The sequence below is a fragment of the Manis pentadactyla genome, chromosome 7, assembly GCF_030020395.1.
Source record: "Manis pentadactyla isolate mManPen7 chromosome 7, mManPen7.hap1, whole genome shotgun sequence".
Classification (NCBI taxonomy): Eukaryota; Metazoa; Chordata; class Mammalia; order Pholidota; family Manidae; genus Manis; species Manis pentadactyla.
The window spans coordinates 30,297,631-30,441,809 of record NC_080025.1 but is presented as its reverse complement, the minus strand read 5'-3'; the positions used below and the strand labels follow the sequence as shown (position 1 = coordinate 30,441,809).

The 144,179-nt window shown below is 36.9% G+C and overlaps 2 protein-coding genes across 4 annotated transcripts; one reads left to right on the top strand and one right to left on the bottom strand.

Annotated features, from left to right (window-relative positions):
- Positions 1 to 1,082: 1,082 nt before the first annotated feature.
- Positions 1,083 to 16,347, top strand: LOC130684441 (disintegrin and metalloproteinase domain-containing protein 18-like). Of its 3 annotated transcripts, XM_057505201.1 has the most exons (5): positions 1,083 to 1,352; positions 8,852 to 8,966; positions 11,222 to 11,381; positions 15,005 to 15,084; positions 15,829 to 16,347. In XM_057505201.1, exons 1-5 carry the CDS (start codon positions 1,308 to 1,310, stop codon positions 16,002 to 16,004), a joined length of 576 nt encoding a protein of 191 aa, XP_057361184.1. In that variant the 5' UTR covers positions 1,083 to 1,307; the 3' UTR covers positions 16,005 to 16,347. The 3 variants fall into 3 exon arrangements, with proteins under 3 accessions (XP_057361184.1, XP_057361185.1, XP_057361186.1); XM_057505202.1 differs by lacking the exons at positions 1,083 to 1,352; positions 8,852 to 8,966; positions 11,222 to 11,381; positions 15,005 to 15,084 and adding an exon at positions 15,091 to 15,522 and having other exon boundaries at positions 15,829 to 15,976; XM_057505203.1 differs by lacking the exons at positions 1,083 to 1,352; positions 8,852 to 8,966; positions 11,222 to 11,381; positions 15,005 to 15,084 and adding an exon at positions 15,091 to 15,706 and having other exon boundaries at positions 15,829 to 15,976.
- An 11,037-nt stretch (positions 16,348 to 27,384) lies between these two features.
- Positions 27,385 to 100,203, bottom strand: LOC118908281 (disintegrin and metalloproteinase domain-containing protein 2). The gene is given in 17 exon segments (XM_057504956.1): positions 27,385 to 27,418; positions 28,480 to 28,585; positions 33,349 to 33,475; positions 40,511 to 40,588; positions 49,703 to 49,805; positions 49,807 to 49,884; positions 56,263 to 56,368; positions 62,874 to 63,069; positions 63,148 to 63,383; positions 66,880 to 67,016; positions 67,535 to 67,671; positions 74,692 to 74,773; positions 75,822 to 75,988; positions 76,407 to 76,490; positions 85,001 to 85,057; positions 88,449 to 88,614; positions 100,091 to 100,203. Coding segments are annotated over 17 exon segments (1,992 nt in total). The 5' UTR covers positions 100,189 to 100,203.
- Between the last annotated feature and the right edge of the window lie 43,976 nt (positions 100,204 to 144,179).

The following is a 144,179-nucleotide window of genomic DNA, read 5'->3' as shown; positions in this document are numbered from 1 at the left end:
GATTCCACATATAAGTGAAATCAAGTGGCATCTGTCTTTGTCTGAATTGTCACCTATCATAATATCTTCAAGGTCCATCCATGTTGTCACAAATGTCAAGATTCATTCTTTTTTATGAAACTGGAAGTTTGTATCTCCTTATCCCCTTCACCTATTTTGCCCATCTCCCAACTCCTCCCTGTACAACCACCAGCTTGTTCTCTGTGTTCATGAGTCTATTTCTGTTTTGTCTGTTTGTTTTTCATGTGCTTTTTGACCATACCTATATCTTCCTTGGAGAAATATCTATTTTTGTCTCCTTTGGCCATTATTTTTGAGTGTTGGTTTTTGTTATTGAGATTTAGGAATTCTATATATATTCTGGATATTAATCCCTTATCAGATGTATGATTTGTTAATCATTTCTCCTATTCTGTGTGTTGCCTTTTCAGTCTCTTGATAGTGTCCTTTTTAATTTTGATTAAGTCCAGAGTATGTGTTCTTTTTTTGTTACCTGTGATTTTGGTATCATATAAAAAAAGCATTTCCAAATTAATGTTAGGAAGCTTTTTCCTGTGTCTGCTAAGAGTTTCATAGTTTTAACTCCTATGCTTGGGTCTTTGATCACTTTGAGTTAATTTTTGTATATGGTGTAAGATAAAGGTCTAAGTTCATTCTTTTGATATCTAGTTTTCCCAGTACTATTTGTTGAAGAGACTGTTCCATGCCATTGAAGAGTCTTGGAAGCCTTATTGAAAATCATTTGACCATATTTACAAGGCTTTATACCTGGGCTCCCTAATCTAATCCATTGGTCAATGTGACCAGTTAACTTTTCTCTTGCCAGATTATTTTGATCAATATCATAATAAAGATTCATGACAATGTACAATCCAAAATATTACTTATATTTGAAACCCAAACAAAATTACTGAATTATGTTCTAATTTTTGAAGGGACAAATCATTAACATTAATCTAACCAATTATTCACAGCAGAACATTAACATAATATAGAAAACTCCCAATGGACATTCTCAATTCAATTCCCAATTGTAGGTGTCAAAACAAATTATATGATATCATTACATAAACTATGTCAAGGTGAACATCCTCAGATTTTTTTCTTAAATTTATTGTTTAGAATTTTGTATTGGACTTGCAGAGTCAGAGTAATATGGAATCAAAAGTCTCTACTTGACTAATCTCATATATCTACATATATAAAACATAATTCTTATATTACATCAAATTTGTGAATGACTATGAAATATTATGTTTGTTTTATTATAGTATTGTGTAAGTAAAACCTGCAAGGAAGTTCATTTAATGGGATATAACTGTAATGCCACTACAAAATGCAAAGGGAATGGGGTAATTTTTTTTTTTGTAGCTCTAAATTGCAAGTTATTTTGTGGGCAATTCAAAGTAAAAATGTATTCTGTTTGGAAGAATTGCAAATCTAGGTTACCTTTAAACTGACCTTGCCTAAAAATAGCTAATATAAAGAAAGTCAGCTGAGCTAATTCAAACACTATTAAATGACTTGTACTATATGTGTTGAATTTATAAATTAGTAAAAATGAATTAGAACAACTTACGATTAGGAACATGTTTAAATGAAAAACATTTATTCTTTTCTTATGCCAATAAACACACATTTTACCTAGATACCTGAACATATTTTATCATTCCTCATATTCTTCATAATTAAAATGTATGGCTACATAATAATTTACAGAGAGTATACTTAAAAAATGTTGACATGGTAGAGAATTTTCTGATTGTTCTTATGAAGAGGTTTCTAATAGGCAGTGTATCCTCATGCAAAAGAACTTTTTGTTTCCTCTCAACTGCTTCTCTGTTTTTGTCTGGTAATACAAATTTTTTGTTACTTTTACATGTCATTTTCATATCTTCACATTTATAATTTTGCTTTTTTTTCCTTATTTTCCTAAAAGAAAATCAGTGTATACTGCAGTCAACATAAGACTGATCCCAAATTCACCAAATTTACTAGTATTCAACTTTATAATTTTTAAACTGATTGGAGCGAGACTATGTAAAATATCTCAGCATTGCCTTCAGTGTTCTGTGGGCTTTATCTTAATACTAACACACTGATGTTATCCTTTATGTTAATGTGTTCCTTAATGTCAATGTTATCATCTTTAAATTCAGCAAACAAAATAGCTACACTTTTTATTTTTACTTTCTGTAACAGTTATTGGCCTGGTCTTTTTCTTTCTTGTTCAATCATCTGTTTTAAGTCTTCAGCCTTAATGTATTTTATAACATCTCAGAGTTAGAGATTGTAGATTATTGATACTTTGTTTTATTGAATACAAATTTGTTTTCTTAATTTATTACTATTTGTATTCCTGTTTTATTTTTACTTAAGACTTTTTGGATGTTTCTCCTTTTGATAAAACTTTTTACCATGAAATATGACACACATAAAAGAAATAAATAAAACTTCTATATTCATTCTTAAATTTTCTCTACGATGTTACATTTCATGATTAAAATGTTTAAGAAGGAAAACTATTTAAAAGAAATATATAAGGACAAAGAAAAAACTGAAGGAACAAAGCAGCAGCAGACTCACAGAACCCAAGAATGGACTAACAGTTACCCAAGGGAAAGGGACTGGGGAGGGGGGGTGGGAAGGGAGGGACAAGGGGGGAAAAGGGGCATTACGATTAGCAGACATAATGTAGGGGATGGAGGGCCCGAGGAGGGCTTTACAACACAGAGAAGAGAAGTAGTGATTCTATAACACCTCACTACGCTGATGGACAGGGACTGTAATGGGGTGTTGGGGGGACTTGATGATGGGGGGAGTGTAGTAACCATAATGTCACTCACTGTAGATTAATTATACCAAAATAAAAAATAAAAAATAAAAAAAGTACTTAATCAAGTAAAATCTAAATAAATCCAAGAGAATCTCTGTTTTCTTCCCAGTGATATCTCAACAGATAGTCAACTCTATCACTGACAGTGCATGGAATTTATTTATAACTCCTTCATTTACAATTCCAGTTCAGTTTTATGAGCATGTAATTGTTCAGAAATCTCCATTATGAAATTTTGGCAGTTGTTCAAGTATTCTTTCTTTATTTGTGATATACTTTTATTTATTAATAAGATTTCCTATTTTTTAGAACAGTTTTGGGTTCACAGCAAAATTGGGAAGTCCAGTCTTCCCATATATCTCTTGCTCCCACACATGCATAACCTACAGCATTACCAACATCCTGCACCAAAATGGTGCATTTGTTATAAACGATGAGCCTGCACTGATGCACCATTATGGCCCAAGGTCCATAGATTACCTTAGAGTCACTCTTGGTGTTGCACATTCTGTGGGTTTGGACAAATGTATAGTGACATGTATCCATCATGATGATATCATACAGAGTATTTTTCCCAGCCTAAAAATCCTTTGTGCTTCTCCACTCATCTCCCCTCCTCACTCAACCTATGACAACCACTGATCTTTTTACCATGTCCATAGTTTTGCCTTTTCCAGAATGTCATAGACTTGAAAATAAGCAGTATGTCACCTATTCAGAGTGGTTTCTTTCCCTTAATAACATGCATGTAACGTTCCTTCATGCCTTTTAATGGTTTGGTAGCTCATTTCTTTTTAGTGCTAAATAATATTCCATTATCTGGATATACCACAGTTTATTCATTCAGCTACTAAAAGACATTCTGGTTACTATCAAGTATTTGCTGTTATCAGTAAAGCTTCTTAAATACCCATGTGCAGGTTTTTGTTGTTGTTGTTGTTATCATTAATCTACAATTACACAAAGAACATTATGTTTACTAGGGTCCCCCCTTCACCAAGTCCCCCCGACAAACCCCATTACAGTACTGTCCATCAGCATAGTAAGATGTTGTAGAATCACTACTTGTCTTCTCTGTGTTGCACAGCCCTCCCCATGCCTCCCCCCACATTATACATGCTAATCGTAATGCCCCCTTTATTTTTCCCCACCCTTATCCCTCTCTTCCCACCCATCCTCCCCAGTCCCTTTCCCTTTGGTAACTGTTAGTCCATTCTTGGGTTCTGTGATTCTGCTGCTGTTTTGTTCCTTCAGTTTTTCTTTGTTGTTATACTCCACATATGAGTGAAATCATTTGATACTTGTCTTTCTCTGCCTGGCTTATTTCACTGAGCATAATACCCTCTAGCTCCATCCATGTTGTTGCAAATGGTAGGATTTGTTTTCTTCTTATGGCTGAATAATATTCCATTGTGTATATGTACCACGTCTTCTTTATCCATTCATCTACTGATGGACACTTAGGTTGCTTCCATTTTTTGGCTATTGTAAATAGTGCTGCGATAAACATAGGGGTGCATCTGTCTTTTTCAAACTGGGCTCCATGTGCAGGTTTTGGCGTGGACATATTTTCAACTCTTTTGGGTGTGTGTATTTTTCTCTTCATCAGTCTCCCTAGCAATTGATCATCTTTTTAGTAATCCAAAAATTAATAATCTAAGTATCAATACCAAAAAGTTAGGCACAACAGAGTATATTGAAAATTTATTTCATGATTGACTATAAGTGGTGGAGATTCCTGTGTGATCTCTATTGTTAAAGACAAAGGTTTCAACATTTCACATTTTAGTATAATATTTGCAGGATTTTTTTTTGGCAAGATAGTACTTATTCAGTTAAAATAATTGACATGACTAATTTGCTGTTATTTTATCATGAATAGATGTTAAATTTTATCAGACTTTTCTGTATTGATTTATCTAACCATATGATTTCCCCCTTCAACCTGTTAATGTACAAATAAATTTGTTGATTTCTTAATTGCAAACCAACCACTAATTTCCAGAATAAAATCAACCATGGCCTTTTTAAAATTTAATTTTTAATATATTGTTTGATATATTAATTCCTATTTTATGAATGAGACTAATTTTTAAGTTTTATATCTTATACTTAATGTAAAATGAGTTGAAAGGATGTTTCTTTATTAGTTATTTTTAAAAACAATTAATATACATTTTTAAAGCCATTCAGATTACAGAAAAATAAGTGAAAAGCACAAAGAGCTACCATTGTTCCCTCACTCCCTCTCCCCATGCCTGCTTAGTGTGGCACATTTGTTACAATTTGTGAGCCAATGTCTAAAAATATTATTAACTAAAGTCCATGGTTTACATTGCAGTTAACTCTTTTATACATTATATATATTATGAAATATAACATGGTTCCATCATTACAGTATCATACAAGATAGTTACAGTGCCCTAAAAATCCCGTGCTTCAGTCAACCCTTCCTCCTTCCCCACAAGCTTCTAGCAACCAAAGATCTTTTCACTGTTTCCATAGTTTTGCCTTTTCCAAAATGTCACAGAGTTGGAATCATACAGTGTGTGTATGTGTGTGTACGTATATATTTTTGTGGCTTCATAGCTTCCTTTTATCATGGAATAATATTCCATTGCATGACGTACCATAGCCTATTTATCAATTTTGGTTTCTTATAACCTTTACAATCATGAATACAGGCACTATAAACATTCATGTGCAAGTTTTTGTGTGTACATAAGTTATCAACTCACTTGGTTAAATACCAGGAAGCCCAATCACTGGATTATATGGTTATGGCATGTTTATTTTTTTAAGAAATTACTTATAAAGTAGTTGTATCCTTTTGCATTCCCAACGAACAAGGAATTAAATTCTTGTTCCACATCCTCACCAGTGTTTGGTGTTTTTGGTGTTTTGGATTTAACCCATTCTGATTATTGGGTAGTGGTAACTCATTGGTGTTTAAATTTGTAAATCCATAATGACATATGATGTTGAGCATCTTTTCTTATGCTTATTTGCCATTTTTTCTTATGCTTCCTTGCCCTTCATCTTCTTTGGTATGGTGTCTGTTCTGATCTTCTGCCCATTAAAAAATATTGGGTTGTTTGTTTTCTTATTGTTGGGTTTTAAGAGTTCTTTGCATATTTTGGACCAGACCTTTATGTGTTGGACATATCTGCCTAAAATATTTTTTCCCAGTCTGTGGCTGTTGTTTCATTCTCTGAACAGTGTCTTTAACAGAGTAAAAGTATTTAATTTTGGTTAATTCCATGTCTTTCTTTCATAGAATATGCTTTTTGTGCTATATCTAAAAAGTCATCTGCAAACCCAAGGCGACTAGATTTTCTCTTAGGTTACCTTCTAGGAGTTGTATAGCTTTGTATTTGACATTTAGCTCTATGATCCATTTTGAGCTAATTTTCATGAAAGTCATCATTTTTTTTTGCACATGAATATCCAACACTAAAAGGAAGATCATCGTCTCTCCATTGAATTGCCTTTGCTCCATTATCAAAGATCAGTTGACGCTGTCTACGCGGGTCTAACTCTGGTCTCTCTATGCTGTTGCATTGATGTGTTTGTCTATTCCTGTGCTCATACTATACTTTCTTAATTATTACAGCTTTATAGTAAGTATTCCTGTCAAGTTGCCGAAGTGATCTTGTTTTTGTTTAGTATTCTGCTGGCCATTCTGGGCCTTTTGCCCATCCATGTAAACATGAGTTTGCCTTATCAGTTTGTCAATATCTGAAAAATAACTAACTGGGATTTTGAATGGAATTGTGTTGACTTTATAGATCACATTGGGAAGAACTGACATCCTGACAATATTGAGTCATCATATCCATGTAGCTAGAATATCTTGTATTTATAAAGATCTTTGAGTTTCCTTCATTGGACTTTTGCAGTTTTCCTCATATGGACTGTGGACATATTTTGTTCAATTTATAACCACGTATTTCTTTTTTTGGTGCTCATGTAAATGGTGTTGTATTTTTAATTTCCAGTTCCAATTTTGTATTGTGTATAGATGGGCAATTGACTTTTGTGTTTTGACCTTTCATCGTGCAGCCTCGTGTAATCACTTACTGGTTCTTGTAGCTTTTTGGTTGATTCTTTGGTATTGTTTTCATAGGCTGTCATGTCATCTGAGAACAAAGACAATTTTATTTCTTCCCAATTTTTGCATCTTTTATTTCCTGCTCTTACCTTATTGCATTAATTAGGACTTCTAGTATAATATTGAACAGGAATGGAAGGAGGAAACATCACTTCCTTGTTCTTGATCTTAGCAGGAATACTTTTAGCTCCTCACTCTTTTTAAATGTATTTCTCCAATGTAGTATGCCATGTTAATTTGTGCATTTCTAACTAAGACAGAAATTTCTGTGTATTTCAAAATAAAACTAAACCTTAGAGAGGGTCATGTTCAAATGAACAAAAGTAATAAAAACATTCCGTCCCTGGAAACCAAGAAAGGGGATACACGTCACAACCCAGGGAACACTTCCCACGTTCCTTTTGCCTCTTCTTCACAATTTTCTTTCATGTCATTTTATGCTGGAGCCTCTCATCTGCCACCTTCTACCCCCAAAACACAGGCAAAAACTCACAAAATAAATCCTGTTGTTCTCTAAACCCCCAATTTACTCTCTTCTTTCCCTTTGTTCTCTTCTTCCTTTTTCTCCCTCAACATTGTCTCTTTTCTACTCTCTTTTATTTGCTTTTCCTTTTCTCCTTTGGCTTCCCCCTCTTCTCTTTGTATTCTTAGCTTTACTCCTTCTCGGCCCTTTCCATTTTTATGGAGATGTTACTGACACATAGCATAATATTCGTTTCAGGTGTACAACACAGTGATGCAATATCTGTATATATTGCAAAGTGGTCACCACAGTAAGTCTAGTTAAATCCATCACCACACAGTTACACCTTTTTTTTTCTTGTGATGAGGACTTTTAAGATCTACTTTCTCAGCAAATTTCAAAAATGCAGTACAATATCATTACCTACAGTCTCACTATGCTGTACATTACATCTCATGACTTATTTATTTTATAATTGGAAGTTTGTACCTTTTGACCCCCCTTCAGCCATTTTGCCCATCCCCATCTCCTGCCTCTGCAACCACCAATCTGTTCTTTGTATCTATGAGCATGTTTTTTTTTTTGTAGATAATTATTTTTTATTGAAGGGTAGTTGACACACAGTATTACATTAGTTTCAGGTGTACAACACAGTGATTCAACATTTATATACATGATAATTCTAGGTACCAGCTATCACCATACCAAGTTGTTACAATATTTTTATTATATTCCTTATGCTATACATCACATCCTGGTTACTTATTTATTTTACAATTGGAAGTGTGTACTTTTTTTTTCTTTTTGTGAGGGCATCTCTCATATTTATTGATCAAATGGTTGTTAACAACAATAAAATTCTGTATAGGGGAGTCAATGCTCAATGCACAAACATTAATCCACCCCAAGCCTAATTTTCGTCAGTCTCCAATCTTCTGAAGCATAATGAACAAGTTCTTACATGGGGAACAAATTCTTACATAGTGAATAAGTTACATGGTGAACAGTACAAGGGCAGTCATCACAGAAACTTTTGGTTTTATGAGCATGTTTTTTTTTATAATTCCACATGTGAGATCATATAGAATGTGTGATATTTGTGAAAAATTCTAAATTCACCCAATGACGTGCCCTCCTCTGTGAATATGATGGTCGTAATTTAATGACTCCTATTTGTTAAAAGATGATTGGGGAAGACAAAGTAATTATCAAAAACAGTCAATATAATGGGGTCGGAAATATGCTATCATGTATGTAGTGATTTTTGTCATTCATTATTATATTGTCAAAATTTTCACTAATTTTTCTAACCCCTTTTTCATATTTACAGTATTATTAAACCTAGAAAAATAGTGATTTTTATTCTTTATAATTTAGGTATTTATATGTAAGAGGTAAAGACTAACATGATTTATAGTAATTATGTGTTTTTCTGTTTCAGATATGTAATAACTTAGGTAATTGTCATTGCTTTCCGGGCTATAGGCCTCCAGACTGTGAATTCCAGATTGGTTCACCAGGGGGAAGTATTGATGATGGAAATGTTCAGAAATCTAGTAAGAAGAAATTAAATTTTTTAAACCACACAGAATGTCATTTTATGAAATAACTGAAGAAATATACTGCCAAGTCAAATTTTATGATCTGTGTAATTGTAAGAGTTATCTTGAATAGTGGCCTCAATCAAATTAGTGTGACACAATGTTTGTGATGAGATTTTCTGAGACATTCAGTTTCAGTCAACTTAGTTAAACAAGTTAGAGTACTCAAAAAACTTTAAATTTTTTATATAAAATTATAAATTTTTATATATAAATATGTAAGTATTATACAGGTAATAGCATGAATGCAAAACAAATCCAAATATGGAAGAATGACACTACACAAGTGATTTGCATCCCATATTATTAAAAACCTTGTAGGAAGCAACTATAGGATAAAGTGTTCATTTTGAATGAAATTTGGAAAAGACATGGCAAAGTATAAATAGAAAGAGTAGCAAATCATATTTTGACTGATGAAGTCCATGTTTATACTCTCTCTTGTTCCCATGAATGAAGGTAAGTGCCAGAGCATATCCACTAATTAAATCATTCAATCATCATTAATACATTACCTCCACAGCATGTTGTTAAGTGTCAGGGAAGGCAATAATATTGATATCCACAATTCAGAAAGTCTTTTCAAGCAAAAAAGTGAAGAGCAGTTTTCATAACATGAGGAATGAAGGTAAATTACTTAGCACTATGTTTGATTATAAAAGCTTGAAGTAAGCTGAAAGAGAAGATAAATAAGTCATCACATAATATCAAATATTTGTTAGCAATAAGAAATAAGGCATGATGATCAGTTGTGTCTGGCACAAGCACCAGAATGGATAATGATGGTTTAACCATGTTTTCATAAAAGGATCAGGATAGACAAAGCATGAAGTCATTGAATTTGACTTTGAATAGACAGCATCTAGGTCACATGTAGAAGAACCCACGTGAAGATGTCTACAGGAATCCACGGGTGTCTGATAATAGTTTCAACTAAGTAGGGATGTCAGGGATTGGTAATCCTTAGATTATAATTCACTTATAATTAATTAAAGAAATTTGTGAGATGGTAAAAATGTATACCTTCTTTATGTGGCATAAGAGATTTGGGTATAATTTCAGGGACATAATTTCTAGATTATTGCTGATTCTTGAGAGAAAGATAATAAAAAGGAGTAGTCCCAAGGCCTTCTGTTTCTGGCCATGACAGAATAACACTAGAGAATTAGATGAGGTATTTGTTACCAGATAATAAATAGTATAGGACTATGACCCTTGAGATAAGGGACATACATGCATAAGACTCAGCACTGTGTCTTTAAGTCAGTATTAACCATTCTTGCCTACCGTGTAATGGGTGATTCAGATGAAAAGGACAAAGAATGCGCAGGAAAGACACTTGAAGAAACAATGACCCCAAATTTCCTAAACAAGATGGAAAACACCAACGTTCAGTTACAAGAAGCTAAGTGGACCTCAAGCTAGATAGATATAAAGAACTTTACGCCTAAGAAAATCATAATCAGGCTTCTGAAAATCAATAGTGTAGAAAAAAGTTTTAGAGCAGCTTGAGCTGGACTTCTGTTATCCTGCAATGTAGAGGGAGGAGATCAGGAAAACCTCTCCTCCAAAAGCCGCCGAAAGGACGGGCCACCTGTCAAACGAACCACTTCAGTTCTATGGAAACCAACCAAAGCCACACTAAAAAGTTGTTTCCTCATGAAAACCACTTCAGTTAGCAGGAGTGAGTCCGTGGCTTCCTGCCCTGCGGCCGCCCCGTCTCCGCAGGCCCAGCTCTGTCACCGCGGCAGTTCAGCCAGGACGCGGCAAGAGGTGAAAACCGCGAGCTTTGCCGTCGCTCTCCGTTGGTTTCCTTTAAGGAGGGAAACTGTGAATTTGGCGGGAGAGGGATGGGGGTTTTCCCACAGTCCATTCCCTTCTCAGTTTTTAACTTAAGTCCTGTTAATGTATTACCCTTCAAAATACTGATGTTATAAATAAGCTGAATGTGGTAAGCAAAACTCAAGACATGTATACAATACCATAAAATTAATATGCGTAAAAGACAAACAGGAGATCTATGAAAAACGTACCATTGTCATTTTGGGTCATGGGCTTAGGTATGGTTCTATCTCCCCCATAAGAGTTTGCAGCATATTGAAGTTTCGATTATGTTTTTATGGGTATTTATGCAAATATATGATTAAAGTGAAAGAAACACACTTGAAATACTCAGTGAATATCCACTGAATTCTATGTTTCATTTCTAGATACAATTTTTATTAAAAAAGGCTACAATGCACAAAAGAACAACTGGCTTATTCTGAGTTTCCTCATTCTTCTGCCCTTTTGTGTAATTTTCACCGTTATGATTATGAAGCAAAATGAAATGAGAAAAGTATGCAACATAGAGAACACAGAATATAAAGGGTAAATATAAATATACAAATAATGTATTATCTTAAACTGCAACAGTCACTGACCAGGGTCATAAATTCATAGATGTACTGTACATTTGTTATATTTATTCCTAAGTCTGTGCTATTTATAATCTAGTGTAAATGCCATTTTTACTATTTTGTTTTCTAATAGTTTACTGTTAGCATGTTGGAACAAGTCAAAATTTGGACTATCCTAGAGCTGTTTTCCTGATAACTGTTCCACTCTGTGCTAGGGACTTAGTATTTCAGATAATTTATTTGGTGCATGATTTTAAGTTCCTTTCCAAGTGGGATCTAAATTACATATTGGTGTTGGTTTTCTTCAGGGAAACCCTTTTTTAATTTAGAAGCTGTGTGAAAACTTTCATTAATAAATTCTTTGAACCTCAAGATTTTTCTATTAAAGTCTCAGAACACTGTAACACTTCCTATTAGTATTCTCAAATGCTGTAAAAAAAATCTCTCTTCAGTATTCCCTTGAAATTAGATACTATTTCTTACAAATTTATACCTGCCATTCTTACATCTGTGTCTCTTCTGACCAAACATTTAACTCACTGAAGGCAAGAAACCCTCATTTAAGTACCTAAAAGTAACCTTACAAATGTCAGTTTTCTTGAAAGCTACCACCATTAAGTGGTCCACTTAATGAAAAAACTCATTTGTACACACATGACATGTATACTGTTGAGGGAAGTAATGGACCGTACGTAGTCTCTGAAAGCAGAAGTGACTTAATTTTGGCCTGTCATGATTCTTTGCAGAGAAAAAGAGAAAAGAAAATTCAAAGAATGGCCTCATGGGTAATATCACTGGGGGGATCTGAGTAATGCCAATGCTCAGTACATCTCCCCAATCCAGAACTTCCCCTGCTGAGCCTTCGTGAATGCCCCTTTATGACCTCTCCCAGCAGACCTGGGAGGTGCACCTTCAGGCCTTGCATCTTTATGTCTTCTACAAGTAATATATATATATATATATATATATACATATATATATATATATATATATATATATATTGGAGCCATTGAAAACGTTATTTTAACCAGCTGGAAATAAAAGTATTTCACCTTGCAGCAATATATTCATTTACATCATGTATTTCCTTCTTAAGTTTATAAAGGACTTCAAGGCTTAGCTGATTCTGGAATAGCTAACATAGAACCGTCTATCCTGTCTGGAGTCACGAGGGACTTAGTTAGCAGGGCAACTAGGCTGGAGCCTTACAAAGTCCTATTTCCCTCCCTTTACTTAATTTCGTGATACTTGATGCTACAGGTAAGACAGTCTTGCCTCTGAAGTACTGCCACCACTACTTTGTGTATGTGGAGTGTATGAGAGCTGAATTACCTGGTTTTCCCCCTTTGTTTATTTTCTTAGTTTTCCAAGGGAACTTTTTATCCATCTTTTTGTTATATTTTTGGATGGCCTCTGCAAACACGCCCTCTCAGTCCTGCTCTTCACAACACTCTCAATCTTTCATTTGAGTGAACTTAACATAAAATATTAATAGACAAAATACTGGGCCTTCTTATAAAATATGCGAATCTAATTCACTTGTCTTTCTGCTTGTCACAAAAACAGTCATTGAAATTAACAATATAACACACTAAGAAAATTTTATGTTAAGTGAAACCCTGAAGACACTAAGGAAGGAGCACAGTGGGTATCACAAAGTGGGGAAAGGTCCAGCCAGGCTGGGAGAGTTAAAGAAGGATACTAGGAGATCCTCATTAATCTTTTTGGCTTCACACACAACCTGGAAATAATGGATGACTGTGACCGACAAAGTGTTACATGGTAACAGATAGACCGGTGGGTACTTTAAAATAAGTAAATAAATAATTAGTGAAAGAAATTTCTGAGAAATGCAATTCCATTCATACATAACATGTTCTGTTGGTCTCCACTTGGGTTCAAGAAATTATGTCCCTCTTTTGTTTTATATATATGTGTGTATATATACACACACACACCAGTTACATATCTATAAAACCATATATATAACTACATAAAGAATTATTTAACTATACATAGATAGACATAAACACACACATATATGTACACTTCCTTATATATAAGCAATGTAATATTCCTAATTAATTTGCTTTTTATATGCTTTGCTAATTAGTTTTGAGAAAATCCAAATCTGGTTTATGGCCTGGTACATTTAGGATAATTTTGGTTGAAAAATAATAGAAAAGACTGAGTATCTCCTTTTCTCTAGTCTCAGTTCAAACCATCATCTTCAGATAGACTTCCCTTTTGGTGGGAAGATGGATGATTCTTAGATGTTTCTTAGAAGAGTAAGTAGTCCACCTAAACATCCAATGGGTGTGAGGTTGTAGCTCATTGTGATTTTTATTTATATTTCCCTATGATTGATGATTTGAGCATCCTTTAATGTGGTGATAGGCCGTTTCTAAATCTTCTTTTGGAGAAATGTCTATTCAAATCCTGGTCAATCAGGTTGGGTTTTTCTTTTGTTTGTTTAGTTTTGATTTTGTTGCTGAGTTTTGGGAGTTCTCTGTATATTCTGGGTATTAATCCCTTATAAGGGAAATTTTCTCCCATTCTTTAAATTTGCCTTTTACTCTATTGAGGTACAAAATAATTGAAAGTAGGGTCGTGAAGAGAGATTGTACCTCCGTGTTAATCACAACATTACTCACAGTAGCTAAAAGGTGGAAGCAACCCAAGTGTCCATGATAGATGAATGGATGAGCAAGATGTGGTGGTCTAGACAGACACTGAAATTTGGGGGGAAATAAAAAGGAGGAAATTCTGACAACTGCTACAACATGGATAAACTTTCAGGACATCATGCTAAGTGAAATAAGGCAGTCACAAAGGACAAACACTGTATGATTCCACTTACATGAGGTACCCAGAGTAGTAACATTCCTAGAAACAGTAAGTATAATGGTGGTTGCCAGGGCTTGTGGGGAGGAGGGAATGGGGGCTCCTGTTTAATGGGTATATAGTTTCAGCCTTATGAGTTCTGGAGCTGGTTGGTGGTGATTGGGTAACTGTGAATTTACTTAGTAGCAATGAACTATACACTTAAATGTGGTTAATATGGTAAATTTTAGGTTATGTGTATTTTAACCACACTAAACATTATTTTGGAAAAAAAAACCCCTGAAACTAGGTAAGCCACCAACCTGCACATTAAAACATGAAAGTTCTTTCCAAATTAACTCTATTTGCCGTTCAGTGTGGAACTCTATATTAACTGGGAAAAATTTCTATTTAGCCTTTCATGTAGACTCCCTAAGCCATAGGTTTTTCTAAGAAACAAAAGCATACCAAACTGAATAAGTGGATTTCAATTGTTTTCCAGTCATTTCATGGGTGAAATTATTTCGCCTCATACTTAAATTATAAATCAGTACTAAAGTAGTAAATCATGTAATGTTTAGCATTTTAGTTGGACTACTTACTGTTCTAAGAAACATCTAAAATACTATTGATTTTTGATATCCTCGTAGTGTGAGTGTGGTTTTGAGCTGTATCTTAAATTAGAACTCTGGCAATAGGCTGATTGACATAGGCAGTGGTCTGCTACTAAAAATACTGTGAATTTCTATTTTCTGTTCTCCTTCACTACAGTAATTCAGCCATTGTGCCAGAAAACCATGACCTGGACTATGCCAAGAATTTGACCAGCAAATGTCCTGTTTCCAGAGAATGTGAGCTCAATAACCCCTGCGTTACCCCCGAATGCGATTAAAATGTCGAATGTTTGGAAACCAAACACCACGTGGGCAGGAGCACAGCGGGTCCCGGGTTACCTCCTGCCGCGGACGGTGGAGGGGCCGGCGGCTGCACCTGCGCGTCCGGCTCCTCAGAGCCCCGCCCCGCTCCTGGAGCACAGCCCCTCCCCCGCCACAGGTCGCAGGCCCCTCCCCATGCCCCGCCTCCGAGGGCAGCCACGCCGCCTCATCTGTATCCCCGTATGAGCACCGTTCCCCGGGGTGTAGGCCCCGTCCCTCCGCCGCACTCCGCTGGGAAGCTCAACCCTGCCTCTTCCACAACCGCCTGCGCAGTGGCGGGGCTGGCCGGCCGTCCGGTGCTTCCTGTGCTGCTGACCCTCTCAGTCCTGGGCCGGCTGACCCCCGCGGGCCCTCGTGAGCGCAGGAGCCCGCTCCTGGGGGGGCCCCCGGGCGGGCGGGGTTGCCCGGCGTCCGCGCAGAGCCGCTCGCCGGGGTCCGCGGGGCCTGACGGCCGGAGGGCTCCGCTCGGGCCTGGGCGCGGTGTCCCGCCCTGGCCTGACCCTGCACCCGCGGGAGAGGGCGCGCACCCTCTGCGGAGGTGCGGAGGGGGACCCGGTCGGGGGCTTCTGAGACCAGCCCTTCACCTACGCCCCTTCTGGGGAAGCCTCGGAGGATGCTGTCCGGCCCTGGGGACGCTCACACACGTTTTCCTTACTGCAGACGCTGGAACATCACTTCTGCAAGTTACAGAACCACAGAAGATCGAGACACACACCAGTGATGATGTTTCTTACATGCATGCCGTTAAGAACACATTCTGTATATTTTCTGTGTATTTTAAACACATTGATACATATCCATTCTTTAAGATTATGTTTGTGTTCATATTTTGTTAATGAGTTACGTTGTATGAATGAGAACAATCGTTTTGGTATTTTAATTTTTTTCATTATTTCCCAAGTAATATATAAACGTAGTGGAAATATTTTTAAAATACAGACTCAGGAAAAAAAGTGACAAAAATTTCTCTCTCTAAAAGATGTATAATTTAAATACTCTTACATAAGTGAGATCATACTAACACGTTTGATTCTTGGGGTAGGTAGGTTCTGTATCAAGTCCCACCACACGGAGTCAGCTAATGCTGAATCATTGCTTCAAGGGGAAGTATGTAGATGTCTCATATAGATCATCTTAAATTCTAAAAGCAACTCATCCGGGGAGATTCTATTTTCTCTAGGTCACGATCAAAGGACGTTCAGAAGTGAGAGTGACTTAACGTTAAACAACGGGCAAAGGACCTGAACAGACGTTTCCCGTAGAAGATGGCCAACAGACACAGGAAGAGATGCTCCGCATCACTGGTCCTCCGGGGGATGCAAACCCAAGCCCCGATGAGACAGCGCCTCACGCCTGTTAGAATGGCTGGTACCAAAAAGACAGGAACTAGCAGGTGCTGGCGAGGATGTGAAGAATAAGGAAATAAATACTCTGTTGGTGGGAGTATAAATCAGTGCAGCCACTACGTAAAACAGTACGGTTTGTCATAAAACTAAAAATACAAAGACCATATGACCTCATAAATGCCACTTCTGGGAATTTACCTGAAGAAAAAACCCCCACTAATTTGAAAAGATACCCACCTCTATGTTTATTGCAGCACTGTGAAAGTTATGAACAAACATCTTTTAAAAAATAAATTTATTTCGGAAAAGGAGGAAAATCCAAGGAATTTAATAAGTACAGAAAAATAAACTTTTTGAAAAACAAAAATAGAAAAGTTCCCATTTACTCTTCACTGAGTCACCATGTCCAAATACTTCCCAGATATGTTCCAACAAATAACGTTTCTTATGCTTTAAAAATTCTTCCAGTGCCTGTGTCAAACTGTTTTAAATCCTGTAAAGTCTAGCATAATCTGAAAATAAAAATACACCAATATCCCAATTTTGAAATTTAACCTCAAATAGTTGATTTGATAATTCACTCTATGCATGCATATTACATAAAAGCTAGATTTATATCAGAAAGTACTGATTTTTAATTAACATTGCAGGAATATCACAATTCTAACTTAAAGATATAAAGTGTGAGCTGTTTATGTGTATTTCAATATTTTATATAATTTTTAACTGTTCTGTGATGTTTTATAAATTCTATAGTGGCTGCCCAGTTAAATTCTTAATGGCCAGAAGTAGAAGTCACGTCCTTTTCCTATAATAATAGGTATCTCATAATTGACCCAAGAAAAATTAGGTTCAGTTTTAAAATTGCTTTTGGAGTAATTAAGGCAATAAAAAGGAAACCCCAGCTCTGATACATCTTCAGTGGAGACGGAGGAGGCTGGGAAGCAGAGAGCCATGAAACAAGCTCTATCTACCATAGCATAACTGCTTCACATTAGCTTAAACACAATGTTTTTGCACGACTATTTCCAATTAATTTCTATGTTATATAAAACTTTCCTAATTTCTTTTAAGTAAATCTCTTCTAATCAAATTGTGCATATGATGTTTTTCATAAGTTACAGAATCCTTGTCTCTTAATTAGGATATTAAATTCATTGATGTAAGTTATTTTGGTTGTGGTTTTGGTTGCTTAATAATGTATTCTTATGAATATGGTTTGTTCATTTGGACAAAATTTCCATATATTTTATTTTTCTAATTATCTTAGTTTTATAAAACCTACACAAACACCTATTTTTCTAATTAAAATCATCAAAATTATAATATGATACGGGACATGTGAAGTTTTAACTTAGTAACTATCATTAAATGCTTGTTAAAATGAGGTTATCAGGCATGTCAATCATTTTACATTTTAATAAAATGTAACATTAAAAATTTCCCCCTCTTACTCTATTTTTTAAAGTCCAGAAACCATTTTTTAATAATAATATCAATAGCAGTGGATTTTACATAGCAATTTATAGAGTGGAATATGATAAAATATACCACACAAAGATGAAATAAAAAAATTAATGTAGACATAAAGATTAAAAATGAATTATGCCAGTTATATTTTTATGTGTATTGAGTTTAAAAAACATAATTCATCAACAAAGATCCAGGCGATGCTGCAGTTGTAGCTGCATTCATCCCACCAGTTCCTGGACTTGCCATTGGAATGAAGGAGATATCTAAGCTGGCCTGTGCATACAGTAAAACAACAAATTTGACTGGATCTATACTGTTGGAACTCAACCAAGAATTAGGAGAAGTGCAAGTTGTAGCGCTCCAAAATCTTACAACTACAGACTATCTACTGTTAAAAGAACATATGGGATGTGAACAGTTCCCAGGAATGGGTTGTTTTAATATGTCTGATTTCTCTCAGACTGTTCAAGTTCAGGTGGACAATATCCACCATATCATAGGTAAGTTTTCACAAATGCTTAGGGTGCCTAACTGGTTTTCTTGGCTTCACTGGAGATGGCTGGTAATTATAGATTTGCTTTGGTCATGTAACTGTATTCCTATTATATTAATGTGTTTGTGCAATTTAATTAATAGTTTAAAATCTATACATGCTGAAGTTACTCTACAAGAAGATATGTCAAAGAAATAATCAATCTTCCCATGTTTTCTTCCGTCTGCTACCTCTATAGCTTTTCTTCTTCCTTCCTAATTACAACCCTTAAATAGAATTCGTGCCTCATATCGAATTTACCGAGTATCATAATTCCTCCAAGTGGTAAAGATACCTCAAGACATATGCTGGGCATAGAAGCCATAGGTCATAAATCTGCAAAGAAGTAGAAAGCTAACCTTTTCAAACAATATGGCTTCTCTCTCACTTACCAACTTTACATTTCCCTGTATGGCCCCAGAAGATGACTGGTTAGCCAGAGACGGGTAAGATTCCTCAAGGGAGGAACAACCTAAGACAGGCACAGTCGCAGGGGGGTCATCAGGTGAGAAATTGGGGATCAACAGAGGTGAGGCTTAGGACCTCACCCCCCCTGTTTTGAGAGAAATCTTCTGCATCCGTGGATGTTTTATTGCCCTTGTCTAGCTTGGATTAACACATAGTCTACAGGCACACACCTGATCATCTACATTTGCTCTCTTACAACACTAAACTATGTTTTCTACCTTTATCTTGCATCTTCACTTCACTTACCTACCACTTCAGCATTTTATTAAAAAAATAATAATAATAATAAAGGGAGAAATGTGGGATCCACATATAAATCAAGTATAAAAATCAAACAAATATTCATATTTGACCTGATTGTTCATAGTTCATAATGTGTGATCAAAACCGAAAGTTTTTGTGATGACTGCCCTTGCACTGTTCACCATGTAAGAACTTATTCACTATGTAAGAATTTGTTCTCCATGTAAGAACTTGTTCGTTATGCTTCAGAAGATTGGAGACTGACGAGAATTAGGCTTGGGGTGGATTAATGATTGTGCATTGAGCATTGACTCCCCTACACAGAATTTTATTGTTGTTAACAACCATTTGATCAATAAATATGAGAGATGCCCTCTCAAAAAAAAAACATAATTCATGTTGACATAGTCATAAAATATTGGAAAAGACTTGTAAAGTCAACTTTACTCCATGACTTTGTCATTTGAGCTCAAATTTATATAATTACCACTATGTCTTGAATATAATTTTTGTATATATCATTTAGATTTTAAACTATTATACCAGTATAATCTCTTCATTGTTCATTAGTTGCTATCTTGAACTAAAGCAACCAATTTTTATTTTCTCTAGAGAAAATTTGAAAGCAGACCAAGAACAATATAGTTACTTTTTGTCCATAAGTATACAAGTACATATCTCTTTTGAAAGAAATTGCATTTTACAGTTTAATTTAGTTGAACACATAATTTTGTAACTTTATAATCTTGAAATGATACTAGTTTATCTAAACCAGTTAAGCCAATAGGATTTAAGAAATTCAAATTGATCAGGTTTACCATGAAAAAATATATCCAAGACCAGCAAAATTTAGAATATTGTATATGTAAAAATCTTTATTTTTAATAGCAATTTTAGGTTCACAACTGAACTGAATGGACAACAGAGTTCCCCTGTAACCTCTGCTCCTACAAATGCATGGCCTCCCCCACTATCACCCCACATCAGATCAGTACATTTATTAAAATCAATAACCCTGCATTGACATACCATTATCACCCAAAAGTCAAAGTTTACATTAGGGTTCACTCTTGGTGTTCCACATTCCGTGGGGTTTGACAGGTCTATGGCATGGGCCCACTCTTACAGCACCATGCGGAGTCACTTCACTGCCCTAGAGATCCCTTGTGCTCCACCTGTTCATCCTTCTTCCCCACCAGACTCTGGCAACCGCTGATCTTTAACTATCTTCATTCTTCTGTCTTTTCCAGAATGTCATATAGTTGTTAACAAACAGTAGATAATCTTTTCAGATTGGCTTAATTACCTAGCATTATGCATTTACGTTTCCTTCATGTCATTTCATGGTCTGACAGCTCATTTATTTGCATCATTGAATAATTTTCCATTTTATTGATCTACCAGAGGTTGCTTATTCATTCATCTTGAGGGAATCCTTTACTGCTTCCAATTTCGGCAAGTATGAAGAAAATCTGTGTGATTTTGTGTGGACTTAAGTTTACTGCTCACTGGTTAAATACCAAGGAGCATGAGGCTGGATCATAGGTAAGAGTACATTTGGTTTTGAAAGAAAGTGCCAGACTGTTTTCAAATGTGGCATGCTGTTTTGCATTCCCTTTGAAGATCACTTCTGAAAATGTAAAAGGTATTCTGATATTGTAGCTTAGAATATACCTTTGTTTATAAAACAATGTGGTGCTCTTCCAAAAAAAAATAGCATTTTTCTATTTGCCCTCACTTTAACTGCCATCATGGCTCTGAAATGAAATAAAGATATTCAGAAGATAAATTTTGGAAGAGAGGGAAGTGCCAAGAAGAGATTCAATAAAATTACTTTTATATTTAGCATTAAAAATGCATTATAAGTAGTATTCAAATTAATTCACAATAAGTCCGGACTATTGCTTGGATTGGAATAATGTTTAGAAATACTGAACGCAAGAAGAATGTCTCATATATACCGATTTTATTTTCAGATTCCAGGTGGTTAGACACCCATCATGTTCCTAGAAGCCCAGGAACAACCAAAGCTGCTCAGCAAACCCAACACCCGTCCAATAGGAAGCCATGTCAGCTGTAATTACAGCTTTTTTCTCCTTCCCTGTAACATGGTAAAACCAAACCACAATCTGTTTAGTGACCCTTAAGGGAAAAAAGAAGGCTGAACTTATGGAAGGAAAACTTGGAGCCATGGGAAAAGAAAATGGCTTTTCACTTTTGTAGAGGATATAATGGTATAAAATCTCCCTCAGCACCTTTTAATTTACAAAGCTAGTTAATTTTATATCCAAGTTAGCACAAACTAGAACAATTCGGACTAGTATTCTGTGTGATTTATATAGATATTTACACAAATTGGTAGAAATAAACAGAACTGAAGGATTTCCTACCTGGCACAGGTGTTTTGCAAGCTCTCTCTTAAGCCACTGTGAAAATATCTCCACGGTTTCTACAAAGTAACCCCAGCTTTTGGAAGAGATATTATAAGAAATTGTTTGGTCAAACATCACAAAATCTGGTCACGAACTCTGTAAGCAATTCCAGCGTAACAGTGGAGGCTGTGTAAGTACCATAAACTACAACTAAATGCAGCTGAAGGACTTACAGGACCAATGAAGGAGCAGCGGAGGTGGGATTGTAGTCCAAACAGCCATTTACATAGTTATTGGTGGAAATATAACTATGGAAAGAAATGTTAGGAACTGGAAGATTTACACGCACATCATCAAGGTTTAGAGAAGCATTGTTGTAGATACATATTTTATCCAAACTTTCATGCAGACAACATCCAGGAAAATAGTAAATGGATTTTTACTTTGATATCCAAAAAGCACTTAATAGTGCTTATCCTTTTTAAATTTCTGACCAATTGTAGAAAAAGATCTACAGTTGGATGTAACCAACTACAGTGGGAAGTAAAGTGGGTATTAACACATCTGAATTGAGTAGTTAGCACAAATCTTGCTTTTTATCTTGGTTATGCTCAAAATCACGGTATTTCCTATAACTGATGCTATTTTTGTACACAATTCTATAGCAGAAGGTAGCAATAGTAAGAGCAATCTGCCACAGAGTTAAAGGCAAATTAAGCAATTTAATTGTTGATCAATGGATATAGCTCATCAAATGAGTTTTTATATTTAAAAATACCCCAGGTAGGAGGCATGTTATCCTCATAATTCATCATCTTGACTCCTGTTTGTCAATTTCATGTGCCAAATCAAGAACTAAGATAAAGCACCTTTTGATGTTGTGTTTTTATATTGAGAACTATTTAATGTTAATATTATCCAGAGATTTTACCAAAATTGTTATAAAGCACTTTAAAAATCTTCAAATATTTATGAGCAATCATCTATCTTGACTCCAGCCTCAATTACTCCACCCCTTGTTATTAATTTCTTTCTCCTACTTCTATAATGTTACTAATATTGCAAACTTATTGACTACTTCCTGGGTACTTCTGTGTGTCAGATTCCAACTGGTACACTTACACAGATTGCCTCTCTACATACATTTCTTGCTAAGATCTTGTTATCCATATTTTAGAAATGAGGAAACAGAGACAAAGAATTTAAATAATTCCTTATATTTATAGAGTTAGTAAGTTAGGAAATTGGAGTTAAATTAAGGTAATCAGACTCCATAGCTGAAGTCCTCAAGAACTCCACAATTCTGAAATATATATCTTGAGACACAAACATGGGGATAGAAAATTGAATTTACATGTGTGAAGGTCTTATTGGATGCCAGGAAAAGGCTCAATGTGTCCTTTTCCAAGCCATGAAGACAAGCCTTTATGACAAGATGAGGTAGGGTAGGCATCCAAACATTTCTCAGAGAATTAATTCTTATGTATAAATAGTGACACTTGACATGTTAGGCCTCACTCAGAGCAAATGCAACAATTCAACAGAGACCAAGAGTTGGTCCAGTTGCCTATGTAGCTACCATTTCCACAGATCTGACAGTTAAATCGGTCTGTTACTTTACTGGCACTAATCTCTAGTCCAGTCGCTACCTGCTGTTCGATTCTGTTACATATAACAAGCAAGAGAAGGCTCTGCCTCAGGTCCAGGCTGCAAGGCAAGCTGCTCTGCCATTTGCACCACGTGGCCCAGCAGACACAATGGTGCCTGAAGTGGCCGTGCTAGACGGGCTGCCGTCTGGAGCCTTTGGCAGGCCCCATGGTGCGTCACAGTGTAGGTCTGTAGGATTTTGGAGAAAGGCCCTGCCACAGCGCAGATAATACTCTCCTTTGCAGAAACTGCTCTTGGGTCTGCTACTGGGCCTTAGTAGAGAGCGAATGCTTGCCTGTGTACCACCAGGTTACCCTACAACCTCAGCTGCCCCTCATGAACCAGGTGTTTTCTGAACCACCAAGCCATAAAATTGGGTGTGCACAGAAATACTCCACCATCAGATGGAAGTGGTAAATATATGACCAAGCAGGCCTTGAAGGTACAGGTAGGTTACCCGAGGAAGTGGTCTAAATGCCCACGGGTCCCACTCCTGCTCCGCTGCCTTCTTTCCCCGAGTTTGCATGTCTGGCCTCAGGGGTTCCCTGCCATCAGCTGACAGAGGAAGGGACGACTTGGGCCTAGCTTACAGATGACGCCTCACGGTGCAGAGGCACCGCTCAAAAGTGGGCAGTACAGCCCTTATCTTCAGCAACCTCGAAGGACAGTGGTGAAGGGCAATCCTCCCAAGAAAGCAGAACGTCCGGCATCAGACCTGGTTGTGCACTCTGACTGGAAGGAGAATTAGCCAGACATGTGATTATATATGAACCCACAGTTTGGCTGGATGCTCAGGGACTTAGAAGGGACCAAGTGGAAAGCTGGTGACAAATTTGGAGAAGAAGTTGTATGTGGATAGACCTCTCTGAATGGGCAAAAATGTGACGATATTTGTGGATGCTCACCAAAAGGTGACCTCAGCAGAGGAGGATGCTAATAATCAGGCGAGAGGGTGACCCACTCTGGGGACAGCAGTCGGCCTCTTTCCCTTGGCACGCCTGGTATCACCCGACGGGCTCGTGAATGAAGTGCCATGGTGGCAGGAATGGAGGTTATGGATGGGCTCAGCAGGAGGGACCTCCACTCACCAGCCCCGCTTGGCTGCAGTCATTGATGAGCGCTCATCTCCCAGCAGCCGACTTCAGTGCTGAGCCCCAGATATGGCAACATTCCCAATGATCAGTCTGCCACCCGGTGGCAGGTTGATTCCACTGGACCACTTCATCGTGGAAGAGGCACTGGTTTACCCTTATTGGCAAAGACAGCCTGGATTTGGATTTGCCTTCCCTATATGCAATGCTTCTGCCAGAACTACCATCCAGGGACTTACAGAACACCTTACCCACCGTCATGTTATTCTACTCAGCATTTTTTCTGACCAAGGAACTAACTTCACAGCAAAAGCAGCATGGCAATGAGCCTGGACGTATGGAATTCACTGGTTGCCCACCATCTGCAGCAGCTGGCTTGGTAGAATGGTAGAACGGCTTTTTGAACACTCAGTTGCAGCATCAGCTAAGTAGCAATACCTTTCAGGGCTGGAGCAAGGCTCTCTAGAGGACTGTATATGCTCTGAATCAGTGTTCAATATGTGGTGCTATTTCTCCCATATCCAGGATTCATGAGTCTAGGAATGGAAAGCTGGAAATAGGAGTGACACCACTATTACCCCAAGCCACCCACTAGCAAAAAATTTTTGCCTCCTGTTTCCACAACTCTAAGCTCTGCTGGCCTAGAGGCATTAGTCCCAGAAGGAGGAACGCTCTCACTGGGAATCACAACCGTGATTCCTTGAACTGGAAGTTAAGATGGCTGACTGGCCTCACTGGGCTCCTCATGCCTCTGAATCTACAGGCAAAGAAGGGAGCTAAGGTGTTGGCTGGGGTGACTGACCCTGATTACCAAGGGGAGATTGGACAGCCACTCCACAAAGGACGGAAGAAAGAGTATGTGTGCAATGCAGGAGATCCCCTATGATGTCTCTCAGCACTACTATGCCCTGTAATTAAGGTCAGCAGAAAGCTACAACTGCTGCTAATGGTCCAGGCCCTTCAGAAGTGATGGTCTGGGTCACCGAGCCAGTTCAGGTGCTTGCTGGAGTCAGAGGAAATACAGAATGGGTAGTCGAAGAAAGTGGTTATAAACACCAGCTACAACCATGTGAGCAGCTACAGAAACAAGGACGGTAATATGAGTGTTTCCTCCTTATTTTGTCATGAATACATTTGGGTATGTGTGTGTGTGTGTGTGTGTGTGTGTGTGTGTGTGTGTGTGTGTGTGTGTATAAAGCAAATACCTTAGCTTTTCTCCCCTATTTTATTCCCTTAGCATGTAACATAATATGTACTGATTTTATATCAGTATTCTAGTATTACTAATTTACATCATAGTATTTAAATTATGAGATATTTAAAGAATCACCATCACTTAAGGATTTTATCTCCTCTTCCTGGGAAGGGATTAGTCCATTTTCAGCTGTATGCAGGATAGTTGTATCATGGTAAACAGAGTTACAACCTTCATTGGAGAACGAGTATTGCTTAAGGAGATGCATATGCCAAGTTGACAAGGGGTAGGCTTGTGATGGTTTGTGATGGTTAATTTTACATGTTAACTTAAGGATGCCCAGATATCTGATAAAACTTTATTTCTGGGTGTATCTGTGAGTGTGCCCCTGGGTGGATTAATATTTGGATCATTAGACTGAGTGAAGAGCATTAACCTCACCAGTGGGAGTGGCATCATCCAACCTGTTGAGGGCCTGAATAAAGAGATCAAGGAAGGATGACTGGGCTCTCCGTTGAGCTGAGCTGTCTGTCTTCTCCTGTCCTTGGACATCCAATGGCACTCCTGATTCTTGGGTTTTTACCCAGGACTTACCACCATTGGCTGCCCAGCTCTAGGTCTTCAGTCTCAGACTCAATTTCACCACCAGCTTCCCCGGTTTGCCAGCTTGTAGACGGCAGATCATAGGAGCCAGTTCCTATAATAAATCTCATTTTTCTATCGCCCATCCATTTTTTTGTCATCTGTCTGTCTATAGCTATCTGTCTTCATCTACTGTCTCTATCTGTATCTGTCATCTATCTATCTCCTATTGGGTCTGTTTCTCAGGAGAACACTGACTAATGCATTTTTATTATTGTCGCATCCTCTTAGATTGACCCTTAACATTATGATATATTCTTCTTTAGTTCCATTAATGCTTTCAGTGTTTCAAGCCTTATTTTGTATAAAGTTTTTGTATAAAGTTCCATGGTATATATTTTTCTATCTTTTACTTTGAACATTTATATAACTAAAATTGCAGTGTATGATTTAGAATTTTTTCCAAATCTCAGGATTATTGTTTTCTGATTGACTGTGAACCATCTGACTGTAATATAATTACATAGCATTGCAATTTAAAATGTAACAGTGGCCTTTAATCATGGCATTGCATTTATTATATTACAGCCTTTCCTTGTCTCATGCTTACTGATTAAAAGACAGTGCCTACTAGCAGAATTAGTATGAGATAACTTTAAAAATAAGAAATGTAAAATAGAAAAACTCATAAACATGCATTTCTTACAAATAAGTTATTCTATGGAATTACATATGTAAAAGTTATATATAAAATGTCTACTTTTTATCAGATCAAAATGATAATATACAGGTTTTGATTCTCAGGCAATCAGCAATGCATGTAAATTTTCTTTTCCATTTTCCTGTCCATTGAAGATAATTACTCTGAAAGAATAAATGAGGAAAAAAAGTCTGTGTGAAACAAATGGCATGAGGTATTATTAGGAAATAGAGTTCTATCATGTAATTTATTTCTAACTAACATTTTGAATACACAAATGCTAAAGGATTAAACATTAGAAAACTTTAAACAATAACACTGTAAGAAAATTCTTAAATTACAAATTGAAAAGTCATGTATAGTTCCCATGTCTATATTATAGCTTACAATATTGAGAAATGTTCTCCAGTTTAATGTATATACAGCTATATGATCATTGCCTTAAATATGTATTTACGTTATGTATATTTATCTAAGACATTAAAATCGCTCTGTTCCTCTGTCTGTCCCTCTCCTCCTTAGAAATTTGACACTCACTGTGATAATGTGGATTCACTGTTTTCCAGGCTATGCTTTGGATTCACTCTCACTTTCAGGTTGCCTAAATGTTTAAAATAAATATAATCACTTAAAATGTTATTTTCCTCAAGATTTTTCTGCAAAATTGTATATGCTACCTATCAGTATTGAAACAGTTTTAAATTCCTGTCTGGGATCTGGGAGCAACTACAACTACAGAATATTTTACCACCTAGAACATCTTTCAACTGATAAGCAAGACTAACATGAGAAAAAATTCAGTAACACAGTTTACCAGAAAATAAACTTCTTTCATTTTCATACTCATAATATTGTTAGCTAAATAACTTTAAACTATTTTTACAATTAGTTTGCTGCCGGAGTTACTTCTACTAACATTGCTAGCTACATTTTCCCCCTAAAGATATTTGATACCAGTTTTTCCCACAATAAAGTTATCCAATAGAAGGAAATTGCTTTTTAACATTGAATTGTTAGCTATTGTATGTGCTGCATATTATTTTAGCAATTTACCTAAACTTTCAACATATTTCTATGAAATGTAAGCAATTTTAATGTTTTTTTATCTTTGAAACATATTTTTAGACATTTCTAAGGTTGTTGAATGAAAAACTTTAATTTTTTTCCAAAGATGAGTCTTAGGTATAATCTAGATTTTTAGTCTTAGTTATATGTTGATTTTTAATCTTTTTCACTTCTGGATGCCTGTCAGTTTAACTGCGTAAAAGGCTAACTCCTGAATTTTCCTGCTATCTTTTAATAAAATAGTGCATGCAAAATTCTTTGAAGCATATAAAAATGAAATATTAAAATAACAATGTTTAATACATATTTAATAAAGAACAAATAATAAGTAAATAAACATTAACTAGAAGTAATTTCCATTTAATTTTACTCTTAACAGATTCCACGTTGTTACAAGATTAAAATTGCTGACCTTCCAAAAAATTGTTCTCATTATGCATTATATCATTCATATATTAAACATTGCATGATTATATGAAGGTAAAAATTAAATCCAAATTATTGCTAGTTACATCATCATGACGTTATTTATTCGTAAGTCATACATATGCTGAAAAATTATAAAAGAAACAAATCTGAAATATGAAATCAATATACTCATCGCTTGTATCCTCCTCAGTTCTCCGATTTTTCCATTCGCAATAAACTTTGAGCAGGATAACAATCAATACACAGAGAAACGGAATGAGTAAGAAAGACAGATCTTTTATAGGAAAGAAAACACAAGTGATTTGAAAGCAATAGCCACGAACAAGGTAAAGTCATTTCTGTATATTTTAATATGGACTGTTAGCATAACAATTTTAAACTACTTTATAATTTTATCGTTAACATGTTTTTAACGTGCAGTAGATACGTTGACAACATAAGTGCCCAGACTCTTCTCTCACATAAAAGTTCCATCCCTTGCTTTTTTGTGGAGAACCTTCTGTTCAGAATTGCCTGATAAGGTAGATGGAAAGAATTTAAGTGAGATCCCAATAAGAACTGAGTTTTTCCTCAATACTCTGTTTTTAGTAAGAAATACTGTGCATAAAATAAGATTTTCATCAAGTCCAAACGATCTTGTCCTTTATTGCATTGATATGTATTTCATGTCTTACCTAAAAAGATACTGCTTGCCCCAAGGTCATGTAGAAGTTTCCCTGTGTTCCTTCAGGAAGATAACATAGTTTCAGCTTCTGCATTTAGATTTGTGATCTATCCCATATGAATTGTTGAAATTTTGATGTGCATTTGGTTTATACCCAGTTGTTACAGTACAAAGTTTGGAACAGACTTTCCTTCCCCACTGAACTTTTTATTTTTCTTGAAAAAATTGATTAACCACACATTAATGGGCATATTTTTAGACTCCCTATACCATTACATAGGTCTGTGTGTCTATCCTCTACCAGTGCCACCCTGTCTTCATTCTTGACGCTGTGTACTAAGCCTATACTGTACTACATTCAATGTAGGGCAAATAGACTAAATTGTTCTTTGTTGTTCTTTTGGGGGGTTGTTTAGCGATCCTAAGCAGTTTCATGTATGGTTTATATTCAAATTGTTAATATCGAATATTAAATTTTTAATATCTAATAAAGGGTTTTATGATTGGGTTTCTGTAATCTGTAGCCTAAATTTGGTGAGAATTGACATCTTAGCAATAACAGATCTTCCAATAAGTGAACAAGGCATATTTCTCCATTTATCCGTTTGTGTAACACCGATCTGCATTTTTGTTTTTGGTTAAGTGTAAAGGACTTGCACCTGTTTTGTTAAACTTATTCCTAATATTTTATATTTTGATAGTATTGTAAATAGAACTGACTTCAGGTTGAATTCTATTTACTGCTGCTGTTAGATAGCAATACTCCTGACATTTGAACACTGTTTCTTTTGACCTTTCAAAAGATATTTATTACTTCTAGGAGTATTTTGGTAGACTTGTTAGGATTTCTATGTACTTAATCACATCATCTGCAGTCTGATGTCACCCTTTCCAATCTGTACCCTCTTGATTTCTTGTCCTTTCGCTATTGCACTGGCGAGGATTTACGGTAAAATGTTGAACAGATACGGTGAGAGCAGAGTTTATTGCCTTGCTCCCATTTTTTTTTAAAGAAATGTTTCATCTTAAGATATATTAGCTACGTGTTTGGTTGGTGCTTTCCTATCAGTCTGATGAGATTTACTTCAATCTATTTCGGCTTTAAAAAAAATTCATAATAGGTGTTGAATTTTGTCAGATGATTTTTCTGCATCAAATGAGAAAAACAATATACTTTAAAAATCTTTTGTTGATTTGGTAAATTGTATTGACTGACTTTCAAATGATGAAAGAGCCTCACATGCCTAAGAAACCCCAGTTCGTCTGGTTTATTATCCTTTAAATATAGGTAGCGTTGTTACATGAGCTAATATTTTGTTGAGCATGTTTACATCTATGTTCATGAAAGACACTGCTCTGCAATTATTTTCTTTGTTAACCTCCTCGTGTGGAGTTGGCGTCAGAGCTATGCTTTCCTCATACAATAAGGCAATACAAGTCCCTTCCACCACTGTTTTTTAAAATGGTATTTCTTCCTTGAAAAAGTTTGGTGGAATATGAAACCATCTACATGTGTATTTCTTTTTATTTTTCTAATTTGAAAAAAACAAATCAGATTCATATTTTGTCTTCTGGCTACTTGGTTACACCCTTGGATTTATTATCCTTTTCTATAAGGAACAGCTATTTTTTTTGCATCTGAATAGCTTTATCAGCATGCTTCTTGCCCATGATTGATTGGGACTCATAGATACTATCTTGATCACTATCATCTGATCTAATTCCTTTAGAAATGTATGCATTTCTTGCATATCAAACAAAAAAATACACCCCATTAAACAAAGGGCACACCCACAAATGTCTGAGTTAAAGTCTTTTCCTACATAGGTAAAGCTGCTATGAAATTACTTTTTAAGATTCTTAGCATCCTTATTGTTTGAGAGTTTCTATGATGTCTTCCAATATTAGAAGGGAAACTTAGAAGATGTTTTGTATACACAAAAGTGTCTAAGAGGCATCACTTTTACGTTTTACTGAGGTTTTAATAGAAGGGTTTATAGTCATATGTTTGACTTAACTTTTATCTGAGGTCAACTTTAATTGATCAGTATCTCTAATATATCTTTTAGTCATTTCTTACTTTAAGAACACTTTGCTAAAAGAGTCCAGGAACAAGAATTAGTTTTATTTTCAAACCAGAAATAAAATCCTAGCTCTTTTATATTTGATCTACCTTTTACTTAAAAATTAAACTCTTCCTTCATTATTACTGTCTTGTATTTTACATAGGTAACTTCAGTCACCTACCTGGAAATCTTTACAATTTACCTGGAGATCTTGATGACTAGAACCATGAATTCTATTTTCCACATTAGCATAGGCAGCAGTGATGCCAAAAAGATCACAACTTCATAATGAATGTTCTTTTTTCTCTAGTTTCTAATAACATCTTTTAAAGCTGTATTTGAATTGCTCACCAACAGTCTTCTAAAGACAATTTCAATATATGCTAATAGTCTTCAACTGTTTCCTAGAGGTCTTTCTACCTTATGTGCACTATCTAACTCCAAAGCTAAGAATATATGTTTTAGATTCTTTTTATGTAAATACACCATCTAGTTAACAAATTGTTTTCTACTATATATGTACAGAGAGAGAGAGAGAAAGGTGCAAGAAATTACCCCCCAAGTCATTTAATTTTGTTCATTTTGTCATAATGAATTGGGGGGAGGTTGGTTTCATAGTTGTATTTTTTGGTCTCATATTCAGAATTCATACAGAGCACATGATTTTCAACAGTGTTCCAATAATGAGAGTTCCAATAACTGGAATGCTAAGAGTCAGTCAGAATCTGCAGGAAGGCCATAGAAGTCCTGGAATCTCACTTCTGTACTTTTAAAAAATGTTAATCCACATATAGGTGACATATTATTTTCAGGTGTACAACATATAAATTTGACAATCGTACACATTATGAAATGCTCACCATGGTAAATGCAGTTACCATCCATCACCATACTGAGCTATTACACATTATTGCCTATATTCCCCATGCTGTACATTTCATCCCTGTGACTTACTTATTTTATAACCTGAAGTTTGTACCTCTCAATCTTCTTCATCTATTTTTCCTGTCCCCCCATGTCCCTCCCTTCTGGCAAAAACCAGTTTGTTCTCTGTATTTATGAGTCCATTTCTAGGCTTTTAAAAATGGTTTGTTATTCTTTTGGTTTTTTTAGATAACACATGTAAGTGCAACCATACGGTATTTGTCTTTCTTTGTATTACTTCACTTAGCATAAAATTTTCTATGTCCATCCATGTTCTCATGAATGGCAAGATTTCATTCTTTTTTATGGTTGAGTAATATTTTTTGATCAGTCATATTACTAACAGCAACCTGAATTCTAGGAAAACAGCAGTCTCCTTTGCTCTTTGGGGAAGTGGTGTGTGTGTACATGGACAGAAGCAATTAATTGCTATCGATCTGAAAGTAAGTTATTGCCAGGTAATTGTTACCACAAGAGAGGAATAGCATTAAATATATTATAATATTTTTCACTTAATCATCTACTGCCATATGGCCTCAAAGATGATATTTCAAACACTGGAATGAACGTGGAAATGTTAAAACAACATCTGGCTCAAAATCCTGGAAAACCTGCTTTAATCTGTAAGTTTAGGTTTTTAAATAAAAGAAGTCTAGCCCTAAGCACCATTGGATATGCTGGCTTACTTTAAAATCCATCCCTGCTCTGAAAAAAATTGTAAGAAACTACATCCTTAGGCTCCTTGACCTTCTGTCTTCTAGTTAAAGTTGGCCAGTGGGAGCCACTGGATCACATTTGGAAGGTCACAGAAGGGAAGCAGACATGGTGTACTTACCTTCCTCTCCAGCATCTCCCATAGCGGTCTGTATGTTTCATACCATCAACTCATGCCAGACAGTACTTCTCACTGAGAGCTAGATACCGGTATGTAGCCCTGACCACAGCTACACGTCAAGCTAGCTGGCTCAGATTCTGGTTCTAGAAATGCCACCTCCTTTTTACTATCCCTCCAGCCTCAGTTGGTGCGGATTCCTGTTGTCACTAATCTCAGGGTTGCTTCCCCAGTCTGTGATTGGCTCCCATCTCTGTCATTATGTGTTACCTGATGCCCGCGATTGAATTCCATCTGTATGAAGGACTAAAGTGATTTTTATTTCCCTGATTTTTAGGCCCTTATCAACATATCTTACTTATACAATATATGTTACCTACGTTAAAGTACTCTCTGGAATTAAAACATAAACTAAATAGCCATATATGTTTTATTATTTAATGGCCAAACATTATCTAAATATAAATTAGTAGGCAAAGTATGATTTATTTTTTAAAAGTTGATAAATTGAAATGCTTTAATTATATTTTCAATTTGTTATTAAGACTTACTAGGTAAGCTGTCTTGACGCGGAAAATTGCCACTGTCAATACTTCCACCAGGCCATGCATCTTGAGCAAGTTGGCAATTTGGAGGTAAATATGTGGGGTTGCAGTGACAGTGTTTTTTATTGCATACCTGAAGCCAGGAAAAAGATCACCGCATAAGGTAAGTAGCTAGAATGTGGGTTCAAACTGGCCTTTTCTGTTAATTGATTTGTTTTCCTCGTTGTTAGTGAAGCATGTATTAGAGCAATACACTACCTTACTCAACTCCCACAGTTTAAGTATGCCTTATTTGTTCTGTGATCAGGAGCGTTGCGCCCCAGCCGTTAGGGGGCGGTTAAGCGTTGAGTTCGGGAAAAGGTTAATAATTGTATGATGTATAATACTGACTGCTTTCAAGTGTAACTTTGTGATCAATAAATATGAGAAGTGCCTTTTGGCACTACTCTTGCGCTGTTACGCCTTGAGTCCCCTGGCTGGTCCTTTCGGGTCTTCAACAACTCATTGCGTCTCTCTCCCTTCCGCTGGTCGGGGGTCGGGGAGTCCGACAAGTGGCGCCCAACGTGGGGCACGAGAAGATTGTCAATCCAGTAAGGCTCCCGGGAAATCGTAAGGATGGGATCGAGACGTCAGGGACACTATAATGGGCCAAACACACTCTAAGTCTGAAAAGCCGAAAGATTATTTAAAATTGCTTCATGCCCTCCTAAAAACATCAGGAGTGAAAACTTCTAAGAGAGATTTGCTCAACTGCATAAATATATTAAAAAACATTGCTATTGGCTTCCCCCGCAAGGGACTCTTAAACAGGCTGACTGGGATAATGTGTTGAGAGACTTTAAAAGGGCACACAGGCAAGGGGAAGTCATCCCTGTGCCTGTTTGGTCATTGTGAATTTGATTACCTCCAATGTCAGAAACAAAATCAGACACACAAGAACATGACAATGAGGACTTAGTGTGACGGAACCGTGCAGACGGTCCCCGTCTTCATATACCTCTACTTCCTCCCATTCTTCTTCTTCGTCCTCTTTGGAGACGGACTCATTTGTCTTATCGCAAAAAATCCTCACATTCTGCCCAGACTGCTTCCGCTTTTGCGGCAGGCATAAGAAAGGCTCAAAGGGAAGGTGACATCCATGCTTATCTGATGCCGCTAGTGGCCCCTGTTACTCTTGGCTCCTTTTGGACCTAATGAAGATCCTGACTTCCCACAAGGGGGAGTCAGAGCAGAATGAAACTGGACCATTGTCTAACCCCATATACAAAAGTAAACTCAAAATGGATCAAAGACCTGAATGTAAGTCATGAAACCATTAAACTCTTGGAAGAAAACATAGGCAAAAACCTCTTAGACATAAACATGAGTGACCTCTTCTTGAACATATCTCCCCGGGCAAGGAAAACAACAGCAAAAATGAACAAGTGGGACTATATTAAGCTGAAAAGCTTCTGTACAGCAAAAGACACCATCAATAGAACAAAAAGGAACCCTACAGTATGGGAGAATATATTTGAAAATGACACATCCGATAAAGGCTTGACGTCCAGAATATATAAAGAGCTCACATGCCTCAACAAACAAAAAACAAATAACCCAATTAAAAAAACGGGCAGAGGAACTGGACAGTTCTCCAAAACAGAAATACAGATGGCCAACAGACACATGAAAAGATGCTCCACATCGCTAATTATCAGAGAAATGCAAATTAAAACTACAATGAGGTATCACCTCACACCAGTAAGGATGGCTGCCATCCAAAAGACAGAGAACAACAAATGTTGGTGAGGCTGTGGAGAAAGGGGAACCCTCCTACACTGCTGGTGGGAATGTAAGTTAGTTCAACCATTGTGGAAAGCAGTATGGAGGTACATCAAAATGCTCAAAACAGACTTACCATTTGACCCAGGAATTGCACTCCTAGGAATTTACCCTAAGAATGCAGCAATCAAGTATGAGAAAGACCAATGCACCCCTATGTTTATCGCAGCACTATTTACAATAGCCAAGAATTGGAAGCAACCTAAATGTCCATCAATAGATGAATGGATAAAGAAGATGTGGTACATATACACAATGGAATACTACTCAGCCATAAGAAAAGGGCAAATCCAACCATTTGCAGCAACATGGATGGAGCTGGAGGGTATTATGCTCAGTGAAACAAGCCAAGTGGAGAAAGAGAAATACCAAATGATTTCACTTATCTGTGGAATATAAGAACAAAGGAAAAACTGAAGGAACAAAACAGCAGCAGAATCACAGAACTCAAGAATGGACTAACAGGTACCAAAGGGAAAGGGACTGAGGAGGATGGGTGGGTAGGGAGGGATAAGGGGGGGAAAAGAAGGGGGGTATTAAGATTAGCATGCATGGGGGTGGTGGGAGAAAGGGGAGGGCTGTACAACACAGAGAAGGCAAGTAGTAATTCTACAACATTTGCTATGCTGATGGACAGTGACTGTAAAGGGGTTTATAGGGGGGACCTGGTATAGGGGAGAGCCTAGTAAACATAATATTCGTCATGTAAGTGTAGATTAATGATAACAAAGAAAAAAAAAGGCAGTTCCCGTGTGGAGACCTCCAGTGAGTTCTACACAAGGGTATAAAGGGCATATAAAAGGGTAGGCAAAGGGTCTGTTTGTGTTTATACAGAGGATCAAAGCCTAATTGGGCTACCCTGAAAATGAACTAAGATACAATGTGGAAAAGAACTTCCAACATCAGTACTCTTGGGAAGACTCATGCCAGAAGATGATCATCAAAAAACCCCAACAAAGATCCACGCACTGCTACAGCTGTAGATGCACTAATCCCACCAGTTCCTGGACTTGCCATGGGAATGAGGAAGGAGATATCTAAGCTGGCCTGTGCATACAGTAAAACAACAAATTTGACTGGATCTATACTGTTGGAACTCAACCAAGAATTAGGAGAAGTGCAAACTGTAGCGCTCCAAAATCTTACAACTACAGACTATTTACTGTTAAAAGAACATATGGGATGTGAACAGTCCCCAGGAATGGGTTGTTTTAATTTGTCTGATTTCTCTCAGACTGTTCAAGTTCAGTTGGACAATATCCACCATATCATAGATAAGTTTTCACAAATGCCTAAGGTGCCTAACTGGTTTTCTTCATTTCACTGGAGATGGCTGGTAATTACAGGTATGCTTTGGTTATGTAACTATACTCCTATTATGTTAATGTGTGTGCACAATTTAATTAGTAGTTTAAAACCTATACATGCTGAAGTTACTCTACAAGAAGATATGTCAAAGAAATAATCAATCTTCCCATGTTTTCTTCCGCCTGCTACTTCTATAGCTTTTCTTCTTTCTTCCTAATTACAACCCTTAAATAGAATTCGTGCCTCATATCAAATTTACCGAGTATCATAATTCCTCTAAGTGCTAAAGATACCTCAAGACAAATGCTGGGCATAGAAGCCACAGGGCATAAATCTGCAAAGAAGTAAAAAGCTAACCTTTTCAAACAATATGGCTTCTCTCTCACTTACCAACTTTACATCTCCCTGTATGGCCCCGGAAGATGACTGGTTAGCCAGAGATGGGTAAGATTCCTCAAGGGAGGAACAACCTAAGACAGGCACAGTCGCAGGGGGGCCATCAGGTGAGAAATTGGGGATCAACAGAGGTGAGGTATAGAACCTCTCCCCCCGTTTTGAGAGAAATCTTTTGCATCCGTGGATGTTTTATTGCCCTTGTCTAGCTTGGATTAACCCATAGTCTACAGGCACACACCTGATCATCTACATTTGCTCTCTTACAACACTAAACTATGTTTTCTACCTTTACCTTGCATCTACCTACCACTTCAGCATTTTATTAAAAATAATAATAATAGAGAAATGTGGTATCCACTTATAAATCAAGTATAAAAATCAAATGAGTATTCATATTTGAACTGACTGTTTATAGTTCATAATGCATGAGCCAAACCAAAAGTTTCTGTGATGACTGCCCTTGTGCTGTTTACCATGTAACTTATTCACTATGTAAGAATTTGTTCTCCATGTAAGAACTTGTTCGTTATGCTTCAGAAGATTGGAGACTGACAAAAATTAGGCTTAGGGTGGATTAATGATTGTGCATTGAGCATTGAGTCCCCTATACAGAATTTTATTGTTGTTAACAACCATTTGATCAATAAATATGAGAGATGCCCTCACACACACACAAAAAAAGAAGTACACACTTCCAATTGTAAAATAAATAAGTAACCGGGATGTAATGTATAGCATAAGGAATATAGTCAAAATATTGTAACAACTTGGTATGGTGATAGCTGGTACCTAGAATTATCATGTATATAAATGTTGAATCACTGTATTATACACCTGAAACTAATGTAATGTAATTCTGTGTGTCAACTACCCTTCAATAAAAGAAAAAAAAAAGGGGGGAGTACTACCCAGCATGATCCGGTTAACAGCTAATCAACTGTTGATGCATGCTTTACATGTTCTCAATTTCGATCTTTTGAAAGATGACAGACGTTCTGCCATGGACATACATTTCTCTGAAAAAGTTTCTCTTTCTGCACAGTCCGCGGTCCCTGTTTGGTGGTCCCCGATTGGATCTTTGCAGTGGCTTAATGGGCATATAAAGGTGTGGGGCAAAGGGTTTGTTTGTGTCATTACAGAAATCAGTGGTTGATTTGGCTGCCTCGTAGAAGGATTAAGATATGATATGAAGATGAACTTCCCTCGATGTCAGCCCAGGAGGCAGAAGCATCGAGAAACTATAGCCAGCAAGTTTCATCACTGGAGTGAAGATCCTAATATGAGAATGAAATTTTTACTTTTTGTGTTTCTCCAAATACATACTGTACAATCTTGCACTATCATTGCTAGGGTGAGTGCATCCTCATATTTTGGCCGAGGAGTGGTCCTACACTGATTTTCTACTTGCTCCACTCCTGCGGGTCCCATAATATGGAGAAAAGATGGTGTAGAAATTTATAGGCAAAAGGATGGAGGAAATTTTGGATGGTATATGCAACCAACCAGTCTAAAAGAAACAATACTCGTTATGATAGTTATAAAACAGTTTTGACCCAAAACGATATTGGCAACTATTCTTATGATAAATTTCAAAAAGGAACCCCTGATACATTGTATAAAAGTAATTATATTTATTTAAACATATCTCTCTTTCCGGAAAACAAGTTTTCCTCACCCAACATGTGGCTACAACTAGCTAATCAGGGATTAAATAAATCATCCTTTTGTGTTGCAGGAGATTCTTCAATTAGTGGATTGTTAAAAAGGAATTTGATAGGAATAGGGCTTCCATTTTCGGTGTTCACTAATATTTCTGGAATAGTTATTTCTCAACCCCCTCGGATTCTTACTCGAGAGGTTCAATTAAATTTACCTGTTAGTACTACTATAGTTAGTGATTGTATATGTATTAACTGTACTCGTATACCTTCTTATTGTAACTCTACCGTTCGTGTAAAATGGCCATATGGTTATAAACTCCCAAATGGTTGGGTGTTTTTGTGTGATCACAAAACTTATCAAGCCTTCTCTTCACAGTATCAAGGTGGTTGTGGTGTAGGGAGTATTCTCCCTGCTCTTATAGATCATCCTGGATATCGTCATCGGCGGGTCTCCCGAGCCTTGCCTTCTACCTGTGACGACAACTTGAAGCTCTTAGACCCCGTTGCAGTCGCTGTTGCTGCTGCCCTTCTCCTTCCTGTCCCTGGACTTGTGCCTGGAATGCAATATGAAATTTCAAAGTTGGCCTGTGCATATAGCAAGACCACTAACTTAACTGCTTCTATCTTATCGGAACTCAACCAAGAACTGGGAGAAGTTCGAGTAGCAGTGCTTCAGAATCATGCTACCATAGACTATTTGCTATTAAAAGAACATATGGGATCTGAACAATTCCCAGAAATGTGTTGTTTTAATTTGTCTGATTTTTCTCAAACTATACAAAACCACTTAGATGATATTCACCATGTCATTGATAAATCCTCTCAGATGCCTGGACTGCCTAATCGGTCCTCTTGGATTCATTGGGTATGGCCTATATTGGTGGCCCTGCTCCTTTTGTGCATTTGCCTTCCTGTCTTGATAGCCTGGGTCCATCATATGGTCGCCAGTTTGTTGAAACCAATACATGCTTATGCTACTTTCCAAGAAGTGATGTCTAAGAAATGATTGCTCTTTGTTTGCATTGTTATTCATGAAAATCTGTGCACTAAATCTTTGTATTTTGTGATTTCCATGATTAAGGCTCGACATAAGAGCAAGAGTATGAAGACAAACATCAACCAACTCCAAGCGCCTTCTTTTTCCGCATGTCCTCCCCCTGTGTGGCCCCAGGAGATGGCTGGTTAGCCAGAGACGGGTAAGATTCCTAATGGGAGGAACAACCTAAGACGGGCACAGTCGAAAGGGGCCAACAGGTGAGGAAGAGGGGGCCAGCTGAGGCAAGGCTTAGAACCTCGTCTCCCCATTTATATGAGGCATTCCTTACTGCTTTTCTCCAGTCAAGTTAATACCTAAAAATAAAAAGCGGACCTTTCGTTTGAGTTACAACAATCATTATTCTAGGGCTCTTTAATTAAAAAATAAGGGGGAAATGTGGGTTCAAACTGGCCTTTTCTGTTAATTGATTTGTTTTCCTTGTTGTTAGTGAAGCATGTATTAGAGCGATACATCACTACCTTACTCAACTCCCACAGTTTAGGTACGCCTTATTTGTTCTGTGATCAGGAGCACTGTGCCCCAGCCATTTGGGGGCAGTTAAAATTGAGTTTGGGAAAAGGTTAATAATTGTATGATGTATAATACCGACTGCTTTCAAGTGTAATTCTGTGATCAATAAATATGAGAAGTGCCTTTTTGGCACCACTCTTGTGCTGTTACACCTTGAGTCCCCTGGCTGGTCCTTTCAGGTCTTCAACAACTCATCGCGTCTCTCTCCCTTCCGCTGGTTGGGGGTCGGGGACTCCGACACTAGAATTTTTTGCATTCAAGTAGAATTCTAAAATAATACTTAGATAAGGTTGATTTTCTTAAGTGGTTTATGAGTGTGTGAATGTCGTTGTGTATATGTGTGTTTAATGTGCGTTTGCTTTCTTAGGATGACTCTCAATGATTTCTACCCTGGCCTTGATGTACTGGTACTTACACCAGGAGAACTGCATTTTTCTGCAGTACAGTCATAGCCCAGGAATCCAACATCTACACATTCCTTATTCCTGCAAGCCTGAAAAGGGAATAGCCAAAGTAAGCTGACTGTATTTGGCAGTTAATTAAAGGAATTTCACATTATACTGACATAAGAGGTACTCATTAAACAATAATATTAATACGCCAACAATAAATGATTAATTCATAGCACTACTGCTTCCAGCACTAGATGAGACTGATTACTTGAGAGTAAACAAAACAACAAAAGTATATTCCTTGCTTATCCTGGGATAGAAGGTAAATATATGAAATAAATAAAAGCAAAAATAAATATGTGATAAATACTACAGTTTATGAAAGGATAAAATACAGGGAATTTACCTAACATACGAGAACAGTAAAAAATTCTTATTGAGTCTTTATTTTGAACAGGACTTAGTTAAGCATAGAAATAAAAGACAAGTACTTATAGGAAAAGGAATATTTAAAACAAAATTACATCATGAGGTAGTATGCAACTTTTAGAAATATTAAGGGCAGTATAGCTGTTAGATAGCAGCCATTCAATCATTAACTAAATATTTAAGAACTACAATGTGCATGGCCCTGAGAATGGTGCAGCAAACAAACAAAATCTCATATTGCTCATTTTGCAGTAAAAGATACAGAAACACTCAAAGAAAGCAAAAGCGAAATGTGATGTGGCTGAAGTTGTTACGGCAGGATTGTGTAGGGTCTTACAGACTTAGCCAAAGCTGGCTACAACTTAAAAAGAAATTGGTTGTATTTAGACATTCAATTGGAAGACGGAAAACCAATAAAAGTAGGTTTTGGAAAAGCGAATGGAAATGGAAAGAGAAAATACAGAGAGGCAGACTAGAATGCTATAATAGATGTCCAATAAATGACGACCATTGTGTGAAATGGGGTGATAGAGGTGCAGATGGAAACCAGTGGTTGTATTCTAGATATAGCTAAAAAGTTTACCCTGCCTCAGTGTAGTGACAGACTTGATATGGAGGATGAAAAGAAAGATGGGTCAATGGCACCAATGTTATTGATTTGTCTAGCTCTTAGGGAAAGCTAACCATAAAGCTAAAAAATTTAGCAGTATTATTTTTTGAGCTGTATATTGTCAAGGAATATTCTGCCTCAAATTTAAAAAAAATGTTCACTGAATTCATAGCAAGATTGATTGATGGTAAACAAAAGGACACATAATTGGAAATATTTTTATAAAAAATTCTCTAAACAATATTTTCAAAATTTCATAGAGATGCTGTACTTTTGAAAATATGACCTTTATATACTAATTTTTAAAGTCAGAGAGTGAATTTGCTTGCATAGGTTTTGCTAAATATTACTGAGTATGTAAAGACATTATTAATGGTGTCTGATAATTTGGGAACACATGCCCAGTTAAGACTTAAGAGAATTCTGCTGATGATAAACAGACAGTCAGGTTATTTTGAGTGGTTATGGTAATAGTTGTAGCTCTGGACACAATCTAGTGATGCTATAGTTAGAAACATGTCTGTTCTGTTAGAATGGTGCCTTAACACCTAGCTAGAATGGCAGAGAAATGAGATATATAATTTTCAGAGCTATTGTCTAAAATATAAACCTAATTCTCAGAAATGTTAAATAATCTTTGAACTAGAAAACAGTTGAGAAGGGGTTGATGGTATTATTGGTATTCTTTTTGTGCAACAAAATTATTTTTTCTGCTTTAACATGCTTACTTCAGTTGCACCATGCAGAATGGCCAAGGAGAAATACCATCCAAAGTAGAAATGTAGCTACAGAACCACAGAAGTTATTTATCACCATATAAAATTAATATAATATACAGAAAATAAAGGTTCTTCAACCAAACTCTCTGAAATAGGTTTCCTGTTTTGAGATAATAAAGATAATGAGGCTTCCTATTCCTGCCACTAGGGCAGAATAGGATTCTGGAAAACCTTCTTGTATAGAGAACCTAAAATAGTGAATAAACTAAAAGATGTGTACATATTGATTTTAAAAACACATGGTCATACTGGAGATTAAATAAATATTATTTTTTGGGGTCAGAAAATGTGAGACAGTGTTATTGCACAAAAGTAACCAAAAATGAAGCCAGCATTCCTCCAGGGGTCATCAGTGACCAAGCACATAGGATTTAAATGATCATGTGCAACCTGTATCACTGACAGAATTATAAGCAGGTTTACCAAATCCTGAAAAAATAATCTAGAGAGTGACATCAGCAAAACAGTATACTAGGAAACAATCCTCAAGTCCTCGTTCTTCCTTGGAGATATTTAAAAAGAAGAAGAAAAAATACTGGCTAAAATAACCTATAGGAGCTCTGGAAGCAGTCAGAGGTATATAGCAATTAAGCAGATGCCCAATCAAGAATAAGCCACATTCAAAATACTTGAAAATTTTGTGACATTTTTGCTCATCCTTGCCACCCTCCTTCCCTGCTGTATTACAGTCTTGGTCTGGAAGAGGCAACAGCTGAGTTCCTAGTTTCCTCCTCTGAAAACTGAAGAGAGCAGAGAAGACCTTATTTTCATCATTAGAACCTATCTGGGAGAACCTGAAGGACTGATTTCAGTTTCACCTAAGTCAGGTCTCAGTTGCAGAGAAACATTGGGAACTGCTCAGGAAAGCTACAGGGAGACTGAGCAAGAGAATATGCATAGAGACATACAATAAACCATCTAAAGCTCCAAGGAGATGCTGACATGAGACTATTTGGAAAAATAAGACATTTGAAAGCATCCACGTATGTGGGAAATCAAAAATGCTACACAGAGTTCCAGCAAAGAAACATACTCACAAAAGTCCTGACAAGATAGTAAGCCTTCTCCTCAGGGAGATGCCAAGGTTCAACGCTCATCCAACAAATTTAGTAAAGGGCTCTCCCATCACAGAGACAATCTGCAAACACTGGGAGAAGTGGCTGTTTCTTCAAATGTCAAATTTTGAACAAAAAAATCACAAGGTATAAGTAGACAGGAAAACACGATCCATTCAAAGGAAAACAATAAAGTGACAAACTGTTCTTTTTCAAGTAACTATACTAAATGTGCTGAAAAAAAAGCTAAGTGAAAACATGGATAAAGAATGAAAGGAAATGAGGAAAATGATATATGAACAAAATGAGTATATTAACAAAGAGGTTGCAAGTATACATAGAAACAAAAATAAATTATGGTGCTGAAAAAATTGCAGTAACTGAGTTGAAAAATTCACCCAGGTGGATTTAACACGAGATTTGCACAGGCAGAAGAAAGAATCGTTGAACTTGAAGAGATGACATTTAAATTTTCAAATCTGAAGTGCAGAAAGAAAAGAGAATGAAGCAAAAGAACCAAGTCTCAATGACTTATTGTATAGGATACCATCAGGCTGATCACTATACACAGTCTGGGAGTCCCTGAATGAGCTAAGAATGGAAAAGGGTAAGGAGATTATTTGAAGAAATGGTGGCTGAAAATGTCCCATATTTGAAGAAATACACGGATCTGCAAATCCTAAAAAACAATGAATTCTAAGTAGAACAAACATGAAAAGACTCACACCAAGACATGACATAATCAAATTGTCAAATGCCAAAGAAAAAAAGAATCTAGATAACAGCAAGTGAGAAATGAATGATCATGCATAAGAGATCCTCAACAAGATTACAGTAGATTCCCCAGCAGAAATTGTTGAAGACAGCAACTGGTTTATCTCTTTGAAGTACTGAAAGAATAAAAAGAAATCCCCTAAATGAAAACCTGCTTACTAGGAATTCTATATCCAGAAAATTTTTCTTTTGCAAATAAATGGAAAAAACATTGGGAAAAAATGGAGGAGTGTGAAGGCAAATGGAGAAGTATGAACACACACACTAAAGAAAATACAACTAACCTTGAAAATGACTTGAAGACTGAAGAACAGACCATCTATACCTGGTGAAGAAGAGAAGACCACACAGAGAGGGGTAAAGTTGCAGAGCTGCAATAGATCAGAACCCAAGCCCTTCCCCCATACCAGCCTACAAGTGGGAGGAAGAAGAATGGGAGGGAATCGGTGCTCACAAACTCTGCGCACCTGGCCCTGAAGATCTGCTCTGGGAACACAAGTCCACACTACATTGGGCTTTGGTGATTAACAGGGCAGGACACCAGGAGAGTCGAAGCACTCTGGGAGGCTGAGACACTGCTGCTTTTGGACGACAGGCATGCTCCCTTGGTCCTGCCAGGACCCAACACAGAGGTGGCAGTTTGAAAGATTTACCAGTAGGGTTTGGATCATCTGGGCACCACAGGACACCTTCATAAAGCCATTACTCTCCAGACCAGGAAGCACAGCTGATCTATCTAATACAAAGGAAGAAACCCAGAAACCCAGACAATATGAGGAGGCAGAGGAATATGTTCCAAACAAAAGAACAGGATAAGACACCACAGAGACAGCTAGATGAAACAAAGATCACCAATCTTCTTGATAAAGATTTCAAAGTAACAGTCATAAATATGTTCACTAACCTGCAGAAAATAATTGGTGATCTCAGTGAGAACTTCAACAAAGAGATAGAAAATTTCAAAAAGAGCTACTCAGAGCTGAAGAATACAGTAATTGAAATGAAAAATACAATGGTGGGCATAGATGAATAATAGACTGCTGCAAGTAGAGGAGGCAATCAATGAGATGGAAATTAGAGAATAGGAAAACAATGAAGTGAGGACCAGAGAGAAAAGAGAATCTCTAGAAACAATAGGATGCTAAGAGAGCTGAGTGAAATGAAACAATATTTGCATAATAGGGGTGCTAGAAGAAGAAGAGCGAGACAAAGAGTTAGAAAGGCTCTTTGAGGAAATAAATTTGTTGAAAACTTCTCCAATCTGGCAAAGGAAATAGATACTCAGGTCATGGAATCACAGAGAGCCCCTAACAAAAAGAACCCCTGGAATTCAATGCCCAGGAATACAACGTGTAATAACTAAATGACAAAAATTAAGGATAATGAAAGAGTATTGAAAGCAGCCAGAGAGGAAAAAAAAGATTACTTTTAAGGGAAATCCCATCAGGTTCTCAGCAGAAATTTGCAGGCCAGAAGGGAGTGGTATGAAATATTTAATGTATTGGAACAGAAGAGCCTTCAACTAAGAATCCTCTACTCAGCAAGATTATCATTCAAATGTGAAGGAGAGATTAAACATTTCACAGATAAACAAAGGCTGAAGGAATTTATAACCACTAAACTTGCATTATAGGATATGTTGAAGGGACTGCTGTATATGGAAATGTTCCTAAGGCTAAATAGTTTTCATCAGTGAAAAACACACAGTAAAGGTAGTAGACCAATTACTTACCAAACAAGCATGAAATTAAAACAAAACAAAACAACTCTACAGAAAATCAGTCAAGAGACACAAAAAATGCAGATTATGACATCTAAAACAGTGTGGAGGAAGAAAACAGAAGTACTTTTAGATTATGTTTGAAACACAGCAATCATCAACTTAATATAGACTTTTATATACTTAGAAAACTACATATGAACCTTATGGTAACCACAAATCTAATGCCTATAACAGATACACAAAAAAATTTTTTTTAAGGAATCCAAGGATAACACTAAAGAAAACCGTTAAATAACAAGAGAATAGTCTAAGAGGAAGAAAGGAACAGAGAGGAACTACAAAAATAACAAGAAAACAATTAACAAAACAGAAATAAACACATATGTATCAATAATTACCTTAAATGTAAATGGACTAAATATATCAATCAAAAGAAATTGGGTGGCAGAATGGATAAAGAAACAAGACCCATCTATATGCTGCCTACAGGAAACTCATTTCAGACCTAAAGACACACATAGACTGAAAATGGAGAGATGGAAAAAGATATTTCATGCTAATAAAAGGAAGAAAAAGACAGGAGTAGCAGTACTTATATCAGACAAAATAGACTTCAAAACAATAAAAGTAACAAGACCCAATGAAGGACATTGCATAATGATAAGGGATCAATCCAATAAGAGGATATAGTAATTATAAAGACCTATGCATCCAATATAGGAGCACCTAGATATGTAAAACAAAAACTAAGAGAATTAAAGGGGGAAGTAGACTGGATCTCATTCATATTAGGATACTTTAACACACCACATTAATTGAGGAACCAGATACAAAATAGATGAGGAAACAGAGGCACTGAACAACACATTAGATCAGAGGGACTTAACATACATCTACAGAACATTCCACCCAAAAGCAGAGGGATACACATTTTTCTCCAGTGTACAGGAAACATTCCCCACAATAAACCACATATCAGGACAGAAAAAGAACCTCAATAAATTAAAAAAGATTGAAATTGTATCATGTATCTTGTTAGATCACAATGGTATGAAACTAGAAATAAATCACATGAAGAAAACAAAAAAAACCCACAAACACATGGAGGCTAAATAACATGCTTCTAAATAATCAATAGATCAGAGAATAAATCAAAGAAGAAATCAAGCAATACATGGAGACAACTGAAAACAAGAATACAACAGTTCAAAAAAAAAAAAAAAAAGAATACAACAGTTCAAAATATGTGGGATGCCACAAAACTGGGTCTGAGATGGAAGTACACAGCAATACAGGCCCACCTCAAGAAACAAGAAAAATCTCAAACCAACAGTCTAAACTCACAGCTAAAGAAACTAGAAAAAGAAGAACAAAGGAAACCCAAAGTTAGTACAAGAAAGAATGTAATAAAGATCAGAGCAGAAATAAATAAAATAGAGAAGAATGAAACAATAGATAAAATCAATGAAACCAAGAGCTGGTTCTTTGAGAAGATAAACCCCTAACCAGACTTACCAAGAAAAAAAGAGCACACACATAAACAAAATCAGAAATGAAGAAGGAATAGTTACAACTGACACCACAGAAATACAAAGAATTATCAGAGAATTCTATGAAAAAAATGTATGCCAATAAATAGGGCAACCTAAAAGAAATGAACAAATTCCTAGAAAAGTACAATCTTCTAAGACTGACATAGGAAGAAGCAGGAAATCTGAACAGACCAATTAATTACCAGTAACAAAATTGAATTAGTAATAAAAAAAAACTTCCAACAAACAAAAGTTCAGGCCCAGATGGCTTCACAGCTGAATTCTACCAAACATTTAAAGAAGAGCTAAATAACCCATCCTTCTTAAGGCATTCCAGAAAGTGGAAAAGGAGGGAATAGTTCCAAACTAATTCTACAACTATTTTTTTTATACTTAGTCACTAATGTCTGAGATTTTGAAACAATACGTATGGAACCCACTATCTCTTTCTTTTCTTGGTTGACGAAAGGAATTTTGAAATTTCTTGTGACAATGTGTCCATTCTAATCCAAATGAACATTATACATGAAGCACTTAAAAAACAATTAACATTCTAATTTGAAGGTTATATAAAATGGTTAAGAGCACTAACATGCAGCTAGTTGGATCATCTTTTAATAACAGAAATATATGATACACATGAAGCCAAAGTTTTATGGCCACTACTTGGATAAAACCTTGTGTGATCTCCTTCCCCCACTCTATCTCCCTACCTTGAAACAGAAACTTCTCCATCATCATGTATGTTTTTTTAAATGATGAACAGTAGTCTGTTTTCAAGCTGCTGAAGTAGATGCCTATTTGGTTTCTCATCGGCTTGGTCATGAATACTGTAGCACATTAGTGACTGCCAGATACCTCACTGTGTTCACTGACTGGGTAAATAAGAATGGCATGCCGCCTTTTCCCCCCTTAGCTCTTTCCAGTAATGCTTGAAGTGTGAGATAGTTAGAATTCTATCAACCATCTTGAAAGTACAAGGAAGAGTGTCACTGTATGGGATCTAGAGCTGGAAACTAGACCGAGTCTGGATCTTTGATGACGTGGCGGGACACCATAACCTCCCGACTTAAACCATACACTATTGAAACCATTCTTAGTGGTTTCTGTTTCCTGTGCAATTTCTAACTCTTCATAAAACCCATGTTAGGCTGATTAGAAATAATGGAGAGTTCAAAATCAAAGACAGCTTAGCCAATAATTTGGGAAATATTCTGCAAAGTAAATTTCATGGAAGCAAACTTATTACAAGGTTTTAAAATTGAATTTTTGTGTATGAATCTACAGTGACCCTTTTTCTTCTGTATACTTTATTAGTCCCTAATTTTCTAAATGAGTATTAGTAACATTAGGTTGTAATAGGACTTCACTAAATACATTAGCTATTCCCAAAATTATCAGATGAAAACATTTAAAATATGTATACATTCATAATGGTATTAAGATGTGAAACACTGTGGTTTCATTTGTACGTGGTTACAACCAGAACATGGAATTTTAACTCCTCACTCACACAAAAATATTCTTCTGCTCCCAAGTCAATTATATTTTGGCTTTCCCTCTGTTTTTAAAGAAGTGACTTAATATATCATGTTTCTTATTAGATGAGAGAGGCTTTATAAATTAAAATTTAGACATGAGAATAATTTGAGGTTAAGTAGCACATATTTTATAGAGGACAGATCTAGGCAGATAGAAAATATTGATACACATCTATATGTACTATATGGAATGATAGAAGAGCAAAATCAGATGGAATGCTTTTGTAAAAATATATAGTTAGGATAGCTAGACAAGTATTTTATATTTGTGTTGAAAGTTTCAGGAAATGGAAGGTTCAGTGATGGAAGGCTCAGGAAAATGGGAAGAATAGTTGTGTCTCACATATGTGCCTTCGAATGATTTTTGCTTTAGGTGTGTGGTCTTTTATTATATTCATCACAAAAGTGGGCATATAGTACTTTAAGAGCTATTTTAAAGTAATTATATTAAAAGATAATTCATGACATTAAAAATACTCTCTGTGTATTATGGTATAACTTGATAAAATACAGTGAATGAACAGCATGAATCTCAATGCAGCAAACATCATTTCCATGAAAAAATACTAAATAAGCAGTGAAATATTCATAGCACTATCATCTGTGCTTGAAGGCAGATTATATTTTTTTGTTGAATAAAAAGATTTTATTTTCAGTTTCCTATTTCTTTATTTTTGAAATCCAGTGTGCACTTAAATTATGAGGAAAATAGTAAATAGGTACTTAAAGTATAAAATATTAGGTAGTTATTGGGGAATAAATGACAACATACCTTATTTGAATCACAAACAGTTCCATCTCTCACCCACATTTTTGTGCTGTCTTTATCATTATATGGAAACTCCAATGCGACACAGCGATGTCCACTCACGTTAATAAGTAGCAGAGGCATTTGGAATATTAATTATAGGCTCGCTTGTATATTCACATATTAATTTTCCACACTTCAGATCCCTATAATTTGCCAATAAATGAAAACCATTAGTTTTCAATAAAGATAAATATTAGAATATTATTTCTAAGGCAAAAATAAACATTTAAATAAAGGATTGAAGACTTGCAAAAAGATGTATGCAATAATTGTGAAACACCAAAAATTATGAGGGCCTTGCCTGCATTATTAATAACTGAACATTTTAATAATGATAATAATCTTGAACTACTTCTTAGGTAGCCTGATCATCACTTTTTTGGGTAGTTATTCTTTCATTCTTTTTTGTTTTTTAAACATAATCAATCCCAAACTTATCCAATCCTAAAAAAAATTGTCAAGCTTATCTTATAACCAATCTTATTGGGTTACCTTTTCAGTTTTTCAAACATAATACCTATTTGCAGCATTATGGGAAAAAAAATTAAAATAAAACCATGAAGATTATCATCATGAGAGTGCTGTAAATCACAGGAGAAAAATCACAAGGAAGTAACCAGAAAATTAAAAAGCATTAACAACAGAAGAATAATAATATGACTTTCAACCACAACTATGGAAACCTAAAGATTACTGAATGATGGATTCAAAGGAGAAAGAGTCTACTGTCTTCCCAGTCTATATGCAGAGAAAATATCTTTCCAAATGAAATACAACATGTGCAGGCAATAATTAAGAAAATGCATCACCAGCAGTTCTAGACTAAAGAAAATGTAAACTGGGTTGTTCCCATTGAAAGGATTTATCCCAGATGGATCTTGCAGAAGCACAAAGTACATACATCTTTTATCAGAGTGAGAAACTGCCTTTCTACTCCTAGTTGGATGAAGAGTCTGTATCACGAGTAGTGCTAGACAACATGGTAAATCAGGCATAAAATGAAGAAAATTGTATAGATAAACCTAAATGCGGGAGCTATGAGAGACAGAAATACAGATAAAACATCTCCCGCCCGCCCCAATTAAATATAAAACTGAAACAAATTTGTCAAAACAATAATTTCAGGGCTATGAAAACTGATCAAAAGCAAACAGAAGATTGAGAAGCATTTATGAAAAGCTGCTGTAAAATCAAGAATAGTGGGAGGCTGGGTCTTCTTGCTGAGTCTACTCCCATGCCCTCTTCCAGGTCAGCCACTGCTGTCACTTTACCATGGCAGTGCTGGCCATAAACACCAGTAAATGCAATGGCAGATGGGTGGTTCTTATTTTGGTGCAGAAGGCAAAAAAGGAGTCACACCCTTCAGCACTCTCAGTAAAAGTAGTAACTCTGTGGGGAATGAATATAAAACGAGAAGCACTGTAAGCCCGAGGTCAAGGTACCTATTGGGATCAGTGACAGACCAGCCAGAAATTAAAGGCACAATCCTGGGAATGCCAGTTCCATAAAGGGTGGTGATGAATTCTCCTTGTATCACATTCCTAGCTGACGTGCATGTGCTAGAGAGACTTGAGAAGAATTAACAACAAAGGAAACGTCAAATTTGCCTAAATCTAAATGTGCTCCCTACTTTGAAATCAGACCCATCGCAAAGAAAATCTCAAAGCCGGATGGTTTCGCTGGTGAATCCTATGAAATAATAAGGAAAAAATAATGTTAATCCTACTTAAATATTTACAGAAATTAAGAAAGAAAAACACTTTCCACATCATTCTATGAGGCAAGTATTATTGCCCCGGTACTTGCAAAGACACCACAAAGATCTCAAAGCCAAGCAAAGATGCCACAGTACAATGAACACTGACACAAAACTCTTTAAAAAATATTAGCAAGCCAAACCTAGAATTACATGAAAATGACTATACAGCATGACTAAGTGTGACTTACCCAAGAATGCAAGATTGGATTAATATCTAAAAACCAATTCAATAGAATAAAAGGAGGAAAAATCTGTAATCATCTCAAAGGACACAGAAAAAGCTTTTCATAAAAGCCGGCACTGATCTATGAAACCCTCATTTAACTAGGATAAAAAGGAACTTCCTATATGTGCAACCTGCTCATAACATCATGTTTCAGTTGAAAAATTGAATGCTATCATCTTTCAATCAGGAACAAGGTAAATATTTCCATGTTCACCACTTTTGTGCAATGGGGCACAGATTTCTTAGGTTATACCAAACCCATGATCAGTAAGAAAATAAATGAGTCAGACTTCATCAAAATTAAACTTTTTACTCTTCAAAAGGTGCCATTAAGGAAAGAGGACAAAGGACAAAGGACAAAGGCTGAGAGAGAATATTAATGATTCTTGCATCTGATAAAGATTATATTCTGAACATGTAAACTACTTTTATAATTGAATAACAAAGAAAACTGAATTTAAAAATGGAATACATATTTGTCAACATATTTCACCAAAGATAAGCAGGCAAATGCCTAATAATCACATGAAAGAATGGTCATCTCATAAATCAACAGCATATTCAAATTACTACTAGAATGAGATACCTCTTCAGAATGGCAAAACAAAAATTTGTGACAATATCAAATGTTGGTGGAGGTTGGAGAAAACCTGGAATTCTCATACATTTGTGATAGAAGTGTAAAATAGCATAGTTCCTCCAGAAAATATCTGGGCAGCTTCTTAAAATGTTACTCATAAACTTGCCGTATGACCCAGCAATTTCACTTCTATGTGAACGTGAAATGAAATGAAAAAAAAAAACGTATGTCTATGCTAAGACTTGCACCTTCATCCTCTTGTTATAACCCAAAAGAAATAAGTACCTGGGCTCAACAAAGCAGGTGAAAAAATAAAATACTGCACAAGAATTTTCACAGCACCATTGTTCTTGACAGCCCCATACTAGAATCATTCTAAGTGCCCATCAACTGGTAAATGATTAAACAAAATGTTATATCCACACCCTATACTATTCAGGAATAAGAAGTTATGAACTACTGATGTATGTGCAAAATGGATAAACCTCAAAAACATTATAAGTAAAAGAAACTAGACACAAAGACAGCATAGTGTATGATTTCTTTTATATAAAATTTCAGAAAAGGAAAATCTATGGAGACAGAGAGCTGGTTACTGGTCGACTGGGACTGGATGGGAGTGAGGATTGACTCCAAATGGGCATACAGGAAACTTAAAGTGACCTTGGAACAGGGTGATTTTTACACCTCTATAAATTTATTACAAAGCAAATAAAAACAGCCCTTTAAAATGGATTGACTACTCCCTAGCTAAGTGATTTATATCTTAATGAAAATATTTAAAATTTTGCTTAAGAGCCCCTACATAAGGAGTTTGAAAGTCATTTCACCTGTCATAACAAGAAAACAAGCTGAATAAACAAATCAGTGACTCTTTATTGGACCCATCGGAGAGCTACGGTTGCAGAGAAAATCATCTACATGACTGTGGAAAGCTAACTATATGCAGAAACAGAGCACAGCACCTGCAGCCAGCTTACATGGGGCAGAAGCCACTGAACTACATGAACCACGAGGAATACTGGACACTCTAACTTTGACACATTACTGGAAACTGAATACGGGCTAACATGAGAATGAGAAGCCCCTGGGAGCACAGTCATAAGGCACTGTCATACTTTTCCATGCCTTTGCCGCAGGTTCCTGGGGAGGATCTGAGAAAGTTCTCCACAGAGGCCCTGCAGGGGAAGGACAGTGACCACTGTGGAACCTTCTAGACCCTTCTCCCTAACAACTGCTTCATCTCCAGGGGAGAGGCCTTTAGCACAGGGGCATTCTGAAACATTCTCCCTAGCTGGGAAAGGGAATTCCATTCTTCTTGAGCTAGCTCCATCCTTTCTGTTTCACCTAAGAAAAAATAATAACAAAGTCACAGTCAATAATGGGGCAGGGTTTGAGAAGGTGGTGGGAATGCCATAGCTCTGGCAGCATCTGGGATGGTAGCACAGACAGGAAGCTCTATACCTGGAAAAGGGATAAAAACACTTCTGAAAGCACACGTGGAGACACAGGCACACTAAAAGACGGAGGCTTGCCCGAACACTAGCGAGGGTCCCCTCCCCACGCCCTCCCACCAAACTGATGAGTCTCCAGAATGTATAAAGAACTCATACAACTCAACACCAAACAAACCAATCTCATTTTTAAAAAGGGCAGAGGACCTGAATAGACATTTCTCCAAAGACATACAAATGGCCAACAGACATATTAAAAGATGCTTAACATCACTGATCCTCAGGGAAATGCAGATCAAAACACAATGAGATAGCCCTCACACAGTCAGAATGGCTAATATCAAAAAGGTAAGAAACAGCAAGCACTGGCAAGGATGTAGAGAAAAGGAAATACTCATGCACTGTTGGTGGGAATATAAATTGCTGCAGCCACTATAGAAAGCTGTTCCTCAAAAAATTAAAAACAGAAATAACATATGACCCAGTAATTTAACTTCTGGGTATTTACCCAAAGAAAATAAAATCACTGATTTGAAAATATATATGTGTACCCCTATGTTTATTGCAGCTTTATTTGCAATAGTTAGACATGGAAGTAACTGAAGTATCCATCAATAGATAAGTGTATTTTAAAACAGTAGTACATACATGTGATGGAATATTACATAGCCATACGAAAGAAAGAAATATTGCCATTTGCAACAACATGGATGGGCCTATGGTATATTATGCTGGATGAAATAAGTCACAGAGAAAGACAAAAACGTATGATTTCATTTATACATGGAATCTAAAAAATAAAAGCCAAATGAACAACAACAAAAATAGACTCATAAATACAGACAACAAAGTGGTGGTTGCCATGAGCAGGGGGTGGTGGAGGGACAGACAAAATAGGGGAAGGGGATCAAGACATACAAACTTCCAATTATAAAATAAAATAAGCCACAGGGATGGAGAGTACAGCATCGGGAATATGGTCAACAATATTGTAACATCTGTGTATCATGACAGGTGGCAACCAGACACAGTGCGGTGAGCATTTTGTAATGTACATAATTGTCAAATCACCATGTTGTCTGCCTAAAACCACTATGTTGCATATCAAACTTTACTCAGTCACAGTAAAAATAATGGAGTTAGAAAATCATAAATAGATTTAAAATTAGTGGGTTAAAGTTTGAAGAGGGACAAAACATGTCCATAGTCTCTATATAATTTTTACCTAAAATGTCCATTATTGAGAGAAAAGGGCAAGTGCCTTTTTTAAAGCTGCATGTGAGGGTATAGAATCACTTCAGTGGTGAGCATGCCAAATGCATAACATGAAGCTAACTATGGAAAAAATCCATCAGACCCAAATTGAAGGAAATTCTCCAAAATAATAGCCTGAGGCATAAAAAAACAAAAGCAAGGAAAAGAAAGAAGTGAAAACAAAAGAAATGTTCTAGATTAAAGTTTAGAAGTACATTATGACAAGATGCAAATAGGTGACCCTTGATTTGATCCTGAACAAGGCAAAATATCTATAAATGCTTTACTGAGTCAACTAATGATGTTTTAATATGAAGTATGCTTGGTAGCTATGATATAGCTATAAGAAAATATCTTTAATCTCAAGAAAGACAAAATGATTTATTTAGGGTTAAAGGAGCAGTTTCTGATTTTCATTCCAATGGTTTAGAAAATCTTTTGAAGAGATAAGTGGGGGAGGGTCAGAAAAACAAAGGATAAAGCCAATGGGCAAAATGTAAACAATTAGTAAATCCAGGTAAAGGGGTCCTTGTATTAGTCATGCAAACTAGACATATTTTACAGAATTTTTACTTTTACTACCAAACTTCTGCAATCACATATAAAATAATATCAAAGATATTGCAATAATAATATTCTAGTTCTAATATACACATACTAATGATAATATTTAATAATTAACATTTATATAGTGCATATTATGTGCAGTCCCATACTAAGTATTTTTCATAGAGTATCTCAAATTCACACTGGGAGCAGCCCAATGAGGCTGGTGGAATTTGTATTTGTCTTTTACACATCAGAAAATAAAAGCACATGCCCAAGAGCACACAAGAAGGTAGACAGTGGGGTTTGGGTTGGAAGCCAAGATTTCTAGCCATATTCTTAAACAGACTGCTTTACTTTCTGGATAGCAAAAATTATGCACTTTCATTTCATCACTGTAAGACTGGTCATTTTTTTATAAAATGAAGCGACAGCATGCAACAAATAAACAATCAGTCCTTCTAACTAATGGGTAATTAATGTACCTATATGTAAATTAAACACTGTGGTAAGGTACAAGGGATAATTTGGATATGTGAGAAAGAGAAGTATAGATATTCTGTATTTAAGATATTTGTAATTTGATTAAATATAATCTTACTTCATGGCCAGGTAATACTTTGATTACATACAAACAATTATCTGGTGGCATTTGTTAATTTGCAGCAATAAATAAACTTTCTCAGATTTCTCAAAACGTACTTAGGTTTACGCTTAGTGTGTCCTGAAGCGCTTGAGCCACAGTTCCTGGATCCATCAGTTCCAGTGTTCATGTGATTATAGCACTCGGCAGGACCAAAAGCTGAACCTAAAAAAAAAATATGTGGTTGGTCATATTGCACTTAATCCAGAAGAATTACTGAATACATTTAAAATTCTGAAATGCTTTAAAATATATACTAGGTTTAAGATCACAGAAAACCACTTCAATAAAATATTTAAAACTTGAAAGCATTCTTGTCCACTATCCAGAAAGGTATCTTAGAATTAACTATAACAGCCAGTTTATCTTCTAATTGTTAGTAAGTCCAGAAATACATATCTGTAAGTATATAAGAAATGTTAAAAAATATTAAAAACTTATTGGTAGGTAATCTTCTTTTGCATAGATTGTCTTTTTAGGTCAAACCATAAACTAATACCTTGTTTTTTTTATCATAATTTGCCCAAATCAATAAATCTTATATTCACTATCCAGTGAATACATATATTTAATTCTCATAAGATTCAACTTACTTAAGAGCGTTAATCATAAGCTCCATCAGTTCTACTCTAATCGAAGGATTAAGACTTTGATGGGGAGATTTAACCACTGCAAAGTGATGCTTAAGAAAAATGGTACAGCCCCAGTGAGCACATCAGGATCTCAGCTGAAACTCCTAGAAGCAGTAGTGAACTAAAATAAGCAGTGGATTTCTGTCCCAGAGGTCACTGCAAACCTGGTTGTGGGTAAGAAGTCAAAATTACAAGCTTAGCAAGGGAAGCAGGCTGCTGCTGGTGAACATAAAAATAAGCCAAAGTTGGAGGATTTTTTATAGCTCTAGTGGCAAAATAGAGGCTCAAGGAGCCTCAACATATACTTTATTACACCCATCAAGGTTTTTTACTTTTTAAACATGTGAAGAGCAGGCGATTAAAATATAAAGACATGCCTTCCATAAAGAACTGCAGATTTTTCTGCAGTTTGTTGTGGTTACATACTTGCCAGGGAAAGAGGTCTCAGTAAATATACCAACTCTTGGTTGGAAACCCTGAGAGTTACACCCTATAAACCACAATGAACCAGGTGTAGACTGGGCCTTATTTAAACTCTAACCAAACTCTAATAAATACCAGTTTCCGATTTAGCTGAAATGATTAGTCTCTCATTTCATATACCTAACAGAAGGGAAAGATGAATGATTTTAGTATGTATACAAGAGAAGCATTTTGACTGAAAGCTGGGCTTCTCACAAGGCAAAAATTAAAGATGGAGACAGTAAAAAAAAATTTAACTAGAAATGTGTCTTTATTTTAAATATCATTCGCAAAAACTCTAAGACAAAGACCTCCATATGTATTAAAATAACAGTAAGAGAACCATGGTGCATATATACAGAAATTAATTGCAAAGGATGTAATATACAAGAAGGAAAAAAGTACCAAAATAAATACTGAAATAATTGTGGAGAGATAATTATAAACATAAATGGAAAAAATTTTTTAATCTGTATAATAACAGTATTTACAGCAGAATTCCAAGAAACTCAGAGAACACTAAGCAGAATTAAGCACACACACCTATACAAACACATCTGAACATAAATTATGAAGACTGCCAGAAACCCGACAAAGAAAACTTGGATGTCTCAAGAAAAAGACACAATATGACCGATTTTTCTTTAGAAAATATGGAAACCATCTGACAATGGAGTAACATCTTGACAACATTCATTTGACAAAATTCAACACATTTTAATGATAAAACAACTAGAAATAGAAGGAAAGTACCTCAATATAATAAAGGCCATCTATAAAAAACAGTTGACATAATACTCAGTGGTGGAAGTTTACATCTACTCTATGCTAAGGAACAAGAAGGGGATGCTGGCTTTTGTCACTTATACTCAGCTTAGTACTGGAAGTTAGAGCAACAGTTAAGTGAAATAAATGATAGGCATCTAAATTGGAAAGAAAGAAGTACAATTATCTCAGTTCACTGTTGCCTTTTATGATCTTATTATATATGTAGAAAAGCCTAAAAATTATGCACACCACACACACACACACACACACACACACACACACACGCAATTAGTACTAATAATTCAGTAAAGTTTCAGGATACAAATTAAACACAAAATTCAGTTGCATTTCTAAACATTAGCAATTAAAAAATCTCAAAAGGAAATTAAGTAACCAATTCCGTTTACCATAGTATCAAAAAGAAAAAGAATACTTAGGAGTAAAATTGACCAAAGAGGTATAAAACTTATACAATGAAACCCACAATATATTGCTGAAAGAAATTAAAGAAGACACAAATAGGAAGATGTCCTGTATTTATGGGTTAGAAGACTAAATATTAAGAAGATAACATTACCCCAAAGGATGTACAGCTTCAATGTAAACCTTATCAAAATACCAAAAATGTGTTTTTTGCAGAAATAGAAAAATCCATCCTAAAATTCATGTGTATTCTCAAGGGGTCTTCAACAGCCTAAACAATCTTGAAAATGGAGAACAAACTTGAAAGTCTCACACATAATCATTTCAAAACTTACTGCACAAGCTACAGTATTTAAAACGGTGTGGTGCTGCATAAGACAAATATCAAATGAAATATATATCACTGAAATAAAATAGAAATGCCACAGAGAAATCCTTGCATATATGTCGAATAAATTTTTATAAAGAATCCAAAACCATTCGATGGGAAAGGACAACCTTTTCGACAACTGATGATGAGAAAACTGGATATTGACCTGCAAAAGAATGAAGTTGAACTCTTACCTTACATGACATACAAAAATTAACTCAAAATGGATTAGATATCTAAATGTAAGAGCTGAAGCTATAAAGCTCTTAGAAGAAAAATATACAGGAAAAGTTCTTTGACACTGAATTTGGTAATCATTTCTTGGATATGACACTGAAAGCACAGGTGACAAAAGAAAATATATATGAAAATTATTAAAAGTTTTTGCACATAAAAATCAATAGGGTGAAGTGAGCATGCAGAATGGGAAAAATATTTGCAAATTATATATCTCATAAAGGGGTTAATAGATGAAATATGTAAAGAACTTGAGCAACTCAACAACAAAACCAACCCAGTTAAAAATGGGCAAAGGACTTGAACAGCAATTTCTCCAAAATAGATATACAAATAGCCAGAAAGCACATGAAAAAATGCTCAACATTACTAATCATTAAGGAAATACAAATCACAACCACAATGTGACACCATCTCATATACATTAGGATGGCTATGATCACAAAAAAAGAAAATAACAAGTATTTACAAGGATGTAGAGATACTGGAACTCTGGTGCATTGCTGGTGGGCATGTAAGATGATGCAGCTGCTATGGGAAACAGTAAGGCAATTCCTCAAAAATTAAAAATAGAATTAGCATATGATCCAGCAATTCCACTTCTGGGTGTGTACACAAAAGAACTGAAAGTAGAGACTTGAATGATATCTGCATGCTCATGTTCATAGCAATATTATTCACAATAGCCAGAACATGGAAGTGACCCAAGAGTCCATTGACAGATGACTGGATAAGCAAAATGTGGTGTGTGCGTGTGCGTGTTTGCGCATGCACACGCACGCACACAGTAGGGTATTATTCAACCCCTAAAAAGGAGGGAAATTCTGACATACAGATGAACCTTGAAGACGTTATGCTAAGCGAAATAAGGCAGTCACATAAGGACTAATATTGTATGATTCTGCTTGTATCAGGTATCCAGTTAATCACTTTTCATAGAGACAGAAAGAATGGTGTTTACCAGACAGTAGAGACAGAAAGATGGTGGAGTGAGTTATTATTTAATGGGTGTGGAGTTTCAGTTTGGAAATTGAAAAAGTTCTAGAAATGGATGATGGTAATGTGTGCAAAAATGCAAATCCACCTAATGGCACTAAATTGTACACTTAAAATGGTAAAAATAGGAAATTTTGTTGTGCGTATTTGGTTACAAGAAAAATATCCTCAAGCATATACCAGCAAACCATATCCACCAACATAAAAAAAAGATAATGCATGCTGACAGAGTGGGGCTTTTTCCAGGAATGCAAGTTTGGAAAGCAATTAGTGTAATGTACTATATTAACAAATAAAAGACAAAATAAATGATCATTTCAATAGACACATATGAGGACTGAAAAACCTCTTGATAAAAGAAAGAAAAACTCAACTAATTGAGTAACAGAACTAGAACTTCCTCAACCTAATAAAGAGGATTATGAAAAACCATAGGTAACATCATAGTTAATGGCTAAAAATGTGACCCCAAGATAACTAACAATTCAGAATATCTGCCCTGGGCTCTTCCTATTCAACATTGTAGTGTAAGTCCTAGCCGGAAAAATAGCTAAGAAGAAAAAATAGAAGGCATGCACATGTTGTAAATTAAAAAATAAAATTATATCCATTTTCATTTGAAATTTTTCTGATATATAGAAATCGTAGTGATCTCTAAAAATAATCATTAGAACTAATAAAAGATCTCAACAAGGTTGAAGGATAAAGGTTTAATATTAAAAATCAATTGATATCTGGTAATGAATGACCCAAAAATGAAGTTTAAAGATTCTATCTCTAATAACATCAAAAAGAATAAAATATCAGGAAATAAATTTAACAAAAGTAGTGCAAGTAATATACAGTGATAATTACAAAACTATAAAACATTTAACATGAAACATTTAAATAAGATACAGTTGGAAAGACACCCCATGTTCATGGATTTGAAGCTTTAATATACTTGATATAACATTACAATTATCATCAAAATTCTAGCTGCTTTTTCTGTGGAAATTGACAAGTTGATTCTAAAATTCAAGAAATGCAGAATAATCTTTAAAAGCTTGGATTACTCACATTTCCTGATTTCAAAACAAACTACAAATCTACAGTGATTGAGGCAGTAGTGCTACTGACGTAAGTATATTAACATATAGATCAATGGAATAGAATTGATAGTCCAGAAATAAACCCTTATGTTTACAGTCAAAAGTTTTTCCAGCAGAGGTGCCAAGTCAATTAGATGGGGGGATGATCATCTTTTCATCAGTGATGCTGAGACAACCGTATGTCCACATGCTAAAGAATTATGTTGGAACCATATCTCACACCATACACAAAAATTAACTCAGAATGGATTACAGACCCACATTTAAGAACAAGAACTATACAATCCATAAAAGAAAACAGATATTGTATTGCTCCACATTCAGGAATATTAAATTGTGACAGTAAAGGTGGCTATCAATATGCTGTAGTATTAAACTGAATATATGTCAAACAACACACACACATACACATTCCTCCTCTCTCCCCCTTCCCCAGCCCCAGGCACCCACTCATCTACTTTATGTCTCTATTTGCCTATTCTGTACACCTAATATAAATGGAATCATAGAATATGTGGGCCTTTGTGGCCAGCTTCCTTACGTTAGCACAATATTTTAAAAATTCAACTACATTTAGCAAATATCACCATTTCATTCATTTGTACTGCCTAATAATATTCCACATTTTGTTAGCTCATTCATCAGCTGATGAGCATTTGGGTTGTTTCTACTATGAGTAATGGTGCTATGACCATTTTGGGGGACAGACTTTTCAATTCTCTTCGGTATATACTAAGGGTGCAATTGCTATGTGAACATTTAGAGGGACTGCCAAACTGTTTTCTAAAGCAGCTACAGCATTTTATATTCCCACCAGCAATGCATAAATGTCCTGATTTTGCCACATCTTATTTTGCCACTTTCTATTATCTATCTTTTTAATATACCACCCTATTGAATGTGAAGAGGTATGTTGAGCTGGTTCTGTTTGGAGAACCTCAGAACAGTGTCCTAGCCTGTTAACAGAGGAGCTTCAAAATGAAGCGAAAGCTTTTAGAAAATGGCTTAAGATTTTTCTGGAGGTAAGATTCCTCCACCACAGGTTTTTGATCATCTTGTGACTGCAGGGAAATATGTAATGGCTTTTTAATGTTTCTGACCTAATTCACCAAGTTCCTGAGCAGTTTTAGAGCTTCAAGGAAGCCTCATGGAAAAAAGATTGCACGGTTTTGACAGCCCTCCTTAAATTTCAATCGCTAAAACTTTTCTATTTTATAAGAAAGGCATTTGAGTACAGTGGCACCTAAGACCACTGAACATTAAAATTCCCACAGGAGAGAAACTTCATGTATCTTAGGGAACAATTCTCAGCCACTGGTGCTCTTAGGGACATAGGCAGACTCTAAAAGCTGTAGGTCAGGCTTGGCTTAGGTGAGATCTTCTATTAGAAAACCATGGATATGGAATGAAAGACACAAGTGTAGCCTGTGTTTTGCCTGCCTTCTGCCTCCTTGAGTGAAGATTCCATGGATTTTGAATCTTTCCCTTTATTTTGTGAAAATCAGAATTTTAATCCTAGACAACCTGTATGATTTTTTTCCTCATAGTATACATTTTCTCTTTCCATGAACCTTTAAGAGACTTATACTCAAAATCACATTATTTAACAAATCACTCTTACTTAGCAACATCTGTTTTTTAGTGTCCAGGAAAAAAAATACACATATGGAAAATCAAATTATAATAAATACCTTCACCAAATGTATCCTGGCATTGTGTTGTGCTGCTGACACAGATCCCACTGACACAGAGCCACTGATTCTCTCCACACAGATGGCCATCCTGAACAAAAAGGTTTTCTTGACATGACACAGAGGTTCCATTGCAATATTCGGGGAGATCACATTCACCAGAGGCAGACCTACATTCTTCTCTTTTCTGTGTGTGCTGGTGGAGTGAGGCAGGTGATATTGAATTAAGCAGAATGTGAACATATAAATGTTATGAGGAATGAAAACTACTTACACAGGCAATGCAGACACTTTTTAAATGGGCTCTTACTTGACAGCCTGTACAGCATGGTCCTGAGGCACAGACTGAATGGACTGTCAGTGTACACGTCTTGGAATCACAGCATGAGGCTGGCAAAGAAGCACACCCCTGAAAGGGAAATCGGATGCTCTGACGCACCTTCCAACTCGTATTCACATTGGACAGATATTTTAATGACAACAGCATATTATATAGTATACAGAGAGATGCTTAGCTTGCATGCTGGCCAATTTATAAAAAAATTAAGCCACTGAATTATTAATTTATCAGTTACCTACTGTGTGCTAGACCACGTGTTCTTTATATCCCTAGCATACATTTGACTATGTTGGTAGTAAGATATTTTGAAGCCCTAAACTTTCCCAAAGCCAAGATACCGGGAAGATCTCTCTACCTTTTGTAGACAGAGAAACACAAGATGTGAAATAAATAGAAGTTATGATTTAACAGTTTCATTACAGTGACTGGTTCTTAATCAACCTTTAGGAATTGACTGTATTTTAATAAGCCTATAACTTTTATGATCTATTCAAAGTTTACTTTAATTCTCTAAAGATGAAGAGCTAGAAAATATTTCTGAACATGACTGAAATTATCAACTTTATATCACTCACCCACATTTTATTATGCCTTGTGTTATGCTATAATTCATCTCTGCCCAGTGATTTTGTTTTACAAAATTCTGTTATTAGGCTTAATTAAAGCAAAAGGTAAGAAAGGGGAAAGCTGGAAGAACACTGCATTCACACACACACACACACACACACACACACACACACATTTTTTAAAATTCCCAGGGACTTGAAATAGGGCTGATTGAGCAAAATTTCATTTGAATGTGAAGAGGTATGTTGTCCTGGATTTCAGTAGTCTTAATCTAAACTATCGCATGATACTAAGGCATATTGAATTTGCAGTATTTTCCAGATCTGTTGTGTTTAGTCAATGTCATTGCTATTGCTCTCCTTATGGGATTCCAGAGGGTAAAGTTTTATTACAGGCCTTTGTGACTCAATTATATAACATTTAATAGAGCTAATCAGATACACTACTGTCAATTTTCATTAGAAATTTTCAAGGGATTTCCATTCAGACCCAAAAAAAACAAGTGGGTACTGGGGGATAATTCCATCAAAGCACATCATGTAGCTAGGTATCTAAAAATACACTTTTCATGTACACACAAATGACCTCAGCTACTGCAGCAGGGAACGCTCAGCGCCATTCAGGTCTTATTTCTCTCATGTCCATACCATTCTCTATGAGTCTCACCGTCTCTCTCTCTCTCCCTCAATGCATTCCCTTTATTTCTACTCTTTCCACCTCCCTCCAATCCCTTAGATCCAGTTTGAATTAAGATTTCTGTGGGTTGGAACACATGTTTATTGGTTAAGTATGGTCCAAATAGTTTGTACTTAAATATTAAATATTCCAAGCCACAAGTGTGTTTCTTGTGTTTCCATATCCAATTGTGAAAGCTTCATATCTATCTTTCCGAATGGCAGAAGATCTTAGGTGAAAAATAAATAAAGGCATACCTCATTGTATTGTGCTTCCCAGAAACTGTTTTCTACAAATTGAAGGTTTGTGGCAACTCTGTACCAAATAAGTCTATTGGCTCTATTTTTCTGATGGTATCTGCTCACATCATGTGTCTGTGTCACATTTTGGTATTCTCACAATGCTTCCAGCTTTTCCATTATTATATTTGTTGTGGTGTCTGTGATCAGTGATCTCTGAAATTAGTATTGTACTTTTTTTTTATGTGCCATAAAGTGTGTCCACAGAATGACAGCAAACTTCATGGATAAATGTGTGCATGTTCTGAGCGTGTTTCCCCATCTCTCTCCCTCTCCTCAGGCCTCCCTAGTCCCTGAGACACTACAATATTGAAATCAGGCCAATTAATAACCTACAATAGTCTCTAAGTGTCCAACTCGAAAGAAGGGTTGCACGTCTTTCACTTTAAATCAAAAACTAGAAACGATTAAGCTTAGTAAGGAAAACCAAAGCCCCATCTCTCTTCAATTCTATGAAGGCTGAGAGAGGGGAGGAAGTTGCAGAAGAAAATCTGGGAGCTATGGGAGGTTGGTTTATGAAGTTTAAGGAAAGAAGCCGTCTCCATAACAGAAAAGTGCCAGTGAAGCAGCAGGTGCTGATGGAGAAGCTGCAGCAAGTTACCCAAAAGATCTAGCTTAGTGAATGGATGAAGGTGACTACACTAAGCAACAGATTTTCAATGTAGATGAAATGTAGAAGATGCCGTCCAGGACTTCCATAGCTAGAGAGAAGTCAATTTCTGGCTTCAAAGTTTCAAAGGACAGGCCAAGCCTTTTGTTCAGGGCTAATGAAGCTCATGACTCTAAGTTGAAGCCAATGCTTAACTGCCATTCTAAAAATCCTAGGGCCCAGTAAAATTGTTAAATCCACTCTGCCTGTGCTCTATCAATGGAATAATAAAGCCTAGATGACAGCACATCTGTTTACAACATGGTTTACTGAGGGTTTGAAGCCCACTGTCAAGACCTACTGCTCAGAAAAAAGATTCAAGTTATTCCTGCTCACGGACAGTGCACCTGGTCAACAAGAGCTCTGGTGGAGATGGACGTCAAAATTCCAGTTGTTTTCATGCCTATTAACACAACATCCATTCTGCAGCCCATGGGTCAAAGAGTAATCTGAACTTTGAAATCTTATTATTCAAGAGATATATTTTGTAAACCTGTAAGTGCTACAGATAGTGATTTCTCTGATGGATCTGAGCAAAGTAAGTTGAAATCCTCTGAAAAGGATTCAGCATTCTAGATGTCATCAAGACCATTTCATGAGGAGAGATTAAGATATCAACATTCACAGAAAATTGGAAGAAGTTGATTACAACCCTCCTGGATGTCTTTGAGGGGCACAACCACTTATAACCACTGTATAAGGCAAAAAATAGAAATTGAAAAAAATATAAAGATTGAAAAGGAAAATGTAAAACTGTACAATATGTGGTTGTACATGTGTAAAATTTTAATAAAGCTAAAGGCCCAGAACTAATAAGTTAATTTAGCAAAGCTGTAGGATACAAGTTCAATAAAATCTCAATATGCTACAAACAATTGGAAATTTCAGAGTAATATCAGCAGGTACAATTAGAAAAAACAATTAAAGGCCAATCTATTTACACTTAATAATTTCTCCAAAGAAAAAAAAATGAGAAAATACTGTCTTTTTTAGGATGCTAACCATGATGCGAATAATTCAGACACCCCAACAAAATAACCTACTTTCAAAAGTGAGCAGAGGCACCTGGATAATATGTAGGAGGAGGCAGAGGGTTCAAGAAGCTATTCCTGTTTAAGATCTTCTAATCCTTCCAATCATTTCTTCTTCATTATAACCATTGTAATCATCACACAGTATCACAAGCAACATATCCTCACCATCACTAAAAACTATAATCAAAGTTAAGTAAAAATTTAATAAGCAGCACTCAACATCATTAATAACAATAGTCTGCTGCCATCAGACCATGTATTGATCCAGTTCCATGATCACCTAAGTTTTGTTTTCTATAGCCACCTCTGGGATCATTATTTTCATAAGGGTTCCTCCCGAATCAGAGCCTGAGATAAACATTGGAGTGCAAGTTTTTCTAGGAAAATGATTGTGAAACCAGGAGGGAAGGAATGGAGAGAATGAGATGTCATCATTCGTTGCTGTAAGCAGTGGGGCTTGATTCTCTAGGACAGCTGAGAAGCAGGAAATGGTTCCAGGAATTGTCCACCAGGAGGAAGGCTCCAGCCACCAACTGCACAACAAGTTTCCCCAACTCCCCCGACTGTTCGGTCCTGATTCTGTAAAACCTCACAGTGTACCCTGAGAATACTGATGGCAACAGCAAACAAACTCACTAGGTCTTTGAGGCACGATAAGAACACTGCAAAAGACCTTCTCTAGTGACAGAAAGCTGAATAAATAACATCTGAAATCAATAGATACCAAGAGCTGAGGTTGAGCCAAGGCAGAATGAAGGAGATTCATACAGACAAGGTCATACTAATAAATCATTCTTGTTTATCAAATCATCCATTAAATGATAAAGATCATTCAAATAAGCACAAGTAATAAATGTAGAGTTAGATACCATATGAGAAAGCAAGTGCGTCATTAGATTACAGGAGATACAAAGATAGAGATATACAGCATTGGCATTGAATACATATATATACATATAAATACATAGACATATATTGATTTGGGGGGTCACTGATCACAGCTTATATTCAACCATTATTATTTTAATAACTTAGACTTTCTTAAACTAAATACACCAACTTATTTTCATATAAACCATATATATAAAGCATCTCACATGGCTTCTGGGTTCATTATGCAGATAGCTCCTGAGCACTGGCATTTGTTAATGTCATCATAAGCTATTCCCATACTGAGGCTCAGTAGTTGAGCCATAATAACTGCAAGTGATTTCAGATTTAAGCTTCCAGGATCCTGGAAAAAAAATACATGTACACACTCACATGTTAGGAGATAATTCATTTACCTAGAGAATAATGAATTATTAAAAATTGTCCTTTGATAAAACATAATAAAGACATTTAATATGTTAACCACAGAAATGCCATCCAAGTGGGCCTAATATGTTATAGGTAGCAATTACCAATATGAGAAGAATATGAACAGTAAAATCTGAAATGTCACCAAAATGCTAACATCCTGTTCACTTGGTGGCATCAGTCCAAGAAAAAAAAGACCCCAATAACTTATTAATTATATATAACAATAGTTATAGTCATATTTGTACCCAAGAAAGAAAATCTTTAAAGATACACACATAATGTGCCAAATTATTAATAGATTGTGTTCATTTATAATTTAATTATTTGAAGATGAAGACTTACTATGAATGTTACATACATTTAAAAAAAAATCATAAATTAACCCACTGATTTAATTTACATTATGGTAAATGATGACTGATGATAAGAATGCTGGCTATCCATTCTTCCTCAGTTACTTAAACTCTTTTCAAAACTAAAATGCCTTTATCATTCTTCTTTTTATAAATGTAAGATACTTATTATACCACATTTGGACCATACAAAAACATATGAAGCTTAGGGAAAATCCACAGATTACACTGCGTCTTCAAATATATCTAATAACATTTTGATGAATACACTTCAAGATAGGGTTATCTCTCTCCCACTAAAACCTGCAAAGAATAGAGGGGCTACTCTCTTGACAAGTCTGAAAGTACAAGCAGTCAGAAGGGAAGAACACTAGAATTCACAGCACCGCCGACCTGGAAGTGAGTTTATATCCTTTGGCCTGATGGCCCATAGCCAGAATTTGGAGGTGAGCACTGTAGTGTACAGAGAGAATCAGGAGAAATTCTCTTAATTCTGGATTGAGGAGTGGGAAAGAAAACTCCTACATCTCAGGGAGAGTGGGGAAATCCCATTTATTTTTCTCTCCTGCTCCTCTGTTCTCCCATGCCTCGTCCCCCAGATGGCTCTGAAGGGGCAGCGGCAGCCCCAGGTGGCTCTGTGCGGGAAACTGCAGTCAGAGCTCACCTCCAGGCAACCACCTCCTCCTCTCCTTTCGGTGGAGCTGTGGCTTCAACAGCTTGGGTTCAAACAAGGTGGGTTCTTTTTGTTACTTATTTGTTTATTTATTATTGAAGTGTAGTTGGCATAGTTTTGTTTTCTTGTACTCTGTCTCCCCCTGCTTGGCCATAGAAGTGGGAAAGGGTCTATCCAGGCAACTAAAAAGGGCAGCCTCAAGAAACTGACATGTGCCAGGGAGACAGCAGAGGTATGAATTTGGGTAATCAATCCCATAAAACAACCTATCCATCTATCTCTATATCTATGTACCTATCTATTTCTCTCTCATCAGCATCATCATATTCTCTATCGTGCATCTATCTTTTAAGTATTAGCCATTGTACCAATTAGAGAAATAGTACAAAACCTGCAGAGTGAGCCAGCAGCCTGCAGATCAGGAAAGACAGTGAAGCAGTTCCTGTCTGAAGGCCAGCTGGCTGGAGACCCAGGTGATACAATGGTGCAGATGAAGCCTGAAGGACAGTCTGCTGACGAATGCCCTCTTGCTTAGGCAGAGTCGGTCTTTTTGTTCCATTCAGGCCTTCAACTGACTGTATGAGACCCACCCACATTATGGACAGCAATGTGCTTTATACAAATTTCACCCATTTGAGTATCAATCTCATAAAAAACCCTCCAAACTGACATAAATTAGCCATCGCAAGCATTCCTCAAACTTTACAGGTCCAGGTACAAAATAAACCTCTTCTTCCACCCTGCCATTTCCCATCTGCTTCCAAAGCCTACCCCACCTTCCTCTACCTAGTTTTTCAGGACAAATCTGAGGCATAATAATGATTTTCCATCATACATGCAATGCATCTGATAAGTTAGCAAGCCCTTCTGTTTTATTTTCATAATTTATACCAGATAAAAACTACTCACATATCCGAGAATACTAGTTTATATCACTCATCTGCAAGTGTCTCCTATTTGGTCTCCTTGCTTTGTACCCTTGCCCCCTGACAATTACTTCTCTGTAAGGCTACCGGAGAAATACTTCTCTCTGGCTTAAAAACTTATAGTGCCTACTCATTGCAAAAAGAATAAAATCCAAAACTGTTTATCATGATCTTCAAGGACCTATACAATCATACTTTCACCTACTTCAATGACCCTTGTTCATGACATTCATTTCCATTTGAAATAATGATCTTTCTCATGGACTGATTTCCTAGACCTTCTCGTGACTGCTTTTGTCTCGTCATTCATACCTCCTTTTCAGCATCTCCTCAGACTTTCTCTCTGATCTACTATATATCCTGTCCATTTTTACCATATTATCCTAATGCTATTAACTGAAACAATATTATGACCTTATTTTAAGTTAAATGATCTTACATTTCTAAGGTGAAATGATCCTACTTTTGTTGGATAAAATCACTTTGGTCATAGTCTGTTATCTTTATAGATGGCTGGATTCAGCTGATTAGTATTTTGACTTACCTCCTCTAGGTTAGTGAATAAATTAGCCTCTAATTTCCTTGGTGCAGCAACCTCGTTTGATATTTTTATTATTGTGGTAATGCTGACTTCCAGTTGTGTGAAGGGTGTTCTCTTTTTCTGTTCTCTACAAATGTATGAGATTGAAAGAATCAGTTCCCTCATAATCATGTAGCATGCTCCCCTAAAAGCATTGTCTTTTACCTTGTTATACTTTCAGATAAATTAATTCCTTTAGTAGTTTGGTGTTATTCTGAATTTCTAGTTTCTTCTTGTGCAAGTTTTAGTAAATTATTGGCTCCCTTTAACAATGTTTTCAAATTTATCTAAGTTATACTGTGTTCTATTATTACCTTAATAGTATCTATATCTGTAGCATTTCCCATTATTTTCATAATTTTATTAATATAAGCCTGCTCTGTTTTATAAAAATCAATTCTGCTGGAAATATGCTTGCCTTTTAGGTTTTTAAGGTCTAATATCCTTTTTTGAATATCTCTATTCTACCTCTAATCTTTCATAGGTTTCTGCTTTTATCTTAATTTCCTGCCTTCCACTTGTTTTCATGTTATTCTGTTTTTATTTTCTCATATACATTTGGATAATCAGCTCACTGATTTTCAGTTTATTTTCTGCCAGTTCATTAGATACTAATTTCCTTAACTATTCTGCCTTTCCTCCCCCACTCCTCAAACTTCAGCAGAAATTATTTGTGATATCTTTAGATATTATTGATTTCCCATATCATGATCTTCTAATGTCTAACAATGCTTTTGACTTAAAGTCTATTGTCACTATTTTATTTTAGTTTTTCATTTTTGTTTAGTGCATGACAAAACTGCCTTGGCAACTTGTCATAAATCTCTTAAAAATATGTCAGGTTGTATTTTTAGACTTCCTATTTTGTTACATTGATCAATTTATCTACACTGCAGTATCTTAATTACTATAGTTTTTAAGAAGTTATATCTTCAACTTCCAAAGTTGTTTTATATATTTTCCCTTTTATATTTACATATAGGAATTTAGTATCAGCTTGTCAATTTTTACCCAAAAAAAAAACCTGCTGAGACTTTGATTGGCATTGACATTGATCACTATAATATCGTAAAAGACAATTAAATTTAATATAAAGGTAATAAAATGACCCCTTCTGTAGCATACTGTTTCTTTCAACAAAGTAAGAAAAAAAATTATGTGAGATAATAAAAAACAATAGTAAAAAATGTGCTACTAAAATGGGATATTTAGGAAAAAACTTCAAATACATTTAAGCAGGATTAATTTCCCTTTAAAAAGTACAAAGATGGGATAAAAAAATAAAATGCATTGAAAAAAGCTGGGATTTACAAACTGAGCTTTATTATTATATTAAAGTGTTTATAATAACCTAAAGCAAACATAATACCGAATAACACAATATTGAGTTTTTCCTCTGAGATCAGGAATGATACAAGAATGTCTGCTATTAATTATACATTATTCAATATAACTCTTTCAACTGAATATTATTCTTGAGACCCTAGTTAATTACAGAAAAAAATTTTAAAGATATACATATCGGAAAGGAAAAAAGAACAAAATTGTTCTTATTGACACATGACAACATTGCACACAGAAGAATTTAAATCAAAAGCTACAAGTAAATATAAAAATACCATTGGATACAAGTCATTGTATATCATTTGTCTTTCACCATAAAAGAAACATGCTTAAGTTATATTTAAAATATATTTACTGGTATCACCAAACAAGGCTAAATGCCTAGAATAAATCAAACAAAATATATGCTAAAATTTCTGCATGGAAGATTTATGCCTATTTGCCTCAATAATGAATTAACTAGAAGTTCTGTTTTCTCTTATTTACTTGTTTCTTATTTAACTGGAATATATTTTATCATTTTTATACTCACCTTGACTTTGCCATTAATATATCTCTTGTAAATAACTAATTAAAAAATTTTTAGAATAAAAGAACTTTAAAAAAAATTTTAAATCAGAGACTCTGTGTCTGATTTGGTGAGTTTAATCCAGTTACACTCATGTAATTGCTGTCATATGAAGATATATTAAAACCATTTTATTTTATATTTTCCATTTGTCTTACTTGTTTTTACATTTCTTCTTCCCTGGCTATGTTTACATTTCTTGCATGCGACTGTTACACAGTGCTTTGCTTTTTCTTAAGACCAATATTCATTGGATAGCCCAGCTCCAGCTATTTGCATCTTAAGACAACAAAAAATTTTAGCTATATTTATTCACTTTCAGTTTCATAATCTTGTAGCTTTTCATGGAAATAGACAATTTCTACCAATATGTCCTGAATGTTAGTTAGTCTTTTGTTTGGCAAATCTTTTGAGGACTTAAATGCCTGAAAATATTTTTATTGTGCCTCAGATTTCTTTTTAGTTATGAACTGTGCCTTCAAAGTACTTTTACCCTCAATACATTCCTTTAGCATCCAATGTGGCTTTTCTGACTATGGAATGTCTTATTTTATGATTTTCTTCCTTCTGGAAACATAACAATTTGTCTTCATATTTGATATTTTCATCTCATTGTTGTGCATATTTTTGCTCTTCTTTTCTGATTTTCCATGTGCCCTTTGCATATGACAACCCACGTTCCTCCCCTCCTGCCAGATGGTGCCGTGTAAGGAATCATGAGGAGATTCCCAGAGGGACTTCCTGACAGAGGCATTTTGTTGATCTGGCGGTGGCTGGAAACTGTTCTGTGAATGTAATTCTGTGAAATTTATTTCTATGTTCCCTTCAAAAGTTTTCTTATGATTTTAAGCTTTTCATCTCCATTATTCTTAATGTCTAGATATTGGTACTTGTACTTTAATAATAATCATCCATTTCTCTTAACTTTTCTTTTATCTTCCCTAACTTTTCCAATGTCTCCTGTAAAACGTCCTTATTCGTATTTTCCAATTTCATCATTTATGCTTCACATGCATTGATCTTATCCCTTATGCAATTAATCCTTTTCTATGATAGCTTACACTTTATTTTGTTTGAAATTATAAAACTGCTTCAAATGGTATATGTTGTGTAGTGTATTTTCCTCTGAGGCTGGAGGAAGTTGAATAGTCAGGATCTACATAGTCAACAGACAATACGTCTGGTAATATGTAATGTTGTGAGTCCTTGAGGCCAAGAACTGACTTGTGTCAGCCTTTGGGAGTAAGTGAACTTGGCAAGACAGGTGGGTGCATGTGGCCCAGGGCAAGGAGATGCGGACATCAAAACTGTTGATTTCTGACTTGCTTCTACTCAAACAAAAACTACTCAGGTTATGGTTTCAGCTATACACTTTTAGAAAGGAGCAGTCCTGGAAGGACATAGTGCCAAGGGAGAGATGGTACTGGGTGTTTAAGTATCAGAGGGCAGAGTTTCCACAGTTTTCTTCAACAGCTCACTGCTGTGAGTAAACAATGACTGCTGCTGATTTTCCTAGTGAAAGATCAGGCAATGACTATCCAAGTGAAGTGTGGAGAATAAATAGGAAGAAGAATATTAAGAAAAAGCTCTTCTCTGAATGCTCCTTTCACTGGAGAGACCACTACCCTCTGCCCATGAGCCGCAGACTTTCCAGTAAAGGATGGCATTTCCTTTTTCCTGGTAGTTAGCTGGCCTTTGGAGAGAATCAGTTCTGCTCTTAAGATTTTCTACTGTTGCATGTGATTGGATAAACCAGTCATATTCCAGCTTTTGAGACTAGTAATGACTTGCCTATAACAATAAGCCACATTTTCCAAACTCTGATTTATGAATTTCAAAGATGAAATGTGTCTCCATTTGATTGATTCGTTTATTTATTTTTTTAACTTAGCTTCCCTTGTTCACTGAAACAAGAGCATTATGCATCGCCTCCCAAACTCCAGCAGACATTGTACAAATGCACAAAAAGTTTAAAAAGGCAAGTTCTATGTATCAGAATAACCATAGATAGCTTTATGAAATAGGGCAAAAAACATACCAATTTTCAATACACCAGGATTTTCTACTAAGATAAATAATGCCAATTAGGGCATGTGATTCTGTTATTCTTCACCTATGCCCCATGAAGCACTTTAAGGCAGGTGATAAATAAGCTTCAAAGTTTAATTTTAACCTGGTTCATAATTATGTTAGCTACATAATTAAAAGACAGTTAAAAAAATCCATCCTTGAAATTATAATCAATTAATGATTAAATGTTGAGTATATGAAAAATTCATAAGCATTTTATAAGACTAAAAAAAATTGCAAAAGTTTTTTATGTAGTAAGTTCAATAAGGGCTTCTTATAATTCAAACATTTTTAACAGCAGCAGAGGCAAAGATCCCTAGAATCATTATGCAAATTTTAGGATACTTAGAAATAATAAAATAAGGAAATATCTAACTGTATATTAATCTAAATAGCATTCTATATACATCTTAGTTGTGCAAATTAAACTATACCAACCAGAGCAACACCTCCTCCATACTGAGGGTCACACATCTTCCCTTGAAAGGTTGCACCAACATACTTTGATTTTTCTCTGTAACTTAAGTTTAAAGAAAGGATCATAATCACATAAATTTGTAAAATTAAGCATGACTAATATTGAATGTGCCTAATGCAATTTCTGTTTTGCATATTTATATCATAAATTCATAGGTATTATCACCTAACATTAAGGTAACAAATCACAGGAAGTGAATAAATGTGTCTGCTTCCCTTGAAAACAATCAAATAGACTTAGACAACAATAGAAAGTATATTCTCATATGGAATGTTGAGAAAATAATGATTCTTTCTGTAATGTTTCTTAAAAATAATTCAAGTAAATAATTCCTAAAATAACAAAATAATAAATAAATAACTAAAATTATTTCAAATTAGAAAGATAAGGAAATATGGTTTATAAATAGGCAGTCAGTCACTTTATGGACTGAAGTCTCCCCTTAATCAGACAGAATTAGCCAGAGCCATGCAAAGGTGGGGCATATTTGTAAGAAAGAAAAATATTTAAAAGATTATAATTTTAGATATATATGATCATTTGCATAATATAATAATATATAATATACATATGTCCTGAATACTGATAAGAGAAAAACAAAGAGGTTACTAAATTGACAAGGAGGTTTATATTTTGTAAAATGCAACACCATGTGAATATGGTATGTCAGAGATTAAATATACAAAATTATTTCTAAACCCTTGTTATTTTTGGCTTTATTTTATGGAAGTAAAGCATAAAGAGAAAAGGCCAAATTACTGTACTCATAGAATTCAGGCACTTTGCTTCAGATAGATATTGTTAACATTTTATGCAGTCAGCTATTTAGTGATATGTATATACTTTATGAAAGCATATGGTAACAAGACTGAAGGAATGAGTGTTAACTACAGAGCAATAAATGGGATGGTTGATATCAATAATTCTGCTACAAAATCTGTGTTGTGGAAAAACAGTATTCACATGATCTTATATGTAAGAAAAATTCACACAAGACATTTTTCCCTAAAGTCCTGTCAACTGTTGAAATTTGGTTAAATATAGGTATGTTGCTTTTGTATAAGGTTTAGTAATGCCAAGATATGCTTACACAAGTAAAAATGCCACATCATGTGGATGCAAAACAAGATATGATCTTTTCCATTTAAAAAATCTGTGTAATAAGTCATTAGCATCTCCGGTTACCGTAATTTTATTTTCATCCATCCAAAGCTCCAATGAAGATAGAATTATTGTAATATTAAATGAAGAAAAAATCTAAAATAGAAGATATAAAGAAAATACATTCAAACATCATGGCTTAAATAGGTTTGGGTAAACTATGCTGATGATAATAGGAAACAAGTGAACTGTAATTCTGGATTGGGTCTTATAAAGTATATTAGTAGGTAATAAATGTTACTAATAAAAGAAGTAATAATGAACATTTTGAAATAGTTGTACTTAAGCAAGCCCATGTCAAGTGTTTTATTAATTAAATCTTCACAGTAACCTAATTATGTATACACAATTAGTATTATTCCTACTGAAGAGCTGGAAGAGCAAAACTTAAAATGGTTATAGAATTTGCCCTACTTCACACAGCATGTGTATTCAGGCAGTGTCATAAAAGAAAGTATGGAAATTGTTTAAATAACACAAGCAAATACAAAGATACTAAAAAGCAAACACTTACAGCATTAGTCAATCCCATCAACTGGAAGATTTTTTGAGTAACAACACCTGCATCAGAACCCATTACACTGAAAAAGATAATCACCTTTTAGATTTAAATGTATAATGAATACTATGTAATGATTATTATTCTAAAATCTAATATATGGGGTTAAGAATTTGTTAAAATTGCCAATAATTAGTTTTTAAACACCATTTGTTATTATAGAAATAATAAGTCAGTGTGAAAATTGGAAAATACAAAAAAATACAAAAACACGCTCTAAACTCTTCTAAAAATCAAAATGGAAGGAATACTTCCAAACTCATTTTATGAGTGAAAGCATTACCTTGATACCAAAGCCAAAGACACCACAAAGAAAAGAAAAGTTACAGGCCAATATCCCTCATGAACATTGGTGCAAAATGCTCAACAAAATACTGGCAAACTGAAGTTAAGAGTGCACTAAAGGATCACACACCATCATCAGCTGGCAATTATTCCAGGAATGCATGACTCATTCAAATTCCTCAAATCACTCAGTGCAATGCACTACGTTAACAAACTGAAGGGGAAAAATCATGATCATCTCAGTAGATGCAGAAAAAGCACTCGACAAAATTCAACATCCTTTCATGATAAAAACTCTCAATAAAATGGAGGTAGAGGGAACTACCTGAACATAATACAGGCTACATATAACAAGCTCCCAGCCAACATCATACTCAACAGTAAAAAGCTGAGAACTTTCCTCTAAGATCAGGAGCAAGGCAAGAATGTCTACTCTTGCCACTTTTATTTAAGACAGTATTGAAAAGTCCTAGCCAGGACAATTTGGTAAGAAAAAGAAACAAAAAGCATCCATATTGGAAAAGAAGAAATAAGACTGTCACTATTCACAGATTTTATGATATTATGTACAGAAAACCCTAAAGTCTCCACTAAAAAATCCTAGTAAATAAATGCAGTAAAGTTGCAAGATAAAAAATCAACATGCAAAAATTTGTTGTATTTCAGCATAGTAATAACAGTCAAAAAGAGAAATTAAGAAAATGATCCCATTTACAACAGCATTAAAAAGAACACACAGGAATAAATTTAACCAAGGAGGTAAAATGAAAGATCTATACATTGAAAACCTATCAGACACTGATGAGAGAAATTGAAGAAAACAAATTAATGGAAAGACATTTTGTGTTCATGGAATGGAAAAATTAATTTTGTTAATATGTACATACTAACCAAAGCAATATACAGATTTGATGCAATCCCTATCAAAATTCCAATGGCATTTTTCACAGAAATAGAACAAACAGTTGTAAAATTTGTGTGGGACCACAAGAGACCTCAAAGAGCCAAAGCAAATTTGAGAAAAACAAAGCTGGAGACATCATGCTCCTCGGTTTCAAATAATATTACAAAGCTACGGTAATAAAGCAGTATGGTACTATCATAAAAACAGAAACACAAATCAGTGGAACAGAATAGAAAGCTCAGAAATAAACCCATGCTTTATGGTCAATTAATTTACAACAAAAGAGCCATGAATATGCAGTGGGAAGGACAATTTCTCCAATAAGTGGTATTGGAAACTGGACAGCACAGCAAAATAAAACAAGACCTCTATCCTACACCATACACAAAAATTAACTCAAAATGGATTATAGTCTTAGATGTAGGACCTGAAACCATAAAACTCCTGAAAGAAAACATAGGCAGTAAGCTGTTTCACACTAGGCGGCAATTATTTTGGGGGTTTGACACCACAAACAAAGGCAACAACAAAAAAATCAGGTGGCATTACAGGTAGATATTGTTAATATTTTGACCATCGGGGCATTTTATGATATGTAATACGCTCTAAGGTAAGAAGCATATGGTAATGAGATTGAAGTAAGTTTTTCACACCAAAAAGCTTCTGCACAGCAAAGTACGCCATGAGCAAAATGAAAAGCAACCCACTGAATCAGAGAAAATATTGGCAAACCATGTATTTGATAGGAAGTTAATATCCAAAATGCATAAAGAATTCATACAACTCAACAGAGAAAAAAGCAAACAATCCAATTAAAAAAATGGGCAGAGGATCTGAAGACATTTTTCCAAAGAAGACATACAGATAGATGCCCAAGAGGGACATGGAAAGGTGCTCAACATCACTGATCCTCAGGCAAATGCAAATCAACACCACAGTGAGATACCACCTCACTCCTGTTAGAACGGCTATAACCAAAAAAACAAGAGATAACAAATTCTGGCCAGGATGTGGAGAAAAGGGAGCCCTTATGAGCCTCGTTGGTGGGATACAAATTGCTGTAACCACTATGGAAAAACAATATGCAGGCTCCTCACAAAGTTAAAAACAGAACTACCATATGATCCAGCAATTCCAACTCTGGGTATTTTTCTGAAGAAAACAAAAACACTAACTCAAAAAGATACATATACCCCTTTGTTCATTGCAACATTATTTATAATAGCCAGGATATGGAAACAACCAGTGTTCACTTATATATATTATATATGTAAATGTTTTGTTTATTATAAGAAATGAAATAGTATTAATAATTACAAACAAAATATCAATATATTAAAATATATATACATTTTTCCACAGTAAACTAAGGTTCAACATCAATGAAATATTATCCATCACAACAAACTGAAGGAGAAAACCTGCATGGTCATAACAATAAATGCTGGGAAAGCATTTGCTAAACTTGCAGCAATTACTAATAACTCAAAAAAGGGGAACCAAGAAAAGCTATATAAATATGATGAAGATTCAACACATCAACAATGGCAATATCAGTGACTGAATAATGGTAGTAAATAATTTCCTAAGTCATTTCTATTAAAATCAGGAACTATGTTCCCTTGCCTATATTCCCTTCATTATATAACATGGCCAGGTTGCCAAAACACAAGATAATAAAATAAGTGCTGTACAAAGATTTTTAAAGAAAAAATAAAGTTACATCTTTCAGCTTATGATATATTTTATACTGGAAAACCCATGAGACTCTAGTTAAACTACCATAATTATTAAGAGAATATGGTAGGGTAGCTGAATATAGGAACTATCTGCAAAATTATTGACATTTTTCTTAGTGTACATGAAAAAATTTATTTGCAATACTGAAAAATCTAAAATATAAGAGTAAATAAAATGAGAAAGGCAGTAAATCTATATGAAGAAAACTATATCACTTAATCTTATTAAGTGATGTAAAAGCAGTCTAAGCCAAAAAGTGTGTTTTTGGATAATAAGACTTCCTATCACAAACTTGTTAATGACCCTAGTTAGTATAATTTTTAATGCCATCCCAATTAGAGTCCCCCATTTGTGTGGGAAGGAAGGAAAATGATAATAAGATTTATATGTGAGAATAAGAGCCTGAGAGAAACTGTATGCAAGAGAAAAATGAGAAAGAACCGGAACGAGATTTGCCTTGCCAGATATCACTATACCATCAAGCCTGTAATCAAATTGATATGGTGTTAGTCTATGATTAGAAAAATGGATTAATAGGACACAAAATAGAGAACTCATAAATATATCCATTGATATGTAAAATCATAATATTGAATAGATTGTGCTGGCACAACTAGCTTAATAAAAGTAGATACCCATTTAAGCCATAGTTTATCTTATGCAGGATATCAAAATACATTTCAAATGAATTAAAGAGTTAAATACAGACAGCACAAGAAAACTGCATATACAATTAAGAGTTAAGAATATCCCCTCTTAATTAAAACTACAAACCTAAAAACTACGTAAAAATGTGAAGGCATATCTGAATATACAAAAATTAAAGTTTGTGTATTCCAAAAAAATCACAAAGTCAATTACCAAAGGTAATATGTTGATATTTTATTTCAGATAATAAACAAAGCATGAATATTTTTAATATCCACAGATTTCTTATAAGTTAATAAGGCAAACAAACATTAAGAAAATAAGCAAAAGGGATATGCTGTAAATTTAGAGAAAAGCTAATACCAGTGGCCAGTCAACATTAATTGGTGTTTAACTCTCAGTTAAGAAAACAGAAATTAAAATCACAGTGAGATACAATTTTATACCCACTGACTGGCAATAATTAAAGGGAAATATAAAACCAGTGGTTAGCAGGTATGAGAGGAAAATAGTATTTTCAGTTTTAACTTGGAGATGTGAAAAGTTACAGCCTTTTATAAAGGAATGGAGAGCATCTGTTAAAATAAAACAACATATATCCTTGGACCCATCAGCCCTACTCCTGGTGACTATTCTTACAGAGATTAAATTCCCAAAACATAAAGACTGAAATATAAGGATAATTCATGTAGCATTTTTCATACTGGCAAAGCAAAACAAAAAACAAAAGAAAACTGGAACAAAGTGAATGTCTATCAATAAGGAAATAAATGAATAAATTATGGCCCATGCCTACCATGAAATGCTATGCAGTCCTTAAAAGAATGATTTAGTATTCAGTTAATTTGAAGAATTTCCCACATACTTACACACAAAATGAGTGGATTAGATAATCCAAGCAAACATCAGAGACTATCAGATTTGATTATGGAAAAAAAAATAGTTAAATGTATACTGTTTACAGAAAACAGACTGTATTTTCAAAGATTCGTACAGCTTGAAAGTAAAAGTACTGAAAGGATATACCATGCAAACAACAATGATAAGGGAGCTGCGATGTCTATCAGAAAGATATAAAATTATAAATATGCATCTAAGAGCAGGACCTGAAAATCACACAAAATACAAAATACAGAATTGAAGGGAGAAAAAAATGTCAACAACATTTGGAGACTTAAGTACAAGACTTTTAATAATAATGTAAAAATTCTAAGCAAAATACTAACAAACAAAATTATGCAACCTACATTATGTAAGAACTTGTTCACCATGTACGAACTTGTTTGTTATACTTCAGAAGATTGGAGACTGTTGAGAATTAGGCTTGGGGTTGATTAATGATTGTGCATTGAGTCCCCTATACAGAATTTTATTGTTGTTAACAACCATTTGATCAATAAATATGACAGATGCCAAAAAAATATAAATAAATAAAAATAAATTATGCAACCTATAAAAAGGATTATGCATCACAACCCAGTGGGATTTATCTCAGGAATGCAATATTGGTTTACTATCTGGAAACTAATCAATGTAATTCAACATATTACAGCATAAAGCACAAAGTCCACATGATCTTTGCAATAGACACAGAAGAAACATTTGATTAAATATATCTATCATGAGAAAAACACTAAATAAACCAGAGATAGAAGAGAACTCTCTCAACCTGATAAAAGACATATATTTTGAAAACCGACTTAGAGTATCATACTTAATGGTGAAAAAAATGAATGTTATTAGCTCATGAATAAGGTAGGGATACCTGTGCTCATTGCTTCTTCCACCATTCACTGGAGGTGCTAGCCAAGGCATTTAGTCAAGGAAAAGGCACAATAGGAAGGAGAATTTAAACTCTCTATGACAGACAAAAGGATTTGTATACAGAAATATCCTAGTAAGTCTCCTAAAATCTATTAACATTAATAAGAGAATTCAACAAAGTTGCAAAATACAGGATCACTATACAAAAACCAATTGTATTTCCATAAATCAGCAATAAACAATCCAAACATTAAGTCCAAACATAACAAGTCCACTTACAATAGCATCAAAAAATGACAAAATGTCAAGAACTAAATTGAACAAAGAAAAGCAGCACACTGAAAACTACAAAACATTATTGAAAGAATATAAAGAAGACAAACAGGCATCCTGTGCTCGTGGATTGGAAGACGTAATATTGTAAAATGGCAATGATTTTCAAATTGATCTATAGATACAATATAATCCCTATCAAAATTCCAGCTGTCCTTTTTATGTTGTAGGAATTGACAAGTTGATCCTAACATGTATATGAAAATGAAAGTCAAAATCATCTGTCATACCAAAACCAGGAAATCACAACCCGAATGAGAAAAATCAATACCTGTCAACACCAACGTATGTCATCTGTCAGAATTATCTGGCAAGGATTTTAAAGTAGCCTTCATAAAAATATGACCACAAGTATTTAAAAATGTCCTTCTGGAGTAATGACACCAGCAAAATGGAGGAGTAGAGAATGCTAAGACTTCATTCCTCTGTAGAAACATCAAAAGACAACCAGAAATGGGCTGAAATAACCTTACAGGGGGTCTGAAAAAACAGTCCAAGGTCTGCAGCAACCTAGCAAACGTAATCAAGAAAAAGTCAGGAAAATTGCAGAAATATGGTGTTTTTACTCCCCCTTTCCCTACTCCCTCTCCAGTATATTATGGTTTCATCCAGAGGAGGAGGCAGCCCAGTCCCATTTCCTCCCTCAAAGCAGCACAGAGCAGAGAAGACATTATTTGCAATGTTCTATCCTGTCTGGAGACTGCCTGAAAGGCTGGTTTCTATCTCACTTAACTCGGATTTCAGGCAGCAAAAAGGGGTTGCTGCTGCTTGTGAACACTTCAAGAGAATGCTGCACGCGGAGATGCCAAGAACAAGAGATCATAGGTGAAAATATACAACAGGCCATTAAGGCCCTGAGGAGAAGCTGGGGTGAGGCTCTTTGGGGAACTGAGACACTCAAAATCAGCTGTTTATATGCCAGAATTAAGAAAGCCACACATAGGCCCAGGCAAGACATATGCTCAGAAAGACCTGAGGACATCCTAATCTTTCACCTCCGCTGACCGCTGCACTGAGAGCAAGCACAGCTAGTCAGGGAAGACTGCCCTGGCACAGAGCCAATCCACAAAAACTGTGAGAGGTCGTTATTTTTTCAAATGCTGCATTTTCAGCAAAACCCACAGGTGTCTTAGTCATTCTGGACTGCTATAACAAAATGCCATGGCCTGGGTGCTTAAACAGCAAGCTAATTTCTCACAGTTCTGGAGGCTGGGAAGTCTAAGATTAAGTCTGCAGCAGACTCAGTGTCAATGAGAACCTCTCCTGGTTCATAATGACCATCTTGCCATCTGCAGGCTGTGTCTTCGCAAGGCAGGATTAGTGTGGGAACTCTCTGGGACCTCTTACAAAGACTCTAATCCCTTCATGAAGGCTCTCCCTTCATGACCGAAGCCACTGCCAAAAGCCCCACCTTGAAATACCATCACATTGTATTAGGTTTCAGGATGAATTTTGGGGGACACAGACATTCTAGATCATAAGCAAACACAGAACAAAAGAAAGCATGGCCCAAAGGAACAATGTTAATTGTAGAAACCATCCCTGAGGAAGTACAGACGCACCAGGCAAAGTCTGTAAACAACTGTTTAAAATATGCCCAAAGAGCTAAAGGAAAACAAAGAACTAAAGGAATTCAGGAAAATGACATATGAAAAAAATTAGAATACCAACAAAGATAAAGAAATTATAAAAGGGCATCAAACATAAATTCTGGAGCTCAAAAATGCATGAACTGATTTGAAAATTCATAAGAAGGGTCCAACAGCAGATTTGAAGAGGCAGAAGAAAGAATCAGCAAACATGAAGATAAGATCATCAAAATTACTACATCTGAGATCGAGGAGAAAGCAAGAATGGCTTGTGGGACACCGTTATGCAGAACAATATATAAGTTGTGGGAGTCCCAGAAGAGAAAAGATTATTTGAAGAAACAATAGCCAAAAACTTCCTTTATTTGATGAAACACATGAATCTGCAAATCCTGGAAGCTCATGAAACACTGAGGATGATAAACCCAGAGACCTACGCCAAATCACATTATCAAGGCTAAAGACAGAGAATATTGAAAGCAGCTGAGGAAGAAGTAAGTAATCACATAACAGGATTGAGATGAACAGCCAGTATCTCAACAGATACATCAGAGGCCAGAAGACAATTGGGGGGATGACAAATTTAAAGTGATGAATGTGAAATGGTATAGCCACTTTCTAAGAGAGTCTGGCAGTTTCTTACAAAATGAAACATACTCTTGACATATGATCAAGCAATCATGTTCCTCAGTAGTTACCCAAAGGAGTTGAAACTTATGTCCACACAAAAACCTGTGCAGGGATGTTGATAGCAGCTTGATTCATGATTGTCAAAATGTGGAAGCAACCAAGATGTCCTTCAGTAGGTGAATGGATACAGAAAGTATCCAGATGATGGAATTTTTTTTCAGTGCTAAAATGCAATGAGCTATTAAGGTGTGGGGGAAAAGTAAATGCATATTACTAAGATAAAGAAGCCAATCTGTAATGGCTACATATTGTATATTTCAACTGCATGACATTCTGACAAAGGCAAAACTAAGTCAAAAGATTAGTCATTGCTAAGCACAAGGGCGATGGGAAGGATGAATCAAAATAGTATCCTAAGACACAATTCTAAAGGTAGCAATTGTTTTCACTTACATTATTTATATAAAATTAAGAATAAACTTATAGAGAGTTGATTTCCAAACTACTACTGATACCAGTAATTTAAGATATAGCAAAGCAGAGATTAAGTAAAATTATCAACTATTGTTCTGTGTTAAAAATGTAATCCAACATTTTCATAACACTTCATTGCTAGTATAAATTGATATAACACAAATAAGTCAGAATATACTTACCAACTTTTTTTCGACTACAACATGCATTTCTAAATACTGAGTTAACTCTGTAAAAGGCTGAAAAAAAATCCACAAACTTGACATCAAAATTGAAGAATTACTTAAATATTTTAGTATACATCACTACTGCAGGAATTTAGTATTGAAAAATTCAATTTTACATATAAAAACAGAACCAGTTAGTATAAGCAAGACTATATATCACATAATATTGTCTTTCCCATCATTTGCATCTAATCAACCATTCAATTTACTCAGAAAATAACTTCTCTCTATCTTCCATTCTCCATATTACTATTGGTACTGGGTTACTCTTTCTCTCCTCTAAAGAAAGCCTTCCATTGACTCCCCACCACAAAATATGTGTATTTCTATTAGCTTAATGATTCTATTATATATTACTATGTGGTGTGGTTTTATCTATGAACCTGAAAAAGTAAGGACACATCTCTGTGGTTAGAGGGGTGGGATTTCATCTGAAGAATCTGCATCTTTTTCTTTTTTTGTGCTGCCATTTAACCCCTTGAAAGTTCAAAACTATTGAATTTTAGTTAAATGATTTTCCTTAACATAGAAAAAGGAGACTTACAAAGAGAAGAACAAATCTGAGACTTAGTAGAAACCAGAAAAGCGATAGTCTAGTGATTTAAAGGAAAAAGAAAAGTTGAGAAAGGTCAGTGAGACTTTTAGGGCTGACTTAGGGGTAACTGATCATGTACGGCTAATTGATCAAATTTAGGGCTGACTGATCATCTATTTTTTTTACCCCACTTACAAATTCTCCTTCTTGGCCCAAGACTTGGAGATTAAAGGCTTTGTTTTCAAAAAATGCAGATGAAATCTCTTACTGGTCTAACTGGCTTATCGTTTCCATCCAAAATTAAGCACCAAATGTTTCATGATAGTTTCACTTATAAAACTCCAGCATTTCATTAAAGTCCCTAAATAATGAAAATACACTACTTTATTGGAGGATAAAAACAAACATTTAAATTAATTGAAACAATATATTAATGGATTGAGGGATTCAAAACTATTTCTTTGTTTTAACCAACATAAGAGCTAATTGCCTAACATTCTCTGAAGTAATCCATGTTCATTTTCATCTCTGAATTTGAGATTGGTAATATTTAGTTAATAATAATTCATTCATTCATTTACTGAACAATAAACTTGCATGGAGAAAAAAATGCATAGCCCATTCTATTCTAATAAATAAAAATTTAAAACAAGGGTACATAGAAGAAAAAGATATGAGATTTAAAAAAAGGGATATAACATAGAAAATAATACTTAGAATGTGAATGTATAAGGAAAAGACAGAAAAAGTGAGGTAGAATGAGCAGAAGAGTATTATCAGAAAGTAAAGTGGCTGGAAATTGCACAGAGTTTAAAATTTTATTTCACCATTAATACCGTACTTAATGGTGATGAGCTGAATCCTTTCCCCGTAAGAATGAAACAAGATGAGGAAATCTCTTCTTGCCTATTCAACATTTTCCTGGAGGTACTAACCAGGGCAATTAGGCTCTAAAAAATAAAGGTATCTTAATTGAAAAGCAGTAACATAAATAATCTTTGGTCAGGAGAGCATGATCCTGTACACAGAAAATAACAGGGGCCAATGAAAAATCTAGTAAATAATTTCACCAAGTTTGCAAAGTAGAAAATCAGCATATAAAAACTGACAATTTCCAAACAGTAATAATGAGAAACCCAAATTTGAAATAAAAATTAAATGCATAATAGCATTTAAATAATAAAATTCATAGAAATATATTTAACAAAAGAACTTGTGTTGATGCCTTAGAGACAACTATACAAAACATTGCAAAAAAAATATTAAAGAAAATCTAAAATGAAAGCTATTCAATGTTCATGGATAGGAAAAGTTAATATTGTTCAACAGCAATGTTTCCCTGGTTAATCTACAGAATCAGTGCAATCCTAGTTGACTTTTAAAGGGAACTGAAAATAATTTAAAAATCCATTTAGAAATGCAAAGTACCAAGAATAGCCAAAAAAAAAAAAACAACTTTAAAACAAGACATTATTGAAGGATGTACCCATATTAATTCCAAAACTTACTTCAAAATTACAGTAATGAAAAAAAATGTGGTTCTGGCATGAGACTAGACATAAAGATCAATGGACTATAATTGCCAGTGCAATGGAATATAATCCCAAACATTTGTGGTCAACTGATCTTTGAAAAAAAGGGCCATGAAAATTCTGGGAACTAAAGAAATACTCTTTTCAGCAAATGGTATTGGGAAAATTATACCCATATGAAAACTGAGTTTTGTTCACTACCTCACTCCATATAAAAGTTAACTTAAATGGATCATATTTTAAAGTGTAAGAAATTAAACAATAAACTTCTAGAAGAACATAGGAATAAATTTTATAACCCTGTTATGATGGTTCATTTTATCTGTCAACTTGACTGGGCCACCATGCCCAGATTTGGGGTCAAGCACTATTCTGGATGTTTCTGTGAAGGGGATTTTGGGTAAGATAAACATTTAAATTGGTGGACTTTGAGTAAAGCAGATTATCCTTCATAATGGGCACACCTCATCTAATTAGTTGAAGGTCTTACTAGAACAAAGACTACCTCTTGAGCAAGAAGGAATCCTGCCAGCAAACTGCCTTTGGTCTTGAAGGCAACTCTTCCCTGAGTCTCCAGCTGACAGCCTACCCTAAAGATTCTCTCTCTCTCTGTTTCTCTCTCAGTGTGTTTGTGTGTGTGTACACATATGTACACATACATCCTGTTGGATATCTTTCTCTGGAGAAATGTTTGCCCTGAAAAAGACCCTTAACTACTATACCTACAGATATGTGTGATTGCTGAAAACCAAAATCTCATTCTTGTGAGTGGATAAATTACAACACAAACTAAATTTCAATTTTGCATAGTGTCTACTGTTCAAGTGAGGACATTAATTGGCAATCACGAAAATTAGAACGGGAACATATGGGAAGATTGGTGAAGCTGGATCACTGAATCCCTAAATTCCAAAGAGTCTTCTTTGCAAGTAGAAGCAGCCTCTCCATTCCTAAATTTATTGAGGAAAATGTATTGGCCTCCCCTGAGGCAGTTGCCTTAAGTGACACTGGCAATTCTCCTCAGGACCCTAGATATGTATCCTCAATATATTATTAAAATTCTGACATAAGGATATGCAGAAAGGAATGCACCTGCAGCCACTAAAGATCTAGATCACAAAAAATGCCACTAACACTGGAAAATGCCAGCTTGGAATTCTGAAAAATTGAATGACTAGTTTTAAGCCTTACAAGTGTAAGTTATGAAGTTTCTTTCCAGTACCTGTAGCTAAATAGCCATAATATATATTAATGTAAATAATCTGTTTATCAGAAAAAAATACATTGTTTATATTGCTGCATAGTAATAACCATATAATTTTACTCAAACACTTACCTCTATGCTTTGTATATAGGGCACTTCTCTTGACTCAGCATCCTTCACCGTATATAAAGAAATGCCTGCGTTCTTATATTTAACTTGATAAATTACATGTTCAAAATCAGTTGAAGGCTCCAAGGGCTCAATTCTATAACTTGTATTTTCAAACTGTATTAAGCCCCTACAAATTCCAAAAAGGAAGCGAATAAATAAAATAATGGGTTTTTTAAAAGTCAACAAGATGTCACTTAAATAGTTTTTAAAGTAGTATGTAGATAATTCTCAGTCTTAGCCTTAGGTGGTAAAGTAGGAAAAAGTTACTGAGTATCCACAAACTTACTGAGTAGCACAGAATGTGGCCCAATGATTTGACATTTGCCTAGCATTTAGCATTTCATGGTCTCCAAATACATCAAAAATCTTAATGCAAGATAAGTGTAGGAGACATTACAAAAATTTCCATACTATGCTTTTTCAATAACAGTTTTCCATAATAAGTCATGCTGAGACAGGGATGGTGGGTATAGTCAGAGTAGGGTGAAGGCCTCCAGGAAAACCAGGGCGGACTATTTACAGTCAGAGCAATGTAACGATGAGCAAAGAAGTCCCCACTGAAACTCTGTTAAGCATTATGCAAAGTCAAGGTCACACTAATTCTCTAGGAAAAAATACCTAAGAATATAGACATCTTCAGTGAGATCAGTTAAAGGTCAAAAGGCCAGGAGCAACTTGGCCTGGAATGTTTGAGTGTTCTGCAAGGGTATCAGCATAACCTGTGACTCTGCTGTCAGCCCTGGCAACCAGACTATGACCCAGCCCACCTTGAGGACAGGGTAGGTGATGCAAGTCCACACCCCTAAGTTTTTTCATGTTCTTGAAAAATCCTCAACTGCCTATAAAACCCCCTAGACAACGCGCCACTATGGGCTCTCTTGTTCCCTCCTGGCATGAGCCGGGAGCTCTGTCCTTTCACTTTATCTCTAAATAAAAGCCTGTACCTTGCTCTCCTACCTTAAGTGTTTGTGAAGCTCATTCTTCACCTTCATGAACAAGAACCCCAGCATCATCTTTGGGGGCTCGTCTGGGATAACTTCGGAGGTGAGTATCAGCATTCAAGCCTTTTCTTTCACTGTCCTTATAGAAGGAAGCCATCTGTGGCACACAAAATCAGGTGCTTGTCAGCCACTTACATGGGACTAGCCTGGCTGCCAATCTCAAAGTCTCAAGCGACAGGTTCCCCTGCGTCTCCCTCAGTGGATCCCCCGTCTCCCTTGGGAGCTGGAAAAGTCACCTGAGTGGAGGCCAGGATTCCCCTTCAGAGGCATCTCCTCGGATGCGAAGGACTGAGGAAAGCCGTGGGCAACTGCGAGAGTCTAGGCTGCGGCTACACTTTAGCGGCTTCTCAAAGGCCTGCGTATCCGGAATAAGACCCCGACAGCCCAACTGGGTATCCGTGAGGAGCGTCTCTTTCTCTATCTCTGACTTCCAGCCTGCTTCTTCAGGCCGCCCTGGCCTCAGTGAGGCAGAGGGCATCCCTAACTCCCTTCTAACTTCATCAATTTCATGGAACCTGATGCTCACCACCACAAGGTAGGAGACCTACGCTCCGCTCTTATTCCTAACTAAATGCTGCACTTTTTATCTCATAAAAATGTGTTTGGGCACCCGTTAGCTACTTAAAAGAAGATTAGAGTCGGTTACCAGTCTTAAGTCTCGGGTGAAAGGTTTCCCAGTGTCTGCCGCTCCTTGATCCCCCGCCTCCAGACGGATGGGAATGTCGGGGAGTGGCTGAGCTGATTTCCTACTTTCCTCTCCTAATCTGCAGGCTCTGAGGGCAGACCGGACTAGTAGACAGTGGTCCTTGGATCTCGGCTCTGCTGATTGATCCGATGGCGCTGAGTGAACCTCCAGCTAGGCTGCTGCTTATGTGAGAGTCGCAGATGACCCCCGACCTCTTGTCTCAGTGATCAGATTTGTTATAGTGGGTGACTGGCGAGATAATTTCCAGGCAGTGGCAGAAACTGGTGTTTGAGAGTATAGGCCCTACCCCATAAATGTCTGTGGTGGCCCCTGAATTTTATTTCTGGCCTTAGCAAAAAGTTCCCTTGCTCTCCATTCAAAGCAGTCCTCTTAGGCCTGCACCACTTTCTCCTGTGTAATGTAAATGTTGTCTGTAAAGTAATCAAGCTGAAACCTGAGACCAACATGTAAATAGCTCTATTCTGTTGACCTCCTTTCCTTAGAGGCAGTCGTCCTGGGGCTAAGCATTTCCTTTTCTGCAGCTCCGGGAAAGCAAGATAGGCTTGTGACTTAGATCAGGGCTCTGGCAGCAAGAAGTCACACAGTCCCTGCGTTTATCAGACAGGCAGGGAGCGCTCAAGGAAAGCTTGTGCAGAAAAAAACTAGGAAACTCCCAAAGGTGTAAAGTAGGAGCACACTGGTAAGGTCCCACTAAATCCAGAGCTCCGAGGCGACTCTTGCTTAGTGGGAAGGCAAGAGGGGAATCAAGGCAAGGTGCAAGCCACACTGGTAAGGAGTGGTTAATTCCAGTAGGTCGGCAGAGTGGGTGACTGACCACTGTCACCTAGGCTCCAAAGCGAGGGGATGCCCTCACAGAGAGAAAAGCTGATCAGGTGCTGGACACCCGTCTTTCTCTCTTTCAGATGGGAGCATCCTCTTCAAAGTTAAAGCCAGACACGCCTCTGGCATGCATTCTGAGGAACTGGGAGCAATTTTGATCCCCAGACCCTGAAAAAGAAGAAATGTCTTATCTTCTGCACACAAGCCTGGCCTCAATACAAACTCTCTGATGGAGAGGCTTGGCTCCTGAGAGAAGTATGCAATATAATAAAAAATTACGCAGCTAAATTTATTTTAATGTAAGGAAGGAAAATAGTCAAAAGTCCCATAGACTATAATGTGGAACTAGTTAGTGTAAATAATTTGGTAGAAATCTATTCTACTTATTGGGTTCATTATCTTCAAAAACGGAGAGGTTTTTAAACTAGACTCCCTGAAACAGAAGAAATGTATCTTCTGCAATACAGCCTGGCTTTAAACGACTGGAGCTAGAATTGTGCTTGCATTTCATTTCCAGCCCCCTGGACACACAGTCCCTATCAGTTCAGAGCCTTCATCGGCCCTGTTAGTCTGGGGCCATCTAAACCTTAACCCAGTTACATAAACTGCTCACCTGTAGAGTGTATTCTTGAAAACTGAGATACTTTTAGTCAAATAAGCTAAAAGGAAAGGCAATTAGATATCAGTAACTCAAATCTCTGTATCAGTTTATCTGTCTGTATATATGTTCTTCTATGGAAAGTGTTGATAACTGTAGTCATTATGAGTCATTATGTCTCAATCTGTATGTTTGTGTGTCTAAGCGTGTAAATGAAAGATTTTTCTACCTCTGGATGGTATTAATAAAATTGATTTAAAGACAAGCGCTTGTGAAAATTGGGCATTCTAAAATCTCCAGAAAATTCTAATAGAAAATATTAAGCATTATGCTAATTTAAGTGGAACTGAAATGGACATGTCCTTATGGTTATCAGCTGCCTAAGTTTACCTAAAGTCATTTAAGTTGATGTTATCTGCTAAATCTTTCAAGAATAAAATGCTTAGAGGCTTGACTTTGTCTAATATTCAGTAAAGGTTTTGTAAGTAGTCTAGCATAGTTGTTAAGAATGAGTAAACTTAACGTAGCAAGTGAACTTCTTAATAACAATTGTGTGTTACAGTGTGTATACCTACCTACAGCCTGAGAAACTTTGTGGTAACCTAAAACCTAACTTGCTAAGTTAAGAAGATATACTTTGTGCTTAGTGAGAGATTGTGCTGTAAAGATCATGGTTACAGAAATTACAAAAATATTCGTAAATTTGTCAATCTAAAGAATGCTAGTGTAACAGTTTATAATAGCCTGCTTCTCAGTGTTCACTAAAAATTAAGGCACCTAATGGTTTTAAGTTCTAATTAAAACTACTTAAAGTAATAAGGAAAACACTTCTGCATGCTAAAGAATGTGTCTTTTAGTAAAAGAAAGTAACTGTTCTAAAGTACAGCTGTTTATTTAGAGGGAGAAATCTAAATGTAGAAAGGTTGTAGAAAGTTTGTGGAAGAATTTAATATGGTCATGCTATATAAAATTAAAGCAAATGAGTCTCGGTATCAAGTACACAGCAAAATTATAATTTTGTTTTCAGTTAAAAAGACAGTTTTCTTCGAGAAAGGAAAAATCACGACGGACCCCACGGAAATGCAAAGAATTATTGGAGAATACTATGAAAACCTATATGCTAACAAGCTGGGAAACCTAGGAGAAATGGACAACTTCCTAGAAAAATATAACCTTCCAAGATTGACCCAGGAAGAAACAGAAAATCTAAACAGACCAATTACCAGCAACGAAATTGAAGAGGTAATCAAAAAACTACCAAAGAACAAAACCCCCGGGCCAGATGGATTTACCTCGGAATTTTATCAGACATACAGGGAAGACATAATACCCATTCTCCTTAAAGTTTTCCAAAAAATAGAGGAGGAGGGGATACTCCCAAACTCATTCTATGAAGCTAACATCACCCTAATACCAAAACCAGGCAAAGACCCCACCAAAAAAGAAAACTACAGACCAATATCCCTGATGAACGTAGATGCAAAAATACTCAACAAAATATTAGCAAACCGAATTCAAAAATACATCAAAAGGATCATACACCATGACCAAGTGGGATTCATCCCAGGGATGCAAGGATGGTACAACATTCGAAAGTCCATCAACATCATCCACCACATCAACAAAAAGAAAGACAAAAACCACATGATCATCTCCATAGATGCTGAAAAAGCATTTGACAAAGTTCAACATCCATTCATGTTAAAAACTCTCAGCAAAATGGGAATAGAGGGCAAGTACCTCAACATAATAAAGGCCATCTATGATAAACCCACAGCCAACATTATATTGAACAGCGAGAAGCTGAAAGCATTTCCTCTGAGATCGGGAACTAGACAGGGATGCCCACTCTCTCCACTGTTATTTAACATAGTACTGGAGGTCCTAGCCACGGCAATCAGACAAAATAAAGAAATACAAGGAATCCAGATTGGTAAAGAAGAAGTTAAACTGTCACTATTTGCAGATGACATGATACTGTACATAAAAAACCCTAAAGACTCCACCCCAAAACTACTAGAACTGATATCGGAATACAGCAAAGTTGCAGGATACAAAATCAACACACAGAAATCTGTGGCTTTCCTATATACTAACAATGAACCAACAGAGAGAGAAATCAGGAAAACAACTCCATTCACAATTGCATCAAAAAAAATAAAATACCTAGGAATAAACCTAACCAAAGAAGTGAAAGACTTATACTCTGAAAACTACAAGTCACTCTTAAGAGAAATTAAAGGGGACACTAACAGATGGAAACTCATCCCATGCTCGTGGCTAGGAAGAATTAATATCGTTAAAATGGCCATCCTGCCCAAAGCAATATACAGATTTGATGCAATCCCTATGAAACTACCAGCAACATTCTTCAATGAACTGGAACAAATAATTCAAAAATTCATATGGAAACACCAAAGACCCCGAATAGCCAAAGCAATCCTGAGAAAGAAGAATAAAGTAGGGGGGATCTCACTCCCCAACTTCAAGCTCTACTATAAAGCCATAGTAATCAAGACAATTTGGTACTGGCACAAGAGCAGAGCCACAGACCAATGGAACAGACTAGAGAATCCAGACATTAACCCAGACATATATGGACAATTAATATTTGATAAAGGAGCCATGGACATACAATGGCGAAATGACAGTCTCTTCAACAGGTGGTGCTGGCAAAACTGGACAGCTACATGTAGGAGAATGAAACTGGACCATTGTCTAACCCCATATACAAAAGTAAACTCAAAATGGATCAAAGACCTGAATGTAAGCCATGAAACCATTAAACTCCTGGAAGAAAACATAGGCGAAAACCTCTTAGACATAAACATGAGTGACCTCTTCTTGAACATATCTCCCTGGGCAAGGAAAACAACAGCAAAAATGAGTAAGTGGGACTATATTAAGCTGAAAAGCTTCTGTACAGCAAAAGACACCATCAATAGAACAAGAAGGATACCTACAGTATGGGAGAATATATTTGAAAATGACACATCCGATAAAGGCTTGACGTCCAGAATATATAAGGAGCTCTCACGCCTCAACAAACAAAAAACAAATAACCCAATTAAAAAATGGGCAGAGGAACTGAACAGACAGTTCTCCAAAAAAGAAATACAGATGGCCAACAGACACATGAAAAGATGCTCCACATCGCTAATTATCAGAGAAATGCAAATTAAAACTACAATGAGGTATCACCTCACACCAGTAAGGATGGCTGCCATCCAAAAGACAAACAACAACAAATGTTGGCGAGGCTGTGGAGAAAGGGGAACCCTCCTACACTGCTGGTGGGAATGTAAGTTAGTTCAACCATTGTGGAAAGCAGTATGGAGGTACATCAAAATGCTCAAAACAGACTTACCATTTGACCCAGGAATTGCACTCCTAGGAATTTACCCTAAGAATGCAGCAATCAAGTTTGAGAAAGACAGATGCACCCCTATGTTTATTGCAGCACTATTTACAATAGCCAAGAATTGGAAGCAACCTAAATGTCCATCAATAGATGAATGGATAAAGAAGATGTGGTACATATACACAATGGAATACTACTCAGCTATAAGAAAAGGGCAAATCCAATCATTTGCAGCAACATGGATGGAGCTGGAGGGTATTATGCTCAGTGAAACAAGCCAAGCGGAGAAAGAGAAATACCAAATGATTTCACTTATCTGTGGAATATAAGAACAAAGGAAAAACTGAAGGAACAAAACAGCAGCAGAATCACAGAACTCAAGAATGGACTAACAGGTACCAAAGGGAAAGGGACTGGGGAGGATGGGTGGGTAGGGAGGGATAAGGGGGGGAGAAGTAGGGGGGTATTAAGATTAACATGCATGGGGGGGTAGGAGAAAAGGGAGGGCTGTACAACACAGAGAAGGCAAGTAGTGATTCTACAACATTTTGCTATGCTGATGGACAGTGACTGTAAAGGGGTTTATAGGGGAGACCTGGTATAGGGGAGAGCCTAGTAAACATAATATTCGTCATGTAAGTGTAGATTAGTGATAGAAAAAAAAAAAAAAAGGCAGTTCCTGTGTGGTAACCTCCAACGAGTTCTACACAAGGGTATAAAGGGCATATAAAAGTGTAGGCAAAGGGTCTGTTTGTGTTTATACAGAGGATCAAAGCCTAATTGGGCTACCCCGAAAATGAACTAAGATACGATATGAAAAAGAACTTCCAACATCTGCACCCTCTGGAAGACTCATGCCAGAAGATGATCATCAAAAAACCCCAACAAAGATCCACGCACTGCTACAGCTGTAGATGCACTCATCCCACCAGTTCCTGGACCTGCCATGGGAATGAGGAAGGAGATATCTAAGCTGGCCTGTGCATACAGTAAAACAACAAAATTGGACTGGATCTATACTGTTGGAACTCAACCAAGAATTTGGAGAAGTGCAAATTGTAGCGCTCCAAAGTCTTACAACTACAAACTATTTATTGTTAAAAGAACATATGGCATGTGAACAGTCCCCAGGAATGGGTTGTTTTAATTTGTCTGATTTCTCTCAGACTGTTCAAGTTCATTTGGACAATATCCACCATATCATAGATAAGTTTTCACAAATGCCTAAGGTGCCTAACTGGTTTTCTTGGTTTCACTGCAGAGGGCTGGTAATTACAGATATGCTTTGGTTATGTAACTATACTCCTATTATGTTAATGTGTGTGTGCAATTTAAGTAGTAGCTTAAAACCTATACATGCTGAAGTTACTCTACAAGAAGATATATCAAAGAAATAATCAATCTTCCCATGTTTTCTTCCGCCTGCTACTTCTATAGCTTTTCTTCTTCCTTCCTAATTACAACCCTTAAATAGAATTTGTGCCTCATATCAAATTTACCGAGTATCATAATTCTTCCAAGTGGTAAAGATACCTCAAGACAAATGCTGGGCATAGAAGCCACAGGGCATAAATATGCAAAGAAGTAAAAAGCTAACTTTTTCAAACAATAAGGCTTCTCTCTCACTTACCAACTTCACATTTCCCTGTATGGCCCCGGAAGATGACTGGTTAGCCAGAGACGGGTAAGATTCCTCAAGGGAGGAACAACCTAAGACAGGCACAGTCGCAGGGGGGCCATCAGGAGAGAAATTGGGGGTCAACAGAGGTGAGGCTTAGAACCTCACCCCCCCGTTCTGAGAGAAATCTTCTGCATACGTGGATGTTTTATTGCCCTGGTCTAGCTGGGATTAACACATAGTCTACAGGCACACACCTGATCATCTACATGTGCTCTCATACAACACTAAACTATGTTTTCTACCTTTATCTTGTATCTACCTACCACTTCAGCATTTTATTAAAAATAATAATAATAAAGAGAGAAATGTGGTATCCACATATAAATCAAGTATAAAAACCAAATCAGTATTCATATTTGAACTGACTGTTTATAGTTCATAATGCATGAGCAAAACCGAAAGTTTCTGTGATGACTGCCCTTGTACTGTTCACTATGTAACTTATTCATTATGTAAGAATTTGTTCTACATGTAAAAACTTGTTTGTTATGCCTCAGAAGATTGGAGACTGACAAAAATTAGGCTTGGGGTGGAATAATGAATGTGCATTGAGCATTGACTCCCCTATACAGAATTTTATTGTCGTTAACAACCATTTGATCAATAAATATGAGAGATGCCCTCACAAAAAAAAAAAAAAAAAAAAAAAAAGGACAGACTTCCAATGGTAAAATAAATTAGTAACCGGGATGTAATGTATAGCATAAGGAATATAGTCAAGATATTGTAACAGCCTGGCAGGGTGATAGCTGGAACCTAGAATTATGTATATAAATGTTCTACCACTGTGTTGTACACTTGAAACTCATGTAATGTAATACTGTGTGTCAACTACCCTTCAATAAAAAATAATTATTATAAAAAAAAAAAAAAAAAAAGACAGTTTTCTTAATTGTTAGTCTTCTACTCTTAATGTTGAAAGATTGCAAAAGAGTTCTCTAATTGTTTTATCAAAGCAGTTTCTCATGCTTAAAGTCTCAGCGAGTTGTCAGAGTATTTAAGAAAATGAGATCTTAATATTAAAAGGACTAAAAGCTAAAGTTTGCTAACAACTGTGTAACCTTCTTTATTTGCCTTTGAGGTATTTTGTTGTCATTCTGGTTAAATGGATAAGTATTGCTTCATGGCAACCTATAATCCTATTTAAGCAAGTGCCAAAGAAACTTTCTTCTGACAACTTCCCAAAATCAAATTCAAAATGGTACTTTTACCTCTAGTTAACTCTGATATTTTCCAGAGGGCCCCTGGAACATGTCAGAGGAATTTTTTCTCATTGGAGAAAGTATTTGGCTAATTTGGCTTATTTATCTGATATATAATTACCTGCTTAATTTCCTGGAAAGCACTGTCAAAGGGAATGATGCTAAACTTTGTTACTGAATGTTTTGTGTTACAGAAATATCCGAATTTCCTTATGTGAACTGTCTTACAGTAAGCTCTCATCAGATCTTTAACCATTGTCATTTAAGTCTTTTGTCATTTATAGCCACTGTTTTATTACTCCTAAGCAAGTAAAGAACTAGATTTCAGCAGAACAGGTATTGGTTACATAAGATTAAGTAAACTAAGGAAGATGATTTTGTGGCTTTTTGTTTCAAATGTTGTTTGCTCATAAAGTGTTTTAAGCTTTTTCTCTTAAGCTGACAACAGTTTTAGTAAAAGACTATCTTTATAAGCAGAATTGAAACATTTATCTTTCTCTCTATCTGAGCTCTCCAGAATTTAAAAAGCTTTCAGTACTTTTATATTTCATGGCAGTATGTTTATGTTTGTTTGCATAAGTTCAATAAGAACCTGCTTTCCTTGTAAAAGGACCAATTAAAAACACAGGTTATACTACCAAGGCTTTGACTGGAATGTCATACCTGAGAGACATGTGCATAAACTCAGATATGAATAGCTTTAAGGAACTAAGGTTGACTTTATAAAGCCAACAAAGCCCCTTGGAAGAACTGGCCTGGTACCTTGCTTATAGGGTTCCCAGCAGCCTTACCAGGTGAGTAAGGAAGGTCACTTCCTGGCAGGTGCAGGAACCTCAGGAACATCATGGGAACCTCAAGAAGAGAGGAATTCACCCAAATCTACAGGTACTGAAGGCAAAACCTGATTGCAAGTCTGGCTTGGCTTTCTGGCCTCCAGAGGCCTTTAAAAGTTCAATCTGAAATTCCTTACAAAAAGTTCCAGCAAAGCACATTTAAAAGAGCCTATGTAATCAATTGTTCTTCTTGCTGCACTTATGCAAATAATAAAGCCAAGTCTTAATTATTTTCTTAATCTGGTTACTTCTAATAAAAATGAGGGTGATTTTAGAGAAAAGTATTGTTTCAATAATGCAGCCTTATCCATACTAAATCCTAATACCTGCCATTGGGACATACACTAGATCCAGAATTCTAGCTTCTTCAAAATATCTGGCTATGATTTTCCAGATGTTTTAGTTTTCTCCTATCATTTCAATTAAAGTTTTACTATTTCTAGTTCTCATATACAACCATGCATTCTTAATCTCATCAAGTTTGTCCTCCAGAATGGAAAACCCAACTCCAGATGTTGCTACTTAACCTAATAACACAATTTGTTCTATCTTGCCTACAAGCCACAAAACTGCAAATAGTAATAGAAATGGAACCTGGAATAGAAGTGCCCATCTTCTGAGGCCCTCTCAATTGACCACTGATGGAGACCTAACTGCACCCTTTACTGTGCCCCTTTGCAGCATGAAGCAGCCAGAGTGGTCATTGCCCCCTTTCTCTAGCAGCAGCTAGGGTCTCCATCTGTCGAGGGGGGAATGAGACAGGGTCTGTGGGTGTAGTTAGAGTAGGGTGAAGGCCTCCGGGAAAAGCAGGGCAGACTATTTACAGTCAGAGCAATGTAACGATGAGCAAAGAAGTCCCCACTGAAACTCTGTTAAGCATTATGCAAAGTCAAGGGCACACTAAATCTCTAGGGAAAGATACCTAAGAATATAGACATCTTCAGTGAGATCAGTTAAAGGTCAAAAGGCCAGGAGCAACTTGGCCTGGAATGTTTGAGTGTTCTGCAAGGGTATCAGCATAACCCGTGACCCCGCTGTCAGCCCTAGCAACCAGACTATGACCCAGCCCGCCTTGAGGACAGGGCAGGTGATGCAAGTCCACACCCCTAAGTTTTTTCATGTTCTTGAAAAATCCTCAACTGCCTATAAAACCCCCTAGACAACGCACCACTATGGGCTCTCTTGTTCCCTCCTGGCATGAGCCGGGAGCTCTGTCCTTTCACTTTATCTCTAAATAAAAGCCTGTACCTTTGTCTCCCTACCTTAAGTGTTTGTGAAGCTCATTCTTCAGCTTCGTGAACAAGAACCCCGGCATCAATGCCACCTCCTTGAATATAACTTCTAAAATTTAAGACAATTCTAAAAATATCCATTTTTTAATCATAAAATTATATATTACAACCTGAGTCCAGCACATGTGCTTATGGTCACCATAGACTTTGGATAACCTTCAATATACCCTTGGCAGTGGCAAAAAGACTGAAATATAAAGACAAACATATATATATCTATTAGAATAATTCATGTTAAAGGTACCCCTTCCAAATATTTCAAATATTTATTTTTATTTGTGTTCATGTGTCAAATGCTTGTTTGCAATATGAATGTATAAGATTGTTAGATGAGCATTTGGCTCAGTTATCCAAAAATGTTTCCACTGGCTCAAATAGAGTATGCTCATTTTCATATTTTTTTCTTATTATAAAATAAACATGACATTCTCAGTCACTAGGATCAAGGTGAAAGTCACCAAAAACATTTTTCATGCTCTCTTGACTTCATTTTGCAAGGTAGAGGTAAAAAAAAAAAAAAGCAAAATGAATCCAAAGGGAAAGTTTCTTCTTCAAAATTAACTGGGGTGTAATGGCAGAGTAGGCTGCATTGGATTAACCCTCTCACCAGTAACAAATATAAACTCTGGAAAAATAAGTTCTAAACTACAACTGCAAAAGGCAGGCAAGAAAACACAGAAGAAGGGAACCAACACAGAAAGAAGAAAACTGCATTTACTGAAATTAGCATTTATATTGGTTTTCCCCGGAAGGCACTCTCCAAGGCAGGGCAGCATAACTAACTAATGTTCCAATAAAAAAACCAATCTTACTGACCAACGTTTCAAAAGTACCTAGAAATTGAGGCACAAAAGGAGGAGGCAAAGAGTGAGGCCCTGTTATTATACAAGCTGTGATTTCTTTACTTGCATCTGAGCTGAGAAGTGTAGAAGAGATCTCAATTAGCTTAGCAGAAACTGAACTAAGGGAAGATTTTGGCTCTCTCTAAACTAAAGAGAGTAGAGTTTGGAAATGTTCCACCACGTTAATTGTCGGCTAGTGTGAGAGGCTGAAGCAGTTTCAGACATAAAATAGGACACAAAGCTCTCTGTAAAGTTAGTGCCAGACCCTAGTCATGTACCAACTTCTGAGAAACTAAAGGAAAAGATATAAATCCCATGAGAAACAGGATGTTCAACTAACTCCATGTTATTTTTGCTTCTGTACATTGCTTTGTTAGAGACCAGCAGTATCACACGTTTCCTGAAGCAGGTGGGAAAAACAGGATGCTTAAGCCCCCCGAGCACTGAACAAGGAATATAGCTTGCTGAATTTAGGCGAAGGCGGAAAAGTTGCAAAAACTAAGCAGGATGCGGTAAAAATGCTTAAAAGGATGTTGTAACAGGGGCTCGGGGCTGCACTTGGAGAGCTTGATCCTTGGCAGATACCGGCCAGCTAAAATAAAGGCTCCCTTTTTATAATCTACTTTTCTGTGAGGACCTGTTTCCTTACTCCCACTCCGGCATGCCCGATCTGAGACCCACAACACTAGAACAAGAATGAAAAGTCTTTAGAGAAAAAAAGTCACACACTATGCAGTGTGACATTGAATACGGCCAGTATATGATTTAATCATATTAGACTTAAGAGTCAGAGGAACATGTGAGCCATAATCATAAGAAAAATCAGAAAGAGAATTCACCCTGAAATCATCTGGGATTTTAGAACTAGCTAAAAAAAAAGAAAAAGGTTTCAAAACAGGTATTTAAAATCTGAAAAAGAGTATAAAAGAAAATTTGGGCATAATAAGGGAAACAAGGGGAAAAAGGAGCATTACAATTAGCACACATAATGTAGAGGGTGGGGGCACAGGGAAGGCAGGAAAGCACAGAGAAGACAAGTAATGATTCTACAGCATGTTACTACACTGATGGACAGTGACTGCAATGGGGTATGTGGGGGGGACTTGATAATGGGGGGAATCTAGTAATCACAGTGTTGCTCATGTAATTTTATATTAATGATACTAAAATTAAAAAAAAGAAATTCACCAGAGAAATAAAGGTTATAAAAATGTCAACTCTAAATTCTAGAATAAAGAAATATATATTTAAAATGAAATAACACTGGATAGGTTTTACTGCACAGTGGAGATGGCAAAAACAAAAAAGGTGAAATAAAATGCAACACTAAAATACAGACCTACAGAAATGGTCAAATCTGAAACAAAGCAGAAAGAAAAGAAGTCTTAAAAATTGAACATAGCTGCAGCAAACTCTGAGACAATGTATCAAACATAGGTTTAGTTGAAGTCCCAGAGAAATGGAGAGAAAAAATTGGTATAAAAATATTTGAAAGAATAATGGCCAAATTGTGGCTACTGTAAATAATGCAGCAGTAAACACAGGAGTGCATATACCTTTTTGAGTCAGGGATTTTTTTTCTTCAGGTAAATTCCTAGAAGTGGAATTACTTGGTTGCACAGTATTTCTATTTTTAGGTTTTTGAGGAAAAGCTCCATACTGCTTTCCACAGTGGCTGCACCAATTTACAGATATGGAAGCAATCCAAGTGTCCATCAATAGACAAGTGGATAAAAAAAGATGTGTATTGTGTTCTAATACACAATGGAATATTATTCAGTCATAAAAAAGAAAGAAACCATGCCATTTGCAACAACATGGATGGTTCAAGAGGGTATTATTCTGAGTGAAATAAGCCAGGCAGAGAAAGACAAACACCAAATGACTTCACTTACCTGTAGAATCTAAAAATAAAACAAAACAAAATTAACAAAATAGCAGTAGAATATGACATAGACACAGAAGTGCCTGGTGGTTACCATGGGGGAGGGGTTACGGTGGGGGAGGGGGAGGGGGATAAAGGGGCAGAAAAATTCTCAGTCATAATGTAAGTTGGTCATGGGGATGGTAGTGCAGCACAGAGAATATAGCCAATGATTCTGTAACATCTTCCTATGTTCACAGATAGTAACCACTAGTGGGGGTAAGGATTCAATAATGTGGGTAACTGATGAACCATTGTGTTGTATGCTTGAAACCAATAGAAGATTGCACATCAACTATACTTCAATAAAAATAAATTAGCCCTTTTGATTACGGAAATAAAACCACACACACACACACACAAATAATGGCCAAAATTTCCCTAAATTCAGTGAGAAACCACAATGTATAGATTGAGACACTGAACACAACGGACAGTGGCCAGACCATATATAAGAACAGAAGTCCGGCCTACAACCTGCAGCAACCTGCCCAGGAAACCAGCCCCGTGACTGACAATGAACAGGCCAGGAAGCCACAAGCCAGACTTTTGTCAGAAGTTGCACTGGCATCTCCAGCAACAATCCAGAAGGCTAAACAGTAACCTCCATGGCAATGAGCCCAATCAGCACTGGATTAAAAGCTGACAGCTTGCTTAATTTTTGTCCCTGCTTCCAATTTAGGACCAACCAGAGAAAGTCAAATAGGCATTACTGAACAATCACTTCAAATGTGTCACTTCTAGTTAGCGCCCATGCCAACAACTTCCAGTCAGGGCATTTCCCGAAGCTTTCCCTTTTGCTACTACATAAACCTTCCCCGCTGCTCTTCCTGCCTTTGAATATTTGCTAAAATGTGAGTGATGGTGGCCGACTCCCTTGCTGTGGCATGCTCCGAATAAATAGCCTCTGCTTATTCTCTTTGTTTGTTTGTTTGTTGTTTATTATGAGTTCCTCAAGAGCTGAGGAACTCATCACATCATAATAAACTGCTGAAAACCAAAAATGAAGAGAATATCTTGAAATAAACCAGAGAAATAATACATAACATTCAGAGGAATCATGATACAAATAATGATACTTCATATACTTGTATCATTTATAAATATATACATATATACACATTATTATACACAGAAAGAGAGATTGAGAGTGAGCAAGCAGGCAAGCCAGGACATAATGGAATGAAATGAAATGCTGAAAGAGAAGGCAGCCCTGGCATCCAGAGTTAGATATTAAGTAAAACTGTTCTTCAAAAATGAAGATGGGGATAATTGGCTTCTGACAGCATGAGCTGCTCTACAGACCTGCTCCCTACTGACAATGATACAAGTTATAAAGAACCACCTAAACCTCTGGAAATGGTCACAAGGACATATAAGAAAGTGAATAAAAAGCTATTCAAGAAAACGTATGAAAGGTTCAGTAAGAAAAATGAGAGTGTATGGCATTTGAGCCAAGACCACCCCCTCCTTCGCCCCTCCAAGCTCAGTGAGTCAGGGACCCCATTCCCGCCTGGTGCAGCCAAGAGCTCCTCTGGAAAGAGCACAGTGCAAGCATGTCTATCCTGTCTCCAGATGTCGACTGCTGGCCTAAGTTCCAGACCAGAGCAATCACAATTTAAGGGGTCCCTTCCGCCCAGGCACCAGTCACAGAACAGGGGCTCTGACTTGGACATGGCGCCATGGATCATCCTGTGACTCGGATCACCCTTGCCATGGTCCATAAGTCAGAGGGTGATTCCACGTCAGGAGAGGCAAGCTGAATTGTCAAGCCACTGCCCCCCCTTCCTACAGCGTGCTCAGCTATTAAAGTGAGGGTATCCCTCAGGAAGAGGTATCCCACCATTCCCCTACTGCCTTGTCTTAATGTGGGCTGCTAAAACAAATTATAGCCTGGATGGCTTAAACAGCATTTATTTCTCACAGTTGTAAGGGCTTGGAAGTACATCAAGGCGCTGACTGATTTGATGTCTGGTGAGAAACTTCTTTCTGGTTTGCAGACAGTTGCCCCATGCCTCACATGGCAGAGGAAGAGATCATCTCTCTCAGATGTCTTATTATAAGGGCACTAATGCTAACATGAGGGTTCCACCCTCATGACCTACTACCCTCCCAAAGGACTTAACCTCCAGATGCCATCACCCTGGGGATTAGAGCTTTAACATATGGATTTTGGAGGGACACAAATATTCAATCCACAGTGCTATACATCCCCAGAACCCTGATCAAGAGATTTTGCCTGTTGAGAGAAGCAGGGCATAAAACAGATGGCACCTAATCTCCCAGAGTAACTGAATTCATTTACAGCAGAGTGTAGAGAAGTTCAAAGCTAAGAACACATTAAAAATTGGTGGAGGTTGTGTTGGGAGCAATTGGTAGGAGATTCATGTATTCAGTGAAGGTATAGGCTCCACTTTAGCCCAGATGGTTTGTAGGAGAGAGCTGGGGAAGTGGCTGGCTGGGAATACCCTCCTGGGGTAGAACAAATATCAAACCCTGGCTTAGGGAACCATTCCTTCAAAGGAGTCCACATGTGATTGTATTAGAATGCAGAACAATTTGTACTCTGCTGCACTATTGGACACAATGGAATAATCAGCTAACAAATTAGTAGAGTTTAACAGCGGAAGAGGCAAAGAGAGCCCTCCAGATAAGTCGTACCAGAGTGACTGTGACCTACCCTTGGCTTTATCTCTGAGAAGTAATATCGGAAGTTTAAGAGTGTGTGTGGGTGTGTGTATGTGTGTATGAGGGTATACTCCACTAAAATAATCCACCCAGTAACTAAACAAACAAGCAAATGGCAATTACAAGCCATAGGAGGGGACGGGCAGCACTCATAGTGGCTACCATGTGTTATCTCCACTGTCCCATGTTGATAAAAAATTATAAAACATGCACCCACTATGAAAACCTATATGCTAAGAAGCTGGAAAACCTAGAAGAAATGGACAACTTCCTAGAAAAATACAACCTTCCAAGACTGACCAAGGAAGAAACACAAAATCTAAACAAACCAACTACCAGCAAAGAAATTGAAGTGATAATCAAAAAACTACCCAAGAACAAAACACCTGGGCCAGATGGATTTACCTCGGAATTTTATCAGACATACAGAGAAGACATAATACCCATTCTCCTTAAAGTTTTCCAAAAAATAGAAGAGGAGGGACTACTCCCAAACTCATTCTATGAAGCCAACATCACCCTAACACCAAAACCAGGCAAAGACCCCACCAAAAAAGAAAACTACACACCAATATCCCTGATGAACGTAGATGCAAAAATACTCAATAAAGTATTAGCAAACCAAATTCAAAAATATATCAAAAGGATCATACACCACGACCAAGTGGGATTCATCCCAGGGATGCAAGGATGGTACAACATTCGAAAATCCATCAACATCATCCACCACATCAACAAAAAGAAAGACAAAAACCACACGATCATCTCCATAGATGCTGAAAAAGCATTTAACAAAATTCAACATCCATTCATGATAAAAACTCTCAGCAAAATGGGTATAGAGGGCAAGTACCTCAACATAATAAAGGCCATATATCATAAACCCACAGCCAACATCATACTTAACAGCGAGAAGCTGAAAGCTTTTCATCTGAGATAGGGAACAAGACAGGGATGCCCACTCTCCCCACTGTTATTTAACATAGTACTGGAGGTCCTAGCCACGGCAATTAGACAAAACAAAGAAATACAAGGAATCCAGATTGGTAAAGAAGAAGTTAAACTGTCACTATTTGCAGATGACATGATATTGTACATAAAAAACCCTAAAGACTCCACTCCAAAACTACTGGAACTGATATCAGAATACAGCAAAGTTGCAGGATACAAAATTAACACACAGAAATCTGTGGCTTTCCTATACACTAACAATGAACCAATAGAAAGAGAAATCAGGAAAACGATTCCATTCACAATTGCATCAAAAAGAATAAAATACCTAGGAATAAACCTAACCAAAGAAGTGAAAGACCTATACCCTGAAAACTATAAGACACTCTTAAGAGAAGTTAAAGAGGACACTAACAAATGGAAACTCATCCCATGCTCTTGGCTAGGAAGAATTAATATCATCAAAATGGCCATCCTGCCCAAAGCAATATACAGATTTGATGCAATCCCTATCAAATTACCAACAACATTCTTCAATGAACTGGAACAAATAGTTCAAAAATTCATATGGAAACACCAAAGACCCCAAATAGCGAAAGCAATCCTGAGAAAGAAGAATAAAGTGGCGGGGAATCTCACTCCCCAACTTCAAGCTCTACTACAAAGCCACAGTAATCAAGACAATTTGGTACTGGCACAAGAACAGAGCCACAGACCAGTGGAACAGATTAGAGACTCCAGACATTAACCCAAACATATATGGTCAATTAATATTCGATAAAGGAGCCATGGACATACAATGGCGAAATGACAGTCTCTTCAACAGGTGGTGCTGGCAGAACTGGACAGCTACATGTAAGAGAATGAAACTGGATCACTGTCTAACCCCATACACAAAAGTAAATTCAAAATGGATCAAAGACCTGAATGTAAGTCATGAAACCATAAAACTCTTAGAAAAAAACATAGGCAAAAATCTCTTGGATGTGAACATTAGTGACTTCTTCATGAATATATCTCCCCAGGCAAGGAAAACAAAAGCAAAAATGAACAAGTGGGACTATATCAAGCTGAAAAGCTTCTGTACAGCAAAGGACACCATCAACAGAACAAAAAGGTACCCTACAGTATGGGAGAATATTTTCGTAAATGACAGATCTGATAAAGGCTTGACATCCAAAATATAGAAAGAGCTCATGCTCCTCAACAGACAAAAAGCAAATAATCCAATTAACAAATGGGCAGAGGAGCTGAACAGACAGTTCTCCAAAGAAGAAATTCAGATGGCCAACAGACACATGAAAAGATGCTCCACATGGTTAGTTATCAGAGAAATGCAAATTAAAACCACAATGAGATATCACCTCACATCACTAAGTATGGCCACCATCCAAAAGACAAACAACAACAAATGTTGGCGAGGCTGTGGAGAAAGGGGAACCCTTCTACACTGCTGGTGGGAATGTAAATTAGTTCAACCATTGTGGAAAGCAGTATGGAGGTTCCTCAAAATGCTCAAAATAGACTTACCATTTGACCCAGGAATTCCACTTCTAGGAATTTACCCTAAGGATGCAGCACTCCAATTTGAAAAAGACAGATGCACCCCTATGTTTATCACAGCACTATTTACAATAGCCAAGAAATGGAAGCAACCTAAGTGTCCATCAGTAGATGAATGGATAAAGAAGATGTGGTATATATATACAATGGAATATTATTCAGCCATAAGAAGAAAACAAATCCTAGCATTTGCAACAACATGGATGGAGCTAGAGGGTATTATGCTCAGTGAAATAAGCCAAGCGGAGAAAAACAAATACCAAATGATTTGACTCATCTGTGGAATATAAGAACAGAAGAAAAACTGAAGGAACAAAACAGCAGCAGAATCACAGAACCCAAGAATGGACTAACAGTTACCAAAGGGAAAGAGACTGGGGAGAATGGGAGGGTAGGGAGGGATAAGGGTGGGGAAGAAGAAAGGGGGTATTATGATTAGAATGTATAATGTGGGGGTGGGGGAAAGGGGAGGGCTTTGCAACACAGAGAAGACAAGTAGTGATTCTACAACATCTTACTATGCTGATGGACAGTGACTGCAATGGGGTTTGGGGGGGTACTTGGGGTAGGGGAGAGCCTAGTAAACATAAATAAAAAAAAAAAGGAATTGAGGGAAAAAAAAACCATGCACCCAGAACATAGAAAAACACTATATACATTGCCTTTTACATTAAAAAAAGCAGGCAACAGAAATCCCCAGTGAGAGTGACTAGATATTGGATTTAACAAAGGGCTCCCAAGTAGCCACTATGATTACATTAAAAGAATTATTGAAGGAATTAATTAAAAAATAAAGGTGTAATGTCAATGTCACATCAAAAAGAGAATACCAATACAGGACGAAATTATTTTTAAAAGAAGTCCTGGAATTAAAAACTACCATAACTAAAATGAAAAATTACTCGAGTAGGTTTGAACTGCTGGAAGCAAGAGTTGACCAACTTGAGGATAGACAGGTGGCAGTTATACAGTCCAAAGAATAGAGAGAAAACAGAATGAAGAAAAATGAGTAGCAGCTCAGGGAAGGGCAGGACACCGTTAAGACCACCAATATATGTGTAATGGCAGTAACAGAGAGGAGCACGTAAAATATGCTAAAAAACTATTGCAAAAATTCTGCTAAATACCCTTAACAAGCTGTGATTTTGGTTGAGAACAACAGAAACAGGGAGTAAGTGTGGGAAAAAGAAGCCATAAAATGGCAGTCATGAATTGCTGCAGAAAGGAAGAGAAGAGTAGCTTTGCGTATCTTCTTTTTGCTTGACATGTGTGTTTATTTGCATATGCTAACCATTTTCTTCTTCCTTCCTTCAATTATTAGTTTATTTTTACAAATTGTTGGAGGTTAACGTGACAATTTAATTTAATCTCTCATTAACATAGTATTCAGTAGGACTGTGACTGAGTTTGTGACTGTGGTCACAACAGCGGTTGTGATTGTCTCCTCGTTTGGGGGGAAGGGTGAAAATTTCTTCACTTGGGAAAAAGGTAGCTGCATCTTGTTAAATAGAAATGTCAGGTGATTTTGTTATTTTACCAGAGCTCAAATGTTTATAAAAGAGTGTGCACAGAAGCTCAGTAGTCAGAGTTGTAGATGGTTAATTATTGATGCTTTGCCACTCGGCTTCAAATTAACCTTTTGCTTGCTCTGTGCAAATGATTCTCAGCGCTTTAATTATTTTTTCCTTTGCCAGGGGGCACTGAAAGTTTGCCAGTAAAGGCTGCTGGGGAGCATGAGAAGAGAGCGCTGCTTCCTGGGTCCAGCGTGCTAGCGTGGTGGGTCCTGCAGCCCCAGGACCCCCAGGGCTTGGAGATGCCCTGGTGCACGGATCCTTCCTTCTGTGCATGGAGGTCACCAGCACCCATCAACCAGAGGTTGCCTCCCGTCATCCAGGTCCCTCTCCTTTTGTAGGAGTGGCTTCGGTGAGACACCTCCTTAACAAACAGCTTTCCTGGCTATCCTAAAGGGCAGATTTCCAGCAAGTTCCAGAGAGAAATTTTACATCAAAATCTGTTGGTGTCACACCACAGTGACTTCCAGCTATTCAGAGACATGGCTGTGCTCCTTTTAACAGGGTTTGGACCTCAACTCTGGGTTAAGGAGACTATATTCTTCATTCCAGTCCTAGGGTGGCTGGCTGCTTCCTGCATCTGGGAATCCTATGTTCTTTACAGTTCTCTTTCCTTCTTATTTTTTATTCTAATCCCTGTGATAGTTAATCTTTACACTAAACTTTTCCTGTTCAAATTACTGTGTGGTTTCTTTATGTTCATTAGCATAGATAAAAACAGTGTCTTACCTTACTTTTTAAAAAAAACACTTCATGGACATATCACTATAATGGATATTTTATATTTTATGACTGTGGGACCATGTAGAGTTTCATCTGTATGAATCACACTTCATAAGATCAAGGTAAAATAGTTCTACCTTTCCAGCAGATTTTGTCCACTTCCTTCCACGTGTGGTTGGTATTAGCCAGATTGATAATATTTCTAATTCTTTGGAACAATTAGTAAGCTATAGCAATCTCATAAGTAGGTTGATTGGAAAAGGTGGAAATCAGTAAATAGTTTTAGTCAGCACAGGATAAAAAATTTCATGGGGGAATCAAAAAGTTTACTTTTATTTATACAATTTCTTCCTCTAGTGTTTTTTTCTTATTTTTGTCACTGTCATTTCTTGCTTTTTGTTTTCTTTTATTATATCTTGTTCACTGTTTTATTTGTCCTCAAAGTATGTGATACTGCTCCCCTTGTTTCATCTCTTTGACTGCTCGAGTCAACAACATGTTTGCTCAGTTTCTTTGCACTTACTATCAATTATTGAGAGAAGAATGGCTACATCTTCAAGTATAATAATAATTTATCTCTCCTTTCATTTTTGTCAGTTTCTGTCTCCTGTATTGAGGTCTGTTTCCATGTGCATACACTCTTCCAATTGTTATGCCCTCCTGCCAATTTTACCTTTTAATCATGATGAGTCAGTTTGTCCTGAAGAAATCCTAAACTCCAGTATAACGACAAATGCCTTCCACTGTAAGCTCTGGATACTGAGAACAAATTCTTCCTGAGTCTAACTGGCTGATTTATTCTTCTGTAGATAAGTGTTTATTTACCAAGGTATACCTTTTAGGGATGATAATTGTTTGTGGACTTCATGAAAAACAGGTTTACCTGCTAATAACCTAATTTAACAAAATTTCCTGATTTTTCCTACACTGGAGATAGGATGGCAGCTTTGGCTAACGTAAGTTATCTACATGACACCATAGATTCATTACATTTGAGGCTGTTTAACAACTTATTACATTCAGGTTATTAATAAAACATTCTTTGCTTTGCTTCTTTAATTACACACTTATTTCTTATGGTTACTTCCGGGAGACAGACCAAAAAATTAGGTGTTAGGTATGACAGAATAATATAAAATTCAGGATTGGGATATTGTAGCCCTGTGTATTTCTTTGTCTCTCTGCATCTAATTCCACCTCTTCTGCTCTCTTTCTCTCTCTCTTTCAAACACACAGACATACCACACATACGCGCGCACACACACACACATTTGTGTGTGCGTATATTATAAACATATTATATATTGTATGAATATATGTGTATATATATCTGTATATACATACATAACACTGTTTGACAGTATGTGTTATTTATAAATTTGTATAGAGTACTCATAGATGACATATATTTGCCTACTTTATTGGGCAAAATTTAAAGCACCTCACTATATCTATTATTTCTTTTGTTAAAAGCTGTCTTTATAAAAATGCTTTAATTTCAAAGTACTGGTTGATTCACTACAAAGAAGTCAGGAATGCAAATGTAAAAAACAACAGGAATTGGTAGGGCAGAGAAAAGGTAAAAAGTAAAAGAACATTTCAGGCAGGAACAATCCCTGCTTTTCTAGGCACACTTCTATTAATTTTACAATGAATTACAGATATTACTAGACAAAGCTCCAAGTAATTCAAATTAATGAAAACTTAATATATTCCTAAATGTGAATGAGATTCCATGTGTATTTACTTGATCCCCAAACATACTTCAGACAAGCCTTTGGAGTCTCCTTTTTTCTCAGATTTAGCTTTCCTGATTCAACATATGTTCTTTCATGTTAAGTATTTAATGACATAGTCAACACTATACTGCAACTGGCACATCAAAACATATAGTGCATCGTCATGAGATAACAGCTTAAAGACATCACAATTATTTTTGGTTTTGTTAATCATCTGTGTAATAGAGCTAACTCAAGACACATCATCAGAAATAAATGGTTAAATTCATGCGAAAACAAAATGTAAATCTAATCCTTTGTATTCCAGCGACCTGTGGGCCCCGCGAGTAAGGTGATCACAGAAACTCACATAACAAAGGTAAAACAGACAATAGGAATCATACCTGAACCTGTTGTTTAAGAGGCGCCATACTCTCTGTGCCATTATAATCATAAACTCTTAAATTATATGGTATAAATGCTCTAAAATAAAGATAAAAGGTATTTTAATGGGAAATTTGCTCTGTAAGCTTTTATTTTGAAAAGGTTTTTATTTTATTGTATTTATTATAGATAGGGAGGTAGGCAGCAGGAGTGAAGAGGGGGGACAGAGACAGAGATTCCTTGAATGTATAGATTTTGTTCTAAACCTATAGCCTCCAGCCCTCTTCTCACTTTACTGTCATACTGTCCTCCTACCTGTTTTTTAAACATAATGCACAAGCTTTTCCTCAGAGCATCTCTACTAGTATTGCCCCTTCCTGAGACACTCTCCACCATGGCTCATTATGTCATCTACTTCAAATCTTTGCTAATATATCAACTACTCAGGGACACTTATCTTGATAAAGTTATTAAAAAAACACAACTCTGCAAATTATCAAAGCATAGTATTTCCAAATGATACGTCTGACTTTGCTCTATATTTTTGTTTAGGCATTTATCACCTTCTTGGTCCACTTACTCATTACATTGTTATAGTTTCATCTGATAACAATATTAACTTAGATTTGTATCCATTTTGTTTAGCAGTGCATCTCAAAGCCCTTAGAAGAAAATCTGGGAAATAGCAAATGGTCAATAAATATGAACTAATATAACATGAAGTCAACAGATTAGATGGAGATCTCACATTAAAATATATTGTTTGTAAATATATAAAGAATATGCTTAAAAGTGTCTATAAAGAGAAGGGGTAGATACAGACATCTCATTTTCATGTTACCGGGAAGTATGACACCAAGATTTGTGGAGGCCGGGGCGATCTGGATTTGTTGAAGCAAAACGTTCAAAGAGCAAAATCTCAGACAAGCAGGACCGAAGGTTCATTCTTGTCCTAACAAACAAGAAAATGACCTACAGTGGGGTGGGGCTCCAAGGAGTGTGCAGATTCTGAGATGAAAGTCCTGTCAGAAGATGTAGCTGGTGATAACACAGGATCTGTTTCTTGGCAATAAAGAAGCCAAATATCCATCTTCGGACCAAAGAGAAAGCCACTACGGGAAGCCTGGAAACAAGCAGGAATTCAGGCGCCCTGAAGGCCCAGAATGAAAATACTGAACAATGTAGGCTCATCCAATTCATTGCCAAATTTTGAAGTTGTGCAGAGTGGCCAAGGAACTAAGCTTCAAATCTCTGAAAATAAGGGCATTCTTTTGTCAGTATTGATGATACAGAATTAATAAGTTCTATGCAATTCAAGTATGATAAAAGCAAAGAAAAACCACATCAAAATGTTTTTAAAGAACTGATGAAAACCAAACTAAAACCTGCAAAGTATCAAGAGGAAAAAGAAAAGACGATGTTACTGTCAAAGAAACAGCAATAAAACTGACAGCTACTTTGTCAACAGAAACAAAAAAGGCCAGAAGACAAAGGAATGATCATTTCATTGGGTTGTCATTTTTAAAGAGTCATCCTAGGACTTATTTCAACAAAAATGTTTTTAAGAATAGTTAGGTAAAGATTTAACAATGAACACAAACAACTATAATTAAAAACAGACTTGCTGCAATCAAAATACAGAGAAATCCTGAGACAGACAGATGTTAGCTGTAGGTAGGAACAGAAATGTGAGAAGAAATGAAAAGTGCCAGAATGGATAAAATTTATTTTAATATAAAGGGATATAGAGACTACAAAAAGTAATAATTATACCTCATTTGTGGTTTAAAGTATGCAGGATTATACTTCATGAAAAAAATAATGAAAAAGTAAAAGGTAAGTGGAATTCAAGTAAATGATCACAATATAGGGTAACTGTTAAAAATGTAAATGTAAATCAGCTTCTATAACTCAGGGATCAATATGTTAATCAAGAGACTACTAAAAGAATAAGAGGATGTATATACAAAGAATTGAGGGGAAAATGGTATAATGCAGAATAACAGGTTAATTAAAATGGAGAGTATGAAAGAAAGAAGAGTATAAGATACAAGGTAAAAAGAAAAAAAAATTATTTCCAAAACTATATAGAAAAATCAAAGGATCAAGAAAAACAAGGACATCTTAAAACTGTTAAATGGGGCTGGTTTTTAAGACCTATTGTAAAGTCTTAGTAATTAAAATGTGTGGTAATTGTATAGATAAACAGGGCTCAGGAATAAACACATAAACTAACAGTAAAGAAAGAAAAGTCCAGAAAGAGACTGTCTCATAAACAGTCATTTTGATTTATAATAAAGATTACACTGTCATGCAGTGAGAAAATGATTTTCTTTTCAATACCCTATGCGGGATCCTTTGGAAATTAATATGAAAAAATTTCTGAATCCTGACCCCTGTGCTCACAAAATACATGAATTTCAATTCTGGGCAAATCCTAGAGCTGATATGAAAGTGAAAATGAAAGAAACCATTAGAGGAAAATAGCAGTTTTGACTCATGACGGTATGTAGCCAATGAATCCTTTTAAAATATGAAAGGAATAACTGAAAAGTAAAAATGATCTTTTGCAGTACATTAAAGGAAAAAATTTCACACTCAATTAAAAAAAATTCACACTGGACAAAAAAAATTGAAAGGAGATGAGAGGAAAAATAGTTTACAAATACTACAAAAAGAAAGTTAGTGTAACTATACATACATCAGATAAACTCAAACTAATTACTAGAAAATAGACAGTTACACAAAAAAAAGGAAACTAGTCAATGTGAATGTCATCATGGAAGATTTCAACACATACATATTACTAAAATAACAGAATAATAGAGAAATTATTTGGGATATGGAAGAATTGTATATGATTGAAAAAGAGGATTGTGGTAAGTAATGGCAGAATACATGATATTTTCTAGTACATATAGAACATTTACAAAAACCAAGTATACATTACATTACAAAATAAATCTCAACAGCTTTTAAAAGATTGAAATCAGAGAATATCCTGTGATAAAAAACTATTAGAAATAATAACTAGAAAAGCGGCACATATATTAACACTAAAAGACACAATGAATAATCTATGAGCCAAAAGAAAAAGTAATAAAAACTAGAAACACGGATCACAGGAAGATGGCGGCGTGAGTAGTTCAGAGGAAATCTCCTCCCCAAAACATATATATTTATGAAAATACAATAAATACAACTATTCCTAAAAGAGAGACCAGTGGATGCAGTGCAATAGCCAGGATGCATCTACATTTGCGAGAACTCAGCATCACATGAAGGGGGTAAGATACAAGCTGTGGCCAGGCGGTACCCGAACGCTCCCCCACCCCAAAACCCGGCGGGAAGAAAGGAGTCGGAGCAGGGAGGGAGTGAAAGCCCAGGACTGCTAAACACCCAGCTCTAGAAATCCGCACCTGGAACACAGACACAAGGTTCACGGGGTGCTGGATATTAGAGAAACGGAAAAGCAAAACCTGCAGGCAGGTCCCCGCAACCGGCGCCCCTGACACAAAAGAAAAGCGAGTGCTTTCGGCAAGTCTTAAAGAGACAGGGACCCCATAGCTGGACGAAGCTGTCCCAGGAGCTGGGAATACCGGGGAAACTTAGGCGCCCTAAACGGAGGCAGTGCAGCTCTGAAGTCCCTCACGGCACTAAGCAGCCTGCCAGTCGTTCCTCCAACTGGCACAGACCCCGACACATAGGGCCACTAGCAGAAGAGTGGCAGTGCGCACCGGGGACAGCAGCGCTGGAGGGAACCGAGAGCAGATCCGTGTGCTGCAGGAGAGGCTTGTGCTAGCCCACGGTGGCACGTCCGAACAGCCCGGGTGCAGCTCGCACACACTGGCGGCAGTGAGGCCAGAGACCGGTAGAAGCCTGCGCAGAAGAGCCCTGTGCGCACCTGCAGCAGAGCCAGAGGGAGTAGGGGTGCTCCCAGCAGCCAACCGGAATCCCACAGCTGCCCGGGCCAGACCAAAAGGCCGCTGCTGGCACATGGCTGCCCAGCAGGGTCGCCGCTAGCACAGATGAGCGCACCTGGTGTGCCTGCCACTCCCCACAGGGCTTCGCGCTGCTCTGATGGACACCTTGCCCACAGCAGCTTAGGGGACTAACACGGTGGCTGCTCCAGGACTGCAGGTAACCATCACAGGCAGTGGAGAAGGGCAAGGCATCCAGCAAGCAGGAAAGGACTTTCTTCTCCCAGCTGACACACCCGCAACCTGCCTACAGCCACCGCTACCACCATGAAAAGTCAAAAAAATTGGGTCCAGTCCAAGACAGTTACACCTGAGAAAGGATCTGCAGAGGCAAACCTAACCAGTCTCCCTGAAAAAGAATTCAAAATAAAAATCATAAACATGCTGACAGAGCTGCAGAGAAATACGCAAAAGCTAAGGGATGAAGTCCGGAGGGAGATAACAGATGTCCAGAGGGATATTACAGAAGTGAAACGAACTCTGGAAGGATTTATAGCAGAATGGATAAGATGCAAGAGGCCATTGACGGAATAGAAACCAGAGAAAAGGAACGCATAGAAGATGACGCAGAGAAAGATAAAAGGATCTCCAGGAAAGAAACAATATTGAGAACTGTGTGTCCAATCCAAAAGGAACAATATCTGCATTATAGGAGTACTAGAAGAAGAAGAGAGAAAAAGGGATAGAAAGTGTCATTGAAGAAATAATTGCTGAGAACTTCCCAAAACTGGGGGAGGAAATAGTTGGTCAGACTACAGAGACACACAGAACTCCCAAGAGACGGGATCCAAAGAGGGCAAAACCAAGACACATAATAATTAAAATGGCAAAGATCAAGGACAAGGACAGAGTATTAAAGGCAGCCAGAGTGAAAAGGTCACCTACAAAGGAAAACCTATCAGGTTATCATCAGACTTCTCAACAGAAACCTTACAGGTCAGAAGAGAATGGCATGACATATTTAATGCAATGAAACAGAAGGGCCTTGAACCAAGGATACTGTATCCAGCACGATTATAATTTAAATATGAAGGAGGGATGAAACAATTCCCAGACAAGCAAAAGTTGAGGAATTTGCCTCCCACAAACCACCTCTACAGGGTATCTTAGACAGAGTGCTCTAGGTGGGAGCACTCCTAAAAAGAGCACAAAACAAAATATCCAACATATAAAGAATGGAGGAGGAGGAAAAAGAAGGGAAAGAAATAATCATCAGACTGTGTTTATAACAGCTCAATAAGCAAGTAAGGTCAGACAGTAAGGTAGTAAACAAGCTAACCTTGAACCTTTGGTAACCACAAATCTAAAGCCTGCAATGGCAATAAGTGCATATCTTTCAATAAGCACCCTAAATGTAAATGGACTGAATGCACCAATCAAAAGACAGAAAATAAAAGAATGGATAAAAAAGCAAGACCCATCTATATGCTGCTTACAAGAGACTCACCTCAAACACAAAGACATGCATAGATTAAAAGTCAAGGAATGGAGAAAGATACTTCATGCAAACAACAGAGAGAAAAAAGCAGGTGTTGCAATACTAGTATCAGACAAAATAGACTTCAAAATAAAGAAACTAACAAGAGATAAAGAAGGACATTACATAATGATAAAGGGCTCTGTCCAACAAGAGGAAATACCATTATAAACATATATGCACCCAATACAGGAGCACCAATATATGTGAAACAAATAATAACAGAATTAAAGGAGGAAATAGAATGCAATGCATTCATTTTGGGAGACTTTAATACACCACGCACTCCAAAGGACAGATCCACCCGACAGAAAATAAGTAAGGACACAGAGGCACTGAACAAGACACTAGAACAGATGGACCTGATAGACATCTATAGAACTTTACATCCCAAAGTAAAAGGATACACATTCTTCTCAAGTGCACATGGAATATTCTCCAGAATAGACCACATACTAGGCCACAAAAAGAACCTCAGTAAATTCCAAAAGACTGAAATTCTACCAGCCAACTTTTCAGACCACAAAGGTATAAAACTAGAAATAAACTGGAGGTGGAGCCAAGATGGCTGCGTGAGTAGAGCAGCGGAAATCTCATCCCCAAACCACATATATCTATGAAAAGATAACAAAGACAACTCTTCCTAGAATAAAGACCAGAGGACACAGGACAACATCCAGACCACATCCACACCTGCGAGAACCCAGTGCCTCACGAAGGGGGTAAGATACAAGCCCCGGCATGGCGGAACCTGAGCGCCCCTCCCCCCAGCTCCTGGCAGGAGAAGTATAGGCAGAGCAGGAGGGAGACGGAGCCCAGGACTGTTGAACACCCAGCCCCAGCCATTTGGACCAGAGCGCAGACACAGTGCATGGACGGGGCCCTGGATACTAGGGAAACAGGGCAGCAAGACCGGTGAGCGGGTACTGGAGGCCTGGCATGGGAGGACATAAGAAAAGCGAGCGGCCTTTCTTTTTTTTTTCTGTTTTGTTCTGGCGAGCGCTTCTTGGAATTCTTAAAGAGATAGGGACCCTAATACTAGGGAAACAGGGCAGCAAGACGGGTGAGCAGATGCCTGTGGCGGGCGCCAGAGAATAAAGAAAAACGAGCAGCCATTTTTAATTTCTTTATTTCTATTTTTAATTAAAAAACTTTTTTTTCCTTTTTTTTTTTTTGCGGTCGTTTTGTTTTGGCGGGTGCTTTTTGGAAGACTTAAAGGGGCAGGGCGGGACACTTAATCCAGAGGTAGGGAATCCAGGGAACTCTGGGCACCCTAATCCCCTGGGCTGCAGGGAGCAGGGAGGCCTCTCACAGATATAAATAGCCTCCCGGCAGCTTCCCCTCCAACGCAACTCCACCACTTTGGAGTAGCTGCCCGAGCCAGGCCACGCCCACAGCAACTGCGGAGATTAACTCCATAGCAGCCGAGCAGGAAGCAGAAGACCTGTCTGCACGCAGCTACTCAGCACAAGCCACTAGAGGTCGCTGTTCTCCCAGGAGAGGAGGGCCACAAACCAACAAGAAGGGAAGTCCTTCCAGCCATCACTCGTCCCAGCTCTGCAAACTATTCCTATCACCATGAAAAGGCAAAGCTACAGGTAGACAAAGATCACAGAGACAACACCAGAGAAGGAGACAGAACTATCCAGTCTTCCTGACAAAGAATTCAAAGAATCATAAACATGCTGACAGAGATGCAGAGAAATACGCAAGAGAAACGGGATGAAGTCCGGAGGGAGATCACCGATGCCAGAAAGGAGATCACAGAAATGAAACAAACTCTGGAAGGGTTTATAAGCAGAATGGATGGGATGCAAGAGGCCATTGATGGAATTGAAACCAGAGAACAGGAACGCATAGAAGCTGACATAGAGAGAGATAAAAGGATCTACAGGAATGAAACAATATTAAGAGAACTGTGTGACCAATCCAAAAGGAACAATATCCGTATTATAGGGGTACCAGAAGAAGAAGAGAGAGGAAAAGGGACAGAAAGCATCTTGGAAGAAATAATTGCTGAAAACTTCCCCAAAATGGGAGAAGAAATAATCGAACAGACCATGGAAATACACAGAACCCCCAACAGAAAGGATCCAAGAAGGACAACACCAAGACACATAATAATTAAAATGGCAAAGATCAAGGACAAAGAAAAAGTTTTAAAGGCAGCTAGAGAGAAAAAGGTCACCTATAAAGGAAAACCCATCAGGCTAACATCAGACTCCTCGACAGAAACCCTACAGGCCAGAAGAGAATGGCATGATATATTTAATGCAATGAAACAGAAGGGCCTTGAACCAAGGATACTGTATCCAGCACGACTATCATTTAAATATGATGGTGGGATTAAACAATTCCCAGACAAACAAAAGCTGAGAGAATTTGCTTCCCACAAACCACCTCTACAGGACATCTTACAGGGACTGCTCTAGATGGGAGCACTCCTAGAAAGAGCAAAGAACAAAACACCCAACATATGAGGAATGGAGGAGGAGGAATAAGAAGGGAGAGAAGAAAAGAATCTCCAGACAGTGTATATAACAGCTCAATAAGCGAGCTAAGTTAGGCAGTAAGATACTAAAGAGGCTAACCTTGAACCTTTGGTAACCACGAATTTAAAGCCTGCAATGGCAATAAGTACATATCTTTCAATAGTCACCCTAAATGTAAATGGACTGAATGCACCAATCAAAAGACACAGAGTAATAGAATGGATAAAAAAGCAAGACCCATCTATATGCTGCTTACAAGAAACTCACCTCAAACCCAAAGACATGTACAGACTAAAGGTCAAGGGATGGAAAAACATATTTCAGGCAAACAACAGCGAGAAGCAGGGGTTGCAGTACTAATATCAGACAAAATAGAATTCAAAACCAAGAAAGTAACAAGAGATAAAGAAGGACACTACATAATGATAAAGGGCACAGTCAAACAACAGGATATAACCATTCTAAATATATATGCACGCAACACAGGAGCACCAGCATATGTGAAACAAATACTAACAGAAATAAAGGGGGAAATAGACTGCAATGCATTCATTCTAGGAGACTTCAACACACCACTCACGCCAAAGGATAGATCCACCGGGCAGAAAATAAGTAAGGACACGGAAGCACTGAACAACACAGTAGAGCAGATGGACCTAATAGACATCTATAGAACTCTACATCCAAAAGCAACAGGATACACATTCTTCTCAAGTGCACATGGAACATTCTCTAGAATAGACCACATACTAGGCCAAAAAAAGAGCCTCAGTAAACTCCAAAAGATTGAAATTCTACCAACCAACTTTTAAGACCACAAAGGCATAAAACTAGAAATAAACTGTACAAAGAAAGCAAAGAGGCTCACAAACACATGGAGGCTAAACAACATGCTCCTAAATAATGAATGGATCAATGACCAAATCAAAATGAAGATCCAGCAATATATGGAATCAAATGACAACAACAACACTAAGCCCCAACTTCTGTGGGACACAGCAAAAGCAGTCTTAAGAGGAAAGTATATAGCAATCCAAGCATATTTAAAAAAGGAAGAACAATCCCAAATGAATGGTCTAATGTGACAATTATCGAAATTGGAAAAAGAAGAACACATGAGGCCTAAGGTCAGCAGAAGGAGGGACAAAATAAAGATCAGAGAAGAAATAAATAAAATTGAGAAGAATAAAACAATAGCAAAAATCAATGAAACCAAGAGCTGGTTCTTCGAGAAAATAAACAAAATAGATAAGCCTCTAGCCAGACATATTAAGAGGGAAAGAGAGTCAACACAAATCAACAGTATCAGAAACGAGAAAGGAAAAATCATGATGGACCCCACAGAAATACAAAGAATTATTAGAGAATACTATGAAAACCTATATGCTAACAAGCTGGGAAACCTAGGAGAAATGGACAACTTCCTAGAAAAATACAACCTTCCAAAACTGACCCAGAAAGAAACAGAAAATCTAAACAGACCAATTATCAGCAACAAAATTGAAGCAGTAATCAAAAATCTACCCAAGAACAAAACCCCCGGGCCACATGGATTTACCTCCGAAATTTATCAGACACACAGGAAAGACATAATACCCATTCTCCTTAAAGTTTTCCAAAAAATAGAGGAGGAGGGGATACTCCCAAACTCATTCTATGAAGCTAACATCACCCTAATACCAAAACCAGGCAAAGACCCCACCAAAAAAGAAAATTACAGACCAATATCCCTGATGAACGTAGATGCAAAAATACTCAACAAAATATTAGCAAACCGAATTCAAAACTACATCAAAAGGATCATACACCATGACCAAGTGGGATTCATCCCAGGGATGCAAGGATGGTACAACATTCGAAAGTCCATCAACATCATCCACCACATCAACAAAAGAAAGACAAAAACCACATGATCATCTCCATAGATGCTGAAAAAGCATTTGACAAAGTTCAACATCCATTCATGATAAAAACTCTCAGCAAAATGGGAATAGAGGGCAAGTACCTCGACAAAATAAAGGCCATCTATGATAAACCCACAGCCAACATTATATTGAACAGCGAGAAGCTGAAAGCATTTCCACTGAGATCGGGAACTAGACAGGGATGCCCACTCTCCCCGCTGTTATTTAACATAGTACTGGAGGTTCTAGCCATGGCAATCAGACAAAACAAAGACATACAAGGAATCCAGATTGCTAAAGAAGAAGTTAAACTCTCATTATTTGCAGATGACATGATACTCTACATACAAAACCCTAAAGACTCCACCCCAAAACTACTAGAACTGATATCGGAATACAGCAAAGTTGCAGGATACAAAATCAACACACAGAAATCTGTGGCTTTCCTATACACTAACAATGAACCAACAGAAAGAGAACTCAGGAAAACAACTCCATTCACAATTGCATCAGAAAAAATAAAATACCTGGGAATAAACCTAACCAAAGAAGTGAAGGACTTATACTCTGGAAACTACAAGTCACTCTTAAGAGAAATTAAAGGGGACACTAGCAGATGGAAACTCATCCCATGCTCGTGGCTAGGAAGAATTAATATCGTCAAAATGGCCAACCTGCCCAAAGCAATATACAGATTTGATGCAATCCCTATGAAACTACCAGCAACATTCTTCAATGAACTGGAACAAATAATTCAAAAATTCATATGGAAACACCAAAGACCCAGAATAGCCAAAGCAATCCTGAGAAAGAAGAATAGAGTAGGGGGGATCTCACTCCCCAACTTCAAGCTCTACTATAAAGCCATAGTAATCAAGACAATTTGGTACTGGCACAAGAACAGAGCCACAGACCAATGGAACAGACTAGAGAATCCAGACAAGAACCCAAAAATATATGGTCAATTAATATTTGATAAAGGAGCCATGGACATACAATGGCGAAATGACAGTCTCTTCAACAGGTGGTGCTGGCAAAACTGGACAGCTACATGTAGGAGAATGAAACTGGACCATTGTCTAACCCCATATACAAAAGTAAACTCAAAATGGATCAAAGACCTGAATGTAAGTCATGAAACCATTAAACTCTTGGAAGAAAACATAGGCAAAAACCTCTTAGACATAAACATGAGTGACCTCTTCTTGAACATATCTCCCCGGGCAAGGAAAACAACAGCAAAAATGAACAAGTGGGACTATATTAAGCTGAAAAGCTTCTGTACAGCAAAAGACACCATCAGTAGAATAAAAAGGAACCCTACAGTATGGGAGAATATATTTGAAAATGACACATCCGATAAAGGCTTGACGTCCAGATTATATAAAGAGCTCACATGCCTCAACAAACAAAAAACAAATAACCCAATTAAAAAATGGGCAGAAGAACTGAACAGACAGTTCTCCAAAACAGAAATACAGATGGCCAATAGACACATGAAAAGATGCTCCACATCGCTAATTATCAGAGAAATGTAAATTAAAACTACAATGAGGTATCACCTCACACCAGTAAGGATGGCTGCCATCCAAAAGACAAACAACAACAAATGTTGGCGAGGCTGTGGAGAAAGGGGAACCCTCCTACACTGCTGGTGGGAATGTAAGTTAGTTCAACCATTGTGGAAAGCAGTATGGAGGTACATCAAAATGCTCAAAACAGACTTACCATTTGACCCAGGAATTGCACTCCTAGGAATTTACCCTAAGAATGCAGCAATCAAGTATGAGAAAGACCAATCCACCCCTATGTTTATCGCAGCACTATTTACAATAGCCAAGAATTGGAAGCAACCTAAATGTCCACCAGTAGATGAACGGATAAAGAAGATGTGGTACATATACACAATGGAATACTACTCAGCCATAAGAAAAGGGCAAATCCTACCATTTGCAGCAACATGGATGGAGCTGGAGGGTATTATGCTCAGTGAAACAAGCCAAGCGGAGAAAGAGAAATACCAAATGATTTCACTTATCTGTGGAATATAAGAACAAAGGAAAAACTGAAGGAACAAAACAGCAGCAGAACCACAGAACTCAAGAATGGACTAACAGGTACCAAAGGGAAAGGGACTGGGGAGGATGGGTGGGTAGGGAGGGAGAAGGTGGGGGAGAAGAAGAGGGGTATTAAGACTAGCATGCATGCGGGGGGTGGGAGAAAGGGGAGGGCTGTACAACACAGAGAAGGCAAGTAGTGATTCTACAACATTTGCTATGCTGATGGACAGTGACTGTAAAGGGGTTTATAGGGGAGACCTGATATAGGGGAGAGCCTATTAAACATAATATTCATCATGTAAGTGTAGATTAATGATACAAAAAAGAAAAAGTAGTTCCTGTGTGGAGACCTCCAATGAGTCCTACACAAGGGTATAAAGGGCATATAAAAGTGTAGGCAAAGGGTCTGTTTGTGTTTATACAGAGGATCAAAGCCTAATTGGGCTACCCCGAAAATGAACTAAGATACGATATGAAAGAAAACTTCCAACATCAGCACTCTCTGGAAGACTCATGCCAGAAGATGATCATCAAAAATCCCCAACAAAGATCCACACACTGCTACAGCTGTAGATGCACTCACCCCACCAGTTTCTGGACTTGCCATGGGAATGAAGAAGGAGATATCTAAGATGGCCTGTGCATACAGTAAAACAACAAATTTGACTGGATCTATGCTGTTGGAACTCAACCAAGAATTAGGAGAAGTGCAAACTGTAGCGCTCCAAAATCTTACAACTACATACTATTTACTGTTAAAAGAACATATGGCATGTGAACAGTCCCCAGGAATGGGTTGTTTTAATTTGTCTGATTTCTCTCAGACTGTTCAAGTTCATTTGGACAATATCCACCATATCATAGATAAGTTTTCACAAATGCCTAAGGTGCCTAACTGGTTTTCTTGGTTTCACTGGAGATGGCTGGTAATTACAGATATGCTTTGGTTATGTAACTATACTCCTATTATGTTAATGTGTGTGTGCAATTTAAGTAGTAGCTTAAAACCTATACATGCTGAAGTTACTCTACAAGAAGATATATCAACGAAATAATCAATCTTCCCATGTTTTCTTCCGCCTGCTACTTCTATAGCTTTTCTTCTTCCTTCCTAATTACAACCCTTAAATAGAATTCGTGCCTCATATCAAATTTACCGAGTATCATAATTCTTCCAAGTGGTAAAGATACCTCAAGACAAATGCTGGGCATAGAAGCCACAGGGCATAAATATGCAAAGAAGTAAAAAGCTAACTTTTTCAAACAATAAGGCTTCTCTCTCACTTACCAACTTCACATTTCCTTGTATGGCCCCGGAAGATGACTGGTTAGCCAGAGACGGGTAAGATTCCTCAAGGGAGGAACAACCTAAGACAGGCACAGTCGCAGGGGGGCCATCAGGTGAGAAATTGGGGATCAACAGAGGTGAGGCTTAGAACCTCACCCCCCCGTTCTGAGAGAAATCTTCTGCATACGTGGATGTTTTATTGCCCTGGTCTAGCTTGGATTAACACATAGTCTACAGGCACACACCTGATCATCTACATGTGCTCTCTTACAACACTAAACTATGTTTTCTACCTTTATCTTGTATCTACCTACCACTTCAGCATTTTATTAAAAATAATAATAATAAAGAGAGAAATGTGGTATCCACATATAAATCAAGTATAAAAACCAAATGAGTATTCATATTTGAACTGACTGTTTATAGTTCATAATGCATGAGCAAAACCGAAAGTTTCTGTGATGACTGCCCTTGTACTGTTCACTATGTAACTTATTCATTATGTAAGAATTTGTTCTACATGTAAAAACTTGTTTGTTATGCCTCAGAAGATTGGAGACTGACAAAAATTAGGCTTGGGGTGGAATAATGATTGTGCATTGAGCATTGACTCCCCTATACAGAATTTTATTGTCGTTAACAACCATTTGATCAATAAATATGAGAGATGCCCTCACAAAAAAAAAAAAAAAAAAAGAAGGACAGACTTCCAATGGTAAAATAAATTAGTAACCGGGATGTAATGTATAGCATAAGGAATATAGTCAAGATATTGTAACAGCCTGGTAGGGTGATAGCTGGAACCTAGAATTATGTATATAAATGTTCTACCACTGTGTTGTACACTTGAAACTCATGTAATGTAATACTGTGTGTCAACTACCCTTCAATAAAAAATAATTATTAAAAAAAAAAAAAAAAAAAAAAAAAAAAAAGAACATATGGGATGTGAACAGTCCCCAGGAATGGGTTGTTTTAATTTGTCTGATTTCTCTCAGACTGTTCAAGTTCAGTTGGACAATATCCACCATATCATAGATAAGTTTTCACAACTGCCTAAGGTTCCAACTGGTTTTCTTGGTTTCACTGGAGATGGCTGGTAATTACAGATATGCTTTGGTGATGTAACTATACTCCTATTATGTTAATGTGTGTGCGCAATTTAAGTAGTAGCTTAAAACCTATACATGCTGAAGTTACTCTACAAGAAGAGATGTCAAAGAAATAATCAATCTTCCCATGTTTTCTTCCGCCTGCTACTTCTATAGCTTTTCTTCTTCCTTCCTAATTACAACCCTTAAATAGAATTCGTGCCTCATATCAAATTTACCGAGTATCATAATTCTTCCAAGTGGTAAAGATACCTCAAGACAAATGCTGGGCATAGAAGCCACAGGGCATAAATATGCAAAGAAGTAAAAAGCTAACCTTTTCAAACAATAAGGCTTCTCTCTCACTTAGCAACTTTACATTTCCCTGTATGGCCCGGGAAGATGACTGGTTAGCCAGAGACGGGTAAGATTCCTCAAGGGAGGAACAACCTAAGACAGGCACAGTCGCAGGGGGGCCATCAGGTGAGAAATCGGGGATCAACAGAGGTAAGGCTTAGAACCTCACCCCCCCTGTTCTGAGAGAAATCTTCTGCATACGTGGATGTTTTATTGCCCTTGTCTAGCTTGGATTAACACATAGTCTACAGGCACACACCTGATCATCTACATTTGCTCTCTTACAACACTAAACTATGTTTTCTACCTTTATCTTGTATCTACCTACCACTTCAGCATTTTATTAAAAATAATAATAATATAGAGAGAAATGTGGTATCCACATATAAGTCAAGTATAAAAATCAAATGAGTATTCATATTTGAACTGACTGTTTATAGTTCATAATGCATGAGCAAAACCAAAATTTATGTGATGACTGCCCTTGCACTGTTCACCATGTAACTTATTCACTATGTAAGAATTTGTTCTCCATGTAAGAACTTGTTCGTTATGCTTCAGAAGATTGGAGACTGATGAAAATTAGGCTTGGGGTGGATTAATGATTGTGCATTGAGCATTGACTCCCCTATACAGAATTTTATTGTTGTTAACAACCATTTGATCAATAAATATGAGAGATGCCCTCACAAAAAAAAAAAAAAAAAGTATACACTTCCAGTGGTAAAATAATATGTAACCGGGGTGTAATGAATATAGTCAAGATATTTTAACAGCTTGGTATGGTGATAGCTGGTACCTAGAATTGTCATATATATAAATGTTGAATCACTATGTTGTACACCTGAAACTAATGTAATGTAATACTGTGTGTCAACTACCCTTCAATGAAAAAATAATTATCTACAAACAAACAAACAAACAAACAAACAAAAAACCATTATGCATCCTGTGGTATTAGTGGTCCAGCTCTGGGTAACAGAGGTAAAGAAGAATAAAGAGGTAGAGTAGAAAAATCAGGGTGACTTTAAATGTAAAAAAAATATTCTGACCTATCTTTCTCATTAAAGTATTAGATTATGGTTTTGGTAGAATCATTTCAGACTTGTTTGATTATTTTAACATTCCGGGGAACACTGCAGTTTAAAAACATCTCATGTGGAATTGAACCAATGGAGACTGGATCAGGATTCGTGCACATCATTTATGAAGAAGAAAATGATAACCCTAATATTCCTCTCCTGGGATACAATGACACATACAGCCGTAATAATTTGCAGTATCAAGACAGTAAAAGTTCAGAAGTGTTGGCTTTTTAATTTTATCTTATTGGGTATAATTTTGTGAAATGAAAAGCATTTCCAGAGCAAAATTTGGTGACTTGCCAAACTTAAAATCATTTCACTTCATGAAGGCCCTGCATGATTTTTAAAATGGATAGAGAACGATATTAAGCTTTTTGTTATGCTTGTTATTAGGTGAAAATTTAGCAAGAATCTAGGTAATTAATCTTGGAAACAGATATACGAACATAGGATTAAAGAAACCAAAGACTTAATTTTCACATGTGGGCATTTGGATAATTAATGTAAATTATTTCATTTCCTGAATTATTCTGATAATTTAGGTGAAAATACTATATGATCTGGATTTCTGAGTTAAGTCTTTGTTTCATGAGAGTTCAGAAATGAATCATATTAGTGGCTTACATAAGATGCACGTAAAGCAAAGTGATTAATTCTTCCTCCACAGAGACCTGTAAACTGTCATAGAAACATTCCCAGCTCAAGTGAACTGCCATTGATCAGAGACTTTAGTAATACTTTTCTAAACCATATTTTTTTATCATAATATTTGGTAGTAGGAAAATGTGTCCACATGGAAGGTTACTATGAAAATCCAAGATTAAGGAAAGAAAGATTTATGTTATAAACCTAATATTTCCAGTTTCAGCTATTGCTAAACTCATGATTCCTGGGTTATTGTATAGCTTGGGATCTCATTGAAAATTCTTAGTAACCATGGACACTTTTTGGCCTGGAATTTTCTTAATAGTACCTAACTTTTGTTTTTGAAAGCAGTCTTGTTATGTAATCAGTAGCGACACACCTCTCAATTTATCTCTGAATATAATTTCAACAGAAGGTAAATTTGGGGAAATTCCTCAGAATTCATGTGTGTTTTTCAGAGACCCAGAATTTTTAAGTTACTCCCTCGGTATCTTGCAATGCATATTGTTGTGAATAAAAATCTGGTAGCTCCTTTTTTATGCATTGTATTTTTAAATGATTTACATTTGTCTGTGATTTCAGTGATGTAATAAAAATTTTGACCCTTTTTGGATAAATGTTTATTTTTCTTTTGCAGTTAAGTTCTTTGAAATTGTGAATAAACCAAGTGTTTGTTGATTCATTTATTTTATGTATAGGATGTCTAACTGCTTTTGTAAAGTGAAACATCTTTTCATTTACTAAAGCTTGTCAGTTATTTTTTTCATTTTCAAAAAGACTACCAATGAAAGTATAGATTAGAGCTCTCTCTTATTCAGCTAAGTCAGTGCCTTTTTCATGTCTATAATTAATCTTTTTATAGGGGGGTGGTTTCTATTAGATTAACTTCTCATTTTGTTCATATGTTATTTTCCTAATTTTGTGTGTTTTTGTAGACCATGAAACTTTCTTAAGACAATTATTCTGAATTCTTTTTTCTGATAGTGTCTAATCTTATTTCATTAGGGTCAGTTATTAAAGCTATAAGTTTCCTTTGGTAGCTTGTTTTCCCTTTTTTCCTGATCCTTTGATTCCTTATGACAAAATCCATTCATTTGATTTCTTTTTGTTATCATTAATCTACAATTACATGAAGAATATTATATTTACTAGGCTCTCCCCTACACCAAGTCCCCCCCCACAAACCCCATTACAGTCACTGTCCATCAGCATAGCAAAATATTGCAGAATCACTACTTGTCCTCTCTGTGTTGCACAGTCCTCCCCTTTCCCCCACCCCTCACATTCCATTGTGTATATGTACCACATCTTCTTTATCCATTCATCTACTGATGGACGTTTAGGTTGCTTCCATTTCTTGGCTATTGTAAATAGTGCTGTGATAAACATAGGGGTGCATCTGTCTTTTTCAAACGGGAGTGCTGCATTCTTAGGGTAAATTCCTAGAAGTGGAATCCCTGGGTCAAATGGTAAGTCTATTTTGAGCCTTTTGAGGAACCACCATACTGCTTTCCACAATGATTGAACTAATTTACATTCCCACCAGCAGTGTAGGAGGGTTCCCCTTTCTCCACAACCTCGCCAACGTTTGTTGTTGTTTGTCTTTTGGATGGTAGCCATCCTTACTGGTGTGAGGTAATACCTCATTGTGGTTTTAATTTGCATTTCTCTGATAACTAGCAATGTGGAGCATCTTTTCATGTTTCTGTTGGCCATATGAATTTCTTTTTTGGAGAACTGTCTCTTCAGTTCCTCTGCCCATTTTTTAATTGGATTATTTGCTTTTTGTTTGTTGAGGTGCATGAGCTCTTTATATATTTTGGATGTCAAGCCTTTATCGGATGTGTCATTTATGAATATATTCTCCCATACTATAGGGTACCTTTTTGTTCTATTGATGGTGTCTTTTGCTGTACAGAAGCTTTTCAGCTTAACATAGTCCCACTTGTTCATTTTTGCTTTTGTTTTCCTTGCCCAGGGAGATATGTTCAAGAAGAGGTCACTCATGTTTATGACTAAGAGATTTTTGCATATGTTTTTTTCTAAGAGTTTTATGGTTTCATGACTTACATTCAGGTCTTTGATCCATTTCGAATTTACTTTTGGGTGTGGGGTTAGACAATGGTCCAGTTTCATTCTCTTATATGTAGCTGTCCAGTTTTGCCAGCAACATCTGTTGAAGAGACTGTCATTTCCCCGTTGTATGTCCATGGCTCCTTTATTGAATATTAATTGACCATATATGTTTGGGTTAATGTCTGGAGTCTCTAATCTGTTCCACTGCTCTGTGGCTCTGTTCTTGTGCCAGTACCAAATTGTCTTGATTACTGTGGCTTTGTAGTAGAGCTTGAAGTTGGGGAGTGAGATCCCCCCCACTTTATTCTTCCTTCTCAGGATTGCTTTGGCTATTTGGAGTCTTTGGCGGTTCCATATGAATTTTTGAACTATTTGTTCCAGTTCATTGAAGAATGCTGTTGGTAATTTGATAGGGATTGCATCAAATCTGTATATTGCTTTGGGCAGGATGGCCATTTTGATGATATTAATTCTTCCTAACCAGGAGCATGGGATGAGTTTCCATTTGTTAGTGTCCTCTTTAATTTCTCTTAAGAGTGTCTTGTAGTTTCCAGGGTATAGGTCTTTCACTTCCTTCATTAGGTTTATTCCTAGGTATTTTATTCTTTTTGATGCAATTGTGAATGGAATTGTTTTCCTGATTTCTCTTTCTACTGCTTCATTGTTAGTGTATAGGAAAGCCACAGATTTCTGTGTGTTAATTTTGTATCCTGCAACTTTGCTGTATTCTGATATCAGTTCCAGTAGTTTTGGAGTGGAGTCTTCAGGTTTTTTATGTACAATATCATGTCATCTGCAAATAGTGACAGTTTAACTTCTTCTTTACCAATCTGGATTCCTTGTATTTCTTTGTTTTGTCTGATTGCCATGGCTAGGACCTCCAGTACTATGTTAAATAACAGTGGGGAGAGTGGGCATCCCTGTCTTGTTCCCGATCTCAGAGGAAAAGCTTTCAGCTTCTCACTGTTCAACATGATGTTGGCTGTGGGTTTATCATAGATGGCCTTTATTATGTGGAGGTACTTGCCCTCTATTCCCATTTTGCTGAGAGTTTTTATCTTGAATGGATATTGAATTTTGTCAAATGCTTTTTCAGCATCTATGGAGATGATCATGTGGTTCTTGCCCTTCTTTTTGTTGATGTGGTGGATGATGTTGATGGATTTTTCGAATGTTGTACCATCCTTGCATCCCTGGGATGAATCCCACTTGGTCATGGTGTATGATCCTCTTGATGTAGTTTTGAATTCGATTTGCTAATATTTTGTTGAGTATTTTTGCATCTACGTTCATCAGGGATATTGGTCTGTAGTTTTCTTGTTTGGTGGGGTCTTTGCCTTGTTTTGGTATTAGGGTGATGTTGGCTTCATAGAATGAGTTTGGGAGTATTCCCTCCTCTTCTATTTTTTGGAATACTTTAAGGAGAGTGGGAATTATGTCTTCTCTGTATGTCTGATAAAATTCCGAGGTGAATCCATGTGGCCCAGGTGTTTTGTTCTTGGGTAGTTTTTTGATTACCGATTCCATTTCATTGCTGGTAATTGGTCTGTTTAGATTTTCTGTTTCTTTCTGGGTCAGTCTTGGAAGGTTGTATTTTTCTAGGAAGTTGTCCATTTCTCCTAGGTTTTCCAGCTTGTTAGCATATAGGTTTTCATAGTAGTCTTTAATAATTCTTTGTATTTCTTTGGAGTCTGTCATGATTTTTCCATTCTCGTTTCTGATTCTGTTGATGTGTGTTGTTTCTCTTTTTCCCTTAATAAGTTTTTCTAGAGGCTTATGTATTTTGTTTATTTTCTCAAAGAACCAGCTCTTGGTTTCATTGATTTTTTCTGTTGTTTTATTCTTTTCAATTTTATTTATTTCTTCTCTGATATTTATTGTGTCCCTCCTTCTGCTGACCTTAGGCCTCATTTGTTCTTTTTCCAGTTTCGATAATTGTGATATTAGACTATTCATTTGGGATTGTTCTTTCTTCTTTACATATGCCTGGATTGCTATATACTTTCCTCTTAAGACTGCTTTCGCTTCGTCCCACAGAAGTTGGGGCTTTGTGTTGTTGTTGTCATTTGGTTCTATATATTGCTGGATCTCTATTTTAATTTGTTCATTGATTCATTGATTATTTAGGAACATGTTGTTAAGCCTCCATGTGTTTGTGAGCCTTTTTGTTTTCTTTGTACAATTTATTTCTAGTTTTATACCTTTGTGGTCTGAGAAGTTGGTTGGTAGAATTTCAATCTTTTGGAATTTACTGAGCCTCTTTTTGTGGCCTAGTATGTGGTCTATTCTGGAGAATGTTCTGTGTGCACTTGAGAAGAATGTGTATCCTGTTGCTTTTGGATGTAGAGTTTTATAGATGTCTATTAGTTCCATCTGTTCTAGTGTGTTGTTCAGTGCCTTTGTGTCCTTCCTTATTTTCTGTCCGGTGGATCTATCCTTTCGGGTGAGTGGCTTGTTGAAGTCTCCTAAAATGAATGCATTGCATTCTATTTCCTCCTTTAGTTCTCTTAGTATTTGTTTCACATATGCTGTTGCTCCTGTGTTTGGTGCATATACATTTATAATGTTTATATCCTCTTGTTGGACTGACCGTTTATCATTATGTAATGTCCCTTATCTCTTGTTACTTTCTTTGTTTTGAAGTCTATTTTGTCTGATATTAGTACTGCAACACCTGCTTTCTTCTCCCTGTTGTTTGCACGAAATATGTTTTTCTATCCCTTGACTTTTAGTCTGTGCATGTCTTTGGGTTTGAGGTGAGTTTCTTGTAAGCAGCATATAGATGGGTTTTGCTTTTTTATCCATTCTATTCCTCTGTGTCTTTTGATTGGTGCATTCAGTCCATTTACATTTAGGGTGACTCTTGAAAGATATGTACTTATTGCCATTGCAGGCTTTAGATTCGTGGTTACCAAAGGTTCAAGGTTAGCCACTTTAGTATCTTACCGCCTAACTTAGCTCGCTTATTGAGCTGTTATAAACACTGTCTGGAGATTCTTTATTTCTCTCCCTTCTTATTCCTACTCCTCCATTCTTTATATGTTGGTTGTTTTATTCTGTGCTCTTTCATGTTTCCTTTAACTGCTTTTAGTGGGCAGTTGATTTTATTTTTTGCCTTTAGTTAGTATTTGGTTGGTCTGCTTTCTTTGCTGTGATTTTATTTTCTCTGGTGACATCTGTTTAGTCTTAGGAGTGCTCCCGTCTAGAACAGTCCCTCTAAAATACCCTTTAGAGGTGGTTTGTGGGAGGAAAATTCCCTCAACTTTTGCTTCTCTGGGAATTGTTTAATCCCTCCTTCATGTTTAAATGATAATCGTGCTATATACAGTATTCTTGGTTCAACGCCCTTCTGTTTCATTGCATTAAATATATCATGCCATTCTCTTCTGGCCTGTAATGTTTCTGTTGAGAAGTCTGATGATAGCCTGATGGGTTTTCCTTTGTAAGCGACCTTTTTCCTCTCTCTAGCTGCTTCTAAAACTCTGTCCTTGTCTTGATATTTGCCATTTTAATTATTATGTGTCTTCGTGTTGTCCTCTTTGGGTCCCTTCTGTTGGGATTTCTGTGTACTTCCGTGGTCTGATCGATTATTTCCTCCTCCAGTTTGGGGATGTTCTCAGCAATTATTTCTTCAAAGACACTTTCTATCTCTTTTTCTCTCTCTTCTTCTTCTGGTACCCCTATAATGCGGATATTGTTCCTTTTGGATTGGTGACACAGTTCTCTTAGTATTGTCTCCTTCCTGGAGATCCTTTTATCTCTCTCTGCGTCAGCTTCTATGCATTCCTGTTCTCTGGTTTCTATTCCATCAATGGCCTCTTGCATCTTATCCATTCTGCTTATAAGCCCTTCCAGAGATTGTTTCACTTCTGTAATCTCCCTCTGGACATCATCCCTTAGCTCTTGTATATTTCTCTGCAGCTCCGTCAGCATGTTTATGATTTTTATTTTGAATTCTTTTTCAGGAAGACTGGTTAGGTCTATCTCCTTCTCAGGGGTTGACTCTGTGATCTTGGTCTGCCTCAAATTCTGCCTTTTCATGGCGATAGAGATAGTTTGTGGAGCTGGCACGACTGATGGCTGGGAGAACGTCCCTTGTTGGTTTGTGGCCCTCCTCTCCTTGGAGAACAGTGACCTCTAGCAGCTTGTGCTGGGCAGCTGTGCGCAGACGGGGCTTCTGTTTCTTGCTCGTCCGCTGTGAAGTTTAGCTCTGCGGTTGCTGTGGGCATGACCTGCCTCAGGCTACTGCTCCGATATGGTGGAGCCGCATCGGAGGGGAAACGGCTGGGAGGCTGTTTATCTCCTTGAGGGGCCTCAGAGGGGCGGTGCTTCCCAAAGTTTTAGTGTGCCCTGAGTTCCCTGGGATTGCCAGGTGCTGGGCTCTGTGTCCCGGGATGCTTCCCTCCAGCAGTGGGGTCCCTGTCCCTTTAAGACTTTCAAAAAGCTCTCACTTTTCTTTGCCCCAGGGGGGCCGGCTGTGGGGACCCACTCACAGGTCTTACTGTCCTGTTTTCCTAGTTTTCAGCACCCCACGCATGCACTGTGTCTGTGCTCTGGTGTGGATGGCTAGGGCTGGGTGTTTAGCAGTCCTGGGCTCCCTCTCCCTTCCCGCTCTGACTCCTCTCCTGCTGGGAGCTGGGGTGAGGGTCGCTCGGGTCCCGCTGGTGCCGTGGCTTATATCTTACCCCCTTTGTGAGGCGCTGGGTTCTCGCAGGTGTGGATGTAGTCTGGCTGTTGTCCTGTGTTTTCTGGTCTCTCTTTTAGGAAGTGTTTTCTTTGTTGTATTTTCAAAAATATATGTGGTTTTGGGAGGAGATTTCCACTGCTCTACTCATGCCACCATCTTGGCTCCACCCGAGTCATACCTATTTTGAGAGGGGAACTGGCTGACTCAGAGGGCTTGCCTGTGATACAGGGGTTGGGAGAAATAAGGTTTAGTGTCTCTTCACTGGCTCAGCAATGTTGGGTGGAAGTAAATATGTTTATAGGCCCCAAAGCCTCCAAATAAAAATATTAAGCCAAGGGGACCAAAGCCAGTTTTTCTTACTTGTAGATGGAGTTTTGTGTACTTATGTGGAGAATAGTTGAACTATGCTGCAACTTTTCAAATTCACATCAATTGATATTCTATGTCCTCGAATTACTGCTAGGAATTTGGGAGGAGATGCCCCAGCCATGGGTCCAGAGTTTATCATTACTAGATGGGACTGAGGACCAAAATATTTCTAAATAAATTTCTGAGTAGGACGTATAGTGAAAATGAGGATGCTTATATGCAGGAAGAGGAATTGTCAGAGGGTAAATACACAAATAGGTGAGTCACACAGAGAGATGATCACAGCGGTATAGAATTCTTTAGACACAAGAATAGTTCCTCTTCATTCTGCCCTGATCAGAGTATAGTCCCGTGAGTCATGTGATACCTTCAGAGCAACACTGTTTAAAGGACCATGGACACAATGGCCTGAGTGAAAGGAAAGCAAATGGGGGATGAGAGAACTAGGAGCCCTAATATTACATGATGAAATGAGAGGTAACTTTAGCTTGAAGGGAAAGCATGATTTCTATTTGCAAATTTTCAGAGCTATTTTGATAAGGACTAGACTTATTTTATGTTGCTGCAGACAGATCAAAGTAGGAATAGGTTAAAGTTACAGGAAGACAGAGTTTGGAATACTATCACGAGACAGTTTCTAACAGCTTTTGGGAGATAGGTTATCTTACAAGTGAGAAGCTTGTCTCTGCAACTTGCTGAACAGAAGCTAAACAACTTCTTGAGAATGTTTAAGAGGGAAAGCTAAGTGTTGGCATAAAGAAAAGGGAGTCTTAGAGATAGGAGAGGTGCAGGGCACGGGACTGGAAGGCATTCTTCTGTGTCCAGAGGTCACTGTGAATGGCAATTCAGCATCCATGACTCATTAGGGCAAGATAGCTACAGATAATGTATTAGGATGCTCCAGAGAACAAATCCTAAGGTCTGCAGTCAGAAAGCTGGAGACCCTGGGGAGCCCGTGGTGTCGGGCAGTCCAGAGGCCGTCAGGCTAGGGACTCAGAAAGAACTAGTGTTTCAGGTCAAATCCAAAGACAGGAAAAAAAATGAATGTCCCAGCTTGACAGGTAGTCAGGGAGGAGGAATTCCCTCTTACTCAGGGGAGGGCCAGCCTTTTGTTCTATGGAGGCCTTCAACTGATTGGAGGGCACACCCACATTAGGGCAAACAATCTGCTTTAATCAGTCTACAGATTTAAATGTTAAACTCATCTCAAAACACCCTCACAGATATACCCAGCTAATGTTTGATCAAATATCATGGCCAAGTCCACCTGACACATAAAACTAACCATCACAGATAAAAGTGTCTAGGAGATGAAGGTCTCTGTGAGTGCAGCAGGCAACAGTCCTTAGACCAGATTGAGGTCCAAGAGTGAGGGGAACAGAGTGGGTGGAGGAGGAGGGAGGTGATGAATATCAATTACAGCTCTGTGATCAGCTCCTTTTAGGTACTGTGGCCGGCTGCCACCTGAAGGGTTGGACTTAACAGTGGGTGCAGGTGGCTCTGAGACATGAAAGAGATAATTCTTGGGCAGCCCATCAAATCCTCTTAGCTCTTCTCTTGCATCCACCACCCTGGTGGAGACTGGCACTACCCAGCTTCATGCAAGGGCAACATGACACAATCTGGGGCTTCTTTGATGCCATAGCTTAGCATGCCACAGCAACCTACACTTCCCTTGTGATGCATCAGCTAGGAGAGCAGGGGACTCAGTGCTCCTGAAGCCACTCAACCAGCAGGGGACAGAAACTGATGGGTTAATGTGCTTCCCTTTCATTTCCCATAGAAGGTCGACGCCATAAGGCTCCTCAGCTATCTCAGGATTGAGCATGAGTCCCCAGTAGTTGCAGCCAATGTATAGATACATTTTTGCCTGTTTTATTCACCTGACTTCTACTACTGCTCCATGAAATCACTTTCCAAACAAACCCCAAGGCAGGCCCTTGCTGCAGGGTCTGCTTTCACAGGGCAGCCAGACCAAGACCCCACCTTAGTTCTTACAACTCTCCAAGAACCAAACTGGTTTCCATGATGTTTTCTGAATACAGTTGACCCTTGAACAACATGGATTTGAACTGCATGGACCCACATATACGAGGATTCTTTTTAATAAATATATTGGAAACATATTTGGAGATTTGTGACAATATGAAAAAACACTTTATTTTCTCTAACTTTATTGTAAGCATGAAGTATACAATACATACAACATACATATGAGCCAATCATTTCTGTTATCAGTAGGGATTCAGGTCAACAGTAGGCTATGAGGAGTTACGTTTTGGGGGAGTCAAAAGTTCTATGGGGATTTTCAGCTGCGTGAGGGATGGTACCCCTAACTTTCATGTTGTTTAAGGGTCAAGTGTACATCTGTCCTGCATGTGTTTCAGGCACTCCACTGTTTGCCTGCCTCCCAGTTTTCTGAAGATGAATAGTGCTCACACCGAAGTAAAAACAGTCTGAAAGAGGAAGAGACTGAGGCCAGGACCATTTACCTTCCCAGATCTCTTTTCAAATGACCTTTGCACCAGCTTAGAATCATTTGTCGTGAGCATTACCACGTCTTTCCTCCAGAGAGGCCAGTGTCTCTAAGCTTCTGATATCCTTTTGACATTCCCGCCCTGATAGGGTTTGATCCGATGATTTTGTTATTTCAAGCTTTCTATCACCCAGACACTCCTTGTATTACTTCCAGACCCCAGACAGTAAGGGTTCTTTCAGTATATTTTGGTTCACATTAAAGCAGGAATGAAAGCTGAAGCCGCAGAACTAGCAACATTAATATTCTGTTAAAATTCTCAACATTGCAGTTTAGGGGGGGAAAAGAGCTATAAATCTTTCTGCAGGTATCTGGGTATCCAACAAAAATATCATCTACTTTATATTCACAGATTTCTTTCTAAAATGGTTGCTGTTTTCAAGACAAGGATTAGGATCAAAGGGCTTATAGTAAACAGTCAAAAATAGAATTCTATTATGTAACTACATAATATAGAAATTTAGAGCAAAGACGGCATAAATTTCAGATTTGTCAGATATCCCAGTGTAAATGCTTGATATTTATGCTGTACACAAAATACCCTTTCACAGGGAATTCTGTACAACTGATCCAGTCAGCAATATATGCATTTAAAACTGATCCACTTATAGCATAATTATTATGTGTGTCATGTACAAAGTGAATGCCTCTAAATGCAGCATCAAATTCTTAATGATTCTAAATAGACTTTTTTGACTTATTCTGTATGTTTGTAGAGATTCATTAATTTGAAGCTTGGAAAAGGAAAGCAGAAACTGGTTTTGAGTTAATAGGTTACACCAACTAGAAGTGTTGACACAGTGGAAACCAAACCCTAAAATCCATGGCTAGCAGTCTCCTGAGCACCATGACAGGTTAGTTTTAGGAATGTCAGGGCAAGAAAAGTTCATATCAATATAATCATAGAAATATATTACTATCATTTGATACTTTGGGAAACAATCCCAGTTTTCTGCCAAAAGTTACATCTAGCAATACCTAAGCTAAGCATTCCTGGCAATAAGCTGAATATTTTGGGGGTGTCCTTAATAGAATAATTGTAGTTAGAATATCCTTGGCTTAAACACCAAATTAAAAAATATTAATAAAAGCTTTTTAAATGAAATTCATTAGAGAACATTTTTGAAACTCAAATGTTAAATTAAATATTAAATTCTAACTTAAGGGGAAAGAGCTAGTGAAGTCTGACCATTACTGTGATCTATGAATGGAAATTTGGCAACTTTAATTTTCCTCCTTTCTTCACTCTATCCCATACTCTCTCTTTCTCACCACTTCCGCAAAGGGCTTAAATAACAGAGATTCATTTTCTCACAGTTTGGGAGGCTGGAAGTCCAGGATCAAGATGCTAGCAGAGTCAGCAGTTCTGAAGTCTCTATCCTTGGCTTGAAGATGGCCTCTTGCTGTGTCCTTGCCTGGCCTTTTCTCTGCTCACATGCATTTCTGAGTCTCTTTTTCTTCTCATAAGGTATCAGTCCTATTGGATTAGGCTTTCTCCTATGACTTCACTTAACCTTAATTACCTCTTTGAAGGCCCCATCTCCATATACAGTCACACTGGAGGTTAGGGCTTTAGCATATGAATTTTGGGGGGAAAATAAGTCCGTAATATATATGTCAACAGGATTTCATCGCTAAGGTTTTCTATTCCCTTATGACTACATAATCTTTGGCAAATTACAAAACTGAAGAAATAAATGGAATAGAATTCTTATAGAGGAAGAAAAATCAACATCCTAGATTATGTACACTGCCATGTTCATTAGGTCTCATCTTGGCTAAGTTGTGAATCAGGTAAAGTTTGTTTCTAATGTTCTTCTCTTCATTCATCTTCTTATCTTCTTTCAACATTGGTCTCTGTAATAAACTTGTTCGTCTGCCAATTCCTTGTTTGTTCACAGGCCCAGCTATCTTGCTACCCTATTGAGGATCTAACTCATCCCCAGACTCTACAACCAGTGCCTGCCCATTAAAAAGAAATCCAGATGAAATAAAAGTTTCAATTTTATCTAACCATTTATACTACTTGGCTTTGCTGACCACTTCTTCATCCCTTATATATTAGCTTCATTTTTCATACATATTCTGAAAATTCCCCAAATCTCTTTATCTCTAGTTCAGACCTCTACTTAAATTCCAGACACACATAATAAATTGAGTACCAGACCACACAGACCTTCCAGATGAAACATATTCAAAATTTAGATAATTATTTCTCATGCCTCTCCTGCCCAGCTTCACATTTCTGTCTCAGCTGTCCATGCACACATTTCCTATCCAGGTGCCCATTCACACTTTTGACTCCTTCCTCTCTTCCTACATCCAATCTACTGTGTTTCATCAACTCCACAATGTACATTTCCCCCCAACAATTTACATCTCTGAAATTGTGGTGTTTCTAACAATCACTGGTGTATCATATTTTACTAACTGGCAAGTTTTCCCTTCTTAGTGCTATATAAAATGATATATTTTAAATCAATGGAGTTTTAGATTCTAGGAAATACCATAATGTCACATCTAGTAGATTGTACGATCCCATATTTTTTAAATACGACTGCTTTTCTCCATTTCCTCTGCCACTTCTGAAGGCCACACTATTATCGGTTCTTCTGAGAATTATTGTAAGACTCTTATAATGAATGGTTCCTTCTACTCCTGGTATTGTTCACTAGCCGCCAGTCTTCCCCTCCACTCCCACCTGTCTACTTTGAAACTAAAATGATTTTTTAAAGTGCAATTCTGATTTCTGCCTTCCCCAGGCTTACCACCACATTTGAATGGCTTTTGGTTGCTCTCGGAGTAAAAACCAGATTCCTTCTGATGGCTGACAAGCTTCTGCTCAGTCTCACCTCTGCATAACTCCCCAGAGTTTCCTGTATGCCTTTTTCTCTCTTTCCTCAGAGACGATGCACAGTAGCTTCCCTCCCTTCCCTGGCTAACTCTCATTCACTTCTCAGGTTTTAGCTCTTCCATGAGATTCCCCTGACCTCCCCATGTCCATGTTGAAGACACCTCTTCTATCACATTTGATTAATTCTCCAACCAATATTTACTTTGTCTGAATTGCCTATTTGTCTGTGAAATAGAGTAAGTTGTATATTTATTACTATGATTTTTAATTTTTTGGCTTCATTTCCCTTCTCCCAGTAAGAAGCTAGATCCTTTGCATAGTCTTCGCCTTGGGAATTTTTACAGGCCTAAAAAAAGAACTTATTTTTGCAAAACCTAAACTCACTGAAGAGATTCAGATAAAAAGATAAAAATGGCTTCAGGATAGGTTTAGAAATTAAGGATACTTCCCTCTGGATTTTGCAAGAAGTGGAGACTTTTTCCATATTCTCTGAAAGCATCCAAGAAAAGTGTCAAGATTTCAGAGACTTGCACTTTTATAGCTAGGGAAGCTGCTTCCTAGAGCCAGGGGCCCCCAGCCTCATGTAAAATTCTAGGGCAAAAGGTTTATAGAAACAGATGCATCAGAGTGGATGACATGAGGTGGGAGATCAAATGGTACAAGCCATTAGGTCCACATGGGACTTAATGCATGTGGACAGATAAAGACAAGAGGAATTCCTCTGGAGATGGGGTGGGAAGCTGCACATGAGTAATAACTGATACTGAGCTTCTTGCTCGACTGATAAGCTGAGAACTCTGAAACAGATTTAAGCTGATTAAAGAAAGTTAAGAAATGCTGTATTGTCTTGCACGGCCAAGTTTGTGAATTGAGATTTAAACGCAAAATTTCTGTGTCCTCCACCACACTTTCAGGGCATTTCTTTTCTGCTCCTTTGCTATTCATTCATTTATTTAGCTTTTATTTATTTACTTGTCAAATGCTTTCTCTGCATCTACTGTTGTGATTTTTCTTTTGAGTCTGGTTGATGTTATGGATAACAGTTGATTTTTGAGTGTTGAACTACCATTGCATACTTGGGATAAATCACTTGTTCTTGGTATATACTTCTTTTTACACTTTCTTGGATTTGATTTGTTCATATTTTGTTAAAGGTTTTTGCATCTATGTTCATGAGCAATATTGTTTGTAGTTTTCTTATATTGCCTTTGTTCTGTTTTGGTATTAGGTGGTATTATGCTGGCCTCAAAAAATGAGTAAGGAAGTTTTCCCTCTGTTTCTATTCTCTGAAAGAGGAGTAGAGAATTGGTATAATTCTCTCCTAAATGTTTGATAGAATTTACAGTGAACCCACCAGGGCCTGGTGCTTTGTGTTTGGGAAGTTTATTATTGATTAAATCTCTTAAATTGATATAGGCCTACTCAGAGCATCTATTTCTACTTGTGTGAATTTTTGCAGATTGTATCTTTCAAGGAGTTGGTCCGTTTCATCTAGGTTATTAAATTTGTGGACAGAGAGTAGGTCAGGTTGGTTTATAGTGTTGATCATTAGCTCACTGAAGTTCTGTTCATATTTTTTTCAGTATTTTTTTCTTATCTATGCTTCATTTTGGATAGTTTACATTGTTATGCCTGCAAGTTCCCTAATTGTGTCTTCTGCAATATCGAATCTGCTGTTTATCTCATCTAGTGCATTTTTAAAATTAATATTTAATTTTTAGAGAAGTCTTAGTTTCACAACAAAATCCAGCAGAAGGTGCAGAGAGCTTCTGCATTAACCCTGCCTATCCTCACAGCCTCCCTCCTATCATTATCTCTCTCCAGTGTGGTACACTTGTTACACTAATTGCGCCATCATTGGCACATAATTTTTGACCAAAGTCTGTAGCATACACTATGGCTCATTCTGTATTGTATCTTCCATGGCTTTTGACAAACATATAATGACATATATCCACCCTTATCATACAGAAACAGAATACCTAAAAATACCTCTATGCTACACCTACTCTTCCTATTCATCCCTTCTTGCTCTCCCCTCTACCAAGTCCCTGGGCAACCACTGATTTTCTTTTAATATAAAATTGACATATAACATTATATTAGTTTTAGGTATACAACAATGATTTGATATTGCAAAGTGATTACCACAATAAACTTATTTAATGTCTATCACCACAGAGTTACTGCTTTTTTCTTTTGATGAGAACTTTTAAGATCTACTCTATTAGCAAATTTCAGATATACAATACAGTATTATTAACTACAGTCATTATGCTGTACATTATTTCCTAAGGACTTATTTATTTTCTGACTGAAAGTTTTTGCTTTCTGACCGTCTTCACTGACTTTGCCTGTCCCCATACCCCACTTCTGCCAGCCACCAATCTGTTCTCTGTAACTATGAGTTCAATGTTATTTTTATTTTAGATTCCACATACAAGTGAGATCATACAGTATTTGTCTTTCTTTGTCTGACTTATTTCACGTAGAATCTGCTCCTCTATCTTGAGGGCTTTCTTGTCCTTCCTCCTTCCCTCCCTCCCTTCTTTCTTATATATCTAAAAGAATCTTATAATTCTTAATTTCTGAGTTAAAAAATATTTTAAAAGAAGAGAAATCCCTAGTGTCCTTGGTTCCAGACATATTTCTACTTGACTGGACTGGATACTGGAACAGAAAAAGGATGTCAGTGGAAAAACTGGTAAGAAATTTGAAATAGCTTTGTAGTGTGGTTACTAATACTATACCAATGTTAATTTTTTGGTTTTGATAACTGTACTAAAGGCACATAAGTTGTTAACATTAGAGGAAGGTGAGTACAGAGTATGTATGAACTCTCCGTACTATTTTTAAAAACTTTCTTTGATAGATACAGGGTTATTAAGATTTTCTGCTGGATTTGGTGTTATGCTGTTGTTTTTTTTAAAATAA

What these genes read in the sequence shown, in the direction of transcription:
- LOC130684441 (XM_057505201.1), top strand. Translation starts at nt 1,308, where the DNA reads ATGGGATATAACTGTAATGCCACTACAAAATGCAAAGGGAATGGG. An exon ending in GAGAACACAGAATATAAAGG is followed by an intron (nt 11,382 to 15,004) that starts GTAAATATAAAT and finishes CCTTCACTACAG; the next exon opens with TAATTCAGCCATTGTGCCAG. An exon ending in ATGTCCTGTTTCCAGAGAAT is followed by an intron (nt 15,085 to 15,828) that starts GTGAGCTCAATA and finishes TCCTTACTGCAG; the next exon opens with ACGCTGGAACATCACTTCTG.